Genomic DNA, 141,624 nt, shown 5'->3' with positions numbered 1-141,624 from the left:
TTGCTGCAAACGCAGCCCCTGTGCTGCCTGCTTGCGGTTGCGCTGCACGCAGATCGAGGGCAGCAACTGTTGCTGCCCTTTCTCGTTTTTGCGCTAACGATTTTAACGTCGAAAGTTTCTTCAAAACACAACACACGCAGTTCAAAACCAATCTATCGCACGAACAACCTGGCTCTGATACGATTGTTGGGAAATCGTGGGGGTGACATCACATGCGCAACGGAAGAACAAGAAAACAAAATCCCCGATTCCCAAAGAGATGTTCGTCGTTGTGCGAAGATTGGTGTGCAAAATCCGCGAAACTTAAAATTGCTTATAAAGTAGATTGTGTTACCTAGGGAGATCGGATATCCTTGTTTCCTTGCAGGTCTTTAGGAGAGGGTGAAGGAGGTCAAGCGTCCTCCTCTCTTGCGGTGATCCACATAGTAGGGCTGCGACGACGCTCCTCAAAACTCCAAGCCTGCTCTGAGGTGGAGAGGGGGAGGAGAATAGGAGAGGCTCTGAATCTCTCCTATTTATAGAGGTCCCCTGTCAAACCCTAATGGATCCTCCCCTAGTGGGTATTGGATCTACATACAATAACCTAAGCCTTTTAGATTAGTATATCTCTATCCAATAATCTCTCATGGGCTCTTATTGGATCTCATCCATGGGATCATTAATTCAGGGGCTTATTGGATATCCAATAAGACAAGGGCTCCATCGGATATCTCATATCCGAACCTCTACTCATCGTAATGCCTACCATATGTGTGTGACCCTCTAGGCCCAATATCGAGCTGGTCGTGAGTCATACCTGTCGTAACTCCTTTTAACTCAATGAATTATTATCTCTATAATAATTCACTCGACTCATCGACTACGGACGTACTAGGCCACTACACTGTAGTCCCTAGACGATACAGGGGAATCCAATCCATTGGACATGTTTGTCCTCAGTTATCGTGTACCTATAGTCCCTCATCTATCTAATATCCCAGAGACCGTATATCGAGTATGGTGCTGTCAGACCCATACGGTTTCTACTCGAGTCTTGCTCTAATCGTATTCTCCCGGAGACCGTATATCGGGCAGGCCGCATAGAGGTGGACTCGGGAAGCATGCGGCCGAGGAACACGGCTCAGGCGGGCGGGCCGCGTAGAGGTGGACTCGAGAAGCATGCGGCCGAGGAACATAGCTCAAGTGGGCGGGCCACGCAGAGGTGGGCTCGGGAAGCATGCGGCCGAGGAACACGGCTTAAGCAGGCGGGCCGCGTAGAGGTGGGCTCGGGAAGCATGCGTCCGAGGAACACGGCTTAGGCGAGCTGACCACGCAAAGGTGGACTCGGGGAGCATGCGGCCGAGGAACACGGCTCAAGCGGGTAGGCCACACAGAGGTGGACTCGGGAAGCATGCGACCGAGGAACACGGCTCAGGCGGGCGAGCCGTGCAGAGGTGGACTCGGGAGGCATGCGGTCGAGCAACTGCGTGGACCAGCAATATGTTATCTAGTGATCTGTGAATGTGGGCAGCCAAGTCTTCATCTGCGCGGGAGCCCAGGGGACGTCCCCTGGCGTGGAGTTGCCGGCTCTCGAGAGTCGGGATCGAGAAGACTGTGCTTCGGTATTCGCTCCGCGCACCCTTTGTCTGCCACATCAGGCCTCATTTATGGCGGGGTGACGTTTGGCTTGTCTGATGCGACGTGCTTCGCGGGAAGGGCGACGATGGGCTATCGCCCACTCCCCAATAGGCAAAGGGTCGCTACCGACAGGATCTTCTCTATAAATAGCACGCAGATGGTTTCCCACACGCCTCCTACTAGTGATATGTTCTGTTGCTCCTTCTGGACCCCATCGCCTCCGTTCGAGTCGGCCCTTCTACCTTACCTTCTAAAGGTCAGTAAGGATGGCCTCACCTTCCTCCTTTACTTTACCTTCTTCTCCTTCCCCTTCTAGTAATGTCGGGGAAAAGACATTGTTGTTGAGCCCCTACTCGTCCTCAGACGAGAAGGTGGCTCGGGCCTTGGAAGCTCTGATGTGGCTGCATGACCTTGACTCCACAATGAGCGAGTCGTTGCTGGGCAACCTCCGGGAGCGCTACAGCATCCCGGAGGACTTTGTTCTTCTCACCCCCGAGCTAGGGCAACGGGCGTACGACCCGATCCCCAAGGGTTTTGCCTTAACCCTGGATGCCCTTGAGGCGGGGTTACATTTCCCTTTGCACCCAGTCATTAGCTCCTGCATTTCCTAGTGGCGCATTTCTCCATCACAGATGCCGCCGAACTCTTGGCGCTATCTGGTGGCATTCTTGGGGGAGTGTAACTACGCAAACATTACCTTGACTCGGTCCCTTTTCCTATCTTGCTTCCGGCTTTCCAAGGGGTCGGGAGGTTATTATCTATCAACTCAGTCGGGCTTCCGAGTTAGCGGGGCCCCTTCCAGCAATAAGGGACGGAAGGGACGTTTCTTTTATATTTGCTGTGCGAGGGGGTGGAGTTTCGGGCTCCGATGGGCGGCACGCATGATCGATAACACCACCCCGAATCTGAACGACGACGAGTACAGGGACCTTTGGAGGCTTAAGGAGATTCTTCCCGCCTCCCAAGTCGTCCAGAACATGATCGAGCAGTGGCTGATCGAGGCGGGTCTCAGCCCGATGCCTCAAGGTATGCCCGTAGGGGGTAGTGTTAGGGTTTTTTTGGAAATCATTCAGAGTACTAACTAATGTCGGTGTTTTCGTGTAGAAATGGTGAATCTCAGATCCGTGCGTGGGGGGCGGGCTTTGTCGATTTCGTCTTTTCGCCCACCGATCGAGTCGAGGATTGGGTCAAAGGACGCGCCGGTGGAGGTCGAGGGTGGCCGGCCTTGGGAAAAAATGAGGGTCTGCATCGCGAAGGGATCCAATGTGGCGGCGGCCCCATCGGGAGGAGCCTCTGCCGAACCGACCGATCGGAGGAGCCTCAAGCGCGTTGAGGCTGGTTCCAGTAAGGAGGGGGGGAGGGGGGGAGGGGGGTGCTAAGGCGCCTCGGGAGCCTTCCGTCCGTGAACTCTACCGCCTCCCCGCAGGCATAAAGGATGAGCCTTATCAGGCTCAAGCGATGGGTGACCTCCCGGAGGGCCAAGCCTCCGACCTACTAGTGGCTCGTTGGGGGAACTTGTCTCGTGGGGACCGGGTATGGGCCAACGGGGATTCCGCGGCTTTGTTTGCCCGAGGAGGTCTCCATCCCGACATGGCTCGGGAGTTGTACATCTTATCCTCCAGAGCCCTTCTTGGCAGGTCTGCCAAGTCGTTGCTGTGGGTAAGCATCTCACCACCAGCTTGCTGCCAACATCCGGGCGGTATTGTCCTGACTCCTTTCTTTGCAGGGCCATCACTACGCTATGGCGCTGATGGACCGCCTGCGCGATGCTGGTCAGGTCATTGGTGACCTGAGTGACTGCAACGTTGATCTGCGTAGGCAGGTAGAGGAGATCTGTGTGGGAGCGGGTTCTGAGGCGGTGGCTGCGGCTGAGCAGCCGCGTCAGATCTGGAGGTGGAAGCGACGTGTCTTCAGTCTTAGCTCAAGGCGACCGAGGAGCAGAACAAAGAGCTCCAATCGTACCTGAAGGCGGCTCGGGCCGAGATCCGCTTGGCGAAGGGGGAATCGGTTGCGCTGACCTAGAGGCTGGAGGAGGCGCGCGGGGCTTCCGAGGCCCTGGATGACGAGATTCGTCAAAGGCCGGAGAAGGACAAGAAGCTGATCGAGGCCTACAAGGAGTCCTCGGGCTTCCAGCTCGGTCTGATCCGGACAGGACAGGTTACCTATGAGTATGGGTACCGGATTTTCCTGGCCCGCTTCCGAGCACGCCACCCCGACCTCGAGGTCGCGGACGATCCCTTCGCCTCCTTTCCTGAGGACATGGGCGTCGACATGCCTGAAGAAGTCCCTTTTGACGACAGTGTCGAAGCCCCCGAGAAATAGGGTAGTCATATTGTAATTTTTTCTAATGGGGTTGGTCGGGTGTTGGCCGATGCTGTAATGTGTTGTCTGGTCTTGTAATGGATTTTTGTTTAAATGAAAATTTTTTGTTCAGACTTCTTCCTTGTCTTTCTCAATTTCACTATACGAAAAATCTTTTAAGATTCTGCACGCTCCACGTCCTCGGCAGGGGGTGGCCTTGCATTGTTGCGAGCCGGTACGTGTCGAATATGACGACGTCAACCACCTGATAAGGTCCTTCCTAGTTGGGAGCGAGCTTGCCGTGCGCTCGAGTCGGGTCGCTAACTTCGACTTTGCGTAAGACCAGATCGCCCAACTTAATCGATCGGGAATGCACCTTCCAGTTATAGATTCTGGAGACAGTTCTCTTGTAGGAGAGGGCTTTCAAGCGTGTATCAGCATGCCACTCCTCGAGCATGTTGAGACCGGCTTGAAGTCCTTCGATCGTTATCCTTTCCTCGTAGTTTTCCATCCGAGGGTTAGGGAAAACCACTTCGGGCGGTAGGACAGCCTCGGTCCTGAATGCAAGGCTGTGGGGGGATTCTCCAATCGCGGTTTTGGGGGTGGTCCGCAAGGACCACAAGATGCTTGGGAGCTCATCCACCCAAGCCAATCGAGCCACGAATGCTCTTCTTCTTAGCTCGTCCAAAATGGATCGGTTGGTTACCTCTGCCAGACCGTTCGTCTGGGGGTGGGCCAACGAGCTAAACCTCGGCTGAATCCTATAGTTCGCGCAAAACTCTTGGAACCGTGCACTAGCGAACTAGGCCTAGTTGTCCGTGATGATGGTCCTGGGCAAGCCAAACCGAGTCACTATATTTTTCCATACGAATTTTTCTACCTGATGTTCTGTGATCGTTGCTAGTGGCTCGGCTTCGACCCACTTGGTGAAGTAATCCACTCCCACGACGATGTATCTCCGCTTCCCTGAGGCTAGCGGGAAAGGTCCGAGGAGGTCCAATTCCCACTATGTGAACAGCCATGCACAGTCAATGGGGGCAAGCGGAACCGCGGGCTGACGGGTCCGAGCGTGCCTTTGGCATGAGCCGCATCGTTGCACGTAAGATTTCGTGTCCCGACACATGTTGGGCCAATAGTACCCTTGGCGAAGGATCTTGTATGCCGAGGTTCGCCCACCGATGTGTTCCCCAGAAATCCCTTCGTGGACCTCGGCCAGAACCTGTAACATCCCTCATTTTTGAATTTTCGTATAAGTATCTATTTTAAATTTGATAAAAATTCAAAGTATTAATCTGAGAACTTATTCATAAGAGTTGGAGGATTTGTTAAAAAAAATCTGAGGACCTATATGTAAACCTTGAGGACCTAATCGTAAATATAATAAATACAAGGACTAAACTGCAAAATACACAAAAATACAAATCCCACCTTCGTTCATAAGGAACCAGAGAAAACAGCTACGTGGAAGCATAGGAGAAAGAAAGAAAGAAGAAGAGAAGAAAAAGGGGGAAGAAGAAGAAGAAGAAAAAAATTGGGGCTTTGAGGTTTCTTGCTCAAATCTTCTCATTTATGGTCAAAATTCTCAAAGGCAAGTGTTCTAACCCCATCCTACAGAAGTATTAGTCTATGTTTCTATATTAATTTTGAAAGATTTATACTTAGAACATGATATTTCTCTCTTTGGACATAAAACCAATGATCTGAAAAAAAATTTCGGTAAACTGACCCCTATACACTGTTTCAGCTATAATATTTAGCACCAAATGTGGATTCAGGCAAGACCTAGCTCGTTTGAAATTAGACTCTTATATCTTTCTTTTGACACTGATTTTGTAGATTTTGGACACCAAATACTTACCCAAACGTCTGTTTCAAATGAGCCTATAGATGCTGCAGAATAGGGATCAAAATTTCTGACCTTTCGATACTAAAATACCTATAAGTCCCTGTTGGAAATTTTGATTTATACCAAACTGACTTCTTCCGAAACTAGACTTGTAGACCTTTCTTTTGACATATCTTTTGAAAAAATTGGAATTCAAATGCCTATCCTATTATCTGTTGAATCCGACCCTATGAATTCTGCAAAACAGTGATATTGTTTTTGACCTTATGTTACCAAATCAAAGGTAACTCCTTGTTGGAAACCATGATTCGTACGAAACTTGTTTCAACAGAAAATAGATTGATATATCTTTCAGCAGTAGCTTTCCTAAGGGTATTGGAGCATAATTGATAATCTGAAGTATTTGTTCAATGTGCCTCTTGAATTCTGTCAGAAATCGAGCTTTGGTCGATTTCGCGCATTCTGTTTCATTTGTTTGGAAATAGATTCCATTCAATCCCCTTCACTCAATTGAGACTTATGTTGGTGCTTGAATTCTAGTTTGATCTTGTCTATAAATTATTTACATTCTTGAAACATTTTGTGTAACTTTTAAGCTATATCGCATTGACACATATAGGCACATGTATATCCCATTGTTCCGCATTTGCTTTTGATATGTGCCTATTCTAGTTTCATTCTTTTGGATATTGAATTCATCTAACCTTCTTATTTGAATTGAGCTATATATGATTGCTTGGAATCCATGTATACTCTTGCTTTCATTTCATTCCAAATCTGAATACATTTGTGAGAGATTGTTGCTTGCATCGTATTGACTCGTAAAGGCACATGTACATTTTGTTGTTCCGCATGTGCTTCTGATATATGCTATGTATTGTTCATACTGCCTTTTGTACTCTGGTGTTGTGGGATAATGTGAACCTTTGCCAGAAATGGTAAAGGGAGTTATGCATAGAGCTTGCGATGCTCTGTCGGCCCCCTCTGACTTCACCTAGACGTGGGTGGATGGAGCTCCCAGACATGGGAGACTTTTGTCTGGTAGTCATTCAGAAATGGATGAATCACATTTTGTCTATGGTCCCACTACACCTTCTGTATGTTTGATATGATATCCAGAGCTTTGGTTATATGTTTCTGTACATGCTTTGGATAAGAATGATATGAATGCAACGTCAAAGACGACGTTTGAGCTTCTGTTTGGTATTTGTTATTGTTGATATGCTTCGAAATGTTCCAAATGCCATTGATATGCTCCGGAACATTTCATACGCTACTGATAAGCTCTGAAACATTTCATTTGTTATTTATATGCTCCGAAATGTTTCATTCATTGTTGATATGCTTCGAAATGTTCCATACGCCGTTGATATGCTCCGGAACATTTCATATGCCATTGATAAGCTCCGATATGTTTCATTTGTTATTGATATGCTCCGAAATGTTCCATACACCGTTGATATGCTCCGGAACATTTCATACGCCACTGATAGGCTCCGAAACATTTCATTTGTTATTTATATGCTCCGAAATGTTTCATTCATTGTTGATATGCTTCGAAATGTTCCATACGCATTGATATGCTCCGGAACATTTCATATGCCATTGATAAGCTCCGATATGTTTCATTTGTTATTGATATGCTCCAAAACGTTTCATTCGTTACTGATATGCTCCAATTACTCTATGCTCCATCTGTTATGAACCAAATATGTTTGATTGAAATGACACTTGTGATTCTGCACCTAATGATATTACATCTATGAATTCTTATATTCTGCCTTGCATTTTGAAACTTTATCTCTTTAGAAATTGTCCTATTTTGACATGAATATGTTAGTCACTTGCTGAGCTTTATATGCTCACCCCGTTGTTGTATAAATTTTTTAGGATAGTTTGTCGCTTGCTTAAATGTTAAGATTGGGCTGAGGTAGTGGAAAGCCAAAAGATTTTGGGCAGATCTTTATTAGTATATATGTTTTTGTTGTATAAGTACACTCTACATCTAATGAAATGTTGACGATGAATCTAAACTTGTGGATGTTGTATAAGTTTAAAAGACCTCTCATGTTTAGGATTCTGGAATGTTAAGTTTAATTCGTGTAACGATATGAACTTATGGTAAACATTGGTTTTGTGACTGTATAGACTCCCACACTTGTGAATTTATGTTGTGGCTATTAATTTGGTGAGTTGGGTTCAGATTTTATGAATCATCGAGCAATGTGTTGTATGTTTATAAACTGCATAGGGTTTATAAATTTTTATATTAAAGAGGTGAAATTTTGATCTGAATGTTTTCTTAATGACCTCAAATGTTAGTTTGGATCCTGGATTGATTTGTTTTCTTGAATTTTAATATCATGGATATTTTTGAGGGCCGTGACAGAACCGACCGAGCTTCTTCGGGTTCCAGGCACCATAAGAGAGGATGCGAGAAAGACCTCTTGTAGAGCCGTCCATTCATCTCGGAGTACCACGCCTGCGTACGGCGTAGGCGCCGAGCCGCGACCTTGTCGGTGAGAAGGATCCCGTCCCGCTTGTAGCGCAGCATTTCCTGTACCCACGTAGTCTGCAGGTCGGCCGGGGACACAGCCGCGATCGCGATCGCTCGGAAAGGGAGTTCCTCGACCTCAGGCTGGGCTTCGGGATCCGACTTTGATGCCAGTTTAGCCAGCGCATCTGCTCGCTCGTTCTCACTTCTTGGGACCCTAGATAACGTAAAGCGAGAGAAGTTGACGGTCAGGCTTTTTACCTCTGCTAGGTACTTTGACATGGTTGGGTCCCGGGCCTTGTATCCATCGTTGAGGTGCTCAACTACAAGCTGTGAGTCGGGGAGGACGTATATGGCATCCACCTGCATCTCAATGGCCAACCTAAGTCCTGCTAGGAATGCCTCATACTCTGCCTCATTGTTCGTGGCTTGAAAGCCGAAGCGAAGGGATCGTTCGAACGATCATCCGTCGGGGGCTTCCAACACTAGCCCCACACCCGCGCCCTTCGAGTTGGCCAATCCGTCCATGCGCAGGACCCATCCTTCTCTAACCTACTCAGAATCCTCGTCCTCGGGCTGAGTTAGTTTCGAGATGAAGTCGGCTTGATGGCGATTCTTGGTACATATTGTATGTCGAACTCGCCAAGCTCCACCGACCATTTGAGGAGGCGACTTGCAACGTCGAATTTAGACAAAACCTGCCAGAGTGGTTGGTCGGTAATTACCTCAATTGGATGGGCTTGGAAGTAGGGGCGTAGCTTTCAGGCCGTTAGCATGAGCACTAGTGCCTATCTTTCAATCGGCTGGTACCGCTCCTTAAGCCCGCTTTGGTCGTGGCTGATGTAGTAGACTGGTAGCTGCTCCCCGAAGGCTTCTTTGGTCAGGACAGAGCTGACCACGTGTCGGGATGCGGCCAGGTAGATACTAATCTTCTCCCCGGAAGAGACTGAGGCAAGACAGGGGAGGCTAGCCAGGTGTTGTTTTACGCGTACAAGGGCTTCCTCGCACTCTGTCGTCCATTGGAAGTTCTTTGGATTTTTTAGGGCCCGGAAGAAGGGGAGGCATCGATCACCCAATCGAGAAAGAAACCGAGCTAGGGCGGCGAGCCTCCCATTCAACCGTTGCAACTCCTTGATTGTCCAACGAGCCTGCATACTGATGATTGCCTGGACCTTTTCCGGGTTGGCGTCGATTCCCCTTTCGTGTATGATGAATCCGAGGAATCTTCCTGAGATAACGCCAAAAGCACATTTTGTCGGGTTGAGTCGCATGTCGTATCTTCGCAACGTGGCAAACGTCTTGGCCAAGTCGGTCAGGTGGGCCACTGCCGTATGACTTTTCACGATCATGTCATCGACGTAGACCTCCATATTTCGCCCGATCTATCAGGCAAATATCTTATTCACGGTTCTCTGATATGTGGCACCAACATTCTTTAGCCCGAACGGCATAATCCTATAAAAATATACCCCCTGGTCGGTGAGGAAGGCCGTGTGGTCTTGGTCATCGGGCGCCATCTTGATCTCATTGTAGCCGAAGAATGCGTCTATAAATGAGAGTCGAGCATGCCCGGCGGTCGCATCGACCAACTGGTCGATCCTCAGGAGGGGTTAGCAGTCTTTCGGGCACGCACGATTAAGATTGGTGTAGTCAATGCACATCCTCTAGCTCCCATTAGATTTTTTCACGAGGATTATATTGGACAGCCATCGTGGGTACTTGACCTCTTCTATGAAGCCTACTGCCAAAAGCCGCTCCACCTCCTCACGGACAGTCAGTTGTCGGTCGCTATGAAGCCTGCTGCCAAAAGCCACTCCACCTCCTCACGGACAGCCAGTTGTTGGTCGGGGGCCTATCGTCGGGGCCTCTGCCTCACCGGGCGAGCATCAGGCGAAATGTTTAAGTAATGTTGGGCAACCTTTGGGTTGACGTCTATCATGTCAGTTGGCGACCAAGCGAAGATGTTGGTGTTCTCTTGTAGGAAGCCGACAAGCTGCTCCCTTTCCAACTCATGGAGTTCCGACCCGATTTTGATCGTTTGGTCTGGCCGACCCTCCAGTAGGGGTAAACTATTAGTGGACTCCATTAGCTCAAGATGTTGGGTCGATTTCTTTGTTTCCCGGGGGTCCCCTAGTGGTTGTTCGGTCCTTGCCCTTTTGTGCAATGAGACTGTCGTCAAGTAGCACCATCTAGATTCGCGGGGACTTCCCCAGACTTCCCCGACCCCGGCATGGGTCGAAAACTTCACTGTTTGGTAGTAAGTGGAGATAACGGCCCTGATCTTGTTGAGGATCAGGCGGCCGAGGATTGCATTGTATGCAGTGGGGAGGTCAACCACCAAGAAGGTTGCTATCACCGTCTTGGACCTTGGCGTGAATCCTAGGGTTAGGGGCAAGGTGATCGCTCCCAACGGTGAGATCGAGTCGCCGGTGAACCCGGTGAGTGCTGAGCACATCGGCTCCAAGGCGTCCCTAGTTAGCCCCAGCTTTTGAAAAGCATCCAGGTATAGCACATCGGCCGAGCTCCCTGTGTCGATCAAGATCCTCCTCACTTGGGCGTTGCTGATCCTGGCTACTATTACGAGTGCATCATCGTGCTCGGATCGCTCGGTCCCCTTGGCCGGGAAGGTGACCTTGGGCTCGGGTCTGTTAGGATCGGAGCGGCACTAAGAGGGGGGGGGGGGAATTAGTGCAGCGGTAAAGTACGATAAACTTTTGACGATTTAAACACTTTCGGAAACTTCGTACAATAAAAGCAACGTTTTGTTTGAAACCGTTTCAATTGCACTTTAACTTGAAGGGATACGTAAGAAGGAGACAAAGAAGTAGAGCATCAAAGTGAAGATGGTTTGCAGTAATATGAATGACAATAAGATAAACGCAAACCGATTTATAGTGGTTCGGTCATGCGACCTACATCCACTTGCGAAGCCTTCTTCGATGAGGCTCCCAACTTCCACTAGCAAATCACTTTGAAGGAGAAGGACAAATACCCCTCTTACAACCTTTTACAAGTGGTTCACTCTCTTACAAATTTTCAAAGAGAAAGAAGGAGGTGAACACTCAAGCAATTAAAAACAAAAACTTGCTAAAGACTTTGCTAAGACTTTTATCTCAATCTCTTGCTTCTCAAAGGTTGTATTCTCTGCTGAGAATTGAGGGGTATTTATAGGCCCCAAGAGGATTCAAATTTGGGCTCCAAATTTGAATATTCTTGGGTTCCCGAGGCTAGCGGTGCCACCGCCCAATCGGACGGTGCCACCGCCGGACATCTCGGGTGCTGGGCGGTGCCACTGCTCGGTCCAGCAGTGCCACCACTTGGTTCTTGGGTTCTAGGCGGTGCCACCGCCTACACTATTTCAGCTCACTGGTTGGGCTCCAAACTTGGCCCAAACCAGTCCGAACTCGGGCCCAATTGGCCCCTACTTGGATTATAGGATTAACACCTAATCCTAACCCTAATTAATGTGCTAACTACGAATTTAAAGATATTTTATAAGCTATTACAAAGTCTGTAAGTCAAGACTTCTTCCGGCGAGCTTCCGACGAACTTCCGACGGTCTTCCGATAAACTCTCGGAAACCATTCTGCGGACTCCCGGCAAGCTCCTAGACTTCACGATTTGATCTTGGTGAGTTCCAACGAGCTTCTTCGGCAAGCTCCGATCTTTCTCGGCGAGCTTCGTGAACTTCCAACAAACCTTCCGGCGAACTTCCGAAAAACCCTTCGGCAAGCTCCCTACTCATTCTCGGCTAGTTCCGACAGCATTCCCGACGAACCTTCGGACTTCCGTCGAACTCTCGAACTCGTAACGAATCCTTTGCGCTTGACTCTGGCACTTTGTTTTGCTTTATGTCTTCATTGTTATCGTAGTTAATCCTGCACACACAAGCCAAAACTCTACTCCGATCTAGACAATTATTACAATGCGAATTGACATTCTATTGCCCGGCACGTCATTGGTTGGCGCTTCGTTCGATTCTTCAGCGCATCGTCCTCTCTTGCGGCTTGTTTCCTAATCAGCGGTTGACCTCCGCAATCCCGATATCCTTGGTGCAATTCCACTCTCCTTGGCCCGACGCCCGACGTCCGAAGCCTTCTGTCGTCCAATATCCTGACGTGATCTCCTCCGACGCAATGTCAATTCCTCCTGCGTCAACTGTCTAATCCTGATCGAGTAGACCTGCATCACTCAAAATGCTTTTAAACATCTAAACACAATCAATTAGTTTCATCATCAAAATCTGAGATTCAACAATCTCCCCCTTTTTGATGATGACAACTAATTGATGACTAACGGAGTTAATCTTAACTCCCCGGAGTTAACCTTAACTCCCCGGAGTTTAACTAAACTCCCCCTATCAATGTGCCATTGATAGAACACTTGGATTATCCCAAATCCAAGTAACACTCATCACATGTTATGAAAAAATATTTAAACCATCATGCAAATATAAAATATTCAATTCAATGCATGAAGTCATCAATATACTTCTCCCCCTATGTCATCAACAAAAAGGAGAAGTAGCTCTAGCTATTTTAAAATATATTCAAGTTTTTATAACATGAAGCTAGATTTTCATCACAACATATAAGCACAAAAGCATACCAAGATTTTTAAGTTCAATCATGGCAATTCAACACTTGAATTTTTGTGCAAGATTGCATTTTGCTTTTCTTTGCAAGTAACAATATTTATGATGTTTGATATAGCAAATTTCTTCATTACAATTATCGAGCTAGCAAATTCTTCGTTCAAGTGTACAAGCTAACGATAACTTTCTCCCCCTTTATCAATGTCAAAAAAAGGAGAGGAACCAATGATTTACACTTTTACATCAACTTTGCATCAATCAATATTTCAATCATCACATGATGCGTACAAGACAATAATGCAAAGAAATCATTTCATGAAGAATATCAATGTGAAAATTCACCAAGGATCACATGATACAATCGCAAATCATGATATCATTATGCGATACATCATGAGATTGATAATTTATCAAAAGATATCGATTGTTAAACATGATATGATAATAGTCTCAAATTTTCAATTTGCGATACATGTGATATATTGCAATACACTAAAAAATTTAATGCGATGCTTTTAAGGATATCAACCTATTTTTTATACAAAGCATGGTAAGAGCAATTATATTGCAAGTTTTCTAAGTTTTGCATTTTTTGCTTCTTTCGAGATAACAATTCTTTGCTTCTCTTTAGATTGCAGGATTTGCAATTCATTGGTAGTGTTTATGATAGCAAGTTCTTTCAATGAAATGATGGAGCTAGCAAATTTTCCGTCCTTTGAAATATGCAGGCTAGTAAACTAACTCCCCCTTTAAAATTATAAAAAAGAAGGGAGAAACCAATGGCTAAAAAATTTAATCATTATACAAGCCATATTACAAAATCATGTCATGATATCAAGAAAATTCAAGAAGGACATGTTTCATTCGATAAATCTTTTTAATAGAGCAAAAGAATTATACAACTAAGGATCATGATTAAAATATATCAATATCATAGATCAAGTCATGATTCATGATTCATCATAAAGCAAATTAATTTTCAATCATCACATAAGTCATTTAAAGAATTTTTGAAACATAGGAGAATGATTAATTTAAGCATGCAATGTTTCAATCAAATTCAAGTCATGAATACCAATACTTTCATATTGTGAGTATCAATTCATGAATACCAAAAGATATTATTTGTGATTCCAATTTTGCAAGATCAAGATTATGATTTAGATAAAACTCATTCAAATCAAATCGTTAACTTGAAATTCATAATCAAGTCATCAAAATCAATTTTGAGATTCACAAAATATCATGAAATTATTAATCTCGATCAGATGGGAAAAGCATTTTTTAAGTGATTCTTTTTCATCTAAGCATACCTTAATCATTATATGCCAAATCAAGATAAGCATGAAAGTTCAAGACGTAAAGGCAAAATCTTATAAACCAACTCATCAAGCAAGATTTTAAACATCTATTTTCAAGCCAAAGTAAGTCAAGGATTCAGTTATCTCATGTCATGAATTCCAATAGGCATCTCAAATTATCAACATCACATTAAAAAGATATTTCAAAAAGACATATCGATAAGTGATTCATTTGTATCATTTCATTTTCGGAAGATTATCCTCTTTGGTAAATAAATCTAGGAGAACAAAATGAATTAAGGGAGATATAATATGATTGAAGCATTGAACATGATTCATATTTAAAATGTATCTCATGTCATAAGTATGAATCAAGCATTTGTGAAATCCGAAATCATCCTCAAAATCACATTCAATAAATTCATACATGACAACCATAGATTTATTGAAAAGTCGATAAGATAGAGGATTATATTTCGTTTTTTTAAATTTCTATTCATGTGATTTGCTTCTTATAAGCATGTCTTTACCTTTAATAAAACAAGTGTCAACATTTAAGATGGAAAGGTAAATTTCGTAAAACAAATCATCAAGCATGATTCCATGATAATATCCTTTTAATATCTTGATATTCATCATCAAGTATGATTTCAAAAAGTATGTTCAAGAGAAATCATTAAGACCAAATGCATGAAACACTCATTTATTTTCAAAATATTCATCATGTTTATTTTCATGAGATTCATAAGATTGGTAAAATAAATTCATTAATCTCAATAGAATAGAAATTTCATTTCCATTTCATACAATTGATTTCATGTGAGGGTATTCAAGTCTTTTATGAAAACATGTATCATTATTTAAAATCGAAATATAAGTTTTGCCATGAAGCCGTCAAGACCAAACACATCATGATAACACATCTATCATCAAAAGACTATCAAGAAATTCATACATAGATGTACATGCACTATGTCATCTTAATATATCATGAGAATGTCATCTTAATTTATCATAAAAATGATTAGACCAAAAACATGTTAATCTAAAATGAGAGTTTCAAATCAACATTTACTTCAAAAACTCATGCATGACATAAAATCATCAAGATACACATGCATAGATTAATCCTAAGCATTATCACATATCATATAAGTATCATCCCTAATGTTGCATACATCATTCAACATTTCAAAACATAACATGCAAGAAACCTTAGCAATATACTTTTCATGATCAATTTTTTTAATTTTTCAAAGATGCTAAAAAGAAAAACATGATATAATTTTTGAAAAACAATTTTTTATTTCCTATTCCTACTATCTAAATTAAGCACTCATGAAAAACTTCAAGTAATTTCAAAATAATTCAAGAGAGTTGAGTTACTTACCTTGTAGTCGAAGCTCGTCAAAGCCCAATTCGTCGTTTCACCTTTGGAAGTTCTTGATTCATCCTTAGGTGCCTTCCTTTTCTTTGGCCTCTTCCTCCGTTCAAGTTCATTGTTTATTTTAGATTTTTATTTAATAAACTTATTAAGAGTTAGTGTTCGAAGTTCAAGTTCATCATTGTCCTCATCACTTGAGTCATCGCTCAAGTGGTATTCATTTGTCCGGAGTTCCAAATCCTTCCTATTCTTTGGAAGGTGGTTCAAGTGCTCATCGGGTTCAAAATATTCCAAAAGTGTTATTTCATAGGTCATTAATGACCCGATTAATTCTTCTAATGGAAAATCATTTAAATTTTTTATATCTTGTATTGCGGTTATTTTAGGATCCCACCTTTTTGGAAGGGATCTTAAGATCTTGCTTACGAGATCAAAATTCGAAAAAAAATTACCAAGAACTCTTAGATTATTGATGACATCCATGAAACGGGTGTACATGTCGCCTATAGTCTCGCTTGGTTGCATTCGAAAAAGCTCAAAATCATGCAATAAAATGTTAACTTTCGAGTCTTTGACTCTACTAGTTCCCTCGTGCATGATTTCAAGTGTTCACCAAATATCAAAAGTCGTTTCATACGTAGAAATCCGATTGAACTCATTTTTGTCCAAAGCACAAAATAAGGCATTCATAGCCTTTGCGTTTAAAGAAAAATACTTCTTCTCCAAATCCGACCATTCGTTCATCGGTTTAGAGGGAAGTTGAAAACCGTTTTCAACAATATTCCATAAATCCAAATTTATAGAAATCAAGAAAACTCTCATTCGAGTTTTCCAATAAGTGTAGTCCAATCCGTTAAACAACGGTGGACAAACAACCGATAAGCCCTCTTGAAAGCCATGAAGAGTCATTTCTCTTGGATGTAAATTTGAAATGAGAAATACCGGGCTCTGATACCAATTGTTAGGATTGGAGCGGCACTAAGAGTGGGGTGTGAATTAGTGCAGCGGTAAAGTACGATAAACTTTTGACGATTTAAACACTTTCGGAAACTTCGTACGATAAAAGCAACGTTTTGTTTGAAACCGTTTCAATTGCGCTTTAACTTGAAGGGATACGTAAGAAGGAGACAAAGAAGTAGAGCATCAAAGTGAAGATGGTTTGCAGTAATATGAATGACAATAAGATAAACGCAAACCGATTTATAGTGGTTCGGTCATGCGACCTACATCCACTTGCGAAGCCTTCTTCGATGAGGCTCCCAACTTCCACTAGCAAATCACTTTGAAGGGGAAGGACAAATACCCCTCTTACAACCTTTTACAATTGGTTCACTCTCTTATAAATTTTCAAAGAGAAAGAAGGAGGTGAACACTCAAGCAATTGAAAACAAAAACTTGCTAAAGACTTTGCTAAGACTTTTATCTCAATCTCTTGCTTCTCAAAGGTTGTATTCTCTGCTGAGAATTGAGGGGTATTTATAGGCCTCAAAAGGATTCAAATTTAGGCTCCAAATTTGAATTCTCTTGGGTTCCCGAGGCTGGCGGTGCCACCGCCGGACCTCTCGGGTGTTGGGCGGTGCCACCGCTCAGTCCAGCGGTGCCACCGCTTGGTTTTGGCGGTGCCACCGCCTACACTATTTCAGCTCACTAGTTGGGCTCCAAACTTGGCCCAAACCAGTCCAAACTCGGGCCCAATTGGCCCCTACTTGAATTATAGGATTAACACCTAATCCTAACCCTAATTAATGTGCTAACTATGAATTTAAAGACATTTTCTAAGTATTACAAAGTTTGTAAGTTAAGACTTCTTCCGGCGAGCTTCCAACGAACTTCCGACGGTCTTCCGATAAACTCTCGGAAACCATTCTGCGGACTCCCGGCAAGCTCCTAGACTTCACGATTTGATCTTGGCGAGTTCCAACGAGCTTCTTCGGCAAGCTTCGATCTTTCTCGACGAGCTCCGCGAACTTCCAATGAACCTTCCGGTGAACTTCCGAAAAACCCTTCGGCAAGCTCCCTACTCATTCTTGGCTAGTTCTGACAGCATTCCCGACGAACCTTTGGACTTCCGTCGAACTCTCGAACTCGCAACGAATCCTTCGCGCTTGACTCTGGCACTTTGTTTTGCTTTATGTCTTCATTGTTATTGTAGTTAATCCTACACATACAAGCCAAAACTCTACTCCGATCTAGACAATTATTACAACGCGAATTGACATTCTGTTGCCTCGCACGTCATTGGTTGGCGCTTCGTTCGATTCTTCAGCGCATCGTCCTCTCTTGCGACTTGTTGCCCAATCGGCAGTTGACCTCCACAATCCTTATATCCTTGGCGCAATTCCACTCTCCTTGGCCCGATGCCTGACGTCCAAAGCCCTCTACCGTCCAATATCCTAACGTGATCTCCTCCGACGCAATGTCAATTCCTCCTGCGTCAACTATCTAATCCTGATCGAGTAGACATGCATCACTCAAAATGCTTTTAAACATCGAAACACAATCAATTAGTTTCATCTTCAAAATCTGAGATTCAACAAGGTCTGCGTCTGGGGGCTTCGGCCGCGGCGGCATGGGCGTATGCCTTTCGCCCGGATATACTGTTTCCTCCGGATGCTGGGCCGCCTGTTATCACGTCGATCTGCCGCTCAACAGGGCCCTCCGGGTGGGGCGAAAGCTCTTTAGCTTGTCGGAGGTACCGGCCGAGGTGTCCTCCGCAAATGAGCTCCTTGATCTACCACTTCAACTCATGGCACTCCTTGGTGTCATGTATGTTTTGTCAATGGAAACGACAATACCTGGATAGGTCCGTGAGCTCCCACGGACTTCTCATCGGGTTGGGGGTTCTGAGCAACCCCTTCTCCCTTATTTTAAGGAATATCTTTGTTCAGGACATGCCCGAGACGGGGAGCGGGGACCTCGACACCGGATGGTCAAGTCGGTCCACCTTGCGCCTCGGCACGGTAGATTTTTGCCCTCGAGGTGGCTCCGGCCTGACTCGTTTGTGCTCCTCTCACCTCCCGGCCATCCATGCCTCCGCCACGATGTACTGGTTAGCCCGCTGGAGCATTTCCGGTACCGCGGTGTGGGGTCACTCCACGAGGGACCAGAAGAATCTAGAAGGTCGCAGGCCTATCATAAACGCCTGCATTAACAGAGAGGGATGAGCATCCGGCAACCCCCGAATTCCCGTAACAAAACGATTCACAAAATGGGAGAGGGGCTCGTCCTCCCTTTGGTTAAGTCTGAGGAGCAATGCGACTGATGACTTTGGCCGGGCATATGCCAGGAAGTTAAGCTCAAAGTCTTTGGCGAGTTGATCAAAGGAGGTGATCGCCCCGGCCTTCAGCCCACTATACCATGCGCAGGCTGGGCCCCTCAGAGTCATGGGAATCGCCCTACACATCAAGGCATCTGAGGTCCCGTACAACGCCATCTGGGCACGAAAGGCGGCTATATGGTCCGCCGGGTCGGTGGTGCCGTCGTATGCATCAAGAGAGGGGAGACGGAAGTTCGGGGGGATTGACTGATCTTGTATCTCAAGCGTGAACGGAGACCCCCGATGCACGTCCTCCCCGAGTTCTTCCTTAGACTTACGAACCTCCCTCTGCACTTCGTCGAGTCGCTGGTTAACGCAACGTAGTTGGGCTCGCAGGGAACCCGCTGATGTCACGCCCCTAAAAAATAATATCGATATTATTAAAACTTTCATCGCAAACCAATCCAGGATCCAAACTAACATTTGAGGACATTGAAAAACATTCTATCAAATTCACATCTATAAAACTTGTGCAGTTTATAATCATATATCACATCTCTCGATAATTCACATTTATGGCAACCCAAGCCAACTAAACAAACATGAATAATATTTATAAATCCACAAGCTAAGTAATTTATACAATCAGAATTTCAACTATTCACCACAAGTTCATATCATCATACATTAAACTTAACATTCCAAAATCTTAAACATGAGAGGTCCTTTAAACTTATACAAAATCCACAAGTTTAGATTCATCGTCAACATTTCATTAGATGCAGCGTGTGCTTATACAACAAAAACATATATACTAATAAAGATATGCCCAGAATCTTTTAGCTTTCCACCGCCTCAGCCCAATCTTAATATTTAAGCAAGCGACAAGCTATCCTGAAAAATTTATACAACAATGGGGTGAGCATATAGAGCTCAGCAAGTGACTAACATATCCATGTCAAAAGAGGACAATTTCCAAAGAGATAAAGTTTCAAAATACAAGGCAGAATATAAGAATTCATAGACGTAATATCATTAGGTGCAGAATCACAATTGTCATTTCAATCAAACATACTTGGTTCATAACAGATGGGGCATAGAGTAATTGGAGCATATCAATAACAAATGAAACATTTCGGAGCTTATCAATGGCGTATGAAATGTTCCGGAGCATATCAACGGCATATAGAACATTTTGAAGCATATCAACAATGAATGAAACATTTCGGAGCTTATCAATGGTGTATGAAATGTTCCGGAGCATATCAACGGCATATGGAACAATTCGAAGCATATCGACAATGAATGAAACATTTCGGAGCTTATCAATGGCGTATGAAATGTTCCGGAGTATATCAACGGCATATGGAACATTTCAAAGCATATCAACAATGAATGAAACATTTCGGAGCTTATCAATGGCGTATGAAATGTTCCGGAGCATATCAACGGCATATGGAACATTTCGAAGTATATCAACAATGAATGAAACATTTTGGAGCTTCTCAATGGCGTATGAAATGTTCCAGAGCATATCAACGGCATATGAAACATTTCGAAGCATATCAATAACAAATACCAAACAGAAGCTCAAACGTCATCTTTGATGTTGCATTCAGATCATTCTTATCCAAAGCATATATAGAAACACATAACCAAAGCTCTGGATATCATATCAAACATACAGAAGGCGAAGTGGGACCATAACATAATATGGAACATCCATTTCTGAATGACCACCAAACATAAGTCTCCCACGTCTGGGAGCTCCATCCACCCACGTTTGAGTGAAGTCATAGGGGGTCGGCAGAGCATCTCAGGCTCTATGCATAACTCCCTTCACCATTTCTGGCGAAGGTTCACAATATCCCACAAACACCAGAGTACAAAAGGATAGTATGAACAATGAATAGCACATATCGGAAGCACACGCGGAATAACAAAACGTACATGTGCCTTTACGAGTCAATCTGAAGTAAGCAATAATCTTTCACAATTATATTCAGGTTTGAAAGGAATTGAAAGCAAGGGCACATATGGAATCCAAGCAATCACATACAACTCAATTCAGATAAGAAGGTTAGATGAATTCGATATCGAAAGGAAAGAAACTAGAATAGGCACACATCGAAAGCAAATGCGGAACAATGGGTTATACATGTGCCTATATAAGTCAATGTGATATAGCATAAACATTACACAATATGTTCAGGAATGGTAATAATTTATAGACAAGAGCAAACGAGAATTCAAACATTAATATAATCTACAATTGAGTGAAGGGAACTGAACAAAATATATTTCCAAACAAACGAAAACAGAAGATACGAAATCGATCAAAGCTCGATTTCTAGCAGAATTCAAGAGGCACATTGAACAAATGATTCAGATTGTCAATTATACTCCAATACTCTCAAGAAGGCTATTGTCAAAAGATATATCAATCTATTTTCTGTTGAAACAAGTTGAGTATGAATCATGATTTCCAACAAGGAGTTACCTTTGATTTGGTAACACAAGGTCAAAAACAAAATCATTGTCTTGCAGAATTCATAGGATCGGATTCAACAGATAATAGGGTAGGCATTTGAATTCCAAATTTTTCAATCTATATGTCAAAAGAAAGTTCTACGAGTCGAGTTTCGAACGAAATCAGTTTGGAACAAATCAGAATTTACAACAGGGACTTATAGGTATTTTAGTATCGAAAGGTTAGAAATGTTGATCCCTGTTCTGCAGCATCTATAGGCTCATTTGAAACAGACGTTTGGGTAAGTATTCGATGTCCAAAATCTACAAAATCAGTGTCAAAAGAAAGATATAAGAGTCTAATTTCAAACGAGCTAGGTATTACCTGAATCCACATTCGGTGCTAAAATTTATAGCTGAAACAGTGCATAGGGGTCAGTTTACCGAAAAAATTTCAGATCCTTGGATTTATGTCCAAAGAGAGAAATATCAGATTCTAAGCATAAATCTTTCAGAATCAATATAGGAACATAGACTAATACTTCTGTAGGATGGGGTTAGAACACTTGCCTTTGAGAATTATAGCCCTAAATGAGAAGATTTGAGCAAGAAACCTTAAAGCCCCAATTTTTTTTTCTTTTCTTCTTCTTCTTCTTTCTTTCTTTCCCTGATCATCCATGCAGTTACCTTCTCTGCTTCCTTAAGAATGAAGGCAGAGAGGCTTAAGCGGTGGGATTTGTAATTTTATGCATTTTGTAGTTTAGTCCTTGTATTATTATATTTACGATTAGGTTCTCAGGGTTTACATGTAGGTCCTTAGATTTTTTTTTTGAACAAATCCTCCAAATCTTATGAATAAGTTCTCAGATTCATACTTTGACTTTTTATCAAATTTAAAATAGATACTTACATTACAACTAGAAACTTATATGAAAAATTCAGAAATGAGGGATGTTACAACTGAGTCTGAAGATAACACCTCGGGCTTCGAGCAAGCGCTCGGGTTTCCCATTGCTCGATCTTCGAGCGGGGCCGGTCGAACCTGAGGCGATGCTGGGAGCTCCGGGGGCACCGTGTGAGCCCGAACGGGCGACACTTGTTTCAGTAGTGGTTGGATCGTAGGTGGGTGTGACAAATGAGAAATGAGCGGGATAATGGTTTGCACCATCCCAGTAAGAGCTCGGACTTGATGAGCGAGGTCCTGAAAGGCCTCGGGCGATACGGGCGACGGGTCGGTTGGGGCACCTTCGGGCGGCGACAAGCCCGGGTCGTTGAATAACCGCCAATAGCGCTCTAAAGTTGCGGCGGGGTGCTCAGTTAGGGGTTCACCATGCGAGGGCGTTCCCCCGTAGCCCCGATCAGGTGCGACCCCTTAGTTGTGGGTTCGTCTGGGTCGATCTGGCGATCCCTCGACATTCAGGCCCTCCTTCTAACGCCAAAATGTTAGTGTCAACAACATTAAGCCATGGCCTCGGAGCCAACACAGCTGGGTTCGGGTCCGAATGAGTGGGGATCTTCCTGGACTACCCTTGAGAGTGCTGAGGTAGTCGACTACGTTGGTCTGGTCTCGACAGGACAACCATTTCTTCCGGGAGGGAACTCCTCGCTTGGGCGCGTGGTGGGAGGCGCTCCGTCTTCGTCCCTACACACAGGTCAAGTTAGGTGAGCTCGACCCGACCCCTCTAACGATCAAGTCAGTTGATAGTCTTAGGGGGTTTTTGCCTCCTCCCCCGCATTCCGAACGCGAGGGTTTTTATAGGGAAGGTCACCGTTTCCTGATGTGTCCGCTTGTAGGGAGTAGGACCATACTTGGGAAGGCATTTGACACCAGCGTTGGGGTTGCATGAAGGACCGGGATCTTGTAGGATGGCGACGTGCCTTGGTCGGCGTTTTGGTCTGCCTCGGCCCGATGCTATCAGGTCATACCGAGGCAAACGACCCATGCAACTCCTCGGTCTGTGTGACCCAAGAGACGCCACCCGGGAGCAGGTGAAGTCAGTTTGCATCCCATCATTCTTATTACCCTCATCAAGTTGGTCCATATTGTTGGGAAATCTTGGGGCGACATCATATGCGCAGTAGAAGAACAAGAAAAAAAAATCCCCGATTCCTAAAGAGATGTTCGTCGTCGTGCGAAGATTGGTACGCAAAATCCACGAAACTTAAAACTGCGTATAGAGTAGATTGTGTTACCTAGGGAGATCGTATATCCATGTTTCCTTGCAGATCCTTAGGAGAGGGTGAAGGAGGTCAAGCGTCCTCCTCTCTAGCGGTGATCCACACAGTAGGGTTGCGACGACGCTCCTCAAAACTCCAGGCCTGCTTTGAGGTGGAGAGGGAGAGGAGAATAGGAAAGGCAAGCAAAGGCTCTAGCCTATGAGGCTCTGAATCCCTCCTATTTATAGAGGTCCCCTGTCAAACCCTAATGGGTCCTCCCCTAGTAGGTATTGGATCTGCATCTAATAAGACAAGGGCTCCATTGGATATCTCATATCCGAACATTTACTCATCGCAATGCCTACCATATGTGTGTGACCCTCTAGGCCCAATATCGAGCTGGCCGTGAGTCATACCTGTCAGAACTCCTTCTAACTCAGTGAATTATTATCTTTGTAATAATTCACTTGACTCATCGACTACGGACGTACTAGGCCACTACGCCGTAGTCCCCAGATGATATAGGGGAATCCAATCCATTGGACCTGTCTGTCCTCAGTTACCGTGTACGTATAGTCCCTCATCCCTCTAATATCCTAGAGACCGTATATCGAGCATGGTGCTGTCAGACCCATACGGTTTCTACTCGAGTCTCGCTCTAATCGGATTCTTCCATAGAACTCTTTCTCTCTCAACCCGAATGACCCTGGCCAGGGATTTGTCTGAGCAAGAACACATGGGATATTCCTCTCATGACGCCGAGAGTGGATGATCCTCTATCGACACTCAATAGCCCTCGTAAGGTCGACTACCACTCCCAATGACCAACTGTACTAGATCTGGGACAGCCAAACCTATAAGTCTGGTATCAAAGAGTGGAGCACTCATACAGGATATCCTTGGTGTCTCAAGTCTAAGGACCAAATACACCACTAGGACTACGGAATCGCTGTCTAACAATAAGACATCATCAACCATCCAGCATTCCGTAAGCGGATCAATCAGTGAACTTATTCTCCAATGAGCACCTGTACTGTATCCCTAGTGTCCCTACACGAGCAGCTATGAGACCAGCTGCATCCATCATATGAACGGGTATACAGCACACCAGTCTGTCCGGTTATCACGATGTCCCTCTCGAGTAACCTATGACCGGGATTTTTTAGGATATGTGTTTAAAGGTGAATCGATCTCATTATCGTGATCTCATCACGATCTGATTCCCATTGCACAAATCCAAGGACATCACAATATATATATACATTTATGCAATAGTTATAAAGTGATATACGTTAAAATATAATAAGCAAAAAGATTATGTATCAAGTCACACGTGCCATGACTCACGTGATTGGCTTGCTGGGCACCTATGACTAGCAATCTCCCACTTGACCTAAAGCCAATCACCTATGTGTATGATCCTCATCAGACCCCTGTGACGCTCAAAGACAATATAAGACAACGACTTTGTCAGTGGATCTGCAATGTTACCTTCGGATGGAACTCTTTCCACTACTACATCTCCTCGGGTTACGATCTCTCTAATAAGGTGGAACCTCCTCAGAACACTTCTGATGAGACCCAGGTTCCCTTATTTGAGTAATCGCCCATTAGTTATCACAATATAAGGAAGTCGGCTTCTCGCTATCCGGTACGACTCCCAAATATGTGATGAACTTCTTCACCCATGCTCCCTCCTTTGCTGCATCTGATGCAACAATGTACTCCGCCTCTGTGATCGAGTCAGCAGTAGTATCTTGCTTGGAACTCTTCCAGCACACTGCTCCTCCATTCAAGGTATACACGTGCCCCGAATTCGACTTGCTATCATCGACATCAGACTGAAAACTTGAGTCTGTGTAGCCTTCAACCTTAAGGCTATTACCTCCATATACTAGTAAAAGATCCTTAGTCCTTCTCAAGTACTTAAGGATACATTTTACTGCTTTCCAGTGCTCCAAGCCTGGATCCGCCTGATACCTGCTCATGACACTCAGAGCATGCGCTATATCAGGCCTAGTACATAGCATAGCATACATGAAAGACCCTATTGCTGAGGCATAAGGTGTCATATCCATGTTCGCCTTTCTTTTGGAGTCTTTGGGGACATACTCGTAGAAAGCGATATCCCATGTCTCATCGGTATGAGACATCTCTTGGAATTTTTCATACCAAACCATTTGACAATAGTTTCGATGTACCTGGACTAGGATAAGCCAAACATCCTCTTGGATCTATCTCTATAGATTCTAATCCCCAAGGTATAGGATGCTTCTCCTAAGTCCTTCATGGAGAAGTGTCTAGATAACCAAGCCTTTACTGTGGATAGCATTCCTACGTCATTCCCAATGATCAAGATGTCATCCACATATAACACCAAAAAGGTGATAACGCTCTCACTTACATTCCTGTATACACAAGGCTCATCTTAATTCTTAACGAAGTCATAAGATCTGATTGCCTCATCAAATCTTATGTTCCAACTTTGGAAAGCTTGCTTTAGTCCATAAATGGATCTAAGCAACCTACACACTTTATCTGGGCAGTTCTTGGACACGAATCCCTTAGGTTGCATCATATACACCTCCTCCTCGAGGTTCCCCTTGAGAAATATGGTTTTCACATCCATCTGTCAGATCTCATAATCATAGTGTGCTGCAATAGCCAATAGAATTCTGATGGAATTTAGCATTGCTACGGGTAAGAAGGTTTTGTCGTAGTCAATACCTTGCCTTTGACGATACCCCTTAGCCACTAGCCTTGTTTTATAGGTCTCTACATTTCCATCTACTCTGATCTTTTTCTTAAAAATCCACTTGTAACCGATGGGTACAATACCTTCGGGTGCATCAACTAGGTTCCAAACCTTGTTGGAGTACATAGAATCCATTTCAGAATTCATGGCTTCTTGCCACTTCCCGGAGTCTATACTCATAATAGCCTCCTCGTAGGTCTGATGATCAATATCCTCAACATCCTCTCCTCTAATATGTGCCACATATCTCTCAAGAGGATGGGATACTCTATCAGACCTACGTAAAGTTGAAACTTGTGTATTAGGTACCTGAACAGACTCGGACTGTAGAGTGGTGCTTGAACTTAGTTCTCCAACCTCACTCAACTCTATCATGCTCCCACTATCTTCGCCAAGAATGTGTTCCTTCTTAAGGAACACTGCTCTCTTAGCTACAAAGACCTTTTGGTCCTCGAGATGATAGATATAATACCCACAAGTTTCCTTAGGGTATTCTACAAAGTTGCATCGCTTTGTCCTTGATTCTAACTTATCGGGGTTGTGTCTTTTAACCTGGGCAAGGCAGCCCCAAATCTTAACAACCTTAAGATCAAGCTTCTTCCCTTTCCATATCTCATATGGTGTAGACACTACCGACTTAGTTGGAACTCTGTTCAGAAGGTAAGCTGCGGTCTTTATGGTATATCCCTAGAATAAAATGGGTAGGTCAGCGAAACTCATCATGGACCGTACCATGTCTAATAACGTACGATTTCTCCTTTCAGAGATACCATTGAGCTGAGGTGTATAAGGAGGTGTCCATTGGGATAATATCCCATGGTCCTTGAGGAACTGAGTAAACTCTGTACTTAAGTACTCACCTCCTCGATCTTATCGAAGAGTTTTGATACTCTTTCCAGTCTGATTCTCCACCTCATTCTTATACTCTCTGAATTTCTCAAAGGCCTCGAACTTGTACTTCATTAAGTACACATATCCATACCTTGAGAAATCATCAATAAATGTAATGAAGTAGGAGTAACCTCCAATGTCATGAGTTGACATGGGTCCACATACATCACTATATATGAGTTTCAATAGCTCAATGGCTCTCTCTCCAGTTCCACTAAATGGAGAGTTGGTCAGTTTTCCACGAATGCAAGGCTCACAAGTTGCATATGACACATAGTCGAATGGATCTAGATATCCATCATTTAGCAACTTTTGAATCCTTCTTTAATGGATGTGGCCTAACCTACAATGCCACATGTATGCACTGTTTATCTCATCTCGTTTCCTTTTGGACACATTTACATTCATGATATGTGGAGTAGTGTCTAACATAAATAAATCATTATGCAATGTTCCTTTCGTGATGATCTTATCATCTAATAATATCGAACAACCATTGTTCTCAAAAACAAATTTTTATCCACTAACTGTTAAAAATGAAATGGAGATAATGTTTTTGATAATAGAAGGAACAAAATAACATGCATCTAATGCAATAAAAGCTCCACTAGGCAGATGTAGGGCGACCTCGCCAACAGCTACTACAGTAACTTTTGCTCCATTACCCATCTTGAGGTCCATCTCGCCTCTCTCTAGTCTCCTAAGCTTTGCCAGAACCTACAACGAATTGCATATATGATAAGCACTATCGGTATCCAATACCCATGTGTTATTATAAGAGTCTGACAAATGGAGACTGATCATGAATGTACCTGAAGCTTCATCAAGCTTTTGTTTCACCCTTTCTACAAGGTACTCTTTGTAGTTTCTCTTCCAGTGCCCATCTTTACCACAGTGGAAGCACTGGCCTTTGTCCTTTGCTGGATCTTTCTTAGCAACCTTTGCTTTACCTGGTTTGCCCTTGCCCTTTCCCTTCTTAAGGGACCTTTCTGCTTTCCTTTTCTTTCTGGTCTCACCAGTGTAGAGAACTGGCTTCTCTTTCTTAATAGTACTCTCTGCCTCCCTCAACATATTGAGGAGCTCTGGGAGAGTCACCTCAAGCTTGTTCCTATTAAAATTCATTATGAATTGTGAAAAGGAATCTGGTAGGGACTAAAGCACAATGTCCACACATATGTTATCCTCTAGGACCATTCCTAGACCTGTGAGTTTCTCTATCCACTCAATCATCTTTAGGACATGGTTCTGAACCGGTGTCCCCTCAGTCATCCTAGCGCGGAAGAGGCTCTTGGATATCTCATATCGCTGAGTCCTTCCCTGTTCCTCAAACAATTTACGGACATGTAGGAGAATGGATCTGGCATCCATCTTTTCATGTTGTCTCTGTAACTCTGGAGTCATAGAGCCCAACATATAGCACTGAGCAAGAGTGGAGTCATCAATGTACTTCACGTAGCGAGCGATCTCATCCTCGCTTGCCCCTTCTTCGGGCGTAGGCATCACTGTATCAAGGACGTACACGATTTTCTCCGCTGTGAGAACAATTCTCAAGTTACGGAGCCAATCCGTATAATTTGGACCAGTGAGGCGGTTGACATCAAGTATGCCACGTAAGGGATTTGAAAGCGACATTTTCTGAAAATTAAGATGCAGCAGAAATGAATAACATGCAGATTTTACAATAAATAAACTATTAAGATATGGACTTCTATCTTAATATGCTCCCACTATTTTACTAACGAGTCACGCGACACCCTCAGCACGTGAAACGGAAGTCTCCGGTAGACTTCTAGTGGGGATCAGGATCCAATCAGCGTCTTAGTGTAACCTCGAGGGACTCGACCAATCACACTAAGCCTAAAAGGTAGGCAACTCTTGCCGATCACAACTCCTTGTGATTCACGTCCTGTTCAGCCTCCGATTCACCATGGTCTCGAGGGACTCGACCAACCATGATGCTCGGTTAAGTCAACACCTTCATTACAAGATGAGTCTGATTTGATGATATACCCTCGAGGGACTCGACCAAGCAAACCATGCCCTCAGGTCACCGGTGACATCTCTATGTCGTAAGCAAGATAGCGAATCGTGATATAGGTGAGTCTCAAGGGACTCGACCAACTCAACCTACACCGGGAATCGGTTCCTACTTATAATGATGGAAGGCCACGTGGGTCAATCTAATTGCCTCACGTTTACCGACTTAATATTATCGAGAGATGTTTATATGATTTGGTCTCCTAATATGACATGTCACACATATACATATTTAATATATATCTACATCGCATGCAAATATATATATATATATATATATATATATATATATATATATCTAGTATGTGTATAAACAATCACACCAGATGATCATGGACCACAACCTAATATGATTAGGCCCGAGCCAGTAGGCCTAATCACTCACATCAAGATCTATGTGTGCAACGGTGCATCTTCATGCCTTGTGATCGTCCATCTCATCCTCGTCGGTTCCGTCGACATCTTGATGCACCTTCATGCATCACGATTGTCCGTCTCGTGGGTCCCGCTATCGCATCCACGCTCCCGCTGCGCCTCCTCATGTGATTATAACTTAATCATAGACACGCAGGCCCGACAATAAACTAGAAATATAATGGAGGCTCGTAAACCTCAATAATAATAATCACAAGTACACACATCACACGGTCCATGATCATCCGTCCACACATCATACATCACATGTATAAATAATCATCAACATGTAGGACTACTAGATAATAATAAAAATAATAATCAACTAAATCTTTTAATTAATTAATATTTTCTGAAATCAAGGACATATAAGGAATTTCTCAATTCCTAAGGGTATTTTCATAATTTGGACAAAATATAGAAATTAGAATTTCTCATATTCATATGGGCAAAACTGTCTTTTTTCCCAAAACCCTAATTCCCTCTTACTACTACTGTCGTCGCCACCCTGCTGGCGGCGGCCTGTGTAGCGGGGCGAGGGCGCTGCCCTCGCTTGCAGGCGGCACGCCATCTGGCGGCGCTGTCGCTATAAGTGGGCGCCTCCGCGGGCGGTTCTACCGGCGGGCCAACGCCCGCAGGCGGTGCTGTCCTGTAGGGCGGCCGCCCCTATGGGGGGATTTCGCCCGCGGGAGCAGCGACGGCAAGCGCCGCTGCCCTGCGGCGCCTCACCCCGCAGGAGAAGCGGCCGCATGCACCTCTGCCCACGGGCTGCCAGCCCCGTCGGATGCAAGCCTGCTGCAAGCAGGTCGTCGGGCGGCTGCTACAGATGCAGCCCTTGTGCTGCCCGCCTTCAGTTGCGCTACATGCACGCAGATCGAGGGCAGCAACTGTTGCTGCCCTTCCTTGTTTTTGCGTCAACGATTTTGATGTCAAAATTCTTCCTTAGGAGAGGGTGAAGGAGGTCAAGCGTCCTCCTCTTTAGCAGTGATCCACATAGTAGGGTTGCGACGACGCCCCTCAAAACTCCAGGCCTGCTCTGAGGTGGAGAGGGAGAGGAGAATAGGAAAGACAAGCAAAAGCTCTAGCCTATGAGGCTTTGAATCCCTCCTATTTATAGAGGTCCCCTGTCAAACCCTAATGGGTCCTCCCCTAGTGGGTATTGGATCTGCATCCAATAAGACAAGGGCTCCATCGGATATCTCATATCCGAACCTCTACTCATCGCAATGCCTACCATATGTGTGTGACCCTCTAGGCCCAATATCGAGCTGGCCGTGGGTTATACCTGTCAGAACTCCTTCTAACTCAGTGAATTATTATCTCTGTAATAATTCACTTGACTCATCGACTACGGACGTACTAAGCCACTACGTCGTAGTCCCCAAACGATACAGGGGAATCCAATCCATTGGACCTGTCTGTCCTCAGTTACCGTGTACCTATAGTCCCTCATCTCTCTAATGTCCCAAAGACCGTATATCGAGCATGGTGCTGTCATACCCATACGGTTTCTACTCGAGTCTCGCTCTAATCGGATTCTCCTGGAGAACTCTTTCTCTCTCAACCCGAATGACCCTGGCCAGGGATTTGTCTGAGCAAGAACACATGGGAAATTCCTCTCATGACGCCGAGAGTGGATGATCCTCTATCGACACTCAATAGCCCTCGTAAGGTCAACTACCACTCCCAATGACCAGTTGTACTAGATCTGGGATAACAAAACCTATAAGTCTGGTATCAAAGAGTGGAGCACTCATACAAGACATCCTTGGTGTCTCAAGTCTAAGGACCAAATACACCACTGGCACTACGAAATCGTTGTCTGACAATAAGGCATCATCAACCATCCAGCATTCCGTAAGCGGATCAATCAGTGAACTCATTCTCCAATGAGCACCTGTACTGTATCCCTAGTGTCCTTACACGAGCAGCTATGAGACCAACTACATCCATTATATGGACGGGTATACAGCACACCAGTCTGTCCGGTTATCACGATGTCCCTCTCGAGTAATCTATGACCGGGATTATTTAGGATATGTGTTTAAAGGTGAATCGATCTCATTATCGTGATCTCATCACGATCCGATTCCCATTGCACAAATCTAAGGACATCACAATATATATATATATATATATATATATATATATATATATATATATATATATATATATATATATATATATATATATATATATATATATATGCATTTATGTAATAGTTATAAAATGATATATGTCAAAAATAATAAGTAAAAAGATTATCTATCAAATCACACGTTCCATCACTCACGTGATTGATTTGCTGGGCACCTATGACTATATATATATATATATATACTTTCCGACTTTGTTATTTAACATGCTAATCCCCATAAGCATAAATTAAGCTTACGAATGGACAACCATAAATCATATAATATAATATCGTCTATACACAGAAAATAGTGTAATTTAGATGTGTAACATCGCAATGAAAAAAAATTATTCAGTGAGCTCTCATGATTTGGTAGCGGATACTTTCAAATTACACTTATAACTAGGGAGCCGTTCAGTTCACAATATGCTTCAAACTTTGACTTGGTCTTTCCCGCCTCAGAGCGGAACATGGGGAAGGACACCCGACTTCTTCTCTCCCTCCTCTTCTCCAAGCCTCAAAAGCCCCTCCCATCTATTGGGATAAAACTGCACAAGCCCACCTATTTTCCAATTCGCCTTCCTCTGGATCTTGTTCATCCTTAGCATCTGAGAAAGAGGAGGGAGGCATCAATCTAGTTTTCTGGCAGAATCATGTGTTGATTAATCTTGTTGTCAAGGTAAACTTTACAATCTCTCTCTCTCTCTCTCTCTCTCTCTCTCTCTCTCTCTCTCTCTCTCTCTCTCTCTTTCTCTTCCATTATGTCACTTGATGTTTGTGATGTGGAAGCTCAATATCTATTTCGATGGTTATACTGCATGGCTCATTTTTGTACGTGACATTTTGATTCCCATCGTAGTGCGGTCATTCGCCATGGCCGCATCCAAAGCAAGCACGCATCTCAAAGAGAAGAGCAGCCTGGTCTCTTCGACACATGGCGCTACCGACGACTCGCGTCGGCGACGGACCTCCAAGTCGTCGGTCCTGAGATCTCCCGAGAGAGAGACGACTCATCCACCGCAGCGCAATACCTCGATCGGATCGAGCAGCGATGCTGCCAGAAGAGGCAAGAGCCTCCCCCAGCAACCATCTAGTGCCATTTCCAACGTCAGCAGATCGCATCTGGCTTCGAGAAAGCCACCGGAGAAGCCCCTGTTGACATCGCACCAGTCTCAAAGAACGCCGGTGACGAGCACCGTCAAAGACAGAGCATCGAAGACTTCCTCCTCCATTCCTCGGGCCACAGTATCCTCGAAGCCAGTGAGTTCAGCAGATAAAGCAACAAGGAGTCTCAGGAGCGGAGGGAGCCTACCATCTGTAAGAGGGAGAAGCCCGGGGAGTGCCGTCCCCAAAAAGAAGGAACCTACTATGGCTGTTCCAAGTACGAACGAGAAGCCAGTTATTGTAGCTGAGCAAGATCGAAAAGAGGCACAAATCCATGCCCAAGAGCACAAACCTGAACCAGTTATTACAACCAAGAAGGGTGTAGAAGAGGCAGAAATCCACGTCGAAGAGCACAAACATGAACTAGTTGTTCCAGCTGAGCAAGAACAGAGAGAGCCACAGATTCAAGTCGGAGAACTAGATCCAAATGAGACGCGGATCGACATCGAACCTACCTCGACAGGAGATCAGCAGCCCGACGATACCAATGACGTCGTTGAGGAAAAAGTTGTGGAAGTCATCGAGAAATCTGATTCTGGACAACAATTGAATGAAGATGGAAATGATGATGATCAAGATAAGCACAAAGAACATGACAATGGCAACAAGGAACTCTTGCAAAGCTCAGAAGAGAAGCCGCCTGCCGAGATCATTGAAGAGCCACAAGTAGAACCATGTGAGATTGAAACAACAAGAGCTGCCACAGAGGAGAATGAGGCTCCAGTGGCAGAACCAAGCTCCTCTGTGTCAGAAGAGAAGAGTACTGCAGTGGCAGAACTGAGCACCGCTACGGTCAAGCCGGACAAGAAGGTCATTGATGAGAAAGGAGTGGAGTCGCCGACGGTGATGACGTTCAAGAAGCCTGCGGTGATGCAGGGGAAGAAGAAGGAGTCGCAGATGAGCAATGACGTGATAGAGGAGACCAGGAGCAAGCTGTTGGAGAAGAAGAAGAGCAAGGTGAGGGCTCTGGTTGGAGCCTTTGAGACGGTCATGTCATTGCAGGACTCCGAAGGTCAACACGGTCAAAACCAGGAGAACAACTCAACATAGAGATGTAATCCTAAGAAAAGATTCCATCTCTATGAATATATTTTTATTTATTCATTTGTTTTATTGAATGTGCAGTAGGAATGGGGATGAACAAGTTTGTGTATTAATTACTTAATGGAGTAGATGCATTAGTTTACAAGATGAGATCAGTAATAATGTGGGGGCATAATGTGTCACAAGATAAATCGGTAATATAATGTTTATGTAATTTTAGTTCATTGCTAAATAAAATCATAAAGGGTAAATACTTAAAAAAAATTCCCTAAGAAACACCCATCTTCCTCGGACTCAACGACATATCTTCCCTAACCTACTTACACTTTTGCTTTTGGTCACTTTTGCCTCTTGTCATATCTACGATGATTGAAGAGGATGAAAGATGATCGTTGAGAATCAATCGTTCGCCAACGACCCCCTTCATCGAGAACCCCCCGCGTCAACAATCTTTGCCAATCGAGGACCAAAACCACCGGTAGCTAATAATTGCATGCCTTGCTTTCACTATCCTCACTCATAATCCCCTTTGCTAAGGATGATAACAAACACAAATAGTGAAAGGTAAAAAGCCTTACGCGATGTTCAAAACCCCAGGCATTGAGGCTACTAGGGGCGAACGAGGATAGTTGGTGATCAAGGGCTCGAGTATGAAAGTACAAGTGATTAATAATAAAGGTGTAATAATAAAATTATTTTTTATGAACAAAATTACTCGAATATTTGAAAAACGAGATTTCTCTACTAAAATTTCTTAAAATTTTTTTTTTTCAGAAATATACCCAATAATAAATAGAAAGAAATCAAGAAAAGATACTAAGAAATTTAGAAAAATGACATCAATTTCATCCCTAGCATCTGAAAAAAAAAAATCTGATAATTACGTTTAGATCATCTCAAAATCTTCAATTTGCAAGAACCACAAAAGCAGTTCTCTCTCTCTCTCTCTCTCTCTCACAGGCAATCATATTCCATCAGGATAAAATAGTTGCCCGGAAGACACAGTGGAGTATAATTGAGGGAAAAAGGAGAAGAAGGTGACATGATGTGGACACGTTGATTCCCTATTTTATTTTATTAAACCATTGAACTCAGCTAATGGTTTCTTAAACCAAAGATTAAGCAAAGCGTATAATGGTTTTGACTTTAAATGGTGCTTAATTGATTTCCTTGTTGATAAATAAATGGGTAGCCTTCTTTCTTCAATTAACTTTAATACATCCCACCATAAAAAGGTGTCCAGTTTTTGAATTATTTAAAATAAAATTATGTAATGAGATAATCGATCTATTAACTAACTTAATCAATATTTGAACAAGTTATTGATAATATGCTTGGACTATCTATCGTAACCCATAATTAAGCTCAAGTATGAAACCTACGATTACAAGATCTAAGGGACTTAATTGAATTGATAATAGTTGATCGTTCCACATTGTGACTAGATTTGGACGTAAAGGCCCGTAGTTGAGAGTGAAATAGCACCGCAGTATTTAAATTTCTTTGATCGTGATCATTTTAATCAAAGGAATCGATTGAAAAGACCATGATCAAAATTCGATCTTTGCTCGTGATCATTAAAGTATTATGTAAGAGTTTGATTGATGGCATTAGATTCCGCAGGTGGTGGGCTTCCTCCTCCTCTCCCTCTTCCCCTTGTCCTCTCCGCTCCACCGAAGCGTGACCCGACCACCACCATCCTCTTGGACCCGTTCGGCTGTGGGCGGTCGACGGTGGTCGGCTCTTGGACCCGTTCCGCTTCGGCTGCTACAAGCTCGGCTGCCCTCTTTGGACTCTAGCTGATGGGGCATTAAGCTCCCGGGCATCATCCGGCATAGCTCCTCCCTCTCTTCAATCCATTCCCATTTCTCCACCCTCCTTCGGGTGTGGCGCACGCCGCAGTAAAGGTATGGGGCGAGAAAGAAGGAAAAAAGCTTCTGTTTTTGCGTTGATCACATTGGTTTCTATCGCTTCGGCTCGGCTTTTGTCTGAAAGATCCGATCGTTGTTCATATGAATATCGGATTTTGGTTCGTTTCAAAGGAAAAGGAAGAGGATTTTTGTTGATATCGATCGCTTTGGCTCCATATTGTTCTGAAAGATCTGATTTTTGCTTTTGGATGCGTGACTTTGAGGGTTTTAGCTTTCTTTTCTTCTTTTCTTGGCTTTAGCTGAGTGTTGTATGCTGCTTTATATGCAGTTAGAATAGCTCAAAGCTTTGCTTGAATTGAAGCATTTTCTGTTTTGATCAACTTTTGTGGGTTGCTATATTTGACGATTATGTGAATATCTTGCACCCGTTGTTGTGTTTCTTCCTTTTAATTTGTATCTGTAAATGCCACAATTATGGTTATTGATGCCCTTGTTATGTAATGTACTTGTCTAGTTCGATAAATGTGTTTCTTTTAATTACGTTTGCTGGATTAAATGTGTCTCTTTTAATTACGTTTGCTGCGGAAGCTAAAAGTTTCTTTAGCTTAATTATGTTTCTTTGAAATCCGCGGTGTATCTTATATTGCTGGTATTGTCTGCTCTCTTGCTATCATTTCTTTCCAAGGGAAAGACTCTATTGGATACAAGAACAAGATGTTATGCATATCATGCTGGCATCATAGTATGATCACTTGTTATTATACAAAAAAAAGAAGAAGATAAGTTTAGCTATGTTTTTCCCTCTACCATCTAATTCTATACACTTACAAACTCATATCATGAGCATGAACTAATTCTCTAGTTGCAAACAGAAGCATTTCTTTATCTGGTTTTCTGATCGGTTGCTGTGCTTTTCTCACTACAATTGTAGCTTGCGAACCAAGGAGTCCATGTTTTTGCCTACCAAATGTATTTGACACTATTCTTCTTTACCTATTTGATTCTTACAACTTGAAAATATTTTTTATTGTAGTACCATTATCTTCGACTTCAAAATTTGCCCCACATTTTTGTTAGACATGGATGATCGTGTGGGTAAGAGAGCAGCTGGGGAAGACAGTAGATCTGGCATTGTTTTCAGAGATCAAAATTATAATGATCGAAAAATTCAGTATCGCAACAGACTAGGGTTGGGTGCCGGGCATGACACCGAGAGAGGTTCTCTAAATAGCACGCAAGGAAAATATAAATATGCAAGGGCTCCCTTCCGTTCCGTGAACTGTAAAGCGGTAGCCGGAAGGTCTTCCAGATCATCTTCCACTTCTAGTGGCTGTGGTAGGTCTTTCCAGGAACAGCAGAATCAAACATTACTAAGGGAATCAACTACTCCTGAAAGTAGCAGCAAGCAGGATGAGATTGAGGATTTGATCAACACTGACGTACAGGTTTCTGTAGAAAATCTAAATTCTGATGCAGAAAGGGGGATAGAAGGTAAAGAAGGTATTCCCACTACCATGGAGTGTTTTGAACCTTTAGATTCTCAAAATATTTCTAGAGATACAACCGAGTCAAACACCAGTGTATCAATTTCAAAACTGCACAAACAAATTAATGGACAATTTGGCTCAGGATATAAATATGCTTCTACAAGCTCTTTTGTTCGGCACTCAGGTATTACACATAGGAACTCCAGTCATGTTGGTAAACCCACTTCTCAAAGGTTGGGCTCTGGGGCAGAGAGATATGGTCTTAAAAGTTTAAGTTGCAAATCAATATCAGATGTTTTTCCTGCAGATTGTCCATCCTCTGATTTCACACATCATAGAAGTGTTTATGCAGTAAGAAAGAGACCATCAGATGGAGAAAGTTCTGCCACCAGAAGAAAGGATACAACCGCAGCATCCTGTGGAGGCTATGCTGTTTCCATGCATTCTGGTGCCTGCTCAAGTTCATCTAGTAGAAATCAAGTAATGCATCAGGCAGTTTCAAGAAAGACCGGAAATCGACCAACCCTCAGGGATGATTCAGTTTCAGTTAGAATTCAGAGGGATCCTATTGGAGAAAGTCAAATGAAGCCATCTGTGCAAGGCAATGACAAGAGCCTTCGGTTGTTTGAGCCTATTGTGATTCCCCAACATCAGCAGGCCCAATTTTCTATGCCAGAAGTACTAGCTGAAAGTTCTTCAAGATCATCACTTGCCTTAAATAATTCGTATAGACAACCAGGTTCAAGCATCCGGACTTCTCGAAGGAGAGTAGTAGATCATCCTCCAAGTAATGCCATGCAAACGTTCTTTGGCTTATTGGAAGATAGAGATGGGTATCGTCACCTCAACATGGAGGGAGTTGCAGAGGTTTTCTATGAACCTTTTTAGCCTATGTCTACAAATGCCCTTTTTGCATCTTCGCTATAAGCAACCTGCTGGATTTACTTCAACATAGAAACAAGGCTATAGTTCCTTTAGGTTTTATCATTTCAATATAATGATAATTTCTGTGTATTAACATTTGGATGAGCACTCATACCCAAAACCTGTTCTACTGTTATGCAGGTGCTCTTGGCACTGGAGCAGATTGAACAAAATGAAGCATTGACATCTGAGGTTGTTGTCCTCTGTTCTCAGAATCTTCTATTTTTTCTGTCACCATCTGAATGAGGTTGTCTCTGTACCTACAGCAATTGTTGATGTTGGAGACAAGTTTGCTCTTTGGTGAGCTTAGCTTCCATGATCAGCATAGAGACCTGAGAATGGACATTGATAATATGTCCTATGAGGTATTACCTTTTTGGGCAATTTTTTCATGGATTGGTTGCTGATTTTTCTTTTCTTATTATGATGTGGTGCTTAAAAGTTAGACGTAGGAATCAGGCAGTTAGTGGATGTTAGCCTGTTGATATGCCATGTTTAACTAGTAATTTTTCATTTTATCTTTTTGCTTTATATGAAAGAAAGCTAGATATTGATTTCCTTTGTGCTAATGATAATGACCATTATGAATTCTGTATATGTAAAACCAAGAACTGGAGAACATTTCAATATTGTGACTTTGGATTGATCTCTGTTCTGTGGAATATTAAGATTCTCTTTTTTGTGAATAATTGTAAGTTCATTCAGTCACTATGACATGATAAGTTATGTTTTTCTTTCTATTTCAATACACACATCTATTAGCTCAGAAATTGAATCTTTGATGGTCAGGAACTGTTAGCACTTGAGGAGAAAATGGGTACTGTAAGCACAGCCCTTTCAGAGGAGCAATTGTGTGAATCTCTCAAGAGAAGCATATACAGAACCGCCCATCTGACCGTTGGAATTGCCGTCTGTGGTGCTGAGGAAATGAAATGCAGCATATGTCAGGTATGTTTTTGTATGCCCAGTGTGCCATTGCAGGATGGGAGGGTTCTCGTACACAATCTTAACTTTATACTCGAACCCTGGTTAATTGAATTGCAAAGGAGTAATCTTTCGGTGACATCAATGTTCACCTTCTTGTATCTAGTAGCATATTTTTTGAACTCATCAAAGATATCAGTCAGATGTACTTGTTTAGTGGTTATGCCCTTCAAGCTGCCGAAATAGATAGGTACCGAGGAATTAATAAAATCTATAGATAAGAAATTAACATATTAGGAATTAATGTAATATGTTAATCTGTCATTGATAGATTAGATTACGTATTGGCACCAATCTGTTACAAAAGCATGAATGACACAATCAAGTAATCCATAGAAATTTCCTCATTCATATCACCATAATATTCATTCAAAGAAAGTAGAATATCACATGTACTAAAGCTTGTATTCTAGTTGAGGATGATGTGCTACTCTCATTTCAGGAAGAATATGTTGGCGAAGATGAAGTAGGCCGGTTGCCATGCGAGCATCTCTACCATGCCACATGCGTTGCGCAGTGGCTTCGGCAGAAGAACTGGTGCCCCGTTTGCAAGTCATCCGCCCTGCCATCGCACAAAACTGGCTGAAATCTCTTGATGTTTATGTTCTCTGTGCATACAAACATAACATTTTCCTTGTAATAAAAACCTTGCATTCCTTCTTTATGTCTTTTCCATTCCACAAATTTGTATTACATTTTTGCTAGATTTCTATGGGACAATGCATGTGAGAGAGAGACAACAGAACTGCAGGTTGACCTACAGATCATAGTAAGCCCGTATATTTTGCTGCTTCAAATATCTCTGGAGGTATCTTTTGTATTCAAATCAAAAAGTATTTCAACTTGTTATTGATATTTCTTTGACCCTCCATGTTTTGTAAAGACACAAGAGTTCTTGTTCACCAAAATTAAGACTTGGTGGCAAGGATGAATGTTAAGATTGTTTTTGATTGTCTAGATATCGATTCTGAGTCAATCAAGATTCTTTTTCATTGTCATCTCAATTTAATCATGATCAAATCTTGATTCATTCGACCCTAAGTTTATGAAACCATGTAAACATTATTGTATCGGGAAGATTCTCGATAAATATCTATTCGGTACTTCAATTAATTACGAATTCAGGATTCGAAATGAATTTGAAGACTGTTCCAAGTGGGATGGGGGGGATCTACGTGGATATATCTCTCGATCCGAGGACCGTTGCCGTAAACGAAGTGAAGTGAAGTCAAGCTCAGCTCATGTCTTCCTGTACGACATCGAAGTCATAGCTCGGTCGAGTCTGAAACTAAACAAGCACCCACAGCAGGAGAAAGTAGCAGTCCATGGCCTTCGCCTCCTCTCAGCTCAGCTTCCTCACCGGAACCCCACTCTCCCCCCCTCCCAAGCGTAACAGGAAGCCACTGGTGTCGCGCAGCTGCTCCATGGACAAGGACGCATTAAGGTATGACTGCCAGTGACAACTCTTGCCATGTTCGCTAAACTGGTAGCTGAGCTTGTTCCTCTTGCTCTGATAACTGAGCAGTGAGAAAGGTGAGGTGAAGTTGGCCAAACTGGCGATGGTGGCGTTAGCAGCAGGGACGCTGACGCTGGGATCCGTCGAATCGGCGGTGGCCTCAAAGTCCGGCGGCAGAATTGGCGGCCAGGCCTTCCGATCGGCGGCTCCCAGGGTGTCCGGCCCTCGGATTAACAATTCAAGGTAACCCTAATATGCCATTAAATTAATTAGTGCCTGAATGAATAATATACAGTGATCAGTGACATTGACGAGCGATGGAAATACAAGTTTTTGCACGGATTTGCAGTTTGTGAGAACAACAACATAAATCTGGAACTTATTCTGCAGCAAGAAATTTAGGGCTCACATCTTTGGTTCTCGAGTGTAGTTTTCCATGTTATACCATTTTGGTCCTTGATTGTTGGATGATGGATATTACCTATAGCCCTTTAGAGAATTGGGTCAAGTGTTAGATTGAAGAGTGGAAGATGTTGGGCATCAAAGCATCTATTTACAGCATGTCATGATTCAGCAAACAAACGACATTTAGGACACAACTGTGGTCTCAGATGACATTTAGATCATCATAGTCTCTTAATCTGTGATTGCAGTGAGTTTCATTATTATTTATAATTTTCCGGTTTGATATATTACAGTTTGGAACTCTTTTATGGTGCTCCATGGTCCGTAGTATCTCCAAAATTTTAGCTGATGTATGGTTTCCTCGTCACCGTTGTAGAAGGAGCAAACTGTTTGGTAGTATATATTCTTCCTCTGTGAATAAGCCAAATGAACAATTTATGTCTGGCTGAGAGGAAAACTTAACTTCTGATAAGGAACTGCAAATCTTTGCCCACATAACGTCAGCGGTATACAAAGAGAGAAAACTGAAAATTTTCATCTCCGAGTAAAATTGCCTTAGCAAGCACGTAAGATGACATTAGACCATTGGCAAGATGGGTCTGCTGAGTTCTTGAACAAGCACCAACATGACATCAGTTCTGAAGAGGTTCTCTATTCAATCTTCATGACTTCCTGAAAGCTTCTACTGGATTGACACGAGTAAGTATCAGCAGCTACTGTGTAGAGCTGAGTGACAAACTGTTGTCGGATTTTCAAAGCTTTCAAGCCAAAACAATGCTGTTCTACCATTGGTGACATGCAAATTGCATTGCATCCGACACAGTGTACAATTCTATGATATTTCTCTACAATGATAAAAGAGATAATAACAATGCATTCGAGTAGTCACTTCTTACAACGTTGATCCACAGTGCTCTACCATCCAAGTAATATTTCGTTTTCTGTTTCTCTAGAAAAGCCACAGTGTACTCTCTCAAATTTTAGAAAGTCCAGCCTCCTCTCTTTTTTGCATTTGCACACACTGCTCCAACAGTTTCCACCCTTTCAATCTTTAGAACCTTTTCCACAAGAATCCTCTTCTATATTTATCCAGTCTATTTATCACCCGTTGCAGCATGGCATAGATGCCATGAATTCCATTCAGATTTTCTCAGAGGCCCATCATTGACAGCCAACCTGAGGTAGGTGAAGGGGATATTCTCGAGGGGTCATCCCAAATAACATCAATTTAAGGGTGAAGCAATTCCCTTTCACCGATCACCAGGAGATGACTCAACTCGATACAATATTTTACTTCATTGGAGTTCTGTCGAGCTATTACAATGTAAAGTGGAAGAAGCAAAGTTGAGCCAAGTTCGCATTTACCTTAACGTCAATAACTGAAAACTTATTGTGGGTTATGAAGTTATTTATGGAGCCTGTTTGATGTTCCTACTATCATGACCTCCTAGTTAAGCTGTGTTATGGCTTTTATTTCTCTTCCTGTTTGTTCTCTACGTTTAAGATTTGCACCTGTATGTAATTTGGCACATGCAGAACTGGCTCATGCATATTATTTGCCAAGAGTAACATAAAGGATCATTTGGCACCTACTTATTAGATTGCAATATGTGATAATCGAAGTCATCTTTATCCTGACATAGTTATGTAAGAAAATACATTCTGCTAAATCGAAACTGTATGCTACTCAATTGCTTTGGTATTAAATCCGAACTTCTAGAGTTCATTAATCGGTCCACATCAGAGATCAGACTCGAAATTAATGTCTTTACATTCTGATTAAAGATCTAGAAATTACTGAATTGTGTTGATCTTGAGCAGGACAAACATCTACGTCAATCCCCCGGTAGCACCACCTCTTATCGGTGGCTATGGATATGCTGTGCCGTACTATGGTGGATGGGGATGGTCACCCTTCATGTTCTTCACACCAGGGCCTAGCATCGCGGTAGGTGTTGGTGGTGGTTTCGAAGTATTGATTGCGTTTCTAGTGTTTGGTGCCGTCACAGCAGTCATCAGAGGACTTTTGGGAAGGAGGGACTATGAAGAAGATGATTAATGATGGTTGTCTCAAAGTGCTACAACTAAAAGTAGTCGTCATAAAAAGGAGAAAAAACTCGTCTTTGAACCCGTGAGCATAATTTTGTAAATGGATTGTTGTATTATAGGAGATTTAAGTAGTGTTTCTATGGATGCCTTCATGTAAAGAATATGCTTCTGTATTGCTGCTAATGTTTTGTTGCGTAAGCAGATGAGATTAAGCAATGTCATTAGGGCCTTAACAGAAGAAAGAAAACATGGACTGTTGTTTGGGGATTCAAAGAAGGGCCCTCCAATGTTTGATAAAATAGGATACTTGTGGAACTATAAACTTGCCTCAGATCATGCAGATGATCACCATGACAAACATATGAAATTAGATTAATGTGAGGTGACAGCTCATAATACATTCTGAAATCATAATTACCAAGTCTAATCATGAGCATTTATGTGGCCATGGAATTGGAATGGTAAATTCCAGAAGGGCACACTCATCATAGGAGACTGAATTATATATATATACCTATGGTTAAAGTTTTATTGCAGTTGGGTTTTAGGGTATCATTAAGTTGGAACATAATTTTGGATTAGAGATTTTGTGATCCAAGAAATAGGCTGTCCAAGTTAATTGTAAGTGAAAAATTGGATAGATCAATCAGATTTACATATGGAAATCTTATGTTATACTAGAAATGAGCATGGATTTTGAAATGGATAAATGATTTTGATTTGGATGGAATTATGTTTTGATGGGAGGCCATCTAATAATATGTATGGGTTAATTTAGTTCAAATGAGATGATTGGATTAACAAGTTGGAATGAAAATATAATTCGACATCAACATTAAAAGATTTACATGAATTCGAAAAAGAAATCATCCAGACATTATTGCCTGTTGTTGTGGATAACTGAGCAATAATTAGTCATTACACATATCTTCACATTAATTCTTCTTAATTTAGTTCTATTAAGCATGAATAATCCAATTTGGACGCCGTAAAACAATCGTCGCAGGCTTCGGTAATGTCCGCAGACTCTCCCACCTCACAGTCGCACGCACACGACCGACCGCCCGCATAAAAATGGCCCATCGAACCACACAGATCCGCCGTTAACCACTAATAAAGGGCGAGAAACTGACGGTGCTTCTCAAGCCACCGCACCGAGATCGACGTACGCGTGGTGGGAAGCGACCGAGGGCTCGCGTTCGCGTTCCCCCTTCCAAACCCGCTCCCGTTTCGGAGTCGACGCTGTGCGGCCAACATTTCGACACCCTTCTCTCCACACCATCCACTCGTTCTCCTCCCCCACCCTTCTCCTCGCCATCTGCCCCAAACCCTCGAGAATTCGAGGGAGATTCCGGCGAACGCATCGAAACCCTCGCGTTCTCGGATCCCGAAGCGGCTTCCTTTTCCTTCCGATCGGCGTGGTTCCTCGGCTCTCGCTGCGGTTCCCCGCCTACTCGATGGGGTGAGGAAGAGGTTCGATCTAGATTAGGCGGCGCGCGCTGGATGGAGTGGGACAGTGATTCCGAGGGCCCGAGCGACGGCGAGGAGGAGGGCTTCCTGCTGAGCGGCGGCGCGGGGGCGTTCTCGTTCGCGGTGGAGGGCATGCTACGGCCGGCGTCGTCGTGCGGGTTGGTGGTTTCCGATGCGCTTGAGCCTGACTACCCGATCATCTATGTCAACCGGGGTTTCGAGGAGGCCAGCGGCTATCGCGCCGAGGAGGTGCTTGGAAGGAACTGGTAAGTCTCAAGTCGCTTGAGTTTAATTTCGGTAGAAATTTCTTCTTTTTTTGGGATATAGGCATCCGTGAATTCGGTGTTTTTTTATTGTTTTCTGTAGCTCCATGCGCATTGATTTTGTAGTCCTTTCATTCGATGGGAGGAGGATGTGCAATTTGCTTATTAGTGGGTTTGTTCTTGTTAGACGTATTAAGGTATTAACTTTGATATTTGTGTTAGCATCCATGCCCTCCTACATAAATAACTACGATCATAGGTTTACCCAACACCCACTCCGACTAAGACTAACTGGCTAAATCGATGCAGTTTGAGACCGTTTGAGATTAAGGCATTTCTTAGTTGCATTGATTGTTTGATCTATGATATCGTATCAACCCGTCGAGGCGAATTGCAGGGATATTCATAAAAAAAGATGAAATAATGGCTACTATATCCATTTCTTTGGATGAATAATGGGCAGTGATTTGTCCTCAAGATAAGCAAAAAGCAAGAAGCACTGTTTTGCTTTTAATATTGTTTCATGATAAAGCCATTGAGTCAAGGTCTTTCAAAATTTGAATTTGTTGCAATGATGATATTTAGTTGTAGTTGTTGTCTCTATAATGCAAAAGTTATAACTTTGACCTAAAGTTTTCAGGGCACGAGACTCATGGATACTCGGGCTATGAACCTTGAATCACTTGAGGCTCATAAGCTTCATGAACACCTGTCTTTCTTTATGAGCTTTTTCAAAAGAACAAGCACCTCAAAGGCATGCATGTAATATAGTGTGTTTAACTTTTGTCTTCATTACTAATGTGAAATATATGTGATGCAAGAGTAAAATTTCGTATGCATGGAATATAGAGTGTTTAATTTTTGTCTTCATTACTAATGTGAAATATATGTGATGCAAGAGTAAAATTTTGTTTTTTCGTCAAAAGGAAGGGCCAAACAATAGGGAAGTTTTTCTTTTATTGGGAGGCACAAGACTCAACCATACAGTTGACATTATCTATTCCTTATTCTCATCCTCTTCTCCTTTGTTTTCTCTTTGGTTCTTTTGTGCCTTCCATTGCGGTCGTTTTATTTGTCTGATACTTCGTTCTTCCTTTTTCTTTTTTACAAAATTTTGTGTTGTTGAATTTTTACAATAGATACAAACACTTAGTTAAATAGTTTTTAATGAACAATGATTGTGCGTCAAATTTTGTTTTGTTTTACCTTTTATTTATCTGTATGTGCTTATCTTGTGCACCTTGTATCTTGCCTTTATTCCCATTCCTAGCACCACTAAATCTTGTCACTTCAATATGCCTTGCATTTTTCACAACTTTATTAAGAAAATGTATCCAGGTTACTCAATTTGCTTTTACAGGTTGATAGAATAAAACATGGGTGGTTTGAGGGGAAGAAAAAGCTATATAGAATAAGAATGCCTTTTGCTCTATTAATGTTTTTGTACTTTAAATGCATTTCATGTGACATCAAAGGGGTTTAGTTGGCTTATGCTGGTCATGTGTCTGTTAGGCTGTTGCATCAGTTAGTACATATCACAATGTGCTTGTGGAAGGACACATCCATATGCTCTCACCCATTCAAGCAAAGACGTGTGCCGTGGCATATCAGATGTGACAATGGTTTCTTATCCATGGTATGCACAGTACAGAGTTGCACATTGTGAACCTGCCCTCCTCTATGTCATTCTTGCGTAACTCTACCATGTGATGTTCTGTACATAGATAGAATATCTGAACACATGGCCATGTCATGTGTTTTTCTGCACATATAACCTCACTCGCTGAAGTTTTAGAAAGTCTCCTCACCCAGGCACGTTGTTGCAAATGACAACTCCTTTAATGTGAAACTGCGTACCTGTAATAATCAGTCCTTCACGCTTATATGTATATGTATATATATGTATGTATATATGTATATATGTATATGTGTATGTATATGTATGTATATATACATGAATTTGTGTATATATATACATATGCATTATATATATAAGTTTATTATTTATTTTCTGTTGGGACTAGCAGTCCAAATGGTGTGGTTGTCTATCTTTTACAAGTACAATGTGTCATAAAGGATCTGTCAGAAATTGGTGATATTTGTGTATTTATTCTCTTGCATGTTCTGATCTGGATATTAATTCAAATATGATAGCATGCAAGTGCTTGCTGGTTTGGAGCCTCCATTATTTGTTTACCTTTTTTTTTAAAAGTAAATACTAGAGATTAGAAGAATTTGGTATTCAGAGGGTTTAGGGGTTGGTTGGCCCAGTTCTAAGCGTTGGATCTTGAAGTCCATTTTCCTTACTTCTAGTTTCTACCTTTATGTTCTTGGGTTGATATAGGTTCTCACATCTCAGTACTGAAGCATGCTCATTACTCATAAATGGGGTCAAACTCAACCTTGTGTGTTCCATTGATGCTTGTGGTTTTTGGGGAATCTATGATCTTGATTTCTTTCTCAACTTCAAAGATATATGAAGCATGGCATGGCATGGCAAACTTCTCCTAATGGAGTGCAACTAACATGGACTAGCAGATTGTGAATTTGCAACTACCAGATGTCGAGATGACTGTGTTGGATTACTAAAAAGATAAACAAGATGTTTTTATTATCATGAAAAATTAGATGTAGCTTAAGTAGAAGATAAAATAAGGGAGTATTATTTAAGATAGTATGAACGTGCCTAACTGAGATTTATAAAAGCTCATTAAATGAGGTGAGTCAATTAAGATTAGTGGTGCTGGAAGTGGTAGAAAAATATCTAAAAAGACTCTGTAAAAGGACTTTTTTGTTTTCTTTAAGTCTGACTGGTAGTATTGCCCTAAACCAACTTTAGTGACCGGAAACGATCCATATGGTTGACTCCAGTTAGTTGAAACATTACAATGAACCAATAGCAGTGTAGTGTTTTCCCAGTCAATTTATACTTCGTGGTTCACTTTTTCATTCTAATTGGATATACATGTCCTGTTACACTTGAATAAAGTATTTCACTTTTTAGCAACTGATCTATATTGAAAAGTTATTATTTTTATGAAAAAATTCCCTGGCTGTAAATACTTTAGCGAGTGCTTACAAGGATCTTCAGATCTATATGTTTATTTAATGTGAACCATTTTTTTGTATTGTTTTTCTTCAGCCGGTTCTTGCAATGCAGAGGACCATTTGCTCAAAGGCGGCATCCTTTAGTAGATGCCACTGTAGTTTCTGAGATACGGAAGTGCCTTGAGGAGGGAATTGAATTCCAAGGTGATCTATTGAATTTTAGGAAGGATGGTTCTCCATTGATGAATAGGCTTCAGCTAACACCAATTTATGGGGATGATGATATCATAACTCATTATATAGCCATTCAGTTCTTCACTGACACAAATGTTGAATTGGGACCTCTACTTAGTTCTACCGTTAAGGAATCTGCCAGACCTGATCGTTTGATAGCTAGTTATGTGGTCCAACCTATTTCAGCTGGTCATGGACTTATCTGTCGTGAACTTTGTAGCATGTTGCAACTGAGTGACGAGGTCTTGTGTCAGAAAATATTTTCAAGGTTGTCTCCAAGAGATATTGCATCTGTTGGTTCTGTATGCATGAGGCTGTATGAACTTACAAAGAATGAGGATCTCTGGAAAATGGTTTGTCAGAATGCATGGGGCAGTGAAACTACTCGTGCATTAGAAACTGTTCCAGGAGCTAAAAGACTTGGTTGGGGAAGACTTGCAAGAGAACTAACCACCCTAGAAGCTGCTGCATGGAGGAAATTGAGAGTTGGAGGTGCTGTGGAGCCATCTCGTTGTAACTTTAGTGCTTGTGCAGTTGGGAATCGGGTTTTTCTTTTTGGTGGAGAAGGTGTTAATATGCAACCAATGAATGATACATTTGTTTTGGATCTGAATGCCAGTAACCCGGAGTGGCGGCATGTCAAAGTAACCTCTGCACCTCCTGGTAGATGGGGTCACACATTATCTTGCTTAAATGGATCTTGGTTGGTTGTGTTTGGTGGTTGTGGTACCCAGGGCTTGCTCAATGATGTCTTCATCCTAGACTTGGATGCCCAATTTCCAGCATGGCGTGAGATATCTGGACTTGCACCTCCCATGCCCAGGTCATGGCATAGTTCTTGCACTCTTGATGACACAAAGTTGGTGGTTTCAGGTGGGTGTGCTGATTCTGGAGTACTTCTCAGTGACACTCACCTATTGGACGTCACAATGGAGAAACCTGTATGGAGGGAGATCCCAGCCTCATGGACACCACCTTCCAGATTAGGGCACTCTCTGTCGGTGTACGATGGGCGTAAAATTCTGATGTTTGGTGGTCTGGCTAAGAGTGGGCCCCTTCGACTACGATCTAGTGACGTGTTCACCATGGACTTGAGCGAGGAAGAACCCTGTTGGAGGTGTATTACAGGTAGTGGAATGCCTGGTGCTGGGAATCCAGCTGGAATTGGTCCACCACCCCGCCTTGATCATGTGGCTGTTAGCCTTCCTGGAGGGAGAATCTTGATATTCGGAGGATCTGTGGCTGGTCTTCACTCAGCTTCCCAACTTTATCTTCTGGACCCAACCGAAGAGAAACCAACATGGAGGATACTGAATGTACCTGGTTCTCCACCTCGATTTGCTTGGGGCCATAGTACATGTGTTGTTGGAGGAACAAGAGCAATAGTACTTGGTGGCCAAACTGGAGAAGAGTGGATGTTGAGCGAGTTATACGAGCTGTCTTTAGCGAGCTCAATTATTTAACAAGGGAAAGATATCCGATTTGCTTCTGCTAATATCAAAGCATATATGCTACTTTCCATGGAGGAAACAATGACCATATCTTGTCTGCTTTTGGAGATCTATAGATATTCCAGCAGAAGATGTAGACCTAATTAGCGATATATTCTTGCTTGTTTCTTGCCTGGACATTCAAAGATCAGTTCCTCTATACCTTTTGTCATCCTTATCTGGGATTTCTATCATAGATGTAACATCCAGAAGGTACTAGCAAAGTTTACTATTTTCTTTCTTTAAATATCTTGCTTCTGGCAAGAAATTGTAATAGGAAATCAAAGGGGTCGCCTGTATATGGAGTATTCTATTACATATTTGCCGCTTGATATGTGTTTGTAGTGGTTGAGATATGTCTACTCTATGATGATATTTTACTTGGTTTTCTGAACTCAGCGTATTTGTTGGAACCTATAAAATTTCAATGGTTCAATTACTGACACACGCTATTAAGTGATTCTTGTGCTTGATCCCATGTATCATTTTGCTGCTGTTAGGTGTAAATAAAGTTGTAGTTGGTAAATTTATTACAGAATTAATGAGTGGAAATTGTAACAGGCTGTAAGATAGATATTGAGTCGATTATTGGCTCTTAGAATGTTATGTTGAATGATTGTATGTTGTCAATCCTGATGATGATTCTCTCTATGATTGAGCTGCAGAGTGCACGAGTATGATTTTGTTGCACCTCCACGTTGCTTAGCATTGCAAGCATGTTTGTTTCAGTGTTCAGCTTGCTGAGTCTTGCAACCGCGAAAACTGAGAGGTCGATGCAGGGGGTTGTAATCAACCGAAATTCCAAAAAAAATCCTTTTTGTGTGCATTTTGCATTTTATAGGTGTATGTATGTGTTTGCAGAAAACTATTACGAATTCTCAACGAGCCGTCGGCGGAAAAATAAGCTATTTCCACCTTTGGAATGCACTTGTGCTACTTGCGGTGGGAAGAAGAGGTTGATGGTGGTGTGATAGATAGCCGCTCAGTTGTACTGCTATTGGTGATGAAGACTGATGCTGAATCAAATCAGGTGCTACTTCACTTGGTGCTTATATTTTGTTTGATTGGTAATTTAATTGTGCATATTATTATTCGATGGGCTTAATTTAATTGTGAAAATAAGCATTTCCACCATGTAAGAACACAACTTACTTTCATCACAATAAATGTGATGAACTACAATTCCGTTTTTCTTTGATGAAGTCATCTGCCTATTGTTTGACTTGAAACTACCATCGAACCTTCCTTCCTATTTGCAGTGTTGATCCATCCTTGCCCCTTGTTTTATGTATCAGGTCGGTCTATGGTTCCCTTCCCAGGTTTCCACCACGAATGTGATCGTTCATGGTTGACTTCATGCAACATTCGCAAGTCTAGTCTACCTCGTGTGGTGGCTTTGACTCATGCAAGTAGGAAAAAATTGTCTCCTACTTGATTTTAAGAGACGACATGAGATGAGATGGACAAAATTGAATCGTTTTATAGTTGGCCGTATGTTCATATCTACATCAACCTAGATGGGATGATAAAAGACTTTGATGGTGGCAAATGAAGGTGAGTCAAGTCATTTGAATTGCTTTAATTCACATTTATAGCCTCTTTTATTGTTCCTAACATATTACTATCATCACCCTTAACCTCATCACTATAGTTTGATTATATATACATATATATATATATATATATATCATCTTGATCAAACCGAGAAAGTTGACATCTTTATATAATTATCATCTTATATGAAATAGATCAATATTGTTGCTATCTATCTTATCATATTTTTTGAACTATTAATCCTGCTTTGCTGATGACCCCTTCAATTGATTAACGTGCAAAGCGATCCAAGTTATCCCCGACTTAGAATTGTTTATGTATAATTATTATCCTTATCGATCCATCAAAACTTCATTAATTTAATATGTTTAGGTTTAAGTCCGTGTCACGGACTTGTATGTAATTTAATATAATATAACATAAAATATTAATTTTTTCCAAAAGAATTGACTTGTGGAGGGCCAAACACACATAAAATACATACAAACCATCAAATCAATTATAAGTTTACATCATATATATATTTTTTCCGTTCAAACGTTCACCAACTTCATCCTTGTGCTTTGCACGTGGAACCCACGTGGCAAATTCAAAGTCACTCAGCTGTAATTTTTCAACTCATAAAAAAATATTAATATCAATAAAATATTAATAATATTATTACTATTTTAAGAAGAAAAAAAAAAGTGGACTTTTTATCCTCCCTTAAGCTCCTCTCCACTTCTCCGCTTAGTGACGTCTCTCTCTCTCTCTCTCTCGCCTTCCACTTTTCTGCATGCCAAACAGAGATCTAGGGTTGGGGTTTTCACGTTTTCTGGGATCTGACGGCCTCTTACCTTCTCTGGGAAACCGAGGGATCTTTAAGAAGGTTTGCTCTCGCTTTCTTCCGATCGATATCGCCCTATCGGGCATCAGTTTGATCAAGGTCTTTTTTTAGCTGTGCTGATTTTTAATTCTAGAATTTTGATGGCAATTTTTGTTTGTCTTGTTCCGATTCGGGCATGCGATGTGTTTCCTTCGATTTGGCTGCAAACAATTGGTTTTAAGATGGTCCAGATCGAGAATTGTTCATGCTGCGTTTTCTGTGATTTTGGCAGTAAAAATTCGGTTTTGTTGTGTTCTATTGATCTGATGAATCAGCTTCTTGTTTTTGGCATACCGATGATTCCTGCCCATCGGTGTGCACTCGTAATTTGTCGATGGTTCCTATGTATAGACTGCGCGGCGTTCTTTGTAAACTCGATTGATTTATGTCGTTTTATTTGGTATTCCAAGTTCCATTATGAATCTCTTTAGATGATGAAACGTTATGCTGAATTGATACATTTTTGCGGAATTTATAGTTCACGCAGTTTTCGCTCCATCTCTGGCTTCTAGTGCTTACTAAACACTCGGGTAGTCCGAATCAGCGAAGGGGTAGTGAGCAAATGGTTTGTCAGGGCGACCAGTAAATTCTATAGAATAGATACCTGCTCTGTAATGTTTTCTTGGAATTGCAATGATGCAAATGGGATAGTGTATTTATAACTCAAGAAAATTGATTGAAGGAAATGGCTTTATCTAAGTCTTCGAAACAAAGAGGAGGATTATTTGACCACACTGACTGAATTACTCATAGAATATAAGAACTTTCTAGTCCAGTTAACTATATTAAACATGAGCTATTGTTACTCCACATTGCAGACCCCATTGTTTTCTAGGTAGATGCTATTTGTGGAGGTGTAGCCTATTGGGCATCTGTCACCTGTATTAGTTTACATTTGTTGGTAATATGTTGACATGGCGTTCTAAGTAACTATGGATGGAGCTTTTCATGTCTTGTCAAGGACTTGAGGACAAAATTTTACAGTAGAAAATTCTAATGCATTGAATTTTTAGCAGACTCAGTGATATGCCTGGAATTTGATCAAGTTCCTAACTTTTCATGTATTTGATCAAGTTCCTGGAATTTTTAGCAGGACAAACTACTTAGTGTTTGGTTCATTTCCGGCATTGGAATTTGAATTAAAATATAATGAAGTTTGAATTGGAATAACCGAATATTTTCAAATTTTTGGTCATGTACTCTTGGGATTGAAATGTCCGGATCCTCTTGACATTTGTTTGCCCTTCAACTACAAAGTAAGTATCAATATTAAAGTTGTTTATAATAACCAGTAGTACTATATTACCTCCAAATATTTTTATTATTAATGTGACAATTTTTTTTATTTTATATCATTTTTGTTACTGTTATGTTGTATTTATGTATTATGCTCCCTATATTTAGAAAGAAAATGGAGGAATTTAAGGCAAATGCACAATATCTTTGAATATCACCATCGAAGCATGTACAGTTCTAGGATTATTAGTCTGGTGCTTTGCCACCCTTGACCTTGTCATAGGTTCTTGTAATGTTCACCTTTATGACAAAGCTGTTTCTCTCCTTTGCATTAGTTTTTTATTTTAACAGAGGCTTTATGGTTGTCAATATCTTAAATGATCCATTTTCTGAGATTATTAGTCTGGTGCTTTGCCACCCTTGACTTTGTCATAGCCTCTTGTAATGTTCACCTTTATGACAATGCTGGTTCTGTCCTCTACATTTCCTTTTTCTATTTTAACAGAGGCTTTATAGTTTTCAATATCTTAAAATGATCCATTTTCTGGAACCTTTCTCCTTTTTCGCTCTTTGATGATATGTCAGGTCCTTAACGTGGATTTTTGCCCAATTATTTATGCAGAAAAAAATTGTGATGGCTTCATTCACATCTGACAAGAAGGCAGTCAAGGTGAACCCCTATGTGGACTGGGTCAACATAAAATTGGATTTTGATTGGGAAGATGTGACTTGCTCGATCTGTTTGGATTTTCCTCACAATGGGGTACTACTCCTATGCTCTTCATATGACAAGGGGTGTCGGCCGTTCATATGTGATACTGATCAAAACCACTCAAATTGTTTGGAGAGGTTTAAAAGTGCACACGGAGTGCCTGCTGTTGCAAAAGAAATATCAGCTTCAAATGGTGTTTCTATGGTATGCATTCAGGACATCTCTTCGAGCCCCAGCAGCCAACCAACCTGCCCACTGTGTAGGGGAGATGTAACAGGGTGGCTCATTATCGACGAGGCCCGTGTCTACTTGAACACGAAGAAACGATGTTGTGAAGAGAAACATTGTGAATATGTTGGAAACTTTTCTGAGCTTCAGAAACATGCTCAATTGAAACACCCACATTCACGCCCTTCTGAAATTGATCCTGCACATCAACTAAACTGGGAAAATTTCCAGCAGTCGTCTGAGATCATAGATGTTTTGAGCACTATACACGCAGAAGTACCCCATGGAGTGGTTTTGGGTGATTATGTCATCGAATATGGAGAAGCAGAAGCTGGTGATGAATATGAGGATTTCCATAGGAACAGGGGCAAATGGTGGACGTCTTGTATATCTTGTAGGGTGTTTCCGAAATTTAGGAGAAATCGACAAAGATCCAGTGGAGGTGTACGAAGCAGTCATGGGTCAAGTTCGGATGGATCGTATCGAGGTGAAGGTTCTTCAAGATCTGTAGATATAAGAGAGTATAGATTTGCTGAAACTGATGATGAACTTGCATGGACTGGTGTTGGTGCTGCAACATCACTGATGATTCCCAGCCATTACAGGTGGGAGTAAGTTCTTTCTCAGTTCATACAAAATTTTGGCAATTATATGATCTGATATGTTATACACAGTGTTATGCGTCATTTGCCGAAGGTCCTAGAAACCTTTTTCATAATAACCTGCCAAACAACCTTAATTTGTGGGACTAGTGTTGGGTATATATTTATCCGGTCAAACAATGTAACCAATAAAATAGTTTTTCTAACAATGTAACCGATATAATAATTGGTGATTCTAACAATGATTCATCTTTGTGTTATTTAGTTAGAGGGGGGAGAGGTTAGTAACTTAATAAAATTTGTATAATTTTCTTTTCTTTAACCAAATGCAAAATCGAGCAAGTAATTAACTTGTGCGTGGAATAAGTTTACTCTTCTTTACCCAGTAATACACATTTCTTATTTCCTGCAAAATGTGGTGCATGTGTGTGTGATTTAAAGTATGAGATAATGAAATCAAACTGATCACAGAAAGACAGGCAAGACGAAATCCGAGATAGATGGGAGTAGACTAATACTTTTGCATTTTTTGCTGATATGCTACCTGTTTCATTATTTACAGATATGGGAGGCACCAGTCCCGTGTCTATTACCGATGATCTCACCGGAATGTGCAGCAGCTAGCCAGACCGGTTAAGACCGCCCTTATATCATGTTAGATCTAAATTCTTTCTGGTTGATATAGGCTTTGCTTGTCGACAGGCATGTATATATAATAACCATAGCAAAACACACATGGCAATCCTAGATAAAATAGTAAGGGTGCATCAATGTGGTTTTACCTTCTTGTTGTAGGCTTAATTTTGTGGTTTAATAATAGATGAAAAATACTAGATTCACTTAGATCCACACACACATGAACATGATCTCTTAGGGTACATCAATCTATAGTATATGCACCACAGTTTTTTTCTTGGATGTATGCTATTAATTGAATTCAGTGTCTGAATGAAGAGGTGACTCCTTTCAGCTGCTCCAAGTTATAGTCTCCTAATCCTAGTTAAAGATCTTGTAATGAGACGAAGGAACAGAGTACATTGATATCATCAGAGTACTTTGAGATCACTCACAGTGCGCTGATATGATCTCTAACAGCAGGAGAACACCAGCCACAATTCCATGCATGGAGTGTACTTACTACGTCGATATCATAAGCTCCATTATACCTTAGCAATAGGCACTACAGTGCTTGTAGATTTCCAATTCAATACCTAATCCGAACTCAAAATCTGAGGTCTGGGATGGGGATGTTGGCTTTTGTTCCAAGACTTGCTATGAGGGGAACTCTAAGATCAGATGACGGTCACGATCGATGCTAACGTTTAGCTCAACTTCATTTTTCTCCGTATCACATTCTATGGAACAATTCAGTTGATAAGTTGACATGAATCACATATTGGAATTCAGAGAGTAAAGTAGTAGAAGAAACGTAATGGTTCGAACACTGTAATCTAATGGGTTTTCACACGCGAAAAAATTTGCCTCGTTGATCTGCCAAGCACACAGTGGCCATGTCCCGTGAGCCATGAAAGATCAGACTACAAGTGTCCAAACACAGTGAGAGGGGGCCAAAGGTGGAGGAGGAGGAGGGTTCGTGAACCAAAGCTAGTGGGAAGGAAGACTGCGTCATCGAAGCATGCGACTTTACCGTGTGCTCCTCCACTCTGTTCTGTTGGCTTTGGCCATTTGTTTCATATTTTAACAGGTTGGTATTAAAGGTGGCAGCAGTCGGGACGGTGGCGGGGACATCAAAGTTCCATCATCCACTGCAAACCAAACCCTCTTCCTTGCGCCCACCGTCTCTTTCCTGTACTTTATTCATCGGCGCCCACTTATAGCGACGCGCTTACTCTTCTCGAGAGCAACAAGGTGAGATGTCAGCTGCGTTCCTTTCTGCTGGGGCGGTCGCCGGCTACGTCGGCCTGAGGGCTGATGCTTCAGCTAAGCTTTTTCCAGAGAAAGACTTCTCCGTTGGGTGGCGATCGAGGACCGTCTCCAATGGCTTCAGAACTCGGTGCATGAAGGTATGCTTGTGAGGATCCTATTTTGGGAGGTTTTTATTTGTTTCTTTGGATTTTGTCTTTTGAAGGTCTAAAGGTTCGATTAAAAATAAGAGATGTGAGTCTTGTTGGAACTCTTAGATGTATTAATGGTGTTGGAGATTGAAATCACCTTACTGCATGTGAAAACTTGGGAAAGACATCTAGACATCTGTAGGGGTTCAATCTTTTTCTTTTTCCTTGGGATACTTTAGATTGTTTGTTATTTTTCTTCTTATAGCAATCAACTTTGGGTGATGCTCTTCCCATTGACCCTGTTTGACTTTATGACACCTGCTTAATTTTATATTGTTATGCAACTGCATTTTTCTTTTTTGCTTTTATACTCTGAAAGAATCCAAGTCAACATTGTTTGCATCAAGTAAAAGCAGTGGCATTTAGGTTACTAAGAGAATGTAAAGCATGTTAGTATAAAGTGATTTAGCATGTGGAGACACAATCTAACTGAAGCAATACCAATGAGATTTATGTCTTGAGCATATTTTTATATCAGCTCTTGGTCAAATGAGTCAATTGAATTCCTAAGCTTGCTGTCAGAGTCGAGTAATTCAACTATGATATGTGTCATAGCATCACTAAGAAGTTTAACATTCATCCAAGTTTGGGGTTTCTTCCTGATTAGACTCTGCCTTTTTTTGCTTTGATGTGTAATTAGACATGGAACCCATTCAATAACAACAAGTACGAGGCGCTTTCTTACCTGCCACCCGTCTCCAAGGAATCAATAGCAAAGGAGGTTGATTACATGATAGCTAAAGGATATATCCCCTGCTTGGAATTTGATGAGGTATTGTTCTTACTAGGACCTTATTTCTTTATTGGAAATATATTTATTGATTAGAAGTTCATGCATCAATATCGTCATGTGTGATCGATTAGCCTTAATAATTGATCTTCATGAGGTGAGTATTATACTTCATATAAGGAATAAAGATCTACCATATTGTGATTGTGATACTGACTAGTTTTAGTGCAAATACGATGTTGACTAGTTTTAGTTTTGGTTAGTTTATTTTTATTAGCAATAGATCCCTTTGCATAAAATTTGAATGCTACCGCTACCATAAAATTAGTAGAAAGTTTGGGATGCTAATCCTGATCAACTTGGTGATCTTTTATAATGACTGTATAAAAATTGATGCCAAGGTGAAATGTCTTATTATTTCCACACTGTTTTGCATGTGGAAGCCAGGAATGGTAGGCAGATTCACAAATTTAAACTTCAGTTTGGTTGATGTGGCTTTTATCATGTGATCGATCCTTTCAGCAATATATCTTTAGTTGACTTATGAAGTTGAGTTTTTTTTCTTTTTGTTAAGAAATGATTCATTGTTGACATACATTTAAGGGTTTTCTGTGACTACTTAGTAATTAACATATTTCCACCTTTTTTTTTTTCCTGGAGTGACAAACTGGGAATGGCAGGAGTATTAGTCTTTGGTCGACATAATTTTTTGGCACTTCGTTTGCAGGATTTAAGAACACTGGAACTAATAAGGTTGTTACAAGTTTCTGATAATTCTATACCCACCCAACAAGTGTTTGATCTTGCTTGAGGTATTTGTTTAGCTGCAGAGTCGAAGTTCTGCAGTGTCATAAAATTTTGCTAAATTCATGGAGCCATCTCAATTTTAAGCAGTGCTTTAAAAGTTGACCATGCATCAGATTAAAAAACAATGATGACGATGATGCTGATGGTGATTACAGTGGTGTAGATCAATGTAAAATATTGCAAGTCGTGGCTCTTTCAGAATCTACTAAGGCAGAGGTTTAATCACAAACTTGTAGTGCATATCTGTTTCTGTCTTTAATCATCATTTAGATCGTCAAATAACAACTATCAGAATGCTTGTGAAGTTTTACTTTGGCATTCAGCAAAAATCCTCATCGCTTATTGTTGCATTATCTTTTTTCCGATGACCATTACATGATTATCCATCACCATTTATCTTGTCAAATTCCTGATCTTAAATTTTGGGCCATCGAAGGTGGGACAAGTGCACAGGACCAATAGCCGAATACCGGGCTACTACGACGGAAGGTATTGGACACTCTGGAAGCTACCAATGTTCGGATGCACGGACCCATCCCTAGTCCTTGAGGAGATCGAAGAATGTAAGCAGGTTTATCCTAATGCTTACATTCGCCTCCTGTCCTTCGACAGCCAGCGACAGTGCCAGTGCATGTCATTTGTCATCCAGAAACCCACATCGGCCACTGTTGCTAATGCCTAAACCTCTTGTTGTAGGCACTTGTGCAAGATAATAAGGTGGGAGAAAGAACTCTTTTAAGGTTTCGGAGTTGGATGTTTGTGGTAGTTTCGGTTAAATAAGATGAAATGCTTGTCATAAGATTTCAGTTTGCTAAATGTGCCAGGCAAGTATTTAGTTTTTGATGTCATTGGCAATTTGTTCCATTAAGTTATCCCTCAGCAGCAGCTAAGATCTACATGACGTTTACTGGTGCTTTGATGAATGATCTCCTACATCATTCAAGAACATAAATTCTCTGATATTTTGATGATAGGCATGTGAACTTTAACTTTTGGATCTGGTTGCTAATTTATGATTTTTTTTAGTACCAAGTTGGATAGGTTCATCACTATTTTAGGTCAATGCCTTGGATAGAATGAACCTCCTCAAAATCAATTTAGAAATTTTGAAATCTAAATAATTTTTTTTAGGTTTAGAGGAAGAGTTGGATAGATGAGGAAAATGAAACTAGAAAGAGAATCAAAACATGAGATTTGGCTAACCTTTTCGGTTATTACACCAAGTAAAATAAGAGTCATTGTAACCAAAGATCTATTAAGCCACGGAGAAAATTAAATTATGAAAACTGAACTCATTGATGAAAAAATGGTTTTCTTTCTTAGTTCAATATTTAAAAGTAGATACAAGATGATGTTGTCATTATTTGTTGTATATAGTCGACTTCAATGAATGATGTATATGACTTGACTTAAATGAATTTTTATTATAAGTTGCTAAAATAATAATATTCTATCCCTATCTAAAATTTTTGTATCCTCTAATTCCAATCTCAAATTTCTATTGATTTTAAATATGATCCCCTTTATGTTCCTGGGCACTATATATTTGTACAGACATTCCACTTTATAATTTGACGAGTAAAACCCTATCAAACTGGATTAATATAAAATATATAACATTAATTTTCCTGCAGGTTCAATTGAGTTTAAGCCAATTCCAGAAATAGTTGCAGTTGAATTTGTTCCTTCAACAATTATAAATAAAGAAGTTTAACTAGGCATAAATATTATATTGTATAACATTATTAGTGGAATAGTTTTAATGGTTTTACTTCTAATAGTATTTATTATAGTTTGTATTTTTATTTTTATTTTTTCCAAAGGAGGAGTGAAAATAAGAAACTTTAAGAGTCTGACAGACGTTCACGAATAAGATCAAAGATATTTTCAATATCTTTTTATTTCATCTTAGAGTCTAACTGCTCAAATGAAATTGATACTTGTATAATATGTTTAGAAGGATTTACTCATAGAGAGAATTGTTAGATTGTCTTGTCATCGTATCTTTCCTGACCTATGCATAAATTATAGGTATAAAAGCTATGATTATATTATTATTATATGAAAAATTTTAATATCAAAAATAAAAAATCAAATACGATACATCAGATTACATTTCAATGTCATCCAGAAAGCCTTTATTTAATTTGTAGACCAACCATCATGAGCAATGGACTAGGGACGAAGGGAGATTGAGAATATCTAGTCTTTTTCTAGGTGAGAGCATAGGATCTAAGATGATAATTTTGATAGTCCTTACCATCAAGGTGATCTCATAAGGAATCTTATTATAATTAGACATCATTTCTATTAACCAATAATTATCATCAAAATATAATCAGATCTATAATATATATTACATAATTAGATATGGTCACGTAATCTAACATTCTTCCACTTTGCCCCATTAATTAGCAAGGTATTATAAAAATTAAAATTAAAATAAATAAAATAAAAATTTATTTAAAAATAATTTTATTTAATTAGATTCTAAAAAATTTTATAAAAAAATTTATACATGATCATGAATTTTAAAATAAGCTAATATGTCCGATAAGCATAATAATATTATATTAAGTCTAACTATTAATGTAAGTCATAGCGAATGTACCATAATACTATTAATTTTTCGTAATATAATCTATAATAATCCTTATAATTTATTTGTCAAGATAATTTTATTATTATATTTAATTATAATATGCATAAATATAAATATAAATAAGATAATAGAAATAAATAATTTTCATTAAAGAAGAAAAATATCAATAATAGCATCCACCTAAACATACATTGTTATATCTTTTATGACTTGCTCACAAATTTTATTCTAAGAATATATTCTTTAAATATTTTAGATTATAAGCTTTAGTAAATAGATTAGTAATCATCAAGGTGGTGTTTAGGTTCTCAATTGATGGTTGTGATTTCTAAACTCTTTCTCTAATCATCAAGTACTTTATCTCAATGTGCTTGGAATCACTAGAGTACTTATCATTCTTAGAGAAGAAAACTACTATAGTATTATCACAAAATATATTCAACGGTCTAACAATTGGATCGATCACACCAAGTCTGAAGATAAAATTTCATAATCGTAAAACTCGATTTTTGATCTCAAAGTATACTACAAATTCAGCTTCTATTATTGATAATACAAAAAGTGATTAGTTTGTACTTCTATAAAAAAATTTCTCTCTAACTAATGTAAATATAAATCCCGAAGTGGATTTCTTACTATCGAGACAATTTACAAAATCAATATCTAAATATCTCGTCATTTTAAGTTGATATGATATCTTATATGTGAGTATATAATCTATCGTCCCTTATAGATATCTTATAACTTTCTTTATAACTTTACAATATTTCATTCTTGGGTTGTCATGGTATCTACCCAGCATTCTAACTATAAAATTGATATATAATCTTATATAGGTTTAAGTATATAATAGACTTTGAACTGCACATGCATAAGAAATATCATTTATTTGATTCTTTTCTAAATTATTTTTAAGACACTATTTTTGTTTGAATCTTTCACATTTAGTAATTGATGGATTATTAGCTAAACAAAACCACCTATTAAATTTCTTTAAGATTTGATGAATATATCGACAATCGTAATAATCTTTGGGATCTATCCCTAAACATCTTAATCCTAATAACATAAGACACCTCATTCATATCAACCATATTAAAATTCTTGATAAGAAACATCTTAGTTTTGTACGATAAATCAATATCACTACTAGTAAACAAAATATTATCCACATATAAAACCAATACAAGAAGCTTGCTTTTATTAATCTTTAGATATATGTACTGATCAACAATATTTTTTTTAAATATGAAGGAAGTAATGATATCATAAAATTTTATATACAATCATTTGGAAACTTGTTTAAGACTATAAATGAATTTTCTAAGTTTACAAGCTCAATTTCTCCTTTTCTTTTTTGTAAATCCTTCGTGTTGTTCTATATAGATTTCTTCATCGTGATCCTCATTCAAAAATATTATTTTTATATATATTTGATATAACTCAAGATCATAATGATTTTCAACGAGTTATTTTTAGAAGCTAGATAAAATGTCTTATTATAGTTGATGCATTCTTTAAAAAAAACTTTAGCAACAAGTTTATTACTCCTTTAATTATATTTTATCTTAAAAACATATTTACAATTGACTCTTTTATGGTTATTAGGTAATTTGATGAGTTCTCAAATACTCTTTTGGTCTATTGATTTTAACTATTATTTCATTACATTATATTATTTTTCAAAATTACTACTTTCCTTGGCTCATGAAAATAATAAAGGGTCCCTTTTAATCTATGTGTGATTCTTATAGTATATTATTATAAAAAAATGATAGATCTTTTTTTTCCTTTCAGATTTTCTTAAAATTATTGATTGTGGTTATTCTACAAAATCATTAACCGTGACATCAACAAGTTTATCAATGTTATTTGATTGTTTACCCTCATCAATTCTTTTTAGTGATTTGAGGAATGATAATCTTCGGAATATAAAATGATAAATGTGTATTAGCATGTATGATATCAAAATTGATCATTCAAGATTTTTCACTCCCATTTATTTCATCATTTTTTTAAAAATATTATATTACTAGATTTTACTATTCATGAAATATGATTAAAATAATAAAATCTGTATCCCTCCAAATCTTATATTATCAAATGGTAGTATGATCTTGAATCTAATGCTGGTGGTGTGCAATACCATGCATAACAGGCGAACAAGATTCTTTTCCACCTTCTCCGACAGTACAATTTAGGGATTTCTCATTCTGTGTTCAACAAGAATGTTGCTTTTCACCACTGCCCATCTTTTTCCCATATTATTTCTCTGGTTAATGTTTTGTAAGTTGTAACATATGCTTAATTCGCACAGCCTGTAGGATAACAACAATCTCTTCATGCATCCAATTATTATAGTTAGGAATTCCTTAATACTGTTCTTCTAATCCCCATGAGCACCTGAGCTTAATTAGTGATGAGATTGGTATATATATATATGATTAATTGGTTAGTTAAGGAAAAACTGATAAATAATTTAAAAAAGATAAAATTTATTTTATTGTTATTGTATAATTAAATAATTGAATGTTTATCATTTTCCTTAGGACTTCAACGATAGATTGGTTGAAAGCTTGGACTTGAGGTAAGTGGCTCGTCCACCCAAATAGGTGTTTTTAGCACAATAATATTTATTTTTAAATAGTTTAAATCTGGGTAAGCATTTAGTTTTATTGTTTGGATATGATAACGTGTTATAGGCTTTGCTTTAAACATGATTTATGTTTACTATGATTGTACTATGATATGCTTTCATTATGTGTTATTATGATTGTTTTAATCATATTTTTTATCATAAATTAATGCATGTGATAATAGCAAATATTTATATTATATATGTATTTTTAAGTTAATTCTTATTAATTTCACTATAAGAGCTTGTACCTCGTTATGGTATCCAAGAGTGGTAAACCTTTAGTCCGATGAAGGGATGACATTTAATTCCACCGAGACGAAAGCAATGAGGTAGTAGGAGTGATACCCGGTAGTAATTTTGTAGGAAAAATTATAGAGAAAATAGTTTATAAGATGATTTTTTAGGATAATATGCTATCATCATCATATGAAAGATGTACCTTTACATGATAAACCCGTGACCCAACACATGAGATGGGATGATATTTAAGTTCACAAGGATAGTGTGGAGTTTGATTCTCTCACGTTTAGCATATACTTAACTATCTTAAAAAATAAATATATGACATATGATATATGTATAAAAAGAAAAAAGTAAAATACAAGAATAAATATATATGTTATTATTATTATTATTTTATTTATGATACGAATAGTTATAATGAGTTTAAATCCTTGCTTATCGGTCATATGAGGGAGGCTTGTTTATTTACTGGCTTGTTGATTGGAGTTCGTATGGTTAGTTTATAGTTTGAGTTATATCTTGAGGTTCAATGTGTATCGGAAAGATTTCTGATTTCTTACAACTTGTTTGGGGTGGCCATGTCCTAAATTGGATGGTTGGAGTTGTGGATTCAATGTGCTCGACTCTCCAAGCATTGCTAATATCAATGTCTCGAAGCACATCTCTATGTCTCCAAAAAGTGAATTTGGATTTAATCAAAGGAAATGTTAACTTGATTGATCCAATAAATATTCAAATATGAAGAAGATATGGGTATTTTCCACAAGTTATAATACAATATTATATTAAAAAAATTACTATTTAAAAAAAAAAAAAACCATGTTTGGTCAACAATTTTCCTTCATAAACATATGTTTGATAGAGAGAACATTTAGAAAAAAAGATTAACAAGACAAAAAAAAATTAATGGCAATATTGGCAACCACTATTGTTTGTGTTGAGTGTAATAAGAAACACACCAAGGTAAACATTTTAAAGCTATAAGAAGATACTAAAATTTTATTGATCTTTATCAATCACAAGGTAAAATTATGCATTTTCTATATTTTATTGGAATTAAAGATATTTTGTGTGTTTCCTGTCCTATATTTATCATTATGATAATTTTAAGAAAAAATATGCTTTATATTAGAAGATTTATGAAAAGAATAATTCACAAGAACTAAACAACGATGATACTCATAATATTTGTCTGCATGAAATGAAAATCATCTTCAACCGGAGGGATCCGACATTTTTTTTCTAAAATTAGGAGCATTTATCTTTTGACATTCATTTATTGTAATATTTCAATTTATTTTAGTTATGTAATATTTTATTTTCTAGTTTTAGGTGTTTTGAAATTCTTATTAGATACGATATATCGGAAGGCATCTTATTCATTTAGAATAGGATATGTAAGCTTAAAAAAGACATTTCATGATATTATAAGATAATTCATGATATATATTTTTTTTCATGATGACTGTTTTACTTCATTCTTTTTATGAATCTTTGCTAATATCTGCACACTTTGTTTCAGACTTGAAGGTGAGAAGAACATAGCCCTGCAATGGTATGAGTCCTGTAAAAGGTACCAACCAACATGGGTTCATAGGAATAAAAGGTGGACTTGACTTGATGCCTCGGTCACTTCTCCTATCATTGTTTGAAGGAAGACATACTGCAACGTTTTTAAGTCGAAACATGTGCACAAACTTCTGACCAATTTCATCTCCCTTATGCAGGCAGCTAAATGAGTAGGACACTTTTAACTGTGGCTTCCATATCTAAGAAACATGTGAAATGATACGCGAATGAGAGCATCTTCGAGTTGCCAACATATATTTACACTTTGAGTTGGAGCTGAGAATGCACATAACACCAATTGAAACTTGATCTTGAACTACTAAATCTTAATCACTTTCTTGCAGTGAAATTGATTAAGGAGCTTCCAATAACCAAATGTGTCGGAGTTCCTGGTATACTGCTTCGAGTACCATTGAAAAGAGTTGTGTTGTAGGAAACAAACCTACAGATGCCATGGGTTGTTCAAGCATGCATGAAGCTTACGAGCTTGATCAAAGAGCAGTAGGATCTAGAAAGGATGGCGATGATTCTACAGTTAGGTTTGTGGAATAAGTGGGAATGTGACCATTGGGAATTTTGGTGTGCCATTCTGTGCAGCGCATGCCATGGGCAGAATGATTGATCCAAAAGAAAGGAAAGGAATGTAAGATGGGCTCTCTCTCTCTCTCTCTCTCTCTCTCTCTCTCCAGGCTCAATATTCCTTGTATGATGACACCAATGAATACTCCACCACTAACTCCCTCATGAAGCTGGGCAGAGTTGCATCCCTCTGGGGATATGGACTGCATGAAGGGTTACAGGGGAATCCACTGCAAGTCACCTTGGGCTGCCCTACCTCGAAGAAAGGTGCCATTCCTCTTCCCTTGTCGGCCTCAATTCATATCGACCAACCAGCTGTGCCTCTTTTACCCAGCTGCACAGTGGAGGACTTGGAATATATGTACTTACATATGTGATGGATGGATAATGCCTCAAACATGCATCAACCTTTTCAAAATCCCTATAGGTTTTTAATTACTTGAACATATACTTCCACGAGAACTAACTGAGAGCAATTTTGATGTCAGAACAGACTGTTTTTAATGGGCAAGGATAGCAAATAAGGGAACATATTACGATACAACATTTTCCTAGCTGAGACAACTGTTGGAACACAGCATGAGAAGTATACAGTGGAGTGATGAAGGTCGAAATGGTAGTTGGAAGGTGGTATTGTTTTCTGCAAACAGTGCCCTCCAAGTGGAAAGGAAACAAAGAAGAGATTTATGATGGAGAAGTCTTTATAGGCCACTCTTCCTTTGGCTTTGTCTCCAACAACCTCAGCACCTCTTTCCCTTCCCTCTGTCTCTTCTTCTTCTTCTTCTTCTTCTCCTTCTCCTTCTTCTTCTTCTTGGTGACCTTCCTAGCTATATTTCTAACACTCTCTAGGGTTTATCTCAGACAACAACAGACAGAGAGAGAGAGAGAGAGAGAGAGTAGGAATATACAAAATGAGAACTTGTAAGCCTTTTTCTTCTAAATAGGTGTTATGATCAGGTCTCGCTGTACGTTGGTTTCTCTTTCTCATATTTATCTCTCTGCTTCCCTCTCTGGCCTTTAGTTATATGCCTGCAAGAGAACTGAGAACGCATTAATGCAGCTTGGTGCGAGGCCACTGATGCAGGGATGTGGATGTCTCATAGATGCGACTGTACCTCCGAGGAACCTTTGTAATTACTCTCTTTGACTTCCTCTTTGGCTCCCCCCATCCTCCATTCTTAAGCCTTTGGCCTCTCTTCCATATTCTTTAGAGTCTCTTCCAGTAAGCATGAGGAGGAGATGGGCTCGAGCAGGCTTGGTCGCATGCTTAATCCTTTGCTTTGCCGGGTTGCATGGTTTCGCTCCAAGTGTCAGCAGGAAGCACACCCACCATCGTCAGAAAGCGGATGAGTACCGGACATCGGCGAAGGAGTCGGCTGCCGACGTCGTCACCATCCATCCCCACAGATGCAAGCTGAAGCGGTTCGATCTTTGCAGCTACTTCACGCCGGCGGAGAAGAACGAGAGCTTGGTGGAGGACGATAAGCGACTCGTGCCGACCGGCCCCAACCCCTTGCATAATAGGTGAACAAATCGTCGAACATATATATATATATATATATATATATATATATATATATATATATATATATATATATATATATATATATATATATATATATAGCTTAGTAGTTTCATGGCTTGTCGGAGTCTAGTTGGTCTTGTCTTCTTTTTATTCCTTTTCTTTTCTTTTAGATATGGAAGGTTTGTCTAAAAAGAATCCTTTTGATTTTGACAGTATTATTGGGTGATCTGAAAGCTAGTGTTTATATATATATATTTGTGTGTGTGTGTATTGGGAGTGTGGAAGTAAAGCTTCCAGGTGCTCATATATTATTTACTCCAATCACACAGATCGATTTAATATTATTCTTGAATTTTGACTGAGTAATATGTTTGGTATTTCAAACCACTGTATCATTCGTACTCCAAAGATGAATAGGTTGAAGAGTTAATACCACTATGTGGCAATTAAATAGCTGCTACTGCTCGGCAGGCCATAAGCAATGCTATAAGGACCGTCAGCGAGCACATGAGTTCTTTGCAGACTCTGCAAGATAATTGTCTGCGATCTCCTCTTTCTTTTTCTCTCTCTCACAGACACATAACACCTTCATCTTCCTTGTCATATGATGCTGCAACTTGATCTCCTACAATTGATGTCAAAAAACCATGCTCGCTCGCTCTCTCTCTCTCTCTCTCTCTCTCAGCAATGCTGGTTTCACTGGAGTTGGTGATGGTTCAGTCGACAGCTTGGATATGGTGGGTAAAGGCACAGCAGGGCAATATGACAAAACTGTAGCACCTCCTTTTCCAGGCCACCATCTTCTATTGAGTCTGGCAGCTTGGATTTCTCATATCCTGAGCAACAGATTGTGGAACATTTTGCGGCTCATTTGGAAGATAAAGATCTGTGTTCTCTCTGCAACTAAAGATCTCAAGCACTGGAACTCCAGATCTATACATGTCAGCTTTTTCTGACGACTCTCCTCCCAAAGCATATGCTGGCCCAAAATTGCCTCTGAGGTGTGACGAAAACATTAATTTGGATGAATGCAACAGTTCAACTTAATGCGGAGTTTATGCAACTGTGAAGTTTCCAATGCAGTAAAGGCTTTCATTTAGTAGCAGGGAAAGCTTCAATGTACACTAATCGGCTACAAGATTTGACCTCATTAGCAGACACAACTTTAATTAGCATGTGATGGCTCTCATAGACACAACATTAATCCACCATTGCAATTTATATTAATTTGTTGTGATGTTTAACTGGAAATTTATCTATCTTTGAATATGAAATGTTTGCACCACAATCTTAACTTATCTTTCTCTTCCAGCAATCCAATTGCACAACAGCTCAGCTCAGCTTGGAGGATGGACTGCTGCTGCAGTCCACTCAACACAACATCATTGGGGAGCAGTACAATGTTTAAGCCGTATTAGAAGAGGGGATGTGTTGACACGTTGAATCTTCTGCCTCATTCCGAGATGATCCAACAAGTTAATTATCAGTCCCTTCGTATGCATGACCAGTCAAATCACCAAATCATGGACTTCAACCTTGGAAACTTCCCCATTGTTAGGGAGCATCATCATGACTGTCATCTATTTGATAGCGGGAAATGGATAGAGCTACAACTCTGTAATCCTAATCTCTTACAAGTTACTTTGCCATGGATGATGAACCGTGCATAAAACTTGAGAAACAGCAGTCAGACCAATCACTTCTTATTAACAAGGACTAATCTAGAGCTTGAATCGTGAGTTACATGTCCCTTCCTCAGGCTGGCTATCTTAAGCTTCTCAGGAATTAATGGTCTTCTTCTCGTCCCTCGCTATCTTCTCGCACGAGGAACACGTTATTAGCCTCGCTGCCCTCAGCTCCATCAACTCCCTCTTGAGTCTTCTGTTCTCGTTGGTGAGCCTCTGGCAGCACTTCCTCAGGGACTCACAGTCCTCTTCGGTCTGCTTCAGTTTCCTCCTACAGATCATACAGGACCAGTCCATGAAGACACATTACGTGATCCGTATAGGGTAGAGGAGAGTTGCAGTACTACCTGGCTCTTCTGTTCTGGAACCATACTTCCACTTGCCTTGGCTGTAAGTGCAACCTCTGCGCCAGCTCTCGCTTCTCGTCCTGCCAAGAGAGGTCGATGGTTAGCCCGCGGAAGCAAGAGCTGAAATCCATGGGTATAACAAGGATGGATGATACACGGGTGCAGACATGGGCGAGCGTGTTGTGGGCTCTGAAGCTATCTTCAAGCAAGCTCAGCTGCTCTTCGGAGAGCCTCAGCTTCCTTCTCGTGCCTTCCGCCTCGTCTCTCTCGTTTGCCGGTCTCATGAGCCTCTCCGAGATCTCTCGAACTGGAGTCTTCTCCCCGCCTCCTACTGCGAGACGGAGGACTACGTCGCACTCCTCCTCTTGTATCATGGTGATGCCGAATCTGCCCTTAGCAAAGGTGAGGAGAGGAGAAGGTTGGGTGCAGGTGATGGATGCAAGAGGATTTGTAGGAAGCAGTAGGGCTCATCGATGAGAGGGTACATTCACAATGATGTTTCTCGTTGGACCAAAGAAAACAAAGACTACATTGTCTTCTAAGTCAGCACAAGAGAATTTCCTGGAAGCATTTTCAATGCAGAGTATTCCACAGTCAACAGTAGAGAGAGAGAGAGAGAGAGAGAGAGAGAGAGAGAGAGCAAATAAACGTGAAGGAAATGACAAAACAGACTGTAATCCCTACAAAAATGCAGACATGAAATTTCCACTTGCAATATTGGATGCATCTGCCGGTGATAATGAATGATCGATTGATATTGCTTTCTTTTTTCTTTTCTTTTTTTGTCTTTGTAATCTGTGATTCTTCTCTCACCATCAATACTAATTATAGTCATCTCTCTCATTATATCTTCTATCGAACCATGTTTAATAATTGATGAATAAAAAAATATATTTTTTTTATGTTCTATATGACCTCGAAAATATTTTGCATTTAGATATGTAAGTAATGGTTGAGAAGCTATTAGCTTCCAAACAATAAAAACTAGATTCATGTCAATACGTTTTAGTTGGGTCGGAGAGAACGCGTCGCGTCTTTCAAGGCGTTTGAAGTCTCCATGGCGTCAAAACATTAGCTTGAACAGATTGGGGAAGAATGCAAAGGTACAAAGGTGTCAATTAGATGGTTTTACCACCGAGAAGAAAGAAAGATAGTCGAGAAATCCTAATTGCTATACAATCTTTTCATATTGATAGGGGGTGGCAATATTCGTCCCTGATCAGAATTTAACGATAATATATATTGGCCAAAAAGACGAACAAAACAATTCAGATTCAACTAGACACAGAGTAGAACAACAATCGTATTTATACTGCAACAACATCGTTTGGGTGGTTTCTTTATTTATTATTCTGCATCAACTAGACACAAAGTAGAACAACATCGTATCATGTTTAGCTATCCTCCTTAAGGACTTTGTATTTGTGATGTAGACTGGCTAGGTTGAGAATTGTTTCTGCATTTGTTCACCAACAGGCATAATAATCTTTGAGGAAAGGTCAGAAATATATAAGCTTAGAAATATTTGACAAGGTTCTGCTGGTATATTTAAGAGGATTCTAGAAAGAAAAAAAAAAATAGTAGAAAGCATTTTTTTTTATTCTCTTTTTTCATGAATTTTGCGACTAGTACTGAATCATAGTTATGTAGTGACTGGGAGAAACAAGTCTAGTATAGCAACAATGCAGCTGAACATTCTGGTGCATAAACATGGTCTTTGAGTCACTATAAAATATAGTCAATTTAAAGATGATGTTGAAAAGAATAAAATATTGGTCAGCTTCTTATGCTCCTCGACAAAATCTATTACTTTAAAGGTATTTTACCTTTTGTCCAAATGATGGTTGGAGTCTCACCGTCATCGCACACAATTTGGTCCAAGGTCAAAGAGTGGATGAGAATGTTATTCATTTCTTAATCAATAATTTAAAAAGCGTTAGGCGTTAAAAAGACGTCAAGGCCCAAAAATACCCAAGGCGCTAGGTGCTCGTCCGAGCGAAGCGAAACGCTAAAATATAAAAATATATAATATAATTAATAAATATAATTATTTAAAATTTTAAATAAAAATATGCTATTAAATTAAGAAAATCTAAGACAAAATCATAATATTATATTAACAAAAAGTTTCAAAATTCAAAACAATAAAATTTTACATCAAAGTCATTCATCATAATCAATATTATCGTCATTTTCCCATAAATCATCTTCATTGAATTCGTCCTCTTCCGCTTGTCCTTCGACTCCTTCTTCTTCATCAAAAATATGATCTCTATGTCTTCAAAAATAGTAGGAGCCAAGCTTGATGCTTTTGCACTCATTTTTCTCTTTGTCATCTGTCTTGAATATGTTTGTAATTCTCCAGTGTCTAAAGCTCTTGTCACATCTCCTCATGTCAATCTATCATCTTCAAATACAAGCTTGACATCTTGCAAGTTAACATCCATTTCTCCTACCAACCACTCATTTGAATCATCAATATCTTATAATGAGATTGAATCAATTCTATTTTACAAATCATGATAAGCCTTCAAAGCTTAATTATACTTTATGTAAACAAGATCATGTAATCGTTAATGTTCCAACCGATTTTTTCTTTTTAAGTGAATCTGTCATATCATATAATTTAAAAATATATTAATATATTTATCTAAATAAATTAATTAAAATAAAAATATTTAGTGATCCTTACATGCTCAAAGACACTCTAGTTTCGCTCACAACCCGAAGCATTACATGTTAAACTAAATACTTTGATAGCAAATTGTTGTAAGTTCACGGTGGAATTTTCAAATAGACTCCACCATTCAGTTGTAAAATTTATGTTATTATTAGCAATAACATAGTAACATAATATATATGAAATTAATTATATCAAATTATTAATACCTGAAGACATAGTTGTCCTGAATCGAACGACCATTGGAATTCCAAAAAAACCTTCGATATTTTTATATAAAGATAATTTATAAATAATCTTATCTTAAACCTCAAGGCTGGGAACTAATCTTGCAACGCACTGATATAACCCATTCAAAACTTCTGCATCAAACCCAATTGATTTAATCATATAAAAGAATTCAGGGTTCAAATAATACCCTGTTGCATGTAAGAGATGATGAAGTTGACAATTCCATCTTTCGCTAATGATTGTAAAAATTTTCTCATATTTTTCTTCATTTTCATTAAAAGACATTTTAATTGTCTCATTTGCTCTATCCATAGCCTCATAAATATATTCCATTGCATGCTTATTTTCATTATCTACCAACCGAAGGACTCCGGTAAGAGGACCGATTACCTTTAATGTATAAACTACATGATTCCAAAATGATGGCATTAAGATGATATCAGTAGCCCTCTTGTCTTTTGCTTCTTTTGCCCATTTGCTTATCACTCATTTCTTAGAGGTAAACATGTTTATCAGATTATGTTTTTGATGATGCACACTCTGTAATATTAAGAATGAAGTAGCAAATCGGGTGACACCATATCTCACTAATTCTTTGTTCTCTGTAAATTCTCTCATCATATTCAAAGCCCTAATATGATTATAAAGAAATCCAATAATAAAAATTACACTTTCTAGGGTTTTCTTGATGTATAAGATCTTTCCAATATCCTCTAACATTAAATCAATACAATATGCTGCACGTTGAGTCCAATATAAGTGTTGTCTTTTTGTTTCAAGCAATTTACCTGAGACAAAGGATAACAAAAATGATAAGACTTAAGAGTTTAATATATTTAATTAAAGATAAAATAATTAAAAAATTTAAAAGATGAATATTACTGACTAATATATAGTTGCTTCCATTGTCGATTATGATTTGAACGATATTTTAGACTCTAATTTCTTCCATAAAGTTGTCAAGTAAATCATATATCTTGTCTCCAGATTTTACAAAAGATGAAGCATCTATTAACTTCACAAACATAGTCCCTAAAGAATAATTAATCATAAAATTAATTATACTCATGCGCCTCCTGTCAATCCAAACATCTGACATAATAGAGCAACCATGTGTTGCCCATGATTCTTTATGACCCTTTAGTAAATCATTTGTATAGTTCAATTCTTTTTGCAACAATAGAACTCGCATCTCATAATAACTTGGAGGTTTTAATCCCGCACCATATCTTCCAATAGCTTCAATCATATCCATAAAATTGTCTAAACGAGTTGTATTGAGGGGAAGACCAGCCTAATAGAAGAAGCGAGCAATGTGCTGAATTATTCTTCCTCTTATTTCTTTATCACAAGCATCACTTATATTTGTTTGTCTAAATTTTGAGCCTCCTGCTTGCCCTTGTTGCTTCTGGGATCCTTGAAACATATATAGATCCATCGATCCTTTTTTACCCTTCTTAGTATTCATAACTTCTTTTCCTTTTTTATCGTATATTTTTTTCCTACTTGGGTTAATATTCATAGAATAATCTTCTTCTTTATCCCTAAGATATTCAACATTTTCTTTGGTAAATTCTTATAAGATTCATTCTTTTGTGTCTTCTTTTCATTCATATAACTCAACAACTCTTTTTTTACCTCAGGTGGACACTTTTATAAGCTGCTGCATTCTTGAAATTTCCTACTAGATATTGTTTTGCATGAAAAATATCACCTCTAGTAGTCTTATTGTAGAATATGCAAGTCACTACTTTAGGATCTTTCGGATTATTTAGATAATTATACTTCCATGCAGGATCTTTTTTTTATGCCATTGGAGACTCTATTGAGTTGCTCTATACATTTGACATTTATCTTGAAACCTAACAATAATTTCAAATAAATAAAAATTAATAATATTAAAATTAAAGTAATATATTATTAATCTAATAAATATAAATAATATAAATAATATATTGTTAATAGTATACTGTATACTATTAACAGTATACAGAAGGAGAAGAAGAAAGAGTGTAAGGGGGTGCTAACTGAGAAAAGAGGAAGCGGCAACAGCAACGGCAACGACAGCGATAGTGGGAGCGGGAGTGACGATAGCGGCGAGCAGCGACAGCAGCAGCGATAGTGGCAGCGACGAGCAGCGGGAGCGAAGAGCAGCAGGAGTGGTAGCGACAACGAGTAGGGTTAGGGTTGGGCAGCGATAACTGATATTGGTGCTTTAGTTGGTTCGATTGAACCAACTAAAGCACCGAAGACCGAACCAGACCTAAAACACTAGTTCGGTCGTCTGGTTTAACTTAGGCGCTCGCCCGAAGTGCCCAACGCTTAGGCTCGAGCGAGCGCCCAGGCGGTGCCTCTTTGAAGTGCGCTGCTTGGAAGTGAAACGAGGTACTGGGGCCTCGCCTCGTCTCGCCCGAGCACCTAGGAGAGCACCCAAATGCCTTTTTAAATCATTGTTCTTAACCGATTAAGTCCGACTAACTTTGATCCTCCTCCGTAGAAAATGGCATATAGAGTTTTGGCATAGACCTTCAAGTTCCCAGCTTCATCCTTCCATGGGGTGTATCCATCCACACTTGTGCCTGATTCCTTTTCTTACCTCTTGTTTTTTCCTGCCATGGTCATCAAGTAGCAGGTAAACCACACACGAGAAACAAAGAATGGTAATTGCCAGGAAAGATGATATGGTACTCTGGAAAGTCTAGGAAAAATTGTCATGATGTGAGATAAAGAATGCTTACTTGATCTTTCTCTCTCTGTCCACAACAATCTTTGTTGGATCCATCGGCAGCCACAATAAATATCCGATCCAACTTAACATGCCATTAGATATGAAGAAGAGGATAAGAGACCCCAAAAGAAGCAGAACTATATCTGATGTTGTTTCGGCGGAGGAAATCATGAGAATGAGCCAAAATAATGAGGGCACTATTATGATTGTCGTAGTATCCTTCACTCTGCATCTGTCCTGCTCTCAGCTATCATTTTCTCTTGCTCACTTAATCTCAACTTACCCCATTTTGATATTATGTCACAATTGAAAACATAATGTGAGCCAAATTAGTCAACGCGTCAATATGACAATGAGATATCAGTACAATTCAAAACGTTAAGCTTGTTATACATCTACTAACTAAAGAAAACTCAGCCTTACAACCGATGAAGATTTATGATACATCGATTGTCATGAAAGTTCTAAGGACTTAACATACAAGTATAGCAAATGTTTGCTGCTCAGATTAAAAGGAAGAGCAATGCAGATACAAACTGCATTTGATTATAATGCACCTGTATCTGATTTTGTATTGCACATATATTCCATGTTTATCCACATAAACGAGGACTTGGATGCATATAAGATTCAAATGCACAATTATATCTGTTCAGTCCAGTACCCTCAAACCTTGATATAATAAGATCTCCAAGACACCAGAGATCCAATCACTAGAGAACAACTTGCAATCCACAAGGACCACAAAACAGCTTGCAACCATAAACCAGGCACATTTTACAGCACCCAATACAATTTACTAATACAAGGATTGCAATCATTGGTAGACGCCATAAAAGTGGCACAATGTTACAGGAAAAACTTGCAGAAAGCAGATGCAGAAGCATGGACCACACAGAACTGCAAGTGATAGTTCATACTTGTTGATGATTTCAGAGATAAGCATTCTTACTGTTAGTGGCCCGGAAAGCTATCTTTAAAGGGAAGCACACTCCTAAGATTGATTGCTTTTCTAGTCAGTAAGAAGAAGAAGAAGAAGACCTAATTGTCTTAGTAGAAAGGTAATAGACAATATATTACTTCTCTCAGGGTTCCAAAGCTCCACTCTCATTGAAGAAACTGCAAATGTATCACATGAGATTGGCTCAGGATATTCTCTAATTCTATACTCTCATTAAAAGACATGAATTAAGAATTTGAGTGATTGCTGTGGCGGATATCTATCTTGCTGTTTAAGCTTTCTTTCTCGCAATGAGATCCCTTGCTGCATAGAAAATCTATGATGAAAAGAACTGAGCTTTAGCACTTAATTCTGAACCAATACATACATATAAGTTCAAGTGTTTAAAGGAAACTGCACGGCACATGTTGGGACCTCACGATTTATAATCAGAGAGTTTGCTTTTCATTCTTGCTTGGTTTTAATCAACCTCAAGCAAATAACTGTTTCAGCAATCCGCAGCTGCAGATGCCAATCATCTATATATCCAATTTGTGGGCAAGGCTTGAAATTAGAGACACTAGTTCAACCTATGTTTGGAGTTGTTCTTTACGTAGATACACATGCAAGAACATTAAAGGAGCTAAAAGAATCCAACTGATTCAATTCATAGTCACATTTCCCCTCTCCTACATTACTAAACTTTATCAGGAGCAATTTCGGGACTAATATGCAGGAAATCAAGATCAGAGTGCAAAGAAGATCCAACCAATCCATCATCATACCTGCAGGCATAATTCAGACAAGTATCCATTGGCAGCATCTAAAATCAAACAATTGGCGGCGATGTTCAATGGAACAGTAATTTACCACAGTGAATACCAACAAGCAACTTGATTAAGCATGGAGATATCAACTCGAGCAATTAAACATAAGATGCGTCTGAAGAAGATGAAGACATGCTCTATATACCCTGACGATCCCACCATCCCTTTCCAGAGTTGGCAGATTATTATCTGCATACCCTAAAAAACTCGCCTTTTTGACAAAGAGCAAGTGATGAAAGCCCTAACCTTCGTTGCGTTCCTTGCCGTCTCCTGATCTCGATGGCTTCGAAGTCGAGCTACTATCCTGGTGGTGGTTGACCTTCGCTAGCCCGCGGAACCCCCCCTTTCCGGCCTCTGCTGCCTTGGGTTTAGTCTCCACGTAGGTGGCCGAACTCATCTCCATCTGCGCTACCCTGACCGCACCCAGGAGACGCTCCGGCAGCTCCTCCTCCGCTTGCGCCTCCACCAGGAACCCCATGTCGATTGTGACCGCCGTCACGCAGCCGAGGGCGAGGTGGAGGATAGCGTTGGCGAGGGCGGAGCTCCCGATGTCAACGTCGATCTCGAGGTAGTCCTCACCGAGGAGGTATTTGCAGGTGAGCGCCTTCCCCAGGAGGCAGGCAGCGTGGTTCCCGACGGCGGCCCGCACGATCCAAGGTCCCTTCACGATCCGGTTGACGATTTTGAATCGCGCATTCCGGAAGGCGTCGTCGCCGTGGACGAAGCGGTAGAATAGGGAGCCCGGCGGGATTGGCTCCTCGGCGGCGAAGTAGAAGACGGCGGAGTGGCACTCACGGCCAGGAACCTGGAGATTGACGGCGAAGATAAAGGCCTTACGGGCGACGCCGAGAGCGCGGGCGCGTCGGAGGGCGCCGGCCACGCGGTTGTCCGGGCGGCCGAGGACGTTGTCAAGGCGGGAGGTGGAGCGGAGCCAGTCGACGCCGGCGGGCCTGAGGAGCCACTCGCCGGAGGGGCACTTCTGCCGGCGGGAAAAGTAGTTGGGGCCACGGAGGTGAAAGAGGTCACCGGGAGGGGAGGCCCAGCCGTTGGTGCCCGTGTGGAGATCAACGTGGCGAAGGGAGCCGCCCTCGATCGCGTCCCGTCGCCAGTCGTAGCAGGGGTCCTGCGCGGCCCCGACGGGCTCCGCAGGCAGTGCTCCTTGTCCTCCTCCTCCTCCTCCGGCGGCCTCGGTGGCTGTCTCGGCCGGCTTCTCCGTCGTCGGGCTCATCTCCTCCGACGAATCCTCCTCTCTCGCACTAAATGGCAATCAAATCCACGGGCGATGCAGGGGAGGAGCGACGGCGGAGGACATATTGACATCGAAGATCATAAAATTACGAAAATGCCATTGCCAGCACGGCAAGCTGGACTCTGTGTGAGTCTGGATAGTGGAACCCGCGGCGGAGCATTACTGGCATGACGTGTGTGACAATAAAGAGGAAGAGACACGAGGAGTAAATAGAGAAGCAGTGGATTAGCTGTCGAGTGGAGTGCAAGATCGTACATCTCGGCCCACCAAATCTCTTTAAAATTGTGCTATAGAATACCACGCGACGTGGTCCGTTGGTTGGTCGACACGTGATTAGATGGAGCAGGTGAACTCCTTCCTCGCATCGATCACCGGGCCATTTCTTTCCATCTTCTATTCGAACCTAACAAATCAGAAGGTAATGAACGGCACATTATGAGATAATATTACTTTTCCACCTCAGTCGATCAACGTAGACCCCCCAAAAAAAAAAAAAAAAAATCGTTTTTACCTTTTTTTTTTTTTTCGCCACGTACTATCCTTTTTATTTCATACATAAAGAATATTATTTTAAATATAATTATTCATATAATTCATGAAGAATCTAATCTGAAACTTGAGGTCATTAACGATAGACTCAAATATAATTTTATCGAGAAGAATGTATAATATATCGGAGAGGAGAAAGAGAAAATCCATATTCTCTTTTGTCTCAATGATAAAAAATAATAATAATAATAATGATGAAGAAGGTGGAGGGCATGATCATATGGAGATAGAGGTACGACCTGATGACAAGATTGATGAGATGAAGATTAGGATAATTTTATTTTTTTTATAAAATAAAAAACTTAACATAAATAAAAACAAAAAAAAATTCTCCACTAAAACAAATGAAACTTGAATTTTTTTTTTATAATATTTGGCCATATAAGAATCAGGAATAATTCAGCAAATTATCTCCTTGGAATCATTGGTAAGGGGGATGGGATGCGGAAAGGTCCAAAGATCACGTGTCGGATCAATGTGGATGGTTTAATTTGGAATGCAGTGCGACGCGATCGTCAAGAGTGGGATGTTTGCGGTCTGAAGTGAGGCGAAGGCACCGACCGAGACAAATGGAAATGGGAAGTAGGTGGAAGATTGGGTATCATCTCTATCTGACGTGTGGTGAGTAGCATATTTAGGTTAGTTAGACATCAGATTTATTCATGCCATCGCCACGCACCCGATGGTCTCTACGTTTCCAGTAAGTTCCTGGACAAATTAAAATCGGGAATTGCTTGACAATTTATACTTCGCCCATGGGCTTGGCTGGGTTTCCAACTAAACAATATTCAGACCGTAATCTTTTAGCCCATTTAAGTAAGGCTCATCAGAGCTGACGACGGCACACACTATTGGATAGATATCCTACATCAAGTCAATTGGAATTACTAAATCGTAACAATGTGAAATTACAAAAAAATGAATCGGAAAATTAGATAGATATTTCTGGTATCATTCTACTCCCAATTTAACACTTGCTGTGTCTCGTTTTTCTTTTTCGGGTTCTTGTTTTGAATTTAACCATCTTAAACACGACTATCGTTCGTCTCAGCCATCATCCTTAAACGGATGGTCGAGATGTAATGGACGGGAGGGAAGGACGGTCGATCTATGAGCCACCGGGGAATTGGGTAACAACAGGCGCCTGTCTCAAGGTAAGAGCGCGGGTGATAACGCACTACGTGTCAACGGTTCGATTTGTCTTTCATGATCCAACGGCTAAGAGCGTCAGTTATGGTCAGCACTCGCAGCTGCCAAGACGGAAACCCAAGTCTCCGCCCACCGTCGGGCGCACTTAAGTTCCGCGACCAAGTGCTGGGGTCCACTTTCCAATCCTTTGCGTGGTCATCTCGCATGGGTCCTTTTCGCCCGGTATTTGCTTGACGGGTTACATTTCCCCGTGATGGATGGGTCACTACCGAAGCCAACCACTCCAGCTTTTGCCCAGAAAGTCCACCCTCTCCGACATCAACATGAGATGCTACTTTCACCCAATTGAAGACGATCGATAAAATAATATGAAGGGGCAATCTTGGCAACAACTCACAGTCAATGCTACAGCTCCCCTCCTGTCTTACCGGCGTAAATATCCTTTGTTCCTAATTTCCTTTTGTCCTTGGGAAAACTCGCACGACAAAAGTCCACCAAAACCATGGAAGAAGAGAGGCGCCTGTCTGCACCCGTTTGTCTCACCCAATTTCTGACCCACACTCCGCGGTTGCACCAAGCGGTGGTCCCACGGACGCAGACCATATCATCTCTAATGGAGTAAACGAGTAACACAGATGGGTACAGATAATACTCCTTCCTTCTTTTCGAACCGAGATCTAGCGTGACGGCCCGAGTTACCTCTGACGTGTCACAATCTTTATGGATAGATGGCTGTGGGCTCAGTCGGCGCACGACATGGATGTCTCCAAGGGAATATAAACGTTTCTCATTTCGATCCCATCACGAAGAAAAAGTAATCGATCACAGCCGTCGGATGGGTCACCTTTGACTTCAATAATAGAGGTCCTCTTCCACTTCGTCGTTATAAGACAACCTCCTTGTTCCTCTTTCTCCGCCCTCGCCACTTGGGCCTCTTCACTTTCCCATGCTCTATTGACAGGGTTCCGATCTGGGAACGATGGCCGTTGATCTGATGGGGTACGCCAAGATGGACGACCAAATCGCCATCCAAGAGGCGGCAGCCGCCGGGATCCGCTCCATGGAGCACCTCATCAGCCGTCTCTCCCAGCAGCAGCAGCTGGACTGCCGCGATATCACCGACCACGCCGTCTCCAAGTTCAAGAAAGTCATATCGATTCTCAACCGCACCGGCCACGCCCGCTTCCGCCGCAGCCCCACGGCGCCGCCACCTGCGGAGCCGTCGGTCGAGCCGTCGCTCCCCGAAGCAGCGAAGACCCTGACCCTCGCCCCGATCCCGCTCCGGGTAAAGCCTCCCCACCATCCTCTGCCGCCACCTTCCCGACCGTTGACACTGGACTTCACCGAGCCGGTCGCCACCTGCGAGGTGTCGGCACCGAGCCGGTTCAGTAAGGAGTGCTTCAGCATCTCGAAGCCGATGTCTTCCGCGACATCCTCGTTCATGTCGTCCGTCACCGGCGACGGCAGCGTGTCGAACGGCAGGCCAGGCGCCTCATCCTTCCTCCTCCCCCCGCCTGCGGCGGCCGTATCCGCCGGAAAGCCTCCATTCTCGTCCACAATCAGTCGGCGGTGCCACGAGCACGGCCACACCAACTCCGAGCACGTCGCCGGCAAGTACGCCATCCCCGGCTCTCGCTGCCACTGCTCCAAGAGAAGGTGCGAGATGCAAGGAAGCAAATTAGCAAGCCGTGATCTTTGATTAGCGCGCTCTACGAAACCTACGCCGTAGCTTTGCATCTAACTAGACTCGTATACAAAACAGGAAATCACGGGTGAAGCGGACGATACGCGTGCCGGCAATAAGCTCGAAGCTGGCCGACATCCCGCCGGACGAGTACTCGTGGCGCAAGTACGGACAGAAACCGATCAAGGGATCTCCATATCCCAGGTACCTACGCCCCTTCCTTCCCCTCCTATGCCCGTCCGATTTCCATCAAACGGCTGCAGTTCGATCTAACCCCCGTTCCTCACACCGTGGTCGTCTCAGGGGTTACTACAAGTGCAGCACGCTGCGTGGATGCCCGGCGAGGAAGCACGTGGAGCGGGCGCCGGACGACCCCACGATGCTGATCGTCACGTACGAGGGCGAGCACCGCCACACTCTGAGCGCCGCCACCGTCCCGGCGCCCGAGCCCGTCACCGCCTCCGCCTCCGCCATCTGAGGGCGCCGATCATCTCCTTCAGGCTTCCATGTAGCCATATCCCCTTTCTTTTTCCCTCTCTCTGGACCGAAGAGATGCTCCGATGATATCTGTCAAAATGTTTCATTTTTTTTTACGTTGGCAAAGAAAAGAAAAAAAAAGGAGGAAATTTTGACTCGACGGGGTACGGTGTGTCATCGGGGCAAGTGAAGCCTTTTGTCGTGTCGTGGTTGGTTGTGAGTCGGATTGGAGATGGGTTTGAGATCCGGGTGTGTCGTCGCCTTTGCATCCGGAGACGTGTCAGTAAAGTCAAAAGATGCGGGCCGCTATTGTCGTTGACTGGTGTCAGCTGTGAAAGCGACGTGAGACCAGCATCTCTTTCTTCATCCGTGTGAGATGTGCGAGACCGGAAGTGGGCGCAGGATCCACAATTACGAATTCGGCAGCTGGACTTCGTGGTGGCCGGTCAACCATCTTGTGGTCATCATCGATCAACATAAATAGGTTCATACGGCCACTGTTACAATGCTTTTGACTAGGAGTGCAATCTCTGTAGGGTCTCTATGTGGATTATTTAACTGTCCCTTGCAAGCGACGTTGAGCATTTTGACTTCGTGTTCATGAGCGTCCAACTTGGCTGATTCTTATTGGTCGTTCGGCAGTCAACAACTTCTTCCGCGCTTAAAGCCGTATATTAATTCCAGTGGGTGGAGGTTGGCGGCAAGATGATGAACCCTATTCCTACGCCAGTAAGTTTAGAGATCAATTCGAATAGAAATAGTTGACAGAAGAAGGGATGGATCATCCACGGAATCGTGTCCCGTGGTCAAAATTAGCTGGCTTGTGATTTTGACCTTGGGCCCGCCCTATCACCAATCTATATGTAATGGTTCTCTCAGCCGTGGGTGGATATTACTGGTCATTCACTTGGGAGACCACTGACAGCGATGTCATTGACCGAAGGGGCCTCGATTAATTCCAACCCAACTATGCATCGTTCTTATCTTCCCGGCAGTCGTCTGAAACATGCATCAAATCCCTGGCAGCGACGGAGTGAAAAAGCATGGAAGAATCCATCGAACAAGCGAGAAGGGTGCACAAGTCAAGATCTAGGGTTTGACAAAGGTCACACACCTGGATGGAGATGGGGGCCCACTGCAGACGTCAATTTTCCTGTTGCTTGGTGGGCCCCCCCCCCCCTCACATGTTCTGCTTGTCTCCAAGTGTTTGGTCTCCAGTGAGGTTTGACCCCATGGCTGTGTGTGATGATAATAGCACCGGGAAGGTTAGATCCTGGTCAACACTTGGAATCCATTTATGATCAGATTAGAAAAGCAAAACTTGCACAGAATGACTGCATTAAATTTACTGCATAGGTTGGGCTCAGTTCATAAGAGTTATGATTCGATGAAGCCCATAAAATATAAGTATCAGCAAAGATTACATCAACTATAAAGATCTAATCTTGTCAGTGACCTTGATGACTGCTCTACTAGAGGGAGAGGGAATCCATGGATACATGATGCGTCCATCTTTGTTGGACCATCGATCTCAGGATCCATTGTGGAGCTCGGTCTTTCATGGTTCTACTGTGTAGCTTCTTTTACTGTTCCTACTAATGTTGATGAGAATCCCAATGCTGATGTTGATTACCTTCAATCAGATCTTTGCACGTATTACAAAGCCACCGTGCAATGCTTTATTTACGTTGTGGATATCCTGTGCACTTTCACCCTCCTAACCTACGTTCTCCATTGTTGACCTTTAAGAACATGGAGGAATACAAGTCACCGAAGAGGACAAGGAGTTCTTACTGTGGCTTGCCACATTACTTAGTTCTATAGGCTATAGCTGAGAATTACCTTATCCCATCAGATATTATCCGGTTTCATGTGCAGACCTCAACAGATGTGACAGAGAACCACCATCATCCTCATCCATTGCTCGTCAGTTGCCTCACAACAATGTCTACTCTCTTTTCGACTGATACACAGCTTCAAGAGCACTGCAGATGCATGCATGGAACAATAATACTTTTACCTACTGAAGAAGATAAGACCTGCTACCGTCAAAGCTTTAACCACATCATGTTTGGAAACCTCACAATGGCTCCTCTACTGACTGATCAAATAGTTGCAGCAGATATCAGAGTTCAAGAGACTGTAAAGTGTTTTCAGAACCATCATGTGAGAAGGAGACACTCCAGATGTATGCATTATTAGAACAGTACATTTTTTTATGTAACCAAAGCTTTAGCTACATCATAATGAATGAATCTGCAAGTGATCCTAATAAAATAAAGACAGATAAATACTTTCCCAACACCCAGCATGGAGTATCTCTGTGCCAATGAGTCTATTAAGTTTGGGGTCTGTAGGACAACTACATTGCAGTGTGACCATTCTTGGCAGAACAATTGCTTTTGCTGGGCTTTGTGTCAGGGAAAAAAAAAAGGTCTTGATACCAGATAATCTATAATAAATATGAATTATAAAAGCAAACATAAGATTCATGCAGGGGAGAGAAAAGATCATGAAATCAACATTTATCTTCTTTTTTAAAAGTTAATAACCTAACTAAATTATCTAAGCCTTTTGGTTATGAAGGAAAATTAAGATATATATATATATATATATATATATATATATATATAAATATATATATTCTTCAAACAAATAATTTTACATTGTACTAGTAATTTGATTATAATTATTGTTGATCCATCTTCCTCATAATCCTACTAGCTATTTAGCAGGCAATTACATAATAAGATACTAAGTTCTCCGTGAAAAAATCGTCCAGATTCATTGCACATTGCCCAGCTGGTACTCGCGCCAACGTGTAACGCACTTTGATGGGATGCATGCATGTATTTTTAATGAATCAGGTCGATATATACGTATAAATACATGCGGACGAGAGAAGACAGAAAAAAAGGGTTGGAGTCGGAGCAGCGGATGTGTCAGAGGTTACAGTGAAGTGTTACAGGAGTTGTATTGACTCCGGTATAACTCGATGCTATGCGTTGGGTGGTTCTGAGGTCGCGTCTCTGTCACCAACGGGGACACGTTTGCGTACGTGGTGGACTCCGACTCCTCCAACCTTATCCCTCCCCATCTTATTCAATCTCATCACACTCTCTCGTGATCTTTGGGGGTGTGTTTTCTGGCAGAGCAAGAGACAGGAAGACCTGCCGGTTGGTCCATCGATCGATTGACAGCAGCGCCACCGGAGCCGGAGAGCAGGAGGTGTAAAGGAAGAACAGGAGCTGGAGGAGGAGGATGTCTTCTTTGGTGATCTCCAACGTGGGGCTGAAGGACCACGTTAGTCTTCCCGCCTACCTCCATGCAGAGGAGGAGAAGGAGCAGACTCTGGTGGAGGTGGTGAGGAAGAGGACCTTATTCTGCCTGGAAGAGGAGGAGGAGGAGGAGGACTCCTCGGAGAGCTCTTCCATCGGGGCTGCGTCGTCCTCTTCCTCGGACAAGGAAGGTGAAGGAGTTGGGGAGGGAGAGGAGGTGGAGAGCAAGAAAGGCGAAGGGGCTTTCGGTTCCTTGGATACCCTGGAAGAGTCTCTTCCCATCAAGTACACATTTCTCTTTCGTTCCTCCGCTTTCCTCCTACAATCCATGCTGTTCATCATCATCTCCTATGTTCTCTCGAATTGCAGGGGAGGGCTGTCAAATTTCTTCTCAGGGAAATCCAAATCATTTGCGAGCTTATCGGACGCAGCAGCCAACGCAAATGCCAACGAGCTCGCCAAGCCGGAAAACCCCTTCAACAAGCGCAGGAGAATTCTCATGGCGTACAAGGCAAGAAGAGCTTCCTACGGATCGCTCATCTCTGCATCCACGTATCTGCCATCGCTCCCCTCATCAGACCACACCGTCCCTGAAGGCGACGAAGAGGAGGGAGAGAGATGCGGTGGAGACCTGCTCTCGGTGCCTCCCCTCCCCAGTCACGGCAATGCTTTCGGATCATCACCTAGGTGCTTTTCCCTTTCCGATCTCCGACATGTTTGACCAGTAGTACATGTATGCAATGAGCATCAAGCCGACGGTGAAGATAATAATTATATGATCGAACGCAATCTAACCAAAGTTTAGCTGTAAGACAATGGGAGGCACGAGTGATATATCTTCTTCTTCTTCTTCTCGTGTTATGGTCACTGTGTAAAGAGTTATGATAAGAGATAAGGTTTAGAGGTCATGAGGGACCACAGCAATGTGCATGGCGTGGTGGTCTTATCCTTTCCCACCTTACCAGCTAAGAGATATGCCTGCTTCGTACGCTTACCTGTTGCCATGCTTTGCTTGCCTCTCCCTGTTTCCAACGAGGAAGATGATGGGGTACGCTTCAAAGGAAGGAGATTCCCCATGAAAAGGAAGTCTCATCTTCTCATCCTAAAAGAGTCTTTCTTTCTTTCTTTTCCAGCTTCACCCTCTCTCTCTTTTTTCATTTTTAATCGGGATGAGATCACTGCTGTGATCACAAGTAGGTTGAAGACATCATGCGTTTGATACAATGTTTATGATCTGACATACCGACAAGAACATAACATGGAGATGAAAAGATCTGCTTCATGTTTCGGTCTATGTTGTCCAAGCATTCTGCCCTAGGTCATAATATTGTGTAATCACACATGATAATGGAAAAGAAACAGATGAAAATTCTACAAACTAGGAAATTTTGTGGATGGTCAATTTGGAGACAAGTGGATTTGGGGTTGGACGAAAGCCAAACAACATAGTTTAGTCACCCACCAAGAATTAGAAAGGTTGGTGGCAGTCAGATTTGTTGCTCGGTTAGGAGACAGACAGTTGGTAAGAGATGACTTATGGTAAGCTCTAAATTATTTCAAGTTGAAATGATAGCAATGGCAGATGCTAAACACAGTATCAGATTAGTAGGACTCAATGCTGTAAAACAATTAAGTAATAGCAAGTGAAATGATAGAGAAAATATTTTGTAGATCCTCAAGCAGGATACCTACCTGACAAAAATGCCTTGTGCTCATAGCAACCAGAGGAAACCATTAGAAACTTGTTTGGATTCTTCATTCGGATAACCCAACACAAAAGGAAGATTAGAATTCTGGAGCAGATGCAACTTGAAAAAGAGGTTCACCGGCTACGATTCATAATTGAGCGACACGAAAAAGGTGAGCCATCAACAAACACACATGGTTGCAATCAGCAAAAGACTAAATGTTGATGAGTAAAAGGTCAGTTGAAGACAAAATAACAAGCAATAGACATGAGTTGAAGGAGTCATACTGTTGTTATCTGCACTGCAGTTCTGCTAAGTACAATCGAGAAGAAAACTGTCAAAATTATTGCATTCAGTGGACCATATCATAGGAGCAGAGGTCGAAAGCATTCAAATTAACTATTTTCATGTGTGAATGAGAAGTTATATATATCACAAATTGTTATGTTATTTGCAGGATTCCTATTCCCTCAAGAAGAATATGCAAGAATGAAAATTCACAGATGGGGAGAAACATAGAAACCATCTGCTAAAGCAGATATGTTCAACTTCTAAAGGAAAATCCAATTTGATATATGACAAGAGAATCTACATCTGCTATTGTGTTAGTAGTACCTCCGCAAGTAGTAACTCGAGAAACTTTACAAAACTCAAAAAGTTGTTATTCCCTAATAGTATGACTTACTCTTTCAGTAAGCTTGCTTGTTTTCGTGAGAGCTCACCGAGTGCGCAGAATAAGTTTTGACTTCTTAGACTGCTTCAGCGGCGGCATTATCTCCACCATGTTAGTCAAAACACTTCCCTTATTAAGACCAGATTTTGCCCAAGATATGCCAATTGCCATGTTGCCGACTTGGGTTCTTGTTGATGAGAACCTAACAGGTTGAGGTGTATGTATACAATCACATCCCTCCGAGAGCTGTGATAGCTCCATTGGTGCTAGTGATGCCTGGATTAAAATTAAAAAGAAGGAATCCTCAAACAAGTATAACACATGTTTTAGATTGTCCATGTCCAAGAACAACGTGGGAAGTTTGCTCATGTCTGGATGAATGGCATCAATTAAGCTAGAACAAGTGTCGGTGACACAGCAATCTCATCCATCTGATAGAAACCCATGCTAGACATATTCACAGCAAACGACTTACCGACAAAAATTGCTATCTATCTTTGAAGCATTGGAAGAAAAAAGATATAATCATACCTGTTATATTTCGAGCCGACATTAGCAAGGCCATCAGAAAGGGACATCACAATGCCAAGAGCCAGCAGGGAACAGATTGGGTTTGACTTGGGACGAAGTGAGGTTGGCAAGAGGGAGAAGACCTCGGAGATGATCATTGATACCCAGCTAAAGCTGTGGTGGATCAAGGTGAGAAAGATGGGGCAGTTGAACCCTACTTTTCCAAGCACCTACACCAAATTAAAGACAGTAAAATGAACATTCAATGACCAAGAATAATACAGGACAGGAGAGCAGCAGTAAGAGAAGGAAAGCACATCAATTTGTTCGTCATGATAATGCTGACAGAAACCATCAACAAAGCAATGGGTGAGCCGCTAACACGTTGCTGCAAACGCTTTGAACCTTCAGATGCATGCAATTAATTCACCGAGGAGTGAGGCTTGAACAGTTACTCTGCCTGACAATCCAGGGAATATAGAGATCGCCGTGGTGGTCAATAGCCGAAGGAAATTGATAGATAGACACTGTTGCTCTGCAAATGCTTGTTTGTCAGAAGATTTGACCAATCAAATGGCGCAATTAATGAGAAATGCGCTGCCAATTGACGAAAAAGAAATTTCTACACAATGAAAAGGAGCTTCATTGGGAAGAAAAAGAAGGAAGCAAACAAGTGATTGCCCTAAATCTTCTACGTCTCGATCAAATGGTCATTCTGGAATTGGGAAGAAAAAGAAATTTCTACACAATGGAAAGGAGCTTCATTGGGAAGAAAAAGAAGGAAACAAACAAGTGATCGCTCTAATTCTTCCACGTCTCGATCAAATGGTCATTCTGGAATTGTTCTCTCCGTTACTCAGAACAAACACTTCATATTAATGTAGCAAGCAAAACCGCAAACAATAGAAAGGCAAAATCCTGCGAATAAGTAAGGAAATATATCGATTTTTTGACATGGAAAATGCACTACAATACACATTAAAAGTGATCACACGGCAAAGAGTGGTCTTTGGAGGAGGAAAGGAGGGGGGCAGGGTGACCTCTTCTCCGGCGTCGCTTTCTTTGCGCTCGAGGAACCTCCCAAAGTTCGTCACCATCCTACTGCTTGGCATGAGCTCAATCACAGCTTCAAACCCCACCAGACTACTTGCCCGCCACAGGAAGAGCCGAAGAGTCGCCCAAGAACAGAAATAGGAGGGAAAAAAGAGGCAAAAGGTGCGGAGATGAGAGAGAGCGAGGCGATGTATGGTAACCGACGGCGGGAAGCGTGAGATCGGCGATCGGCGATCGGACCGCGGTCGTGGGACCTGTGCTTCACCACTCATCTCGACCGTCTGCTAGAGGGAATCAACGGTTCGATGCGAGTACTGAGGTGCGTGTATTAACATTGGAATTGCGATTTAAGATAAATTACGGGTAGGGATTTGGAAGCCAAATCCAATTCCAAAGCCCGATTGGAATATGAAAGATCGATAAGAATTGACTCATCAAACATTAATTAGGGACTAATGCAAATCCTAATCTCCCTTGACCAGCTAATGATAGTCAAACAAAGGTTAGAATATTAATTAAGAGAAATAATCTTTTAATTTGATTACGGAATCATTACGGAATAATCTATATGTCCAATACAAGCGATAAACTAGTTTTGATGCCAAAATTAATTGGAGATATTACAATATTTTCTACTCAATAGTAAATTTTCCATGTCCATTCCCAATAAGCCCGTTCCGTAAGTATAATAGCTTTCCGCATGTTTTATCATCTCATAAATATGGGTCAGAAATATCCATTTTATATTAAAAGAAATCCTTTATCTTTATCCATACTTCCTACTGGTATCAGATGGCTTCCAACGTCTGTTCCGTGATCATATTGAACATCTAAACCATGATGTAGTATAAAGAAAATTGCAAGACCACGCGACATCTATTTCAAGAAAATGAATTCTCAAAGATATGTGCTCTACTCGTTTAAATTTTGTACAAAAAAGAAGACAATATATCATCATCTTTCATTCGAGAATTGCAAACAAAAGAGAACACGTAAAACAGATGAACTGAAAAATTGATTATGAAAGCAGAATACCTCTTCAGTTATCTCAACCAGGCAGGCAGGGCAATGGTTCGAGGAAACTTTTAGGCAATCACAATGTCTCACCTACACAACACATAATCGCCAGGAAAATTAAGATTACACAATGATAAATAGAGGAAGAAAGAAGATGGAAAGCCCAAGAGTAGACAAAGCAAGAATATTATTCAAGTCCCTGTATCAACCATGTACTACAAAACAGTGGCAATGGAACAAGTGCGGGGCCCTGATGAGACTTGGTATACGACAACATAATGGAAACGGTTCTGCAAACAAAACAACCAGAAAAGAAACCTTTTCGAAAGAAAAATTACAGGGCGAAATGTTGGAGCGAATAGAATAGATATGGTTCTTACTAACTACCACCCTTCTGTTTGAGAGTGATCTTATCCCCTAAACTGAGAGCAATTCCTTGTGTCTTGCTCCGTATCCGGATGTAACCACTGAGCTTCCCATCTGCCTGCTTCTCGACACTCACATTGACCAGAGCGTCCTCTCCAAAGACACTCTTTGCGTATAGGTTAGCAGCAAGAAACCCACACTCCCCATCCAAGGCCGAGCTGGAACCAATAGAATTAAAGAACAAGATACTGATAAATATTGGCTGATGACAGCTTAGAAAAAATGCCCACCAGAAAAAAAATAAAAATCAATTGATTATGCAAAAGTAATGCAATTATTTTTTTAATTGAAGATATCAGGGCTGACACTATAGTTGGGTGGATTGACAACTTACAGTGGTGTGAGGCACTTCATGTTTGTGGACTTGATAATGTGATTCAAAAATTCCTTCTCACCCTGTATTACAGTGTTCACTGCAACCTGCAAAAACCAACAAAGATAATGTTACTTATAATTCCTGGTTGTTTATATGGTGCCACAAAGTGAAATAGAAACACAGAGGCATCCAACAAAAGGAGCATTAAATTCAAAATATATGCATGGAGATTGAGATTTAACTGGGCATCATCATCTTCTATCCTCATCCAATACAAATGACAACCATTATCGGACCAAAAGTGACAAAAAAGCTAACCGTGATTTACCTTGGGTAATATTATGACATCATGATGTAAACAGGCTTAATTACACCCCACACGCAATGTATTAAGCAACAAAAAATGACATTGTACATGCTCAACGAAAACTGGAAAGGAATCACCTTACACAAGTATATACTTTGTCACCCTTTTGTACAGAGTAGCACCATTTTAACAAATCCTTTGAATAAAAATTGAACTACCAACTAGTAATGAAAAATCAATATTCAACTGTTGAATAGTCTGTCAAGGTAAGGAATTTCTCCCAAAGGTTTCCTTATTAAATAATAATCAGCTTCTTTTTCATGCCGCAATCATGACCCCTAGGGACTCTCAGATTCCTTCTAGTTGACCTTTCAGAAACTCAAGAAATCAATGTGCAACATGTAACCAACAACTACATACATTGATGTTCCTTGTGTGTACAGAAAATCAATTATCAGAAATGTGCCTAACTGTATCTATCGATGTTGTGATTTTCCGAGACTAGTTCAACATATATTCTGCCTCCACTATAATACACATTATAATATATTACCTGAACTCAGTACATCATTCATTTAGAAATGTCATAGCATAATTGATAGAAATGTAGAAATGCTTTAGCATCATTAAAAGACAATAATATAGTTTGAAAATAATGAAGAGAATACCTTGTTTTCCCACTCAAATTCTGCCCACATGTTCCTAAATGTCACATCAGCACAGATAGCAGGAGATATGTAGTCCATGATGTCAATGTGGATGTCATTGAGGACAACAACAGTTCTCTCAAGCACATTTGAAGTTTCATATACAATATTACCAAATATGACTCCAGTTTCTGTTGAAGAAACCTTTATATTGGCTCGGATTTGTTTACTTGTTTCTGGAGCTAGTGTATAGTTCTGTGGTCGGTCTACAAGTTTGAGGTCTCCCATTGTTGCTAATTCCAAGCACAAATTCTGAAGTGTTTCCTTTGTTCGATTAATCACTGTAACATCAAGGACAATGTCATAATGATGAACTGTCACATATGCCTCAGCATACACAGGATCACTGAATCCTGTTAGTTGAAGAATTCGGTTCAATTTATTTGCATCATCTCCATCCTTCATGAATTCTCCAGTTGCTCGTTTTAAATCATCTTGGACTTGATCCTCCAACTCAAGCTGGCTCATACCCTATTTACATCAACACCAAAAGAGATTTATGGAACATTAATTCTTTGGATTTTTGTGGCTCTGGAAATATATAGCACCAAAGTTGTAAACAGAAAATAACAACTTTGAGTATTATTCAGATATAGCCCAACTAAAATCTCATACAGCAATGTAAAATAAAAGTCTTACAACACCTGAGAATAAGTTCAGCAAGCCAAAGATTACGACAAAGAAGGAAAAAGAAAATCATAAAACGTGATGTTATATTTCTAAATATTATAGGTTAAAAACATCATCAAGCAAGATCTTAAAAGGTCTAAATTTTATAACTTATGAGGATTTAACTAAAAAGGCAAACAAAGGAAAATTATAAATACAATTCGTTAAGTGCCCTTGATTGTTGACTGACAACCATAGATCCTGAGTTATCATAATTTTACTATATGTTGACCGTTCATTTTGTTTGTTTAGGAGAAATCTGGAAATGTAACAGCATTGACTCGTATACAACTATTATTATTATGCTATTATTGAACTGGAACAAATATTTAGTTTTCAAAATGCATGGTTCTTTCAAGTTTGAAGGATCATAAAGGAATTTCTTAATTCAATTAAAAGATTAAAACCACAAAGGTTGTGTATATCATATACTATATAAACACAGAATTACTAATTTTGCCAATAACTTGGTAGAGCAAATTAAAGTTCACTCTTTCTTATCTGATTACAAGCAACCATATCAACTCTGTGAATCATATATATTGCTATAAAGTAAAGAGCAATAAATGAATATGGAACAAAATTTCAAAGTTTCACATGGCAACAGTCAATTGGCAACAGACACCAATTACAGGAAGTTATCACCATGATCTTTGTTGCCACTTCAGTTACTGAAGTGCATTTGCATTAAAAAGCAATTTTCTCAGTGTATATGGTAGATGACACACCCTCAACTTGCATAATGCCAAATACAAGATATGTCTATTGTTCCTGACTGCAGATCTGATGAAACAAAGATGCCTAGGACAAAAACAAAATATCCTAATTCCCTAGCATTTCCACAACCAAACATGCCTTGAGACTCAAAATTATCTTCTGCTCAGGCTGCCTGACCAAGTTCACAGCCATAACCAGCACAATAAGATAAGGTCATCACCGTGCAGCATATCTAGATACTCAAATGCTATCATGTGACAAGCTATCGTAACACCTGCCATGATGATTCACTTTGTGTACATGATAATTAGATAGGTTAACCATCAATAATTTCTACAACTGAATAACTGATTTTTATAAAATTGATACTCGCATTGACATTATTTCTACTGCTTGGATGTATAACAATTATCTTAAATATGAGAATAAAACATAGCAAATAAGAGAGAAAATTATGGAACACAACAAGATCTTCCGACCAAATGAATTTATTGTATCAAAATATCAACAAATCATAAAAATCTTTCTCAAAAGCAGTACAGAATCCATTTTTCACTAATGCATTACAACAAGCATTAAAGTAATATGTATCACTTACACCATATCAAAACCAATAGCAAAATATATCTAAGTACATGAATGGGAAAATAGATCTTACTTCCAAAGTGCAGATTGTTACAAGAAAATTCAATTTTGATCTGTTCAATGAATTTCCAGTCCTCAGTATAGTAAATTTAGAGTCATGTGTTACATTGTCTAGCCATGTAAAAAGAATGAAGAACAGTTAGAGAACTATCTCAATTTAAACCGTTTGTAAACAATATTTTGTCCCAGATCAACCTATGTAGTTCTGCTTTCATCCTTAAACCTAATTTAAACTCAGATCTCAATGAGTAACAATTTAAATCAATCGTCACTCCTAACTATTCAACCAACGGTTAATATTACAGAAATATATTCTATTCAAAACCTTGTATAACATACTTCAAATCCACAAGAGGTAGATGCTATCCATCACAAGCCAGTATAGAGGTATAGATAATTTACACTAATAGATGAATTCCTTTCCATTAGATATTAGGACCACACTATTTTAAGTCTTTGACCACTACTTTTCAGGCCTTTTTAATGTGTTTTACTTTATCATATCTTTTTGGCATTGGAAGCAGAATCGTTGATTCCTTCAATTACTACTCATATTCAACATTCCTACAAGCAGAAGAAGCAAAAATTCGTTTAGTCACAGAACATAGAATCCGAAACTAAAATAATTTCCTACAGGACTACTAGTCTGAATATAGATTTCTTGCATGATAAAAGTTTTGTAGAAAGTCAAATGCAAATAAACATAGGCATATAAACATTCACCAACCATGGATCAAGTAACATCATTTAAACAAGATACTAGAATTCCTTACCTTCCTACTCTTCAAGTGGTAGAAATCAATGAGATCATCAGGTTGTGCATGGGAAATCTGGGCCTTAGCCTTAATCTCCTCAGTTTCTTGGAACTGCTTCTCTGCGAGCATCTTAGCAAAACTCTGGCGGCATGACTGCAACCATATTCTCCTCACCTCATCACCAGTGTTGCAGAGCAACCTTATGCACAACACAATCCTGTCGTAAGAATCATTATCGATCGGGTGGGGAAGAAAGGTAGACTGTCCCAACTGCAACATAGAAGTCATTATCAGCAAAGCCCCAGTGCAAGCTTTGTTTACTTCAGCCTTTGACGGCTGGACCTCTTCCAGTCTCAAAACCAGCTTAGTCAAAGTGCAACCAATGACTGCACCTACAAAGAAGTCACCAGACAAGATTAGTGACCTCAAATTTCCAGGTGAACCCACAGATCCTGGAAGAACCGTCGGAGCAGACACAGCAGTTTCTGAGGCAGCACTTTGTGTTGCATAAGTTCCATCCGCCAAAACCACAGGCCGTCTTGAAGAAACGGTACCAGACAAGTTGACCTGCTGGGGTTTCTTTGAAGCATCCGCCACCTCCCCCTCCTCAGTGCTAGTGTAGAAAGGAAGATCTCCCAGGCACTGCTTAATAGTCGTGATCCCACTTTCCACCTCAGAGAGCGATAGGCAGTACTCACCAATGATCCAAAGAGCACACGAGCAGACCCTCGCAGCACGAATCTGATAAAACGTGTCGAGTAGCCTCGTGATGATGGACACTCTGAGCTTTGGGTTGGTCTCAATTATCTCTCTGACGAAGAGAGCCACGTCAACAGCAGAAGCCACATTCGTGTCCCCGAGGAAATCCATCAGCAGATGCACCACGGTGCTTGCGACCTCGGGGAACTTGATCGCACATGAATGAATGGCCTGCACCAACATCTGCCGGTATTCCCCATTTTTCTCGAGCTCAGTGCTCTGGGTCTTGACGACCTCCTTCTTGAGCGTGAGTACCACCTCATCGACGTTCCTCGATGTAATCAGCTCGAGGGCGATGTCCAACGTCTTGCGCCTGATGTCAAGATTCGGACTTGACAGGGCACGGAGCACATCCATAATCATTTCCACCATAAGCTCCCTGTGCGACGATTTGAGCTCGTTGAGGCGGTCGAGCACGATGAGCTTGACGTTGTTGTCGCTCTGCGTGAGAAGGAGCTGGCAGTAGGTGTTGGCAGCAGCCCGGATGGCAGTCGGAGCAGAGGACAGGGAAACGAGAGTGCTGGCACACTCATAGACGACGGCGGCAGAGGGGGAGTTGAGAAGGGAGATGATGATCTTAATGTACTTGCCCTTTTCAGCGGGGTTGGAGCGGCAGACCTTGCGTATGAGGTCGAGGGCGGCCATCTGAAGGAGGTCGCCCCAGTCGGGAACGTGGTCGGCGTGGGACAGGAGGTAGGTGACGGCACGGGGCTGGGCGCAGGAGGCGAGCATGAGGAAGGCGTTGCGACGGGCGGAAAGATCCTGCTCAGAGGACAAGGTCTTCTCAACCAGCTCGGGGGCGTCAGGAAGGAGCTGCTCGCCGGCCTGGCCGGGGAGCCGGTAGATGGCGGCGACGGCAAGAAGGGCGTGGCGGCGGATGAAGGGGTGGCGGTGGTCCAGGTTGGCGAGGACGGAGGGCACAAGGGGCTCCAGTATCTCGGGTTCGGAGAGGCGGCAGAGAAAGCGGAGAGTGACCCCGCGGATGTACTCGTTGGGATGCTGCAGGTTGTTGCGGAGGTTCTGACAAATGAGGATCATCTCAGGGAGCACGCGGCCGCGGGCGTCGGTCTTATCGATGATCTCCAGGTAGTGGAGCAGCAGCTTCTGAACGGTGTGGTCCTCGGAGGGAAGCACGTAGCGGACGATGGTGATGAAGAGCTGAGGGAGCGTCTCCCCGTTGAGGAGAAGCATGACGGCCTTCTTGAGGGCGTCGATCTTGGCCCCTACGTCGTTGCCCTCGAGGGCCTCCTTGATCTCGTTCGCCATCGCCGGCGAGCCCTTGTCGAAGTGGATCAGCAGCGAGCATGACTTCTCCATCTCGTCCACCAGCCTCCTGCCCTGCAAACTACCTTAAAACCCTAGATCTGGATCTGGATCTGGTGGATCCGAAGGTACCGAGAATAGATCTGAGGTGAGGAGGGGCGAGATCCAAATCGGCGCAAGATAGGGTTGGAGACGATCTGATGGACAATTGGGGTCAACCCTCTGTGGGGATCGAAGGGTTTCTTGGGGCGACTCGGACGAAGGGGAAGGAGGAGGAGGAGGTGGGCGGAGGTCGTGGATCGAACACTGCGCTTTCCGTTTGTACGAGGGGGACTCCACCACGATAGCAGCTTGGGTTTGGGCTTTACATTGGGCTTGGGTTTACATGCAAATCACCTAAGCCCAAAATAGAGCCCATATCGACGACTCTCTCGACACGTGCTTTGCATGCAATCCATGCACGTCGAGTGTTCTGCTCCGCCGCCAAAGTCACTATGCGAGGCATGGAAGAGGAGGTGCGGAAGAAGGGAAGAGAGAACGAGGGCAAGGGAGATGAGAGCGGAGGAGACCATCCGTCCCACCTTAGTCCAAGTACCGCAAGGCTGATCCGTGACGCCATCGCGAACGACTCGGCGGTGCCAACAACGAGACAAGAGGAGGCGGCGATGGCCCAGGCGCCGTCCGACATGCTTGTGTTCGCCAGGGCCGTTCATCACCTGGGTTCCTCTCTTGAATGATTCATACTGGTGGTAGCAGTTCGCCGGAACGCATGTGATCCACAGAAGAAGAGCTCCTTCAAACTTATATAGATGAGTTCTCCTCTTGCTTGATACGTCTATTCTTGATGGATGGAAACCATGACCGCCCCGCCGCAGAAGCGGCAGCTCTTCAGGGCTCCTCGTTGGTTCCAAGCATTGGAAGCGCAAATCGTATGTGGCGACCGAGACAAGGAAACACGAGTTTCTCTAATCGAAAATGACAATCTGAAAGGGACCCACGTGCTCCGCGAATAGGGGATCATTTTCCCATGACGCGTCGCGGGAACATGAATCTTTCTGGGACCGGATCCGGGTCGACGACGGCCCGGTTTAATCGAAATCCAACAGCCGATATAATCCGACCCGTTAGTTACACGGGTCGAGTTCGTGGCAAAGAATTGTAGGATGGATCCGATTAAAATCCTACATTTTGGCTTCTTCCCAACTTGGAGTTGGATCTTTCTTGGGATAATCGAGCCCAATAAGGAGGAAAAGATTCCTGTTGAGAGTACGTATTGCCCTGCGCTTATCTTTTGCTTTGCTGTTCTGCTGAGCTCATTGACCGATGCTTCAAACTTGGTGTGCATTTCCACCTCCACATCCTGTTTCAAGGATTGGTTTGTTCATCATCGTTCTTAAGAACCGAGGATTGCTGCTGCTCAAATGATGCTCAGCACATCAAATGTTCACGTTCTTAAGGTGGTAATAATGGATCCACTTAGGACTGCATCAGAAGATTATATCCATCAAAAGCACAAAAACCATTGCTCAGCACATCGAAGTCTTTATGTTAGCTTTTTGTACATCTTCAGCATGTTGAAAAGTTGAGGAGCTGACATCAGACAAATAGTGATACCTTTAACACAAGATTGTATAAGATCTGAATCTTGGAGCTTGGATTTAGATTTGCAAGCCACGAAAGTGAAGTCATTGAATGGTTTCCAGGGCATCAGAGAGAAAAAGGCCTGCCTTTTCAGTTGGGTGTAATGATGTTCTTGCCTGTGTGCTCAAGCAGTCAAGAAACAACAATAATAAGTTGAAGAATGCCTTGGAGTGGTGGGATTCTTTTGGGTCAAAAACCATGAAATGGACTGCAAAAGTTTTGCTTTTTTGATGAAGAATAAAGGAGGAAGAGTCCTTTTCTCAGGTATATAAATAATTGCAGTAAAGTATTCATGGAAGTTGAATGGGTGGGAAATATTGCTATTGCTGGACTTCTTTATTCAAGTGAGTTCCACATCCTCCATTTGTCATCCTTCCTAGTTTATTTCTCTCTACTCTACTATTTTCACAAATCGCAGCCAGACAAGTGTGCTTAGTTCTTGGGGCCCTCTCAAGCTGAAGATATGCTCCATGGAGATCCAACCTCTGTGAGAAAAAATGATCATGGATGATGTTGAAGTTAGACTGTGAATTAAAACTTCCAACACCATGTTGATGGCACTTCCTGTATTCATGATGAATAAATGGATTTATGGGAAGCAAATGGCCATCAGATTTGGCATGAAGAATGCATGATGATGACTATTCTTCCTCATCAAGTATGCTAAAGTTCAGAGAAAGCAAAGTGAACAACAAGGAAGTTGATGTAGGACCTTCTTCATAAAGACAAGTCAAGTGATCAAAGTAAGGTATTGCGTCCTAAAATAAAACAATCGATCGACTTTCTTTCCTTTGTTGTGGGTGTAATCCTTTTGGCCATGGAACTCAGTAGTGGATGGGAAATGATAGCTTCATGAGTGACACCCCTCTTTTCAGTTATGGTCTTGGATGGGCTTAACTTTCCAAGTAATGGTGCACATATACCAACTATGATGGTACTGATTAATTTGAGGTTAACTGGAGTTAAGCTATATATATTAGTGGCTTAACCTGTCAAATCAAGTTAAAACAACCCAATCTATTAGCAGATACCAATTCATTTCCTTTGTTATCCAGCACACTTTCTCGGTCAATCTATAGCCTTAAGCTATTGACTCCAAGGACAGCATGTCTTTTTTGACCGCAGACGATGATGCCTTTTCCCGCGTGAGCGCAAAGCGCATGCAAACACAAGGGAAAAGAAGAACGTTGGAACTCTTGTCCCCCTGCCATGTCTACTTCCATGCAGACATGACAAAGGGAAGGGATCTGTGTTGTTGTTACACTGTGTCACCAACAATGGCAATGCACTGATGGCACAGCAACATGGCCCGTAGAGGAGCTCTCAGAAACGGCAGTCATGGAACATGAAGACTTTGCTGGGTATGTGTAGAGAAGATCAACACTAGTGAAGGACTTTGAAGTGGGAAGTTTTTGCCAGAAGAACATGTTACAGGGTGGCGTTATGCTCATCTCTGCAAGTTTACAACAGGAGGGAGGGTTCACTTGCAGCTTCAATCCACATGTATGCAATGTGGTAGAACAGAACCCATGAATCCGGACTCTTGAACGCGTCTCTCTTCACCTTCCAAGCTCAATCTCACATTCCTGCCCTTTTTTATGCTCTGCAAGCTCACTTGGAAGACTTCCCTCACCCAATGCTCGAAGAAGCTCTCTGAGAAGGAACCAGAGGCCTCCATTAGCTCCTCCCCCACTGTGGGGTCGATGAAGAGGTGTCCCTTCTTGTCGTTGTCGTCGCTCGGGATTTCCTCGAAGGCTCTATGGAGCTTTGAGAGGAGATTGAGCTTCATTTCCTGGAACTGGTGACTTCCTGCGTCCAATGTGAGCTGAGCGGTGGCTTCAAGAAGCTCTTGTGGGAGATGGAGACTGATGCATTCTGTCTCATGTGTGAGATCACTGGGGACGGCGTCTTCCTCGCTGTCCTCGCTCGGTTGCATGTTAAGATCGAAGCTGGACTCACCTGTTCTCCCCTTCTTGGATATGTTCTGCAGATCAGTTTCTGGCCTCCTCTTAGCATCTCTAGGTGATGAATCTTCAACACAGAATCTCATATTCACTACGTTGTTGGCAACATCGAATTTGGTCAACTTGGAAGTGGTAAGAACGAAGATTGCATCACCCAAGCTCACTTCTCCACCAAATGAGTCCTTGAAGGATCCAACTTTCAACGCACCCGTGAAGGAGTTGACGAAGTTGCAATGCATTCGATTGACATCCTCTATCAAGACCACACACTTCGGTTCCTTTCTCAAGGCATCTATGAGGGTCTCCAAGCATGAATCCTCTCCGGTTGTGGACGAATTCCTCTGATTAATCTGGATCAGTTTATTGGGGGATCCAAAAAAGGACTCGGCCATGACCCGGGCAAGTCTTCTCTTGGCAACATGATCATTTCCTTGGATCAGCAACCGAACAACCTTCTTGTCACCATTTCTGCAGTCATGCAATGCTTCGACAATCGAAGGGATGGCTTCAGATTGCCAGGGGATGTTCTCTTGCAGTTGTCGTCCAAGGTCTAATGGTTCTGCCATCCATCGCCTTGTCTGGTCTTTTGATGTTGCTGAATCAGAGTATAGGGGACTGTACAGTGCAAGAGCAGTCATAACCTGCTGATTTGCTGCCATTTTAAGGGAATTCAAGCTTGCTTCAGACAACCATTGATTTGACTCGGTTCTCTCTTGCCAGTTCCCAGTTTCATTCTTCTTGTCAACTGCAGTGCTTGAGAATCCAGCATTGAGTTTTAGACTAGTCGCCGAGAACGATACAGGATGTGGTTCGATCAAGTTTTTGTTTTGGTTGGAGAACAAGCCGCTAGACCACCATGAATTTGATGAAGGTTTGGTGGAGTAGTTTCTACTACTGATAAGACTCTGACTGAACGATGGAGGGTACAAATGAGCTTGACTGTGATGAAGACTCTGGCACAGCTTGTTCCACTTCCTCTTCAATTCTACCAAAGCTTCCTGGAAAAAAGGAAGAAAAAGTCAAGAAAATTATTAACGGAAGCTGTCAGGGAAACACAATGAAAGAGTCAATATGTGTCTTGATCTACCTTATGATAGCTTGAGGTCTGGGTTGAGATATTGCTGATGTCTTTGATTTCTGAATTGAAAAATAATGCTTCTTTCTCAAAATTGAACATACACTCGTTGCAGCAAGTGAGCTTCTCATCTTCTTTTGAGCTTAAAACCTTTGATTCAACCAGTTGGAAGGGAAACTGACCAAATTTTGGCACCCTTGAATCCAGGCCACTGCAGAACATGAAAAGATGAGATGTTAGTGCAAACTAGTTCGATCTTACATAAAATTGACTCAATCTACAGTTAACCATGATGCAACCACATGAATATCTCACTGTATATGACACTTGGATGGCACTGCTTGATGAACATAGAATATATGTACATGAAGCATGGAAGAGAGGAATCACAAACACTTTCAGTCTTTGTGAGATAGTTTGGGTGTTAGTCTTGAATTGCTGAAAGTGATGTCTGTGTTATGGCCAGAGAAAGGAAGAGAACTTGCATATATTTATCTTTCCACTGAAACCTATCAATGTGGTCCTACATTCACAACATCAGAACTTCTAAATCAACCAAAAAGAGAATCACAGATGCATACGTTTCATAGGAACAATCATTGACACCAGGAAACAAGCATCCACACTGAAAGAGAAATAGATTTCAGCCAATGATCTCACCTGGAAGCTTGGAGGCTCAGCCCCAGCCAACCCGAGGGAACCACCACTGCTTGCAGAGCCCATTGCATCTCGAGAGATGGCTGTCTCATCTGGCACTTCACGTACGTCTCATAGTTTGCACTAGCCAGCAGCCATACCTTGTTGCTGCCAGCCCCAACACCATTGCTGTTGATGCTCTTGAACTCGGATAGCAGCCTACCCATCTCTGCAACCATGTGCTGCACTGCGTCGAAGCCACACCCATCTCTTGCTTCCTCATGCACTGCCCAACTTAGGTCCCCTGCATGGATGATCACACCCCCACCAACTCTATCTCCTGCTAGAGAATTGATGGTTCTTCTGAGATCAGACACCTTCAGGTCCACATCACCCTTGCTCATGAGCCTGAGCTGCACACAGGAGAACTGAAGGTTTATGAAACTAGCATGCTTGAGCTCATCAGGGACCTCACCTCTCTCCACCCTCCCCATAAGCTCAGCCACCAGCCCCTCTGCCATGGAAGCAGAATCCCCCACCACTACGGTGTTGCTCCTCCTCCCCTCCTTCCTTAGCATCACCTCCAAGACCACCCTCAAGTCCTCGTTTAGGGAGGATTTTGGTGCATGAGGCGGGCTCTGCTCAGCGGACAGTCTCAAAAGATACTTCTGCCAGAAATCTCTGCCATGGTTGATGATGTCCTTACTGGACTCGAACAGAAGTGGTGAGGACTGGCCTAAAACAGAGGTCTCCTCCTCCAGGTTGTTCTTGACGCAGCTGCTAGAGAAGCCCGCCTCTTTCATCACCCTGCTCACGCTAGGGTCGTCCAAGATGGAGAGCATGAGCTGCTCCATCTCCACCCTGATGGCCAGAAGAGGCGGCTGCTGCTGCTGCAGAGGCTGCTGTTGTTGGAGCTCAATGCAGCCCCTCCTCTGGTTGGCCTGGGCTCGCTTGAGGGCTGCAATGAGGGAGTTGGAGAGGGAGGACGGCGAAGGGAAGAGAGGGCCGGAGGAAGGAGGGGCGGTGGTGGGGAGCCTGTTGAGAGCCACATTGAAGCACAGCTCAAGCGCTCTGCACCGGAGCGGGTGGGAGGCGGGGTGATGAGGCTGGGACCTGAGGCAAGCCCTTCGAAGCAGGTCTGATGAGGCGGAGGAGGAGCTCATGAGGGTGGCGGCAACATGGAGCGGCGTGACCTGGCCATGGCCTCTTCTTCTGGCCAGGTCGAGGGAGTGCTTCAGGACTGCGGCTACCTCAGCTGTGAGGGCCTGCTGCACTGTGCAGACTCCTGTTCGCATGACTTCGCCTTGGAGTCCAACCCGTGCGGCGCTGCCAACAGAGCTCGTTCCACTTCTTGGTGGCGTTCTCCTCCTTCAGCGACACCAACCTTGGGGTGAAGTAATGTGTTACGGTGGAAAAGGAAGGAGCTGCTTTGCTTGCTCTCTCTGCAACTGCAACTGAAACTGCAACTGCAGCTGCTACTAGTTTCTTTGGCTACAGCAGAAGAGGAGTAGTGACGACTACACTTTGTGGGGATTGGAGAGAGTGTGTTCAGTGGCAGGGGGGGAGTTGGACAACTGGGTGGGAGGAGCTTTATACAGCTGAAGCAGCTCCTTTTCCCTCTTATCATGTCCCTCTCCTTCTCTGGCTTTTTCTGTTGCGAGTGTTGCAGTGTTGGTGCTGCTTTTCTACATCCACTTCAGGGATTGCTCGCTTTCACTTTCTGCACCTTCTTTTGGCCTAATTCACTTCTTCTTTGTGTTTGTTTATGCTGGTGCAAGAATGCTGCGACATGTTCAAAAATATTTGCGTGAAATGGGCAGTGCCCCAAAAATGCACACATGAAATGATTGCTCAATTGCACCATTCATTATTTACACGGCATAATCTGTGCATGCACAGCACTGCTCCTCCTTTCATCATTGCAGAGGACCAAGAAATAGCCTGGTGATAAAGTGTGAAAAGAACACACACCGGATGTTTAGATGCAAGGAAGTAAATCTCATGTAATCAAGGAGAATGCAAGGCACTAGGAATATCTCATGCAAAGCTAATCACACGGTTGAGCTAATAATAATACCATTACCTTTGATTTGATCGATACTTGCATGTTTGCTGCTGACTGGGATTGTACATGAATCAAGCAGAGCAGGGTGGTGTTCCTCAGCATCAGCATTTCTTTAAAGCATCTTATCAGATGGGTCACTTGGGGGGGGGGGGGGGGGCTGTTCTACTACTCTTTGTTCTCTGCCATCATATTGTCCTGATCTGGAGGTGTAAAAGATGACTAAAGTTATTACATGATCCCAAGAAATTGAGGAGCTGATGGAAGAATATTCTCTTCTCTTGCAAGTGGATCAACAAGACATGCCTACCATCACACAGGTCTGCTCCATAGACAACCGCAGTGGCTTCTTCATAGACGTGCCAAATGAGTTCAACAGGTCTTCCCCCTCCTCTTACCATATGTCCCCTTGAACACACAGACAAGGCCATCAGAAATGTTCAAAGAAACACAAGGGAAAGCAGAAAGAGTCAGAAAAAGAAGGAAAAGAAAGGATGGAAAGGTGGGCAAAGCAGCAGGGAATTTTTGAACTTTATACAAGCATATTTGTTTGTGTCTGCGAGCGAGTACTGGTGCTCCCACCCCACCCCTTTTTCTCTTCCTTTGAAGCAGCTGCATGAGTGATCTCTCCTTGTCTCAAAAGAAAAACAAGTGTGCTCTTGCAGCAATCCTCACACAGAGACAGTGTTGCATTCCCTCTCACCAAGTACCAAAAAGCATGCTCATGTCTGCTCCTCTTACGTCACACTGGCCTGCCTGCCTTCTCCCTCGCATCCCCAACAAGCCCCATCCAATCCTTGTTTCATTTGGTAAAAGCTTTATTATCTCGGTGCATGAAGGTTCCTCATTTAAGAATGCAACCCCTAAATGTCATAAATGCTATGCAAACAGTGTCTCCTTCCAAGTACAAGTGTACAATAGGAATGAAGTAACGCTGAACAGGTATCATAGACTCTAAGATCACTACACGCCTAGCTTTTCACATGTCTGCATCTTGTGATGCCTGAGCCAGAGCCTGAAAGACTAGCTAGCTGCAAGGAGAACCATATGATACTATCTATCTAATCCTAAGTGTTCAAATCCTATGACAAGAGTTTATGTTATTCTGAAATCACTGCCACGATGTCCTGAGTAATAACCATGCTATAATCCTGGCAGACAACAAGTCAAAAATGTGAAAAATATAACCTGAGTACTTGGGGCATTAAACGATACAGAACAGAATCATTATTCTTTTGAGAACTACATTTGCATCAAAGAAATATCAATGCTCAAATCCTTTCACTTGCGACGAAACACTGATTAAAACTTAAGTGGAAAACAATAGCAGATAAAAACTTACAACAAATGCATGTATTATTGGCCAGAGTTTAAGACTAGCATGAAGAAATAAATGTTTATGAGTTTTACACCTCTTACAGTATATTTTTTTGTTCCCCTTCATTCTTGTGAGCAGATGCTTTTTGACCAATCCTTTTGGTATCGGACTCTTTTTTGGGACCTGTGAAAGAGGAGCTCCATGACTTGCTTTCTCTTCCTTTCCATTAGCCGTAGGTGTATGGTGCCAATCAAGGGTCCCAAGCGTTGGAATAATGGCATGCTTCTTCCTGTTGTTCTTCATGCGAGTGATGGTAAAAAGGCTGCACCAAAGGAAGCAGACAAATAAAAGAAACTGAGGACTAAATACTATGCTGTTTTCATCTCTAATCAGCCAAAAATTTCACCTCAGAGAATGTTGTTGGTGAAAACTACTCTCTCAAACAAGTCTTACACCAATGTGAGATACAGCAAAAGCGAAAGAAAAAAAAGGGAGGCTGTTTACTTTCAAAAAGTCCTAAATACCTCAAGCTTGATTTCCGCTGGAGAAGTTCTGAAGTCACAAAAAAGTGTTAGCTTCATTTCCCTTCTTTATTCCATCTTAATAATATACAAAAATTATATATATATATAATCTCCTGATACAACTTATCTAAAGCTCAATTATTCCTACTTTGACATCCATGCATACCAAAAAGAAAAAGAAAATCAGGCTTGGATCAGATTATTCTGTATCATGTCTCTTAAATCTCCTTATTCATCATTTTATTCTACAATCCCTGAGAGAAACAACCTACATTTGAGGAAAACAGGGGAAAGATCAGGAAAAAGTGGAGTAAAAGGTGAGGACTCACACAGTGACATCTCTACATATGTTTCCTTTGGAATAGACCCAACAAGGAACTACCTGCTGCAGCAAATAGCGCCACCCAACATTTGCCTGGGGCAATAGAGGAGTCTGTCTCATGGTTCAAATTTCTTCTGCCACTGTAACCCTAAAAGCCTAAAAACATCAAAAAAATATTCATGGTAAGATTACTTAATAATCCCTTTCTATATTAATTTGTATTATAGAATAAAGGATCTCTAGAAAAGAAAATTCACTTCATCATGTAAATGATTTCTGGTACCATAACATTTTTATCATGAGAAGAACAGTTTGAGTGCAGTCCCAACTCAGAAATAGTTAATGTTACCTAAGATAACAATTTAACCTGATCAGCTTGATACAAAACCTAGATAATACGTGAAATTATAAATTCAGTTCTTAGAATTTGCATGACATCAGAATTGCTTGTCATGGCAGAGGGAGACATAAATCAGATGAAAAGCAAGTGACAATGTTCATGTCTTCTCCACTGGGTACTGCACACTGGGGGAGAAACGAGAAAAGTGGTGGAATGTTTTCTTTTTTTAATTTTCTACATGTTTTTTTTCCCTTGAGAATCAAAAAGGCATAGCCACCTCACAAGAAAAGAACACAAGTAAAAGATTGGGGAAAGAGTGAAAACGAAAAGAGATGGGATTGACATTGTAGCTTGACAGGTAAATAGCATAGGAAAATAAAGCAGCAGGGGATGCTAGTGATGCAGCAAAATGACAAGAGGGTGAAACCCAAGACCCTAAAATTCTCCAATAGGTACTTGAGAGGGAACAGCACAGCACAGAAATGCAATACTCTCTTTCTCTCTCTCTCTCTCTCTATATTTATATATATGTATATGTATATATATATATATATATGTATATACATATATATACATATATATATATACATATACATATATATATACATATACATATACACACATATATATATACACACATATATATATGTATATATACATATATATATACATATACATATATATATACATATATATATACATATACATATACATATACATATACATATATATATGTATATGTATATACATATATATATATGTATATACATATATATATGTATATACATATATATATATGTATATACATATATATATGTATATATATGTATATATATATGTATATACATATATATATGTATATATATATATATACATATATATATGTATATACATATACATATATATATGTATATACATATATATATGCATTTTCTCTCTTTCTTTGGAAATCCCTTGGATTCTCTTTGCCAGTATAAAGCCCACCATTCCTGTCGATGAATGAATTGTAGACCTTTTGTTCTTCTAGGTTCAAGGCTGTCTTTGTCATTGTCAAATTGTTTATGTTTTGTTTTGCTTCCAAGTAAAATGGGGACAAAAGTTCCCTTCACTATCAATCTTTCTTTTCTTTCTTCTGGCAGAATAAAAACCTCAATTGTTAGTCTGTGTCAAGACACCATATGAGAATCTTTTGAGTAGGCAAAAAAAAACAGAAAAGAAAAGCTTATCATCTTACAAGCTTCAAGAAGAGAACTTGACTAAAAGATAAAAAGCAATAGAACCAATACATGATAACAGTTTGACTGCAAATAAATAAATCTTTAAGCTTTATAGAATGGCTACAATATTCTTACACAAAAATACACTCAACACAATTTGCTTTCTGTTTAATGCAAGTCTCACAAGTAAATGTAATTGAATTTAAAGTAGAACAAACATGACACATTGTATGCATCTAAGATTCTATGGATTAAGCTTGTTTCGTAATGGCCATCTGAAAAAAAAGAAAAAAAAAAAAAGACAATCCAGACCATGACTACATATGAAAATTAATGCTGATGAGAAGACAAAGAGCAAATTCCACTAATACATGACAAATTGACAGTGACAGAACATTACACATTCACAAAGAAAATGCTATAAATTTTGTGACTATATGAAGATACAGTACAGACATTTATGGCAGTTTCAGATGTCGAATCTGACCAAAAGTGATTTCCCCCTGCAAATTTGCATATATGTTCCAAACCAGGATTATTTTGAAGATGCTGATGAGACATAGCCTTTGGCCGTATTAGCAGGAGGCTGTTGTTCACTGGAAGCAGCAGATGTTCTATTCTTCGGAAAAACAAAAGACTAATAGAACAACAAACAGTAGGAACCATCATTAATGGAGAACTGATCAGAAAAAACAAGACATAAAAATATTAAAAAAGCTTGACAAAAAGAAAATTCAAATCTTACTTGAAAGTTGGAACTACTTATTTTCAAAGTGAGACTCTATTTGCATCTATATTTGCAATCAAGCATGCATCAGAAAAGAGCCACATTATCTTAGTGGCTCTGTGATCAACAATTACCATATATATTTAAGCTACGTTCTTTACCTGACAGCCAAATAACCCACCCACTCTAGTTTAATAGTTCGGGATGTAATTTTCATGTCTCCACACTAGAATTTTCTGAAATAAACTAATCCACAATTATCTACAGAACTTTCTGATCTGTGTTTAGCATTAAACCAAATCAACAATTCCTGAATTCCAACTTGTCACATACACAATCATCTGATCACCAAATATCTGATGCAGGATTTTTTTATCTGTATAGTTACTCCGCTTTCTCATCAAGAATTAGCTCACAAAGCAACTGTTTTCTTCCATTCTTTGACACAAGACAGCAACTGAAGTTAAGAGTCAAATAAATTCTTAAGCACTGCAAAATTTACCAATAAATGATAGGCTTCCTTCATATCTCTTCGCCAATGTAGGTAACAAAATTGAAGTACTGATCTAACAATGATATACAAAATACAAAACTATACAAAAAATGGCAATTGGGCACTGATCACAAATATAATGTTCCAGGTTGTAGATGATCATGGCTCCAGAGCAATTGCTCATCGATTTTGGTCAGCTTGTCATCGTCCAGGCGCTTCCAGGTCCTGATTGTCTCAACCCCCATCCATGCCTCCTTCCCTTTTGCAAGATGGGCAGAGATTACCCTTGCTCTCCTAGGCCAACCGACTCTTCCATACCCGTGGTAACCAAAACCTCCTCCATAACAGAACCATATACCATTTATTTTGCCACAAAAGTCATTAAGATGATCGTGGCCGATGAATACTGCTTTCACATCTCCCATTGAGCTTAGGGACTGAAGGATTCCTGATTTGACAGAAGAACAGGCGACTGCCTCTTGAAACTGACCCACAAAACCCCTAAACCACAGGTCACGAACCTCTGGAATGGGGATATGGAAGAATGAAAGTGCCGGAGCTGGATACCTGCTCTATTATAGATTTGATTATATCTTAGTCCATTTAGCAAAACAATACATCCGACATAAAGATTGTTTTAGCCTCATAAGAGCCTTTCTCTTTGAATAACATAAAATGCAAAGCATGATTTGCATAAAAGTCATCATGTAAGAGAGCTTTGCTGGAAAAGCAGAGAAAATATAGATTCTTCTTTCTAAGAAAAAAGGAAGTATATTTCTTGGTGGCAGCAAAACAAGATTCCAACAATGCTAGATTTTCTCACTAGATTTGTGTATACAGTACACAACTTGGAACATGTTAAAATACAGTATCTTTCAAATTCACATAAACTCAGGAAAGAATTCATTACCGTAAAATGAAAGTTGATTACTTGGACCTTGTTGCTAGTCAAAATTTGTCAGCATGACAAAGTAAACTTCTTTTTTCTTTTGCCTAGAGGTATAGATCATAATTGATTTGATAAACATGATATACAAGATAAAAATTTTGTTATTTGGTAGCTCTCAATAATCTCATTTTAACTTAATATCATGACAATTATACACAACTCACCATATGTATCTGATCGAAGCCAAATTATTGCACAATGTTAGCTTTTGTTCTCAGTAATTAAATGTTTTATATTATGTAGCCAGATCCATTATTTTCATTTGCCAAATCTAACTCTTATAAGCTTCAGAATCAGTTATGCATTTGATGTTGGTATCAATATAACACTGCAGACAAAAAAATCATGCAGAAACTAAAGCGGCATTTTATAGTTCACCAAGAACGCTACATTTTCTCAGCTACCGCTATAGTAATATCAAAGGGAAAACAAATGGTGCTTGAGAAGTCACTAATAAGCATTCAAGGTTATGGGCTTCTACAAGGGTAATTATGTGTTAGGAGGGTGTATTTACTTAACAATTCAATGAGGCCTTAATGTGATTAGAAGGCCCAGATTTGATTACCACATCTATCTCAACAGTTTCTTGCCTGAGTGGAGACAAGGTGAGTCCATATCTTTCTGATGTATAACAGGAGAATTACAAAGGCTGGTTTTTGCCGTATATCAGAAGAAAAGAAAGAGAGAGAGAGTAAGGGTTGGGGGTCAAGGAGGGGCCTTAATGCATGTAAACGGGCTACATCCTCGGAAATAAATTTGAACATTAAGCTTAAATTTTCATAAATCACTGCTACCTGAAGCTCTTCAGAAATAGTGTGAAGCCAAGTTAGTTGAGAATCCCTAATCCAACCATATGTTCTGACACCACTGACCATAACACGATCACCACTGTCAAGGAAATAGAGATTTAGCACACTTGTGTTAGCCAAACCCGATCCCCATGCTCCATGCACCCTGATGTCATAATTTCCATATCCATCGACCACAAAACCAGATGGGTTTACTTGGGACACTGAGTAATCCATTAGTGAGATGAACGACATCAATTCTTCTCGTGTCATGGTGGACTCCTGGTCATGATTGCCCAAGATTGGAGCCCAGGGAGTCCTGGACTCCATGGCAGGCCTAAAAACCTTGAAGAGTGATTCTGCAGCATCAGTAGCACTGGCTCCAAATATGTTATCCCCTGTTTTAGATGAGAAGATGATATAGAGAAAACTCAGTTAGAAACACCTGATAAATTATTTTCTGAGAGTCAAAAGTCAAAATAGAACAGAGAGAGATTTAGTAGAAGAAGTCTAGAAGGAAACCTTAGATAGCATGTAGCTAGAGGTCTGTCAGAAATAACCATAATCCATAAAAAGAATGATTGTCTACCGAATCAACAGTGTCATCTCTAAATGCAACATCTATGAATATTCAAACAAGTGAAGGTATAGAGACCTCTGATTAATGACATCCATAGGCAAAGAATTATTAAGCATATAATATGGATAAGAACATATCTCAACGATGATAAATGATTCAAATAGCCGATCTCAAATAATTTAGACTTACAGTTTTTTTTTTTTTGTTGTTGCACGACAAGAAGATCAAGAAGGTAAGGTAAAAGAAAATGCAGTAAAATGAATCTAAAGAGATGATTTATTTATCTATACTATAATCGTCTCTATAAGATAGTCTCCTATCATCAAAACCTCTGCTATTATCTAGCGACTTATCTTTGTCTTCAGGGTTTTCCCTGGATTCGTTGACTTTTGTATAGTGCTTCGTTGCAAGTTCCTCTGTGCCTTACCTACTGGGCAAATCATCAGACATAACATGCCTGGAATCTTGGGCCTCTTCCTTCTTCTTGCTGCCCTCCTCTCCTTTCCATCCTTGTAATGACTACTCTCTCTCCGGCTTGATGTCTTTTCGGACTTCTCCTTCACTGAGTCATTCTTCCTTCCATGATCCTCACCCCTCATGCCTTTGGACTTCTTCTTCACTGAGTCATTCTTCCTTCCATGATCCTCACCCCTCATGCCTTCGGACTTCTTCTTCACTGAGTCATTCTTCCTTCCATGATCCTCACCCCTCATGCCTTCCATGATCTTGAACACTTGTCCAAAACAGGCCCAAATTCCTCTCCATTCCACCTCTTGTGGTATTCTCCTGGCCACCGTCCCACAGATCAGCAACCACGACCACCACCTCGTCCTCACTTGATTTGCGCTTCTTCTCCTCAGAGGTATCCTCATTGCTAGAACCCATCACCTCTTTCCCAGCGTGCTCATTCGAGGGCCTTCGCTTCTCCGGCACCGAATCCTCCTCCCTAGTCCTCTCCAGCGGTCTCTCATCCTCCTCGGAGTCGGACCGGTCCCTCAAGTGTTTGTGCGACTGGTGGGATCTGTGCCGTGGACTCGGCGGCATCTTCCGGCAGCCCGAAAACACTAATTGAAGAAATAACAGATCGAGCGATCGGAATCATCTGACGAGCAAACAAGCCCCTCAAAGAAACGCGCCTTCCGCACGATAATTCACCCAGAATCAGTCTACCGACGAGGAATAGCGGATCGATGGCCTCCGCAACGGCGACCCGAAAAGATCGAAGAAGAAGAGAACAAGAATACGAAAGAAGACAGGGCCAGAGCAAATGTATCTCCAGTGCCCCCTCAATCCGCGTGAAACATGGAATCTTCCATGCGAAAATCGAGGTACCAGAAGAGGAAGAGTCGGTAGGAGAACCTGTGAAGGCGATCAAATCCGGTTTCTCGGCTTCGATCATCCTCTTGAGGAACAACGTCGAGTTGAGATCGGAGCAGCGGGCGGCCTCCGAGGGCAAGACGTCTCGGCATCGGGTCACCAGCCCGTTGCCGTAATGCATATCGGCCACCTACAAGATACACGGGCAGGAAATCCTATCTTGATGGTAAAAAAACCCAATCCTTGGAGTCGGGCTACGAAGCTCAACTTACCTGGAGGATCTTAAAGACACCATCAGAGCTGAAGCGAAGGGGGAGCTCCGCGGACCTCTTGACCCTCACCTCAGCGTCGCCGCCTGTAAACGCCACCCGCAACACGAATAAGACGAGGGGGACGATGAAAAGGAGGAGAAAGAGATCGACGAAGAAGGTCCGACGCCATGGACGGCGACGCATCCTCCTCTTCTGCGAGCTCGCGATCTGCCCTACGGGACGAGCTGAAGATCCACGGCCGTCCGACGAACATCGTCCGTTGTCAGATCAAACGGTTCTTGATGGCCCCGGACATCGAGACCCTTCCAAGTAGCTACACGTGGCGGATTACTGCTCGATTGTTACTAAATCAAAAGTGTTTTTATGTTTCTTCAAGATTTACATTTTTTAAAATTGCTTAAAATTAAATATTTAAATATTTTTTTATTAAAAAAAACAATAATATTATTTCCTATAAATCTGAATAATTAAAAATTAAGAATATATTAATATCTTTAGCAAGGGAAATCAAGTTAAAAATACATGGACAATCCTCCGAATTTTCATGGGAGGTTTCATCATGAAGCCCAGCTCATATAATCCTTATGATGATGAGATGCAGATCAACCTCTCCTCTGCAAAGATGTGTATATGTGAGTGCAAGGGGGAATATATTTATATTTTTAATATATATTTGAAAAATAATTTGAGTGAATATATAATTATGAAATACTTTGAGTAGTTGATAATTAATAGATAAAAATTGTATTATAAGTATGTATTGATGTAGATGTTGTTTGATAAAATTATATTTTAAAATTTTATTTAATATTATATAATAAATTTACTCTTCAAATATTTTTAATATTTATTCAAAAATAAATAAGTAATTTTTATTTAAATTAATAATTAAATAAAATAACATAAATGAATGAATGAATGTATATATATATATATAATAAATAAAAATATAATCATATAAATGAATGTAAAATTGCCTTTAAAAATAAATAAAATTCCATCTATGAGAGGAGTTGATGAGAGACGAAATGAGGGTTAGGATCCTATTATATAGTGATACTATTGTGATTTTAAAGAATGTCATAAGTACTTTGAAATTTTTTTAAAAAATTATTAACATCCTACAAATGTTGAAATATTAAATGTTGTAAGGTAGTATAAGTATTTAAATATTTACAATGCAACATCCAAACTAGATATAATTCTTTTAAAAAAAGTTTCAAGCACTAATTCATATTTGAGATGTGAGTTGGACCATCAATGCACATTTCTAATATATTCCTAAATGTGTCTATAATCATTTAAACTGATTTCATTATACATAATAACCATTTCATATATATATATATATATATATTAATGATCCTCAATCATTTATACTATATTCACTACATAAGTATAATTGGTATTATACTTTATAGAGAAAAGATTCCTTCTAATAAGACATGTGATAGCCCAGTTAGCTCCAAGAGGATATAGGACAAATATAAAAGAAAATATTTTACTTGTACTTCAGAATACTTCTTCTGGGTTAAATCCAACATAAAATATCCTCCAAATTATAATAATTTAAGATGAATAAATATTTATTAAAATATTTTCATTTCGTTTCACGACTGAATAGAGCATTAGAGGAATCATCGAGAATCTCATCCGAACTTAGATTTTTATATGGGTCAACCATTAAGAAAGTATCTAAGCACTCCTTAGTAATCAACCAAGCATTTGAGTATCATTTTGGATCATATCAAATTTCTCACACATACCCAAAATCAAATTAAGTCAAACTAATCCGATTATTACCAAACATCCACAACATCAAGAAGAAAAGTGGTCTTCATCTTTTTCCTTTACCAAAATAAAAGTCAATCGTTAAATCAACGATATTTTATGGAGCATTTAATGGTTTAAAAACTAATATACAAAAGAAATTTGTATCCCTGAAATAAGAACAGTAAAGTAAATATATAAGTAAGAATTTTTTTTTATTGATGAATAATTAAATATAGATTTGAAAAAAATATAAAATAATTTTTTTAAGATGATATGATTAAATACTAACGAGACTTATAAATATTTTAGTCAAAAATGATTAAACAACTATGTGCGGCATGAGCTGTAAAAAAATATTATAACTATAATAAAATAAATTCAAATGCTTTAATTTTAATAAAAAACATAACTTCTTAAAAAATTATTAGCATTAATTAAATGAGAGAGAAAAGAGTGTAGTAATTTATTACCATTAATTAATTCAGAAAGGGTTTGAATTAAATGAGAGAGAAAAGAGTCCGTGTCATAATACAGTTTACCATTGTACCCTTTGGTACGTACTAATTTATTAGCATTAATTTGTCTATTAAATGGCTACTCGACATTTGCACAACTCAAAGGCTGCACGAGTACGATGAGAAAATATATTTCTTCTCAGTAAACAGTGTCACACAATTATTTTGCATTTAGGGTGATTGTCTATATATATATATATATATATATATATATATATATATATATATATATATATATATATATATATATATTAAGGATCAATATTTTTTACATGCTCCTCTTGTTTACTTATTCCTGCATAAAGTCTTATTTTCCTAAAATGATTAAAATATATTTAAATTGGATAATAGGATCGCTCAAAACGAAGAAAAAGATAGATCGGACCCTATACCGTACAAAGAACCTTACGAGCCCTAAATAAATAAATAAAAAGCCCTACGTATTATTCTCCACGACCTAACATTTTTCTCTTGAAGTCATACAAACATTTGAGCTCTTTGTCCCAGCTTGTGTGTCATTGATCTCTAAAGTTTGATCGTAAGAAAGAGGGCTTCTTTGTAGTTGTTTTTATCTTCATCTTTGATCTCCCACAAGGAAGCCAACTAAGAGGAAGTGATTATAAATTCTTTCTCATGGCATCTCCCAACTTTCTTTACGACGGTTAGGACATTTTTTTCTGAGCTTTTGAATAATGTTTATTGAGTCAGTTTAGTTCAATTAAAATCGGATAAAAGTTTATTTAATATTTAATTATTATTAAGAGTCCAAGTCCTGAAATAGTGATGTAACCCTTTCTTTAAATCAATCAATCAATCAATGAAATATTATTCCAGTTTGTTATGACAAACCTTAGGAGGTCGATCCCCTTAAAGCGATCAAGGAGGCCAATCCACTCAAAGTGATCATTATCAAAGCCCTTCTTTCTTTTACGATAAAATCTTAAGGTTCTATCATTTGGTATTAGAGCTGTGATCCTCGGCATTCTCACTACAGTTCGTAATCTCAAAAAAAAAAAAAAAAGAAGGAAAGAAAAAGAAGAGAGAGAAGAGGTCGGTAACTGTTAACCACACCCTTATTGCTTCCCTTCTCCATCACCACCGTCGCCGCAAAGGCAACCCGTTCCCCACCGTCGCCACTGCTCCTTAGAGCAACGATCCTCGACATTCTCGCTGTGTTCTAAAAAAATTTAAAAAAGAAAGAAGAAGTCGTAGCGACGCACCCCTGCTTTCGGCTAGCCCACCGCCGCCCACCGCTGCAAGTTGACTCCACCGCTACCATTATACCCCAGCCGCTCACCGCCGGTCGTGTCCCACCCGAGCCACCACCGCTGCCTCCTTCTCCACCGTCGCCCGACTCCCCTAGGGTCGCAACCGCAGTCGCTCGATCGTCCCTTCTCATGGCGATCAAAACAAGGCAACCACGGCCACCGTAGCCCCCGCCATTTCCTCAACCGCATGTGATCCCTCGATGTCACCAACGCCTCCTTCCGTAGTGCGTCAAATACAGAGCAATGTTGCCTTCCATCCATGCCACCGCAATGGCGCTACCCCCAGCCACACCACCATCGCTACCTTCACTTGAGTCGCAACCGTCACTGCAGGTTGTCATCACCGCAGCCTCAACCCGGTTGCTCGACGATCGCCCCCTTAGGTCGCAGCAACTGTAACCACACCGACCTAGTCGCCTTCCAACACTCAACGCTCTTACCCCACGCAGTGATAGAAACAGGGCAGCAACTCTTCCTCCAACGGAGCGACCGTAGCACTACCCTCGGCGTCTACCTCCTCGGCAACTTCACATCGACAGTGCTGATACCCTTTACCGACATCAAAAATAGGAGTTGATATTACAGATTTGTGGTCTTACGTAATGGCCACCGATAACTCAGTGAAAGCACAAATAGAAACATTGGAAATCAGAATTGAGAATCGACTGCAAGAAATACTTAATGATTTCAAAAAAAGCATATTGGAAAGCCTCAATAAATTTTAACAAAATAGGGGCTCAAGTTCTACGTTGCATAGATCTGAAAATACAGGAAAAGGGTCTCAAATTTGTGACACAAACTACTTACACATAAAGGTGGAATTTCCAAGATAGAAAGATGGGGATATGAGGTGACAAAATTTTTTTTTTTTCGTTTTCACAGAACCCTAGAAGAATCTAAGGTAGAAGTAGCCTCAATCTAGCTCGATAGAGATGCAATCCAGTGGTACGATTGATATGAAACTTTTCACGGAGTTCTTTCGTGAGAGCAGTTCAAAAAAGAGCTTCTTGTTCGCTTTGGCCCATCCGAATATGAGAATGATGATTGCCAATTCACCAAAATTTGTCAGACTTCTACAATGTTGGAATATCAGAGTAGGTTTGAAAGATTATCAAATTAAGCTAGAGATTGGTCGGAACGATAACTTCTGGATACATTTATTGAAGGGCTTATTCCAGAGATCCGGTGTGAAATTAAGCCTCATCAACCCCGCACTATGATAGTTGCGATCTCATTTGCATATCTATATGAGAAAAAAATTAGTAAGGAAAGATAATCAAAGGGTTTGTTCTGTGATGAAAAGTGGAGTATGGAGCACCGATGTAAACAAGGGCAACTTCTAATGATTGAACCAATTGGAGAGGAACCGAAAGCTAAGAATGTGGACTCCGATCATGAAGGTATAAATTCTAATGAAGATTTTGGACCTATCATACATACAATACATGCATTAGTCGACTACTCTAACCCGCAAACTATGAAAGTTAGCGGAATTCTAGAACATCAGCTTATTATAGTTTTGATTAATACTGGTAGCACTAATAATTTTATAGATAGGAAAGTTACATCCCGATTAGCTTACTGCTAGTCATAAGTGCCAAGCAAGCCAATCACGTGAGTGATGGCACGTGTGACTTGATACAGAATCTTTTTGCTTATTATATTTTGGCGTATATCACTTTATAACTATTGCATAAATAAATATATATATATATATATATATATATATATATTGTGATGTCCTTGGATTTGTGCAATGGGAATCAGATCGTGATGAGATCACGATAATGAGATCGAATCACCTTTAAACACATCATAAATAATCCCGGTCATAGGTTACTCGAGAGGGACATCGTGATAACCGGACAGACTGGTGTGCTGTATACCCGTCCATACGATGGATGCAGCTGGTCTCATAGCTGCTCGTGTAGGGACACTAGGGATACAGTACAGGTGCTCATTGGAGAATAAGTTCACTGATTGATCTGCTTACGGAATGCTGGATGGTTGATGATGTCTTATTGTCAAATAGCGATTCCGTAGTCTTAGTGGTATATCTGGTCCTTAGACTTGAGACACCACGGATTTCCTGTATGAGTGCTCCACTCTTTAATACCAGACTTATAGGTTTGGCTGTCCCAGATCTAGTACAGCTAGTCATTGGGAGTGGTAGTCGACCTTACGAGGGCTATTGAGTGTCGATAGAGGATCATCCACTCTCGGCGTCATGAGAGGAATATCCCATGTGTTCTTGCTCAGACAAATCCCTAGCCAGGGTCATTCGGGTTGAGAGAGAAGGAGTTCTCCGGGAGAATCCGATTATAGCGAGACTCGAGTAGAAACCGTATGGGTCTGACAGCACCATGCTCGATATACGGTCTTTGGGATATTAGAGGGATGAGGGACTATAGGTAAACGGTAACTGAGGACAGACAGGTCCAATGGATTGGATCCCCCTGTATCGTCTGGGGACTACGGCGTAGTGGCCTAGTACATCCGTAGTCGATGAGTCAAGTGAATTATTACAGAGATAATAATTCACTTAGTTAGAAGGAGTTCTGACAGGTATGATTCACGGCCAGCTCGATATTGGGCATAGAGGGTCACACACATATGGTAGGTATTACGATGAGTAGAGGTTCTGATATGAGATATCCGACGGAGCCCTTGTCTTATTGGATGCAGATCCAATACCCACTAGGGGAGGACCATTAGGGTTTGACAGGGGACCTCTATAAATAGGAGGGATTCAGAGCCTTATAGGCTAGAGCCTTTGCTTGTCTTTCCTATTCTCCTCTCCCTCTCCACCTCAGAGCAAGCCTGAAGTTTTGAGGAGCGTCGTCGCAACCCTGCTGTGTGGATCACCGCTAGAGAACCGTTAGAGAGGAGGACGCTTGACCTCCTTCACCCTCTCCTAAGGATTTGCAAGGCAACAGGGATATACGATCTCCCTAGGTAACACAATATACTCTATACACAGTTTTAAGTTTCACGGATTTTGCGCACCAATCTTCGCACGACGACAAACATCTCTTTGGGAATCGAGGATTTTGTTTTCTTATTCTTCTGCTACGCATATGATGTCGCCCTCAAGATTTCCCAACAGTGGTATCAGAGCCAAGTTGTTCGTGCGAATGATTGGTTTTAAACTGCGTGTGTTGTGTTTAGGAAGAATTTTGACGTCAAAATCGTTGACGCAAAAACAAGGAAGGGCAGCAACAGTTGCTGCCCTCGATCTGTGTGCATGCAACGCAGCCGAAGGCGAGTAGCAGAGGGGCTACGTCTGCAGCAGCCGCCCGGCGGCCTGCTTGCGTCCGGCGGGGCTGGCAGCCCGCGGGCAGAGGTGCCTGCGGCCGCTTCTCCTGCGGGGTGAGGCGCCGCAGGGCTCCCGCGGGCGAAACCCCCCTAGGGGCGGCCGCCCGGCGGGACAGCACCACCTGCGGGCGTTGCCCCGCCGGCAGAATCGCTCGTGAGGGCACCCACCTACAGCGGCAGCGCCCCTCCCCTCGTCGCACAGGCCGTCGCCAGTAGGGTGGCGGCAGCAGCAGCAACAAAGGGGAGTAGGGCATTAGGGTTTTCTGGACAAAAGATAATTTTGCCCCTAGGAATTTGAGAAATTCTATTTTCTGTCTTTTGTTCAAATTATGAAAATACCCTTATAAATTTAGAAATTTCCTATATATCCCTAATTTCATAAAATACTAATTAATTAAAAGGTTTAGTTGATTATTATTATTTTTTATTATCTAGTAGTCCTACATGATATGATTATTTATACATGTGATGTATGATGTATGGACGGATGATCATGGACCGTGTGATGTGTGTACTTGTGATTATTATTATTGGGATCTACGAGCCTTCATTATATTTCTCGTTTATTGTCGGGCCTACGTGCCTATGATTAAGTTGTAATCACATGAGGAGGCGCAGCGGGAGCGTGGATGCGATAGCGGGACCCACGAGATGGACGATCACAGGGCATGAAGATGCACCGTTGCACACATAGATCTTGATGTGAGTGATTAGGCCTACTGGCTCGGGCCTAATCACATTAGGTTGTGGTCCATGATCATCTGGTGTGATTGCTTATACACATATCAGATATGTATATATATTTGCATGCGATGTAGATATATATTAAATATGTATATGTATGACATGTCATATTAGGAGACCAAATCATATAAACATCTCTCGATAATATTAAGTCGGTAAACGTGAGGCAATTAGATTGACTCGCGTGGCCTTCCATCGTTATGAGTAGGAACCGATTCCCGGTGTAGGTTGAGTTGGTCGAGTCCCTCGAGACTCACCTATATCGCGATTCGCTATTTTACTTACGACATAGAGATGCCACCGGTGACCTGAGGGCATGGTATGCTTGGTCGAGTCCCTCGAGGGTATATCATCAAATCAGACTCATCTTGTAACGAAGGTGTTGACTTAACCGAGCATCATGGTTGGTCGAGTCCCTCGAGGCCATGGTGATTCGGAGGCCGAACAAGACGGGAATCACAAGGAGTTGTGATCGGCAAGAGTTGCCTACCTTTTAGGCTTAGTGTGATTGGTCGAGTCCCTCGAGGTTACACTAAGACGCTGATTGGATCTTGATCCCCACTAGAAGTCTGCCGGAGACTTCCGTTTCACGTGCTGAGGGTATCGCGTGACTCATTAGTAAAATAGTGGGAGCATATTAAGATAGAAGTCCATATCTTGATAGTTTATTTCTTGCAAAATCTGCATGTTATTCATTTCTAATGCATCTTTATTTTCAGAAAATGTCGCTTTCAAATCCCTTACATGGCATACTTGATGTCAACCGCCTCACTGGTCCAAATTATACGGATTGGCTCCGTAACTTGAGAATTGTTCTCACAGCAGAGAAAATCATGTATGTCCTTGATACAGTGATGCCTACGCCCGAAGAAGGGGCAAGCGAGGATGAGATCGCTCGCTACGTGAAGTACATTGATGACTCCACTCTTGCTCAGTGCTATATGTTGGGCTCTATGACTCCTAAGTTACAGAGACAACATGAAAAGATGGATGCCAGATCCATTCTCCTACATGTCCATAAATTGTTTGAGGAATAAGGAAGGACTCAGCGATATGAGATATCCAAGAGTCTCTTCTGCGTTAGGATGACAGAGGGGACACTGGTTCAAAACCATGTCCTAAAGATGATTGAGTGGATAGAGAAACTCACGGGTCTAGGAATGGTCCTAGAGGATAACTTGTGTGTGGACATTGTGCTTCAGTCCCTACCAGATTCCTTTTCATAGTTCATAATGAATTTTAATATGAACAAGCTTGAGGTGACTCTCCCAGAGCTCCTCAATATGTTGAGGGAGGCAGAGAGTACTATTAAGAAAGAGAAGTCAGTTCTCTACACTGGTGAGACTAGAAAGAAAAGGAAAGCAGAAAGGTCCCTTAAGAAGGGAAAGGGCAAGGGCAAACCAGGTAAAGCAATGGTTGCTAAGAAAGACCCAACAAAGGACAAAGGCCAGTGCTTCCATTGTGGTAAAGATGGGCACTGGAAGAGGAACTGCAAAGAGTACCTTGCATAAAGGGCGAAATAGAAGCTTGGAGAAGCTTTAGGTACATTCATGATCAATCTCTAATTGTCAGATTTTTGTGATAGTGCATTGGTATTGGATACCAGTATTGCTTATCACATTTATAATTTATTGTAAATTCTAGCAAAGCTGAGGGGAGATTGACGAGAGGAATATTACATAAAGGTTTATTTATGTAAGACACTACTCCACATATCATGAATGTAAGTGTCTAAGAGAAAACGAGATGAGGTGAACAGTGCATACCTATGGCATTGTAGGCTAGGTGATATCCATGAGGGAATGATTCAAAAGTTGCTAAATGATGGATATCTAGATCCATTCGACTATGTGTCATATGTAACTTGCGAGCCTTGTCTTCGTGGAAAACTGACCAACTCTTCATTTAGTGGAACTAGAGAGAGAGCCACTGAGCCGTTGGAACTCATACATAGTGATGTATGTGGACCCATGTCAACTCATGCCATTGGTGGTTACTCCTACCTTTACTGATGATTTCTCAAGGTATGAATATGTGTACTTAATGAAGTATAAGTCCGAGGCCTTTGAGAAATTCAGAGTGTATAAGAATGAGGTGGAGAACCAGATTGGAAATAGTATCAAAACTCTTCGATCAGATCGAGGAGGTGAGTACTTAAGTACAAAGTTTACTCAGTTCCTCAAGGACCATGGGATATTATCCCAATGGACACCTCCTTATACACCTCAGCTCAATGGTGTCTCTGAAAGGAGAAATAGTACGTTATTAGACATGGTATGATCCATGATGAGTTTCGCTGACCTACTAATCTCATTCTGGGGATATGCCCTAAAAACCGCAACTTACCTTCTGAACAGAGTTCCAACTAAGTCGGTAGTGTTTACACCATATGAGATATGGAAAGGGAAGAAGCTTGATCTTAAGGTTGTTAAGATTTGGGGCTGCCCTGCCCACGTTAAAAGACACAACCCCGATAAGTTAGAATCAAGGACAGAGCGATGCAAATTTGTGGGATACCCCAAGGAAACTTATGGGTATTATTTCTATCATCTCGAGGACCAAAAGGTCTTTGTAGCTAAGAGAGCAGTGTTCCTTGAGAAGGAACACATTCTTGGCGGAGACAGTGGGAGAATGATAGAGTTGAGCGAGGTTGGAGAACCAAGCTCAAGCACCACTCTACAGCCCGAGTCTGTTCAGGTACCTAATACACAAGTTTCAACTTTACGCAGGTCTGATAGAGTATCCCATCCTCCTAAGAGATATGTGGGACATATTAGAGGAGAGGATGTTGAGGATATTGATCCTCAGACCTACGAGGAGGCTATTATGAGTATAGACTCCGGGAAGTGGCAAGAAGCCATGAATTCTGAGATGGATTCTATGTACTCCAATAAGGTTTGGAACTTAGTTGATGCGCCCGAAGGTATTGTACCCATCAGTTACAAGTGGATCTTTAAGAAAAAGATCGGAGTAGATGGAAAGGTAGAGACCTATAAAGCAAGACTAGTGGCTAAGGGGTATCGTCAAAGGCAAGGTGTTGACTACGACGAAACCTTCTCACCCGTAGCAATGCTAAAATCCATCAGAATTCTATTGGCTATTGCAGCACACTATGATTATGAGATTTGGCAGATGAATGTGAAAACCGCATTCCTCAATGGGAACCTCGAGGAGGAGGTGTGTATATGATGCAACCTGAGGGATTCGTGTCCAAGAACTACCCAGATAAGGTGTGTAGGTTGCTTAGATCCATTTATGGACTAAAGCAAGCTTCCCGAAGTTGGAACATAAGATTTGATGAGGTAATCAGATCTTATGACTTCATTAAGAACGAAGATGAGTCTTGTGTGTACAGGAAGGTAAGTGGGAGCGCTATCACCTTTTTGGTGTTATATGTGGATGACATCCTCATCATTGGGAATGACGTAGGAATGCTATCCATAGTAAAGGCTTGGTTATCTAGACACTTCTCCATGAAGGACTTAGGGGAAGCATCCTATATCTTAGAGATTAGAATCTATAGAGATAGATCCAATAGGATGTTTGGCTTGTCCCAATCCAGGTACATAGAAACCATTGTCAAAAGGTTTGGCATGGAAAATTCTAAGAGAGGTCTCATACCGATGAGACATGGGATATCGCTTTCTACGAATATGTCCCCAAAGATTCCAGAAGAAAGGACGAACATGAATATGATACCTTATGCCTCAGCAATAGGGTCTATCATGTATGTCATGCTATATACTAGGCCTGATATAGCGCATGCTCGGAGTGTCACGAGCAGGTATTAGGCGGATCCAGGCTTGGAGCACTGGAAAGCAGTAAAGTGTATCCTTAAGTACTTGAGAAGGACTAAGGATCTTTTACTAGTATATGGAGGTAGTAGCCTTAAGGTTGAAGGCTACACAGACTCAAGTTTTCAGTCTGTTGTCGATGATAGCAAGTCGAATTCAGGGTATGTGTACACCTTAAATGGAGGAGCAGTGTACTGGAAGAGTTCCAAGCAAGATACTACTGCTGACTCGACCACAGAGGCGGAATATATTGCTGCATCAGATTCAGCAAAAGAGGGAGTCTGGTTGAAGATGTTCATCATAGATTTGTGAGTCATTCCGAATAGCGAGAAGTCGACTTCCTTATATTGCGACAACTATGGGGCGATTACTCAAATAAGGGAACCCGGGTCTCATCAGAAGTATTATGAGGAGGTTCCAGCTTATCAAAGAGATCGTAACCTGAGGAGATATAGCAGTGGAAAGAGTTCCATCCGAAGATAACATTACAGATCCACTGATAAATTCGTTGTCTCAGATTGTCTTTGAACGTCACAGGGGTCTGATGGGGATCAGACACATAGGTGATTGACTTTAGGTCAAGTGGGAGATTGCTAGTCATAGGTGCCCAGCAAACCAATCACGTGAGTGATGACACGTGTGACTTGATACAGAATCTTTTTGCTTATTATATTTTGGCGTATATCATTTTATAACTATTGCATAAATGCATATATATATTATGATGTCCTTGGATTTGTGCAATGGGAATCGGATCGTGATGAGATCACAATAATGAGATCGATTCACCTTTAAACACATATCCTAAATAATCCCGGTCATAGGTTACTCGAGAGGGACATCGTGATAACCAGACAGACTGGTGTGCTGTATACCCATCCATATGATGGATGCAGCTGGTCTCATAGCTGCTCATGTAGGGACACTAGAGATACAGTACAGGTGCTCATTGGAGAATGAGTTCACTGATTGATCCACTTACGGAATGTTGGATGGTTGATGATGCCTTATTGTCAGACAACGATTTCGTAGTCTTAGTGGTGTATATGGTCCTTAGACTTGAGACACCAAGGATGTCCTGTATGAGTGCTCCATTCTTTGATACCAGACTTATAGGTTTGGCTGTCCCATATCTAGTACAGTTGGTCATTGGGAGTGGTAGTCGACCTTACGAGGGCTATTGAGTGTCGATAGAGGATCATCCACTCTCGGCGTCATGAGAGGAATATCTCATGTGTTCTTGCTCAGATAAATCCCTGGCTAGGGTCATTCGGGTTAAGAGAGAAAGAGTTCTCCGGGAGAATCCAATTAGAGCGAGACTCGAGTAGAAACCATATGGGTCTGACAACACCATGCTCGATATACGGTCTCTGGGATATTAGAAGGATGAGGGACTATAGGTACAGGGTAACTGAGGACAAACATGTCAAATAGATTGGACTCCCCTATATCATCTAGGGACTACGGCGTAGTGGCCTAGTATGTCCGTAGTCGATGAGTCAAGTGAATTATTACAGAGATAATAATTCACTGAGTTAGAAAGAGTTCTGACAGGTATGACTCACGGCCAACTCGATATTGGGCCTAGAGGGTCACATACATATGATAGGTATTGTGATGAGTAGAGGTTCTGATATGAGATATCCGACAGAGCCCTTGTCTTATTGGATGCAGATCCAATACCCACTAGGGGAGGACCCATTAGGGTTTGACAGGGGACCTCTATAAATAGGAGGGATTCAGAGCCTCATAGGCTAGAGCCTTTGCTTGCCTTTTCTATTCTCCTCTCCCTCTCCACCTCAGAGTAGGCCTGGAGTTTTGAGGAGCGTCGTCGCAACCCTACTGTGTGGATCACCGTTAGAGGGGAGGACGCTTGACCTCCTTCACCCTCTCCTAAGGATCTGCAAGGCAACAGGGATATATGATTTCCCTAGGTAACACAATCTACTCTATACGCAGTTTTAAGTTTCGCGGATTTTGCGCACCAATCTTCGCACGACGACAAACATCTCTTTGGGAATCGGGGATTTTGTTTTCTTGTTCTTCCACTGCGCATATGATGTCGCCCCCAAGATTTCCCAACACTTATCACATTAAAGGTTATGACAGATTCGAAGTAAAAAATCGCTGATGGACGAATTTTAACTTATGATAGCAAATGTTCAAAAATAATATTGATTATACAGGGTAGGAGTTTCTTGCAATGATTACTACACTGAAAGACTGACTTGTTACTTACACTATCAAAAAGTGGAGACCATACTTACTTGATCAATGGATTGTGATGTGTTACAGATAGCCTATGACTGAAGTGTTGAAAGAGAAGCTCCCCGAGTTTGATGCTGCTCAGCCTTGAGAATAAGACTAATTTGAAGAAGGAGGAATTGTTAGGACCCTTTTTCTGAGCTTTTGAATAATGTTTATTGAGTTAGTTTAGTTCAGTTGTTTATTGAGTTGGGTAGAAGTTTATTTAATATTTAATTATTATTAAGAGTCCAAGTCCTGATGGACTCTAGGTGGAACTCTATAAATAGTGATGCAACCCTTTCTTTAAATCAACTAATCAATCATTAAAATATTATTCCAGTTTGTTATGACAAACCCTAGAAGGCCGATCCCCTTGAAGAGATCAAGGAGGCTGATCCCCTCGAAGTGATCATTATAAGAGCCCTTGTTTCTTTTACGATAAAACCTTACGGTTCTATCAATGATATCCTCGCAATAACCCTCTAGGGTTTTCTCAATGTTAGTAAAAATCGCATGTTGATTTCTAGAAACCAAACATCATATAAATAAGGCTTTCATATAAATACCTATGTATTTTAATAAAATTTGGCAATAAAGGGAATTAAATAAGTATTTATTATTAATTTTTAATTAAATACATGTAATAATAATTTTAAAATAAATAGGTATTTTATATAAATTTCTGTGTATCTCAATGAAATTTGACTGCAAAGGGGAAAGTAATTCATTTTTAGTTAAGTTTAGGTTTTAGGGATCTAATAACTATAAATTGACCATTTTCAGTTAATTTCAACCATGTCATTGGGGCTTATTATACTAGTAGAAGTGACAAATTATTTCTTTCATATTTATTGAATTATATTATTTCACACATATGAATGAAAATTTATTAAACAGATTATTGCAGTTTCATATGTTGATTAATCTGTTGATCCATCTAAATTATCAGATCACAAAAAGGGAAGGGAAGGGAAGGGAAGAAAAGAATCTTATCTAGACATCTTAAATTTTGCTCTTTCATGAGGACTTTTACCATACATTTTGCGATAGGATAAAGATAATAAGTTTACGATCGCTATTTCTCATTTTTGATACTATATCGTGCTCAATTAGAAGCTTTAATGACAGCGTTTCACGTCTTTGATGAAGAAATGACTATTTAGAACTTTTATCAGATATACATATTATATATATATATATATATCTTATTTGGTTAAAATAAGTATGGATTATTGATTTCGTTATTGTCGATCATTGATAATTTATACTTTGGATGAGTTCAATTGGGCAGTAGTAGTCCATTCTCTCATTTTCTAAAAAGAAAAATAATAATCAAGGATAAAATATGCCGAGTTTAGCAAAACGAGATTATTTAAAAGGTTTTTTTTACCCCTATTACAAGTATGATAAATTATTTTGTATGATGAATTAATTCTTTATAAATATCAAATCTAATATTTATCTTGATTTATTAATAGATAGGCATGATTTTGTGAGCATATGGTGTGTTTAAAGTCGGTAATGATTTAGAATCACCACGTTTGTGAAAATGGTCAATTAAAACATGACATTCAAAAATAATGAATAGAATATTAGTGAAGATCTCACTTGAAGACGTAAGTATCGATACAATGTGTTTATATATAATCTAAACATTGGTTGATTATTGTTTATATATAATCTAAACGTAAGTATCAATACAATGTGTTAATATATAATGTGAGGTAACTTTGTTGTCTAATATTAAGTCACCTTTTAAGGTATTTATATAATTTGTGATCACCGATATATAGTGTTATTATGATATTAAAATGATTAACCTTTTATCCATTATATACCATATACAAGTTCATAATGTACCATAAGAGGATTATCCAATGAGGGCCTAGTATATGATATCGCAAGGATGTCGATACAATAGAACGATTTTCAAATGTCAATCTTGTGATCACCGTTATGGAAAACTTAACTTAGAAAGTTGCGCTTAACCTTGGTAGAAGATGGGCTTAATGATATTGTTATTGAATTCCTTAGTGACATAGATAATTTAGAATATAATTAGATTATGTATCACACATAGCTCAGGAGAGTAGAAGGGCCATCACTCAATGGATAAAAGTTACACTAGGAATAATAAACAGATCTTTCACAAGAGTTCACATCGATGGAAAGGTTTGGCACCTCAATGTCGATTCTTCGTCACTTGGGGCTGTAGTATATTCCAAGGGTTGAACTGTTCGCCTATTAAAGCGACACGTGAGTTGGGTTAATAACATTATAAGATAGTTTGATCCATGTCTGGCATGGACGTTAGAGCATTAAGAGAACCTTTTCTTAGTAGAAGGGGACTAGGAATGATGCTCAATTATCGTGCCCACGATAAACGTTGAATAGCGAATAACTCCTAAAAGCATCTAAATAGCAAGCTCACCCTAAGATGATTATTCTCTTATTCCGACTTTCCTAGCGCCGGTGGCATAGTCGAGATAGCGATAGGTTCTCTGTCCATATAGGGAATCCCTGTAAATTGAGGAAGCAAAGGAAGAAAAAAATAAATGAAAGTAGTTGCGCTAAGAAGAAAAATAAAAAGATTGAGTTGAATAAAACTATTGAAAATTTGGAGGTAGATAAAATTGAAAAAAGTGTAAAGGAGATTCTTACAAATGCTAATAAGAGTAATGAAAACCTTTAGGAGAAGAATAAAATTGATTATATGACTATTGCAAACGTTGAGGAGAATATAGAGCTGATGAAATAATTACTCCAACAGATGACAATAACAATAAAACCTTGCAAAAAAAAAAAAAAAAGAAATCTATGGCCATGGATAAAATTATTAAGGCAAGGTTAAAAATTTGTTAATAATAAATAACACTTTATTTTCGACGTTATCAAATTAATTAGAATTTTATATTTTTTACAGATAGTACGAGAGAGATCCAATTTCTACTGAAGAAGAAGTAGCCATCATCATCATATGCAAGCTGAAGACACTGTTGTGAGTTAGAGGAATAAAATTGATTTGCTTGTTCGAATGTAATAAAATAAAATATTATTAGTTATCCTATTATCATATTAACAGCCTACAGTGATAAACTGAGTTTGGATTTTATAATTTGATGACATTAAATATGATGTTGCTATTTATGATTATTCGATTAATAGCCCATTTGAGATTAAATAAATATGATATCATTAAATTTAATTGCTATTATTGTTTAATCTCTACTTGTAAGTAATTGTTCAATTTCCTTTGACATTATAGATAGCTTAAGTGCTCTAATTATATAAAACGACGACCAAATGTACGTGACATTAGATGCCTTTGCGACATTATTAGATTGGCCAATTCTCATCTACATGAAATTATTATTTGATGCATATTGAAGCTTGTTAGTACATAGAGCGCAAGAATCTATCTATCTTCATTGAGGTGGTGTTCCTACCATATATATTCATGCATTCTAGATTTGAGGTAAAATGAATGATTGAATAAAATTTCTTCTTATATTGAATATTCTGCCCCTAAAATATTTTATTTCGACTCAAAAACATTATGCCATGCTCCCAAAAATCATGTTTCAAATGAGGCACAAGACCCATGGACTTATCAAATACATATTTGTGCCATTGCATTCATCATGAGATTGGTACTTTATGCAAAGAATACTGTCGTTTTTAATAGGACCGTAAGTATTCATCATATCTAATACTGCTTAATTCTAGTGAAAAAGATTTTATTATTGTAGACTTTCATATAATTTTGAGCTATATAATATACTTCATAAAATAAATATGGATTAGCATTTTTTATACCCAATAATTGAGAGCATGGTATTCCATGAATATCACAATGATGACATGAACAACTCCTTTTTATCTACATCTACCATAATTGTCTCACACAATATCTGTGCTTATAATTTATTATGGGAATAAGGAAAAACTTAATACCACCATCCTTTCTCCTTCAACTTTTCAAGTTAATCCTCGATCATAATGTCAAGATGAATTTTAATCTATCATCGGATCGGCTAGACGATGAATATAAAAAACCATTTAACTATCTTTCTTCTTATCATTTCAATCATATAACCCATTTGTTGTGAGCATGATGTATCAACGGTAAGAGAAAAATGTAATAGCTCATTTCAAGTCATATAGTAGTAGCTCTAGCAATATCCCAAAATAGTCTTGCAACATCGGTCATAAGATTTTTTTTTTAAATAAACCATGCAACAACATAAAATTCTTGGATTATAATCACTAATAGGTTAGAACATTCAATGATATGCATTCTTAGTTAAAACAAGAATCACTCTCATAAATTTCGATGATGGTAAATATAATTAAAAATAATTTATTAGCTCCATCGATAATCGTAGACATCATTAAAGTACTATGACATTTGCTCAATAGATGTGTAGTATCAATACCAAAACCAGACCATATATAACTCTTAAATGAAATTATTCTTTGATATCATTAGTGTTTCAATATAAGTATCACATCTATGAATTTTTGACTCCCTTGCAAATGAAATTACATCGGCATATGATTGCTCAAAGTCACCATGATCTTTATTAAGTACAATCCCTCATGCAAAATAAACATTTTTATAAAATACAATAACTATAAATCTTTTTTGAATATCTACGATAATTATCTTAGAATATAATCATCATTTACTAAACTTGTTCTTTAATTTTCTCCGTGATAAAAGAATTTTTGCATCCATTGTCACCCCTTTATAATCTTAGCAAATTACATGAGTGCATTTTAGAAAACTTCATAATTTTGAAACAATCGGTTCCACGACAAGCATCATCCAATTAAAATCGGAAACTATATAGTAGACTTTTACCTTGTATCTTTTACTTATAATATGTTCGATCTCAAAGTTTCAACGAGTAACATACTCTTTTAATGTTTTTCGAAATTTATCTTTGTCTCCAAATGCCTATATAGAGTTAAAATTAAATTAGATAATGTTATGTAAACTAATATCATTAACACACATAAATGTCACATATATCCGACCAAAGAAAATATTAAATTCATTGTCTTAACCACAGTATTTAATAACATCAAATGAGGTATAAATATTTGGGTTTACGTCACCTTCAACCTCTTTTCTAGTTTCATTTGTAAGTAAATACATCACTATCATCATCTTCGTTATAATAAAATGAGTTATTCAAGTTTAGATTTTGTGAGCTATCAAACATTTTACTTTCATGTAGCCTTATATCTCACCTAATATAAGATTTTTGACTATTAATATAATAAAAAATTAAAAATACAATGTTATTATTAGAACATAGTACTATATGTCAGAATTCAACTAACTTAGCACATCAAATAGTTTTAATATAATAGTAAAATAATAATAATAATAATAATAATAATAATAATAATAATAATAATAATAGTATAATAGCAATAAAATAGTAAAATCAGGCCAAAGGAACGAACCCTAAATATTTGTCATGCTACTATATATTCATCAAACCCTACTAAACTCATCAAATATATAGCTAAACTTCAATAGCAGGCCAAAGGAAGGATAAGGAAGGCTATGGAGAAGAGATTGAATAAGAGCGAAAGATGTGTTATTTTCAGCTCAAACTAAATCACAGCAACCACTAAAGTAAGCTATATTATATTATATTATATTATATTCTATTCATGAAAAGGATAAGCATCAACCCAAAATAAACCACCTATGAACCAATCTCTAAACTACACCAAACCATATGAACCGGTGGCAATATAACCTCAAAAATATGACTAGTAAGTACAAAGGTAAAAATCATAAATTGGGATAAAATTGGCTCTCTACGGGAATGGATAAATAAATAGGGAACCAACCACTCTATGCAAAATACTAACTTCATTTATCAACTAGAATGTATGTATGTTCTTAAGCTAATATTTATTATCTTTACTGATGTTGCAACCCAAGGGTGAAAACATCATGCTCCTTTTTAAAGATTTTGAGTTGAAATTTTTATGGAGGTGGTTTCAGAATCACTTGACCTAATTGATTCTGTAGTTTCAGCGCACCTTCTATTACTCTCAAATTTATCTTAGATTTATTTATGTAAATTCTCTCCAAAGTTTAATTTGAACGGATGAAATTGATTGAACCTATTTCGTACTTTTTTTTAAAACTATTGTTGTGCGTAAAAGAAAGAGAGAAATAATATTTTTGAATGCATACTCATGTCCATTATCCTACTCTCTTTCTTTAGTTCGAGGATAAAAGATGCTCGTGATCATTTTTAAAGTGTTTATTTAATTTATTTTTAATAAAAAATATATATGAGAAGATTATTTTTTATAAATTTATTCTTGCAACCATAGATTCATATCGATGTAGTATGTCCAATAGGCTCTTCCTTATTTGTTGAGTGTTGATTGATCGAAAATAATGATTATATCACTAAACTAAAAAAATTTTATCCGATGCTAAACTTATAATAGTTGAAACCATAATTATTAAACCATGAAAAATTAGGAATTGGATAATTTTTTTTGTATGAATATTAACCATAAAATAAGACTAACATGTTACTTTTAATCTTTTATGAAAAACAAATATATTTTTTTTCACCATAATTTCTTCTCCTTAGTTGAGGAGGGGAGGCATTCTCATCCACATTCGTTCTTCTTAGTACTTGTTCATACACCTCGTTTCATCTTTCTCTTGCACCAATGATCACATTCAGGTTGTTGTTTCTTTTCTTGTTCAAAGGGTAAATAGTAAAGATGGATGGTTATGAGTAGCAATCCAAGAACCAAGCGTCCTTGTCCTCCTTCGCCATCCTTCCTTCATTTTATATATGCCTTGCACGCAAGACATCTACTGCTCGTCCCGACTCCTGCAGTGGTGCTTGCACGCGTCAAAATGGCGAATGATTCAGCCACAGTGCTGACGATGATCCATGTCGACACAGCTCTCATGGGACCGGACGTCACGCCATGGACTTTCCTGTGTTCTCCGTGCTTCACGTGGGGGAATCCCACGCCCGGCGTCTCCGACGGGGGCCCCGATGTCCCCAGCCGCGGGGTTCAGCACCAAAAGGGCGCAAGCAAGGAGGGAAGAAATCAAGACGAAGGTTCACACTGAGTCAACCCGAGTCAACAAACCCGCGATGCAACTCCGCACCGTCCGATGTGCTTTACGAACCGGCTTCTTGTGAACAACCCGAGAATCGATACCCTCTTCCTCGTCCTTTGCATTACGTCAAACAAAATGAGGGCGTCCAAGTCAACAGAAGGTGTTTACAGCGTCGGTCGGCATCCTCCGTATCGATCATGTGTGAAGTGTGTTAACTATGGGAGAAGGAACGAAGACTCCCGCGTTGATTACATCCTCCTCCTACGCAACTGCCCTTTCATAGGAAGATAAGGAGAAGAAAAGATTGATCCTTATCTTACGTGAAGAACATGTCCCTCGTCCTCCACCTCAAGTCCTCCCATTTCACGTAAGAGAGATGCGACATAGACGATCCTCGTTCGATGCATCAAATGTTGGATTACAAGAGACGCAACAAGTGGAACGCGGGCCTGTGACCGCCGGGGTAGCAGGAAGAACATTGACCTGCACCTGAGAGTCTTGGTCTCGCTTTCAACAAGCCGGAATGAACTGTTGTTGACTGGCATCAATGTGTTTTGCTAAATAGTGGCCGGTGTTCGAGACTTGTTCTTTACCAGCTCATGAAGGGATGACTTTTCGACGAGTATTGACTAGCAGAAAGCGAAGTGAGTACATGAATACCATGACAGAGAATAATTCTTGGAACAAAGAACAAGTGGCAAGTCTTTTTGCCTTTACCTTTGCCTTATTCTTGTGGGAGACTTGGAAAGCTAATCTTCTTTTTCTTCTTGTCAAACATACTTTCATACTGATTTCGGCAGCTAAATTAATGGAGGATGGATTGATAAGAATCTTGAGATTCACACTGATTTCTGCACCCGCTGGGAAATGGATGGACATTAATCTTTTGCGAGTTCTAAGTAGTTTCAGATGCCCATAATTTTCCGAGGGGACAGATGCCATCTGTTTCATCTCAACAAAGGACATCTCCATGTTTGAAAATAGAATGGAACATATCATATCATGTCATGTCACTGTAGAATATTTAGGGCGTTATTGTTGACGACTGCATCATCAAATCAAATCTACATCTATCCTCTCTCTCTCTCTCTCTCTCTCTCTCTCTCTTAAGAAAAAAAAGGAAAAAGAAAGAAAACTGCAACTAATGGCCTCCATCATTGACACCAGTGGCCACAGTATGTCGTACTCTTCTATCCCCATACACACATATACACATGCATGTAGTATGATTAATTGAGTTATATTGAAACGATTCAGAGGGTTATGAAAGAAGCCAGGAAGGATGAAAGTTACAGGTAAGAAAGAGAGAAACCACAGAAGGCACCTTTAAGAATAATGTAGCGAAAGGAACCATTGGGGTATTCTATCAAGCAGATGAAAAGCTTAATTTGTTTTGTTCTAGGAAAGGGCTTAATGCGTATGGAATCAAAGGCAAAAATGCTGGAATTGCATATTTCTTAGTGTCTTTATGTTTTTATTTCCCTTTAATGTTTTACTAAAGCATATTAAAAAAAGAAGAAACCAAGATTTCAAAGCTTCTGTTGGCTCAAATAGGTGCCCATCAATGGAGTCACACGTCTCTTCAATCTATTGGCTCAAAGGAATTACAAGTCTCTTTTATCTAAAACAGTTGGCATTGATACTGACTCTAGTGATAGGACACAGGGTGTTGTCGGAGCACCAAAGACGTCGGCCCCGATTTTGGGGGCATCATGCAACCATCACATCTCATCACATCTTCAATTTCTGATGTGAATTCGTGGTCCTTGATTTGCTCCAATAAATTGCGCCAGTACATCATGTCCCATTCTCCAGCATCACGGATGACTCCCATGCCCACTCAAGATCCAGATCCGATATATGGATCCGAAATAAACATACCCGATAAGCATGCGGAATACGAGACCAAAGAGATCGGGTGCGGCGAAGGTTCGCGAGAGTACTTCCGGGTGTGAGCACCCGAAGGTGCGGGACCCACGTGTGGGGACACGTTGGTCTCACGCGGATGGGTGGACCTCCTTCGTCTATCAGTTTCTCCTTCGCGGAAGCGCACGCGCAACACCCCGCTTTGCTCGAAGCGTTCGTTACTTCCTCCTCGGCCTCTCTCTCTCTCTCTCTCTCTCTCTCTCTCTCTATCTATCTATAAATAGTAGCTCCCTGTGGTCCTCTTCTGCCCCTCCCACCACCGAACGGCAGCAATGGACGACATGGAGGCCGAGTACAGCCACTACTGGGAAACCAAGAGGTTCATCGACTCGGAGGAGTTCGAGAGGTCCTTCTTCACTGCCCACCTTCCTCCTCCCTCTCCTTTGTTCCCCACCTTGAGCTATCTCTGAACTGCATCCTTGTGCATTATACCCCCCTCTGTTCCGCTCTCCTGTTTCTTATCTCTTCAGCTATGCAAGCAAAACTAACCAATCATTTAAGGGAAATTGATTGCTTCATGAAAGTGATCTTGTCTGTCTGCTGATTGCTAGTTTCAGCACAAGAGAGAGAGAGAGAGAGAGAGAGAGAGAGAGAGAGAGAGAGAGAGATCCATAACAAACGACATCAACTCTGCATCTTTGATGTCAGTGATGCCTCTTGCCCTTTCCCACTCGTGGCTTCCCAGGAAAAAGGACCACGGTGTTGAGGTTCCACCTGAATTGGAGAAGTGGTTGTTGGTCAACAGCATGAGATTCTTTCTTTTTATTTCCCTTCCTTTAGGAAATCCACTTGACTTCTCTTTCTTCTGAGAAAATTCCTCCTTTTCGGTGTTTAATTCATGAATGAATCATCTAATCTTGGCAAAGTTCTCTTTGTTCACAGCTGGGGGTTTGAGGAGGCCATATCAGGTGGCTACTACGATTCCAGCTCCCCTGAAGGCACCACATCCTCGGCCACAGTGAAGAACATTGCTATGGAGAGGAATCGCAGGAAGAAACTCAACGAAAAGCTTTACGCGCTCCGGAGTGTCGTCCCCAACATCACCAAGGTAGGCAACTACTCCAAAAGAACGACAAAAGGACGCTGGAGCTCTGTGGTCTATTGGAATTTGACTACGGTTCTCACTGCAACTCATTTCATTGTGATCTGTGGATTCAGATGGATAAGGCGTCGATCATAAAAGACGCGATCGATTACATTCAGCAGCTTCAAGAGCAAGAAAGGAAGATGATGGCAGAGATGTCCGAGCTTGAGCCGCTCAGAGAGGAAAAGATGTCGATGGGTGACTTCGAGTATGATGTTGTACCCTTCATGCAGCAGAGAAAGAAGAAGAGAACTCCAAGGAGCTCGTCGGCTCCGGGTTCCCCGACCTCCTTTCCCATCGAAGTACTGGAAGTAAGCTCCCTCTCTCTCTCTCTCTCTCTCTCTCTCTCATGTTGAGGTCAAACCATGGTTAGTCTTGTCGATGGAATTTGATTGTTTCGGGTGGTGTGGCACGCAGCTCAGAGTGAATGAAATGGGCGAGAAAACGATGGTTGTGAGCATCACCTGCAACAAAAAGAGAGACACCATGATCAAGGTGTGCGAGCTTTTTGAGTTTCTCAACCTCAAAGTGATCACAGCCAACATCACCAGTGTCTCCGAAAACCTGTTGCACACTCTGTTCGTCGAGGTACTCTCTCTGTCTATTTTTCCACTGTGTTGTGTGTGATAGTGCCTGTCATGCTATATATACATACATGTACGTGTATATGTGTATATAAGTACGTCCATACATGTTCGTACATTATAAGTTGGCCAGTCATGGATCCATCCAAAACAGTAAGGTATCGCCGTCTCATATGTCATCTGAGTTTGGTGCCCTTTCAGCATGCGAGAGGCTCACCTTTGATCATTGGGTGTGTTGAATCTTACAGCCCACGTTATCAACATGGAGAATTGCAGTGACAGGGGAGTCAAAGTTGACTTTTGCATGGCAGCTGAATCTTCCCACCATGTTTAGCTCATTTATCACATGACTCTTCCTCTCTGATCTCTTCTTTCTTTTATTCTGCACACACAACATGTGGTCTGAAACCGTGTTGTTCCACATGCGCTATCTATCTCTTGTGTGATTTCTCCTTTTATTTTTTGTTTTAGTTCGTTGTTGCTCCTACATCAACAGTAGAACAGATGTGGCTGTCACCATAAGGAGCATAAATTCCACTACAAAAAGAAGAAAAAGATGACTTGCTTCCACACCAAGGCCTTTCACATGGTTGAAAAGGATCTGCTTGGCACATTTAAATCCTTGAACAAGTGGATGATTTCTTGTCTTTGTCGTTAGAACAAGTGGACAGCATGACATGTGGATGGAGAAGTTGGAATCTTGTTTCACCACTCTCAGCAATTAAACATGAGCAATGAATGAATCAATCAGTTTCATCCAAAGAAAAAGAAGTCAGCTTGCTGAACTAATGAGCTATTTGTGTTGCAGACTGATGAAATGGACAGTGCTCAACTGAAGGAGAAGATTGAGGTTGCCATTGCAGAGCTTGATGTCCCAAAGAGCCCCATAAGTTATGTGACTTATCAACAAGAAGGATTTGATGAAGCCATCTTCCTTCAGTAACACCTACTTGCTTCTGCTCTACCATGCAGCAATCCACAAGGATAAGTTCTTTGTCTAGCTAATAACACCTGGTTCTTTTTCCAGCCTTCCTCTCATGCTGGGACCAGATGGTTGTTTAGTATTAGAGGCAGGTATAGGGTGCTCAACGTCACAGTAGTTAATTTCTATGATGTCAACTTTGGTGCTGAATCTAAGTAATGCAGTGATGATCCTTTGGCTAATATGCAGTACATGCAAGCTTTTCAGTTTGTGATCCTTTGGCTAATGAGAGCAACTCAATTTACCTCGAGCAAAAAGAAACAAGAATCAATTTAGCTCTTGATTGACATGTTAATTTAGCTAATAGCAAATTCTTTACCTCAGAGCTAACTCAAATCTATATCTTGTTTGATATGTTCAAACTTAAACCACATCTAAAGAGTTCAGCAGAGCATAATACAGATCAAATTCAATAATTGGTTAGAATCTGATTTTAATGCTTGGTTTTCCGATAGTATATCTCAATATTTTGATTTGGATAGAACTTGCTATGGTGGAGATCTCTATGTTGCTGTGTTTCTGAGTTCCACTTTATCTGCAACCAGCTTATGAGTAGGGGAGATCAAAAGTGACTCCTAAGAATCCAAATGATGACGCTACCTGACATCAATCACTCTTCCAAAGAAAACTATGTTGTCGATCCAGCAAATGAATTTGTGAGATCCCTCACTATTAACCCTATATCCTGTGACAGGTGTGCCTTTGGAAGAAGTTCCTACACACATAGAATGACTAAACCATATAGTTAAAATGGGGTTGGTCTTAACCCAAGAAAGACATAGGAAACTTATTAACTTCCTACAATTGAATTCAGAAGTATTCACATGGTCAACTAGTGATATATACAAATAGCTCGAATTGACCCTAGTGTGACCTAACATTAACTTTATCTATATTACTTTCTCTTGTGTTAGATCGAATCAGATACAAATAGCTCTAGCTACCCCAATTCCGATCATCTTTAATCTGCCCATTCATTAACCACAAGGTAGAGTTAGGCATATGTTCATTAAAGTCATAAATATTAGTTACATCATGATATAATTGATTTACATCACTCCTTATTTACCTCACTCTTGATAATAGCACATCTCGCCAAGCCATAAACTTCAAAAGTTTAATCCCGACCATTAAGATACTATAAAAGAGGAGGTTAGAAAACTCTTCCAAGCTAGGTTCATCCACGAGGTCCACTACCCAAATAGTTTGCTAATGTGATCCTAAATTCAAAGAGTAATACAAAATGGAGGATGTATTTTGATTACATACATCATCAGTGGTCCAGAACACGAGCTATTATCTTTCATGGATGTGTTTTCCTTTCCCAAATTAATCGGTTGGTCAACTCTTGAACATAGAGCTATTAGCTTTCGTGGATGCTTTCTCTGGATATAACTAGATAAAGATAACACTAGAGAACAAGGGACATATAACTTTTATCATTGAGAAAGGTTTGTACTACTATATGGTCATACCATTTGGATTCAAGAGTCCATGAGCAACATATCAAGAGATGGTTAGTAGAATGTTTCAGTATCAAGTTCGGAAGAATATAGAAGTTTATGTGGACGACGTATTAGTGAAGAGATGCAATATCGACATACACTTTAAAAAAGCCAACCTTGGGGAAACAATTGCTATTATAAAAAAATTGAATATAGTTAAATATGACTAAGTGTGCATTGGGCATAAGTTTGGAAAAGTTTCTAGGTTTTATGATACATCCATATAGAATAGATACAAAGCCAGATAAGGTCAAGACTATTATCAACATGAAGCCCCCATGCTTCATTAAGGAGGTTAAATAGTTGATAGGTTGAATCCCTGTGCTTAGTTGATTTTTATCTCGGACAAGAGATTGGTGTTTTCCATTCTTTAAAATCCTAAAACTTGAAGGATTTTCAATGAACCAAGTCGTGTTAATGAACATTTGATATACTTAAAGATATTTGATGACTCGTCTCCGACTTTTTAACCCTTAGGAGAAGATTTATACTTATATTTATCTATAATTTCAGTGGCCATAAGCTTAATATTGATTTTGGAAGAGCAGCAAATCCAAAGGCATATATATTACACTAATCATATACTCCAAGATGTGAAAATTCGATATCTCAATTTTGTAATGCTGACCTATAGGTTAATCCTAACAATCAAGAGACTTCGTTTGTACTTTTAGGCTTATCATATCATTGTCATGATAGATCAATTGATGTACTAGAGTCCTTTTTAGTCTGATACCATAAAAAGGCTCCTTAAATGAGTAATTAAACTATGTTAATTTGATATTTCTTATAATTCGAAAACCATTATTAAGGCATAGGCCCTTGTTGACTTTGTGGCAGGCATGACATTCGCCAAGGAGACAATTGAAGATGATAAATGCTAGACTTTGCATGTGGATGAGTTAGCCATGTAAACAAGAGGGGGAGTGGGTCTTGTCTACAAAGTTCATAAGGAGAAGTATATGAGCTTGTACTCCATTTCGACTTATAGGTTACCAATAATAAGACAGAATATGAAGCACTTTTGTCTGAAACTCACTTATGGGCATGAGAATACAAACTCCCAACTCATCGTCAACCAAATCAACAACATATATGAGGCTTGTGACGCCATCATGACATTATACCTCATATAGGCAAGATAGATAATAGTCGACATTTCAACATTTAACATTAAACAAGTCCCAAGAAAGGATAATATAACAGTAAGTACTCTTTTCAGACCACTTCTACTATCCAGAGGAGTCACCACTAAGATCTTAATTCAAAGAAGCATACACAAGGATCAAGTAGCAAACACTATCTTGGAGGCCACTTAGATAGGAGATATTAAGAGATATTTAAAAACTAGGGTCATTCTTGATGAGTCGACCAAAGCAAGAAAAATGCATATGAAACAAACTTGGTATTTATTGAATCTCAAATTTTGATGATAAAATCAATTAATAAAGTTATGGTTTAATGAGCGTTTGAGTGACACATGACTAACTTCAATCATAGAAAGACAAATCGATTGAAATAGAAAGAATTAAACGTTAGGCTAGAATGGATCATGTTAGAGATTGGACGTCGAACTAGAAGATTGATCGACGTGCCAAAAGATAGACTTTATGCCATGAGTTCGACATCAAGTCAGAAGGATCAGACATTATACTAAGAAAGATCGGATGTTGCAAGAGGTCAATATGCTAATGGAACTAGCA

General features: G+C 40.6%; 15 protein-coding genes across 21 annotated transcripts; 9 read left to right on the top strand and 6 right to left on the bottom strand.

Moving 5' to 3' along the window:
* Positions 1 to 4,198: 4,198 nt before the first annotated feature.
* On the bottom strand, positions 4,199 to 8,627 carry LOC135643821 (uncharacterized). The gene is made up of 4 exons (XM_065161186.1): positions 8,209 to 8,627; positions 5,058 to 5,175; positions 4,842 to 4,924; positions 4,199 to 4,679 (listed from the first exon to the last, which is right to left on the bottom strand). The coding sequence occupies exons 1-4, from the start codon at positions 8,625 to 8,627 to the stop codon at positions 4,199 to 4,201; spliced, it is 1,101 nt and encodes a 366-aa protein (XP_065017258.1).
* A 23,847-nt stretch (positions 8,628 to 32,474) lies between these two features.
* LOC135643820 (transcription factor TBF1-like) lies at positions 32,475 to 33,867 on the top strand. The gene has a single exon (XM_065161185.1). The coding sequence runs from the start codon at positions 32,527 to 32,529 to the stop codon at positions 33,865 to 33,867; it is 1,341 nt and encodes a 446-aa protein (XP_065017257.1). The 5' UTR covers positions 32,475 to 32,526.
* A 1,508-nt stretch (positions 33,868 to 35,375) lies between these two features.
* Positions 35,376 to 39,791, top strand: LOC103991918 (uncharacterized). The gene is made up of 6 exons (XM_009411458.3): positions 35,376 to 35,768; positions 36,766 to 38,086; positions 38,285 to 38,335; positions 38,410 to 38,508; positions 38,933 to 39,091; positions 39,570 to 39,791. Exons 2-6 carry the CDS (start codon positions 36,812 to 36,814, stop codon positions 39,711 to 39,713), a joined length of 1,728 nt encoding a protein of 575 aa, XP_009409733.2. The 5' UTR covers positions 35,376 to 35,768; positions 36,766 to 36,811; the 3' UTR covers positions 39,714 to 39,791.
* Positions 39,792 to 40,283: 492 nt separating this feature from the next.
* On the top strand, positions 40,284 to 43,181 carry LOC135643069 (uncharacterized). The gene is made up of 3 exons (XM_065159619.1): positions 40,284 to 40,571; positions 40,653 to 40,826; positions 42,810 to 43,181. Exons 1-3 carry the CDS (start codon positions 40,453 to 40,455, stop codon positions 43,045 to 43,047), a joined length of 531 nt encoding a protein of 176 aa, XP_065015691.1. The 5' UTR covers positions 40,284 to 40,452; the 3' UTR covers positions 43,048 to 43,181.
* Positions 43,182 to 44,249: 1,068 nt separating this feature from the next.
* LOC103991920 (adagio-like protein 1) lies at positions 44,250 to 49,874 on the top strand. 2 transcript variants are annotated; one of them, XM_065159347.1, is made up of 3 exons: positions 44,635 to 44,773; positions 46,283 to 46,406; positions 47,913 to 49,874. In XM_065159347.1, the coding sequence occupies exons 2-3, from the start codon at positions 46,390 to 46,392 to the stop codon at positions 49,513 to 49,515; spliced, it is 1,620 nt and encodes a 539-aa protein (XP_065015419.1). In that variant the 5' UTR covers positions 44,635 to 44,773; positions 46,283 to 46,389; the 3' UTR covers positions 49,516 to 49,874. The 2 variants fall into 2 exon arrangements, with proteins under 2 accessions (XP_009409736.2, XP_065015419.1); XM_009411461.3 differs by lacking the exon at positions 46,283 to 46,406 and having other exon boundaries at positions 44,250 to 44,773.
* Positions 49,875 to 51,809: 1,935 nt separating this feature from the next.
* Positions 51,810 to 55,582, top strand: LOC135583926 (uncharacterized). Of its 3 annotated transcripts, none has more exons than XM_065161036.1 (3): positions 51,810 to 51,964; positions 53,820 to 54,748; positions 55,302 to 55,582. In XM_065161036.1, exons 1-3 carry the CDS (start codon positions 51,872 to 51,874, stop codon positions 55,336 to 55,338), a joined length of 1,059 nt encoding a protein of 352 aa, XP_065017108.1. In that variant the 5' UTR covers positions 51,810 to 51,871; the 3' UTR covers positions 55,339 to 55,582. The 3 variants fall into 3 exon arrangements, with proteins under 3 accessions (XP_065017108.1, XP_065017107.1, XP_065017106.1); XM_065161035.1 differs by having other exon boundaries at positions 51,810 to 52,021; positions 53,820 to 54,742; XM_065161034.1 differs by having other exon boundaries at positions 51,810 to 52,021.
* A 793-nt stretch (positions 55,583 to 56,375) lies between these two features.
* LOC135643713 (ribulose bisphosphate carboxylase small subunit, chloroplastic 3-like) lies at positions 56,376 to 59,199 on the top strand. Its single transcript, XM_065161037.1, has 3 exons — positions 56,376 to 56,763; positions 57,455 to 57,586; positions 58,788 to 59,199. The coding sequence occupies exons 1-3, from the start codon at positions 56,614 to 56,616 to the stop codon at positions 59,031 to 59,033; spliced, it is 528 nt and encodes a 175-aa protein (XP_065017109.1). The 5' UTR covers positions 56,376 to 56,613; the 3' UTR covers positions 59,034 to 59,199.
* A 10,086-nt stretch (positions 59,200 to 69,285) lies between these two features.
* Positions 69,286 to 69,913, bottom strand: LOC135643819 (homeobox-leucine zipper protein HOX18-like). The gene is made up of 2 exons (XM_065161183.1): positions 69,576 to 69,913; positions 69,286 to 69,463 (listed from the first exon to the last, which is right to left on the bottom strand). Exons 1-2 carry the CDS (start codon positions 69,911 to 69,913, stop codon positions 69,286 to 69,288), a joined length of 516 nt encoding a protein of 171 aa, XP_065017255.1.
* A 7,080-nt stretch (positions 69,914 to 76,993) lies between these two features.
* On the bottom strand, positions 76,994 to 78,346 carry LOC103991924 (protein ENHANCED DISEASE RESISTANCE 2-like). The gene has a single exon (XM_009411466.3). It carries the CDS (start codon positions 78,171 to 78,173, stop codon positions 77,187 to 77,189), a length of 987 nt encoding a protein of 328 aa, XP_009409741.2. The 5' UTR covers positions 78,174 to 78,346; the 3' UTR covers positions 76,994 to 77,186.
* Positions 78,347 to 80,797: 2,451 nt separating this feature from the next.
* LOC135643536 (WRKY transcription factor WRKY51-like) lies at positions 80,798 to 82,213 on the top strand. The gene is made up of 3 exons (XM_065160596.1): positions 80,798 to 81,548; positions 81,655 to 81,780; positions 81,880 to 82,213. The coding sequence occupies exons 1-3, from the start codon at positions 80,872 to 80,874 to the stop codon at positions 82,052 to 82,054; spliced, it is 978 nt and encodes a 325-aa protein (XP_065016668.1). The 5' UTR covers positions 80,798 to 80,871; the 3' UTR covers positions 82,055 to 82,213.
* A 2,832-nt stretch (positions 82,214 to 85,045) lies between these two features.
* On the top strand, positions 85,046 to 86,319 carry LOC103991926 (protein OXIDATIVE STRESS 3 LIKE 4). The gene is made up of 2 exons (XM_009411468.3): positions 85,046 to 85,616; positions 85,701 to 86,319. The coding sequence occupies exons 1-2, from the start codon at positions 85,315 to 85,317 to the stop codon at positions 86,050 to 86,052; spliced, it is 654 nt and encodes a 217-aa protein (XP_009409743.2). The 5' UTR covers positions 85,046 to 85,314; the 3' UTR covers positions 86,053 to 86,319.
* Positions 86,320 to 90,442: 4,123 nt separating this feature from the next.
* Positions 90,443 to 97,149, bottom strand: LOC135643477 (coatomer subunit beta-1-like). The gene is made up of 4 exons (XM_065160483.1): positions 94,833 to 97,149; positions 91,990 to 92,499; positions 91,033 to 91,118; positions 90,443 to 90,856 (listed from the first exon to the last, which is right to left on the bottom strand). Exons 1-4 carry the CDS (start codon positions 96,888 to 96,890, stop codon positions 90,652 to 90,654), a joined length of 2,859 nt encoding a protein of 952 aa, XP_065016555.1. The 5' UTR covers positions 96,891 to 97,149; the 3' UTR covers positions 90,443 to 90,651.
* A 2,721-nt stretch (positions 97,150 to 99,870) lies between these two features.
* On the bottom strand, positions 99,871 to 103,691 carry LOC135643153 (protein SMAX1-LIKE 4-like). Its single transcript, XM_065159798.1, has 3 exons — positions 102,177 to 103,691; positions 101,529 to 101,727; positions 99,871 to 101,439 (listed from the first exon to the last, which is right to left on the bottom strand). The coding sequence occupies exons 1-3, from the start codon at positions 103,445 to 103,447 to the stop codon at positions 99,970 to 99,972; spliced, it is 2,940 nt and encodes a 979-aa protein (XP_065015870.1). The 5' UTR covers positions 103,448 to 103,691; the 3' UTR covers positions 99,871 to 99,969.
* Positions 103,692 to 109,159: 5,468 nt separating this feature from the next.
* LOC135643462 (probable inactive purple acid phosphatase 28) lies at positions 109,160 to 113,328 on the bottom strand. 3 transcript variants are annotated; one of them, XM_065160448.1, is made up of 4 exons: positions 113,062 to 113,328; positions 112,832 to 112,979; positions 110,899 to 111,290; positions 109,160 to 109,727 (listed from the first exon to the last, which is right to left on the bottom strand). In XM_065160448.1, exons 1-4 carry the CDS (start codon positions 113,242 to 113,244, stop codon positions 109,284 to 109,286), a joined length of 1,167 nt encoding a protein of 388 aa, XP_065016520.1. In that variant the 5' UTR covers positions 113,245 to 113,328; the 3' UTR covers positions 109,160 to 109,283. The 3 variants fall into 3 exon arrangements, with proteins under 3 accessions (XP_065016520.1, XP_065016521.1, XP_065016519.1); XM_065160449.1 differs by lacking the exon at positions 113,062 to 113,328 and adding an exon at positions 111,900 to 112,073 and having other exon boundaries at positions 112,188 to 112,973; XM_065160447.1 differs by lacking the exon at positions 113,062 to 113,328 and having other exon boundaries at positions 111,900 to 112,973.
* A 22,627-nt stretch (positions 113,329 to 135,955) lies between these two features.
* Positions 135,956 to 138,598, top strand: LOC103991930 (transcription factor bHLH35). Of its 2 annotated transcripts, none has more exons than XM_009411475.3 (5): positions 135,956 to 136,112; positions 136,649 to 136,814; positions 136,925 to 137,161; positions 137,268 to 137,438; positions 138,243 to 138,598. In XM_009411475.3, exons 1-5 carry the CDS (start codon positions 136,039 to 136,041, stop codon positions 138,375 to 138,377), a joined length of 783 nt encoding a protein of 260 aa, XP_009409750.2. In that variant the 5' UTR covers positions 135,956 to 136,038; the 3' UTR covers positions 138,378 to 138,598. The 2 variants fall into 2 exon arrangements, with proteins under 2 accessions (XP_009409750.2, XP_065015029.1); XM_065158957.1 differs by lacking the exon at positions 138,243 to 138,598 and adding an exon at positions 137,906 to 137,989.
* The last annotated feature ends 3,026 nt before the right edge of the window (positions 138,599 to 141,624 follow it).

The sequence above is a fragment of the Musa acuminata genome, chromosome BXJ3-7 (assembly GCF_036884655.1).
Source record: "Musa acuminata AAA Group cultivar baxijiao chromosome BXJ3-7, Cavendish_Baxijiao_AAA, whole genome shotgun sequence".
Lineage (NCBI taxonomy): Eukaryota > Viridiplantae > Streptophyta > Magnoliopsida > Zingiberales > Musaceae > Musa > Musa acuminata.
The sequence above is the reverse complement of the archived record's forward strand: the minus strand, read 5'-3'. Positions and strand labels throughout refer to the sequence as shown.

Bases quoted from the DNA above. Each gene is read 5' to 3' on its own strand.
- LOC135643821 (XM_065161186.1), bottom strand. From the start codon at position 8,627: ATGCAGGTGGATGCCATATACGTCCTCCCCGACTCACAGCTTGTAGTT. The intron at 4,925-5,057 runs GTACTATTGGCC...CTGTTCACATAG, and splicing joins TACAAGATCCTTCGCCAAGG to TGGGAATTGGACCTCCTCGG. The intron at 4,680-4,841 runs GTGGGTCGAAGC...CGCGAACTATAG, and splicing joins GGAGTGGATTACTTCACCAA to GATTCAGCCGAGGTTTAGCT.
- LOC135643820 (XM_065161185.1), top strand. From the start codon at position 32,527: ATGGCCGCATCCAAAGCAAGCACGCATCTCAAAGAGAAGAGCAGCCTG.
- LOC103991918 (XM_009411458.3), top strand. From the start codon at position 36,812: ATGGATGATCGTGTGGGTAAGAGAGCAGCTGGGGAAGACAGTAGATCT. The intron at 38,087-38,284 runs GTTTTCTATGAA...ACTGTTATGCAG, and splicing joins ACATGGAGGGAGTTGCAGAG to GTGCTCTTGGCACTGGAGCA. The intron at 39,092-39,569 runs GTATGTTTTTGT...CTCTCATTTCAG, and splicing joins TGAAATGCAGCATATGTCAG to GAAGAATATGTTGGCGAAGA.
- LOC135643069 (XM_065159619.1), top strand. From the start codon at position 40,453: ATGGCCTTCGCCTCCTCTCAGCTCAGCTTCCTCACCGGAACCCCACTC. The intron at 40,572-40,652 runs GTATGACTGCCA...ATAACTGAGCAG, and splicing joins ATGGACAAGGACGCATTAAG to TGAGAAAGGTGAGGTGAAGT. The intron at 40,827-42,809 runs GTAACCCTAATA...GATCTTGAGCAG, and splicing joins CCTCGGATTAACAATTCAAG to GACAAACATCTACGTCAATC.
- LOC103991920 (XM_009411461.3), top strand. From the start codon at position 44,541: ATGGAGTGGGACAGTGATTCCGAGGGCCCGAGCGACGGCGAGGAGGAG. The intron at 44,774-47,912 runs GTAAGTCTCAAG...GTTTTTCTTCAG, and splicing joins GAGGTGCTTGGAAGGAACTG to CCGGTTCTTGCAATGCAGAG.
- LOC135583926 (XM_065161034.1), top strand. From the start codon at position 51,872: ATGCCAAACAGAGATCTAGGGTTGGGGTTTTCACGTTTTCTGGGATCT. The intron at 52,022-53,819 runs GTCTTTTTTTAG...TTATTTATGCAG, and splicing joins CGGGCATCAGTTTGATCAAG to AAAAAAATTGTGATGGCTTC. The intron at 54,749-55,301 runs GTAAGTTCTTTC...CATTATTTACAG, and splicing joins CCCAGCCATTACAGGTGGGA to ATATGGGAGGCACCAGTCCC.
- LOC135643713 (XM_065161037.1), top strand. From the start codon at position 56,614: ATGTCAGCTGCGTTCCTTTCTGCTGGGGCGGTCGCCGGCTACGTCGGC. The intron at 56,764-57,454 runs GTATGCTTGTGA...ATGTGTAATTAG, and splicing joins TCAGAACTCGGTGCATGAAG to ACATGGAACCCATTCAATAA. The intron at 57,587-58,787 runs GTATTGTTCTTA...GGGCCATCGAAG, and splicing joins CCTGCTTGGAATTTGATGAG to GTGGGACAAGTGCACAGGAC.
- LOC135643819 (XM_065161183.1), bottom strand. From the start codon at position 69,913: ATGATACAAGAGGAGGAGTGCGACGTAGTCCTCCGTCTCGCAGTAGGA. The intron at 69,464-69,575 runs GCAAGTGGAAGT...TATGATCTGTAG, and splicing joins AGGTTGCACTTACAGCCAAG to GAGGAAACTGAAGCAGACCG.
- LOC103991924 (XM_009411466.3), bottom strand. From the start codon at position 78,173: ATGAGCCCGACGACGGAGAAGCCGGCCGAGACAGCCACCGAGGCCGCC.
- LOC135643536 (XM_065160596.1), top strand. From the start codon at position 80,872: ATGGCCGTTGATCTGATGGGGTACGCCAAGATGGACGACCAAATCGCC. The intron at 81,549-81,654 runs GTGCGAGATGCA...TATACAAAACAG, and splicing joins TGCCACTGCTCCAAGAGAAG to GAAATCACGGGTGAAGCGGA. The intron at 81,781-81,879 runs GTACCTACGCCC...TGGTCGTCTCAG, and splicing joins AAGGGATCTCCATATCCCAG to GGGTTACTACAAGTGCAGCA.
- LOC103991926 (XM_009411468.3), top strand. From the start codon at position 85,315: ATGTCTTCTTTGGTGATCTCCAACGTGGGGCTGAAGGACCACGTTAGT. The intron at 85,617-85,700 runs GTACACATTTCT...CTCGAATTGCAG, and splicing joins GAAGAGTCTCTTCCCATCAA to GGGAGGGCTGTCAAATTTCT.
- LOC135643477 (XM_065160483.1), bottom strand. From the start codon at position 96,890: ATGGAGAAGTCATGCTCGCTGCTGATCCACTTCGACAAGGGCTCGCCG. The intron at 91,119-91,989 runs GTATTCTCTTCA...TGGTTTTTGCAG, and splicing joins AATTTGAGTGGGAAAACAAG to GTTGCAGTGAACACTGTAAT. The intron at 90,857-91,032 runs GTAAGTTGTCAA...TATTGGTTCCAG, and splicing joins ATGAAGTGCCTCACACCACT to CTCGGCCTTGGATGGGGAGT.
- LOC135643153 (XM_065159798.1), bottom strand. From the start codon at position 103,447: ATGCGAACAGGAGTCTGCACAGTGCAGCAGGCCCTCACAGCTGAGGTA. The intron at 101,728-102,176 runs GTGAGATCATTG...CATGTTCTGCAG, and splicing joins CTGAGCCTCCAAGCTTCCAG to TGGCCTGGATTCAAGGGTGC. The intron at 101,440-101,528 runs GTAGATCAAGAC...CCTTTTTTCCAG, and splicing joins AGACCTCAAGCTATCATAAG to GAAGCTTTGGTAGAATTGAA.
- LOC135643462 (XM_065160447.1), bottom strand. From the start codon at position 112,344: ATGAGGATACCTCTGAGGAGAAGAAGCGCAAATCAAGTGAGGACGAGG. The intron at 111,291-111,899 runs GTAAGGCACAGA...CATCTAAAACAG, and splicing joins TCTGATGATTTGCCCAGTAG to GGGATAACATATTTGGAGCC. The intron at 109,728-110,898 runs GTAGCAGTGATT...AATCTATAATAG, and splicing joins CTATTTCTGAAGAGCTTCAG to AGCAGGTATCCAGCTCCGGC.
- LOC103991930 (XM_009411475.3), top strand. From the start codon at position 136,039: ATGGACGACATGGAGGCCGAGTACAGCCACTACTGGGAAACCAAGAGG. The intron at 136,815-136,924 runs GTAGGCAACTAC...CTGTGGATTCAG, and splicing joins TCGTCCCCAACATCACCAAG to ATGGATAAGGCGTCGATCAT. The intron at 137,162-137,267 runs GTAAGCTCCCTC...TGTGGCACGCAG, and splicing joins TTCCCATCGAAGTACTGGAA to CTCAGAGTGAATGAAATGGG.